Source organism: Thamnophis elegans, chromosome 1 (assembly GCF_009769535.1).
Source record: "Thamnophis elegans isolate rThaEle1 chromosome 1, rThaEle1.pri, whole genome shotgun sequence".
NCBI classification, from domain to species: Eukaryota; Metazoa; Chordata; class Lepidosauria; order Squamata; family Colubridae; genus Thamnophis; species Thamnophis elegans.
This window is the reverse complement of record NC_045541.1, coordinates 158439964-158561859: the sequence shown is the minus strand read 5'-3', so window position 1 is coordinate 158561859 and position 121896 is coordinate 158439964. Positions and strand designations below refer to the sequence as shown.

The 121896-nt window shown below is 41.0% G+C and overlaps 1 protein-coding gene across 1 annotated transcript; it reads right to left on the bottom strand.

Moving 5' to 3' along the window:
* Positions 1-2600: 2600 nt before the first annotated feature.
* On the bottom strand, positions 2601-72415 carry FRMD6 (FERM domain containing 6). Its single transcript, XM_032236511.1, has 14 exons — positions 72260-72415; positions 35612-35862; positions 33045-33135; positions 31546-31625; positions 28916-28992; positions 27237-27423; positions 21051-21206; positions 18176-18241; positions 11546-11614; positions 10764-10938; positions 9887-10225; positions 7931-8065; positions 6614-6705; positions 2601-5432 (listed from the first exon to the last, which is right to left on the bottom strand). The coding sequence occupies exons 2-14, from the start codon at positions 35708-35710 to the stop codon at positions 5148-5150; spliced, it is 1851 nt and encodes a 616-aa protein (XP_032092402.1). The 5' UTR covers positions 35711-35862; positions 72260-72415; the 3' UTR covers positions 2601-5147.
* Between the last annotated feature and the right edge of the window lie 49481 nt (positions 72416-121896).

Genomic DNA, 121896 nt, shown 5'->3' with positions numbered 1-121896 from the left:
ACAAGGGACCCCCATTTGTATTGTGGAACTCACCAAATACAGTATATTTCTTGGCACTTTTAAAACCAACTTCCCCAGTTTTATGAATTGGAGGAAAACTTATTGGTATATTTCTCAAACAGTATGGATTCATGTGATCACTTATCACCAGTGCTCTTCTGGAATCTAGTTAGATGCTCTCATTGCAATATTTCAATTACTCCTATTATGTTATAAGCAATTAAATTTACTTTGGTGATTTGGGGAACGAGCGCCATATCTGCTGCTTTTAAGCCTGAAAAAGACTTATTTCAACACAACACATATTGTACTAAGTGACACTGTTACAAAGCCTCTTTCATCACACTGAACAATGACACCAGGGAGGTTCCCCCTCCCCCTGCACACACACCACAAAAGAGCAACAATATGGGCCTGGCTTTTGTGCAACACATCAGGCTTCTGGATGAGAACATCTTCAAAACCAGATACAAGCACAAGACAAAAAAGAAGAATGTGTGGTAGCAGACAACTCAAGATTTAGATAAGTAGTATATGGCATAAGTTTAAGGCAACTCAAGGAATGACGACATGGTTTTATTTAATACTATGTTCTCCAAGTCAGCCTCATTTTCTCTTTTTCTGATTTTAGCCTATTATTTTACAATGCAAGTAGATTTGTGGGACACACAAATCTTAGACTGGTATTTACAACCACCAATTTTGTGGTGGTATACAACAAGTGAACTTCTAGATAGCAATACACAATCCAACAATTGTGCTTTATTTGTTTAGGCTGGGAGAGCTGGAAGTTCTTTCTTAGTTTAGCCAGAGCGTTACACATTTTATTATTGCTGTGTATGAAGCAAAATGTTGGGTAAACTCTCTGCATATACCTATGTGGCATTGTGAAAGGAGAGAACCCTTCTGGATTTAGGCCAGGCAGCTGAAGAAATTCAGACTGCAAAATAAGGTCTCATCTTTTTCAACAAATGTTTGCCCAAGAACCTTCTTTGCATAGGGATGGATGAGTCACACCTGTCAGTGCTCCAGATGATGAAATAAACAGCTTAAGCAAGCAGAAAGGACAATGTAAGGTAAAGGTAAAGGTTCCCCTTGCACATATGTGCTAGTCGTTTCCGACTCTAGGGGGCGGTGCTCATCTCCATTTCAAAGCTGAAGAGCCACCCCCGTCTGAAGACATCTCTGTGGTCATGTGGCCGGCATGACTAAATGCCGAAGGCACGCAGAACGCTGTTACCTTCCCACTAAAGATGCTCCCTATTTTTCTACTTGCATTTTTACATGCTTTTGAACTGCTAGGTTGGCTGGGACAAGTAACGGGAGCTCACTCTGTTATGCAGCACTAGGAATTCGACCTGCCGAACTGTCGAACTTTCTGATCGACAAGCTCAGTGTCTTAGCCACTGAGCCACCCTATGAGAAAGGACAATATAGCACATGGCAATGTCACATTACTTCAAACTTGCATCATCCAACAAGCCTGACATGACCTACCAGATGGGAGGAAAAGTTTATCAAAATAAAAACCCATGGCACTGTGCTTCACTAAAGGTAGGCAATTACTAAGCCATGTCAACGCACTGGAATTTATGAAAAGAAAAATATCAGTGCACTGGCATTGCTATTGCTACCCAGAGGAAGCAGGAATAAGTTCACCAAAGATGTAAATATACCAGTGTCCATATGCTGGCTACATTTTATCTTCATCATCAGACAGCTGGTCTATACAATCCTTACTGGCATAACAAAATACCCAATCATCTGTTTTTTGACACCCCCAAGTGAAATATTGTATTAACTTTCTTAAAATAAATATATCCTTTGTGTGTGTGATTGTGTGCGTACAAAGAGATGTGTATATTTATATGTGTAATGTGTGTGTATGTTTTCAGTTAGAAAAATACCATATATCAAAATATGGCGATACTATGGCTATGATTACAAAAATATCTCACAAAAATATTTTTTAAGGCAATATGCTATGAAGCTTTTTTGTTTTGCTTGTAAATGCTTTTCTCCCAATAGCGGCTGAAAATTATTGTACCACTTGAACAATTCCTGATAAATCTGCCCCTTATCCCCCCCCCCCCCCGCAACAAGTCTATGGCTGCTATCCTCTGATAGAGGAAGTTCTCCTCCTGAAAAGGCTGCAAATATGTCAAAAGAAGTTATCCACAAGTCATATAACGTCTTCAGGTACCCTGGGACCAGAGCTCAGAAAAGTTAGCCATCTAGAACAGGGCTCTCCAACCTTGGCAACTTTAAGACTTGTGGACTTCAATTCCCAGAATTCCTCAAGCAGCTTTGCTTCAACTCTGAGAGTTGAAGTCCCCAAGTCTTAAAGTTGCCAAGGTTGGAGACCCTGATCTAGAACATTGACAAGCATCAGGGTCTTCTGGAGAACTATCCTATGGTCTAGTAGAAAAAGTTACAAACCAGCAAACAACATGTTGACAGCATAGGAAGACATAGCTACTTCTAGTTCCTAAAGATAAAATCTCCCTTGGGCTGAGCTCAAGTCTTAGTGATGCTACAGAAGCATCCATATTCTTTTCATGGGAACAATATAAAAGTGGTCTGTCATTGTTTTTAGGGACGTTTTTGTATCTTCCTGGTCCATAGAATTTCTCCTGGGCTCCTACTCAGACACAAACCAGGTCCCATCTTAACTAGTTTCCATCAAGGCTGATTAACTGCTACCACCGAGTGACCTACTACAGGTGGCATTTGCATATTTCGTTTCAGAGGAGGCTGCAAAATAATTATGTGCAGATACATATGTAGATAGTAAAATAAGCATTTGTTGTATGCATATATCCAAGTCCATTAAGTGCAAGTCTTTTGTGGATCTAACCAATGGCTGAAGGGACCCTAAAGCACAATGGTAGAGAGGTAAGGAGGAAAAGATGAACCTCAACACTCCTGGTGGAGATTGACACCCTCAATTCTCTTGGGGAAGGGACTAAAGAAAATGTGTTGGTTATTGAAACATGTGTTTCTGACAGTCTGGCACCCTGAAGCCTACAGTGAAGAAGCAATAAGTAAATATTTCTATTTTTTCCAATCTACTAAAAACAGGCAGTTACGCATAATCCATTTTTAAATTATAATAAATGCTACACTGGATGCTTTTTTTTGCTATGAGTACAGGGTGGCGGGATTCATACATCATTCTTAATTGGTACCGTGTTTCCCCAAAAATAAGACAGGGTCTTATTTTCTTTTGACCCCCAAAATAAGGACTTGGCCTTATTTTTGGGGAGGTCTTATTATTGTTGAGGTGCAGGCGGCAGTGAACTTGGTCACCTCATGTCTGCTGCTGTGTTGCAATATTTTCAGGGAGGGCTTATTTTCTGGGGAGGGCTTATTTTAGCGCATGCGCTCAAAAGTCTGATTGAGCTTATTATCCAGGGAGGTCTTATTTTCAGGGAAACAGGGTAGCTGAATCAACCAACTCCTGGATTTGCAGAAAGCAGTTACAAACTAAATAAGGGACTAGGTTATGAAATATGCTAAAGTCACCATAACAAGTAATCAAGGTTAAAACTAACCAAGCGTTTGCATGTTGTTCAGTAACTGGGAATTGTGCTGTGCAAGACCAGTCACAGTGTTGCAGGGAAAATGTATTGGATAGCATTTTCTTCTGTTGCTGTTCTATTGATACTCATTCCATCCTCTCAGTGTGCTTGGACAATGGAAGGGTTGGCAGTCTTACCATGGGACCCCCTAAAAAAGATCCCATGGCGATCTGCTCTTTGGTGATAGGAGGGTGGCAGCTGATGGAGCTTTTGTTACAACCTATGGCAGACATAAAATCAGAGCATTCCTTTTCCAAGTCCCATTTGTTCATCAATCTAACTAACACTGGAACAAGATAGAAATCTTTCCCCTTTCCAGAAAGGGGAAGGGAACATCTCAGGATACATAGAAGCAAAAGTTTAGTTTAAAAAAAATATTGGAGTAGGGAAAGCCATGTTTGCAGTGCAGAAACACTCTCCCCCTTATTATGCTCAATAGCAAAATAATAATAATAATAATAAAAACCAAAGAAACTATTTTAACCATGTGTAAAATGTGCATTTGCACGATTGTCTATACATGCAGTTTGAAAGAAAGGAAGTGTTAATTTTTCTTTTAAAAATAGCACTGAAATCAAAACCAAAATAAAACATAAATTGAGTTTTATATTTTCAAAAATACATTAAACATATACTCTTTTCTGCAATGTGCATATTTTTATATTCGCTCTCTCTCACACATGCTTTCTGTCTCTCTCTTTCACTCTCTCTCTCTCTGAACTTAAGGTACTTTGGTCAGCAAATCCTATTGCTACATCCTCATTTTTTTCCCTTTTGAAACAACAAAGCTTCCAGAAAGTTTCCCCAAACCATCTAACATCTATTTGGGGATTGTTGTTGTTCATTTGCTTGTTTTGGTTTTGGTTTGTCTTCTTCTTTTTGTAAACTTTACAAAATAGCACAAAGATTCCATTTGGATCAAAAGCTTACATACTTTTTTGTGTGTGGGGAGTGGGTGGGAAGATCACAAGATGGATTCCTTGCATCTCAAGTTGCTTTCATCATCTGAGCAACTTTTCTACACAATCCTTTGGGTTAGTTATTGCTTAGAGCTTCGTCTTGATGTCACTCACTGTGCAGGGGGCATTTCTTTGGCTTGACATGGCACAAAAAACTTGGGAATGGAGAAGAAGAACTAAAGCGATTATTCTCACAAGGGGAAAAACTAAACTGCAAAGGTGATGCAAAAATCTATGGTATGCATAGCACAGAAGAGCCCCCGGGAGGCAAATAAAAAAACAAAAACAAATAAAAGAGATATATCTATACTTAAAGTAAACATTGTGCATCCTTCTTGTGAATCAAGATGTCCTTTCAAAAGAAGAGACCAGGTCTTCCAAATCCAACTGATTTTTAACCAAATCAAATTCTGCCTCACGGCAAACATTGATGCCGAAGAGCCCGCAAATAGGACGAGCTTTTACAAAAGTGCAACAGGCCTTGGTTTTTTTTTTTAACGTTTTCCTGGGAAAACTGTTGAGGGGAAAAATTCCTGTTTGGCACAGCAGAAAGGGTTTTTGGAAGTGGAAACACTGCACTGTCTTGCCAGAGCACCCAAGGACAGCATCAGACAACAAATTCTGGAACATCTTCATGGGCGAGGTCCAAGGAAAAGTATTTGCTGGTTCTTTTGGCGGGAAAAGCATTTTGGATATTGATGCACTGTTGAGCTAAACAGCCATTACAATACAGGTCGTCTTCAGCCAATCCATGGCCACACCCGAATGTAAAACTCTGTGCTGTCTCCTGGCATAGGCCCGCCAGGCGCAAGAAGTCTTTTTGGTAGAGCCGAATGTCATCCAGACTTAAGCTGTGGCGATCGGTGGAGGTCCTTGCTTTCTGGCAGATGCTCTGTAGAAAATAAGGAAAGGTTTAATTTGTCCTTCCTTATTTTGAGACCCTCAAGTTATGGAACAACTTGCTTTATTTCTGTCTGGTAGCTTCTTTAAATAGAGTTTGATATTGATCAAAACATTATGAATTTTGTTATTGTTGTGGTTGATGGCCCTTGAATTTGACTGCAAAAAGAATGATCTTTCCCCAAATTTAGCCTCTTCTCTGAGGAGAGTAAGAACTTGAGAAGACACATAGGCTGGGTTCAACCAATACGTTAAATTATAAACATGGGTTGACAAAGCACAATGGCTGTGTTCACATCACATGTCGGTTTCAATAACATGTTGAAACTTAGGAATTGCATACAAAATTGTACAACGCTTTGCCTGTAAATGACTGTCTTTTTAAAGCCTTAATCATAACGCAATCTGTGCAAACAACCGTTTTAAATTTAGCATAAACCGCTCTAATCTCAATTGTAAACAATTTGATTTTTGTAACAGGATTGTCAAAGTCTGGAATATTTTATCTGATTCAGTTATCTCAGCCATTAACATCCACAGTTTTAATTCTAATTTAACCTCTGTGGATCTCACTCCATATTATAAGGGTGTATGCATAAGTGCACTGGTGTGCCTTTTTTCCCTGTCACATTTTGATTTTCTTATTTTCTTTGTCTGAATTTGTAATTTTTGTTTGGTGAATAAAAATGAATAAATAACAAATAAATATTATTTTGTGCGTGAGTCCTTCACAGAACATACTAAGATAAAAGCTGTGTTACTATAAGACACTGATCTGCCAACAACCAAGTTACATTTTAGCAGAGTCTGGCATATTGTGCAAACTCAGCCAAACAACCTTCATTGATACTTTTGGATTATCCCAAAACTTAAACTGCCCGATAAAATGCTTGTCAAGGCATAATCGGGTGTATTTGTTTTACTTCTCCTTTTTCTGCCTACAGTTACGGTATTGCAAACAGAGAAAAAGTAGAAGACATCATTAAAACATCATGTGATGCTTGAAATGCAACAAATAAATGAAAACATATGGAAGGGATTTTTTCTACTATTCCCAAAACAGTGGTTTTGCTTCCATTCCTGTTATGCTTAGCTGCCATTAGAATGCCATGTTCTGTCATAGTCGCCCACCCATTCAGTCTGATTTGGTTTTCCCCATCACAATTCACAAACCTGTGGCAATGAATCAATGCTCTGGCCACGAAGTTTCACCACTGTCTCCGAGGAGCTGGAAGTCGACGAATTCACTTCTTTGACAACTAATCCTGAGTTAGGTGACAAGAAAATAAAAACCAAAAGAGGTGAGAAGTTTTCCTGATTCAATCGTCATTAAGTTTTCATGGTATTTGCACTTTTTGTATCCAATTGTATTGTAAATATCATATGAACCTGTTCTCTTTTAGTTGGCTTTTACAGAATTCTAAGTACACCAATAATGAGTTCGATGGAATGAATACAACCTTCTTTAACCAGGTGCTCTCCATATGAGCAGACTTCAATTTCCCTGCTAACTAGGGACTTCCCGTGGGTCAAGCTAACTAGGGATTATGAAAGCTCTTTTTTGGAGCATCCTGTCTAAGCCACGGATGAGCCACAGTGGCATAGTGGTTAGAGTGCAGTACTGCAGGGTACTTGTGCTGCCTGCCGGCTGCCTGAAATTTGGCAGATCGAATCTCACCAGGCTCAAGATACACTCAGACTTCCATCCTTCTGAGTTGGGTAAAATGAGGAGTCAAATTGTTGGGGGCAATAGGCTGACTATTTAAACTGCTTAGAGAGGGCTGTAAAAATAACTGTAAACTGGTATATAAGTCTAAGTGCTATTGCTATTGCTGAGGAAGGCTGTCCTTATCCTGAAAATTATTTGAGTGGGAACGGTTAAAATTCAGCCTGATATGACACAGTTCGGTAAAATACAAGATGTTAAAATTAAGACTGATATATCTACTCTGCTGGAACCTGCTAACTTGAAATGAATGGTTACTTCTTTGCTTATCATTAAATATTTGGTATGTTGCATGTAGTGTATATTTGAACCTTTTGTAATCATAATAAAAGTATATGTAGTCCTTAACTTACGACCACAATTGAGCCCAGAATTTATGTTGCTAAGCGAGAAATTTGTTAAGTGGATTTGGTCCCATTTTTACGATGTTTCATGCCAAATTTGTTAAGTGAATTAGTGCAGTTGTTAAATTAGTAACATGGTTGTTAAGTGAATCTAGCTGCCCCATTGACTTTGCTTGTCATAAGGCTGCAAAAGGGACACTGCAACCGTCATAAATGTGAGTCAGTTGTCAAGCATCCAAATGTAAATCATGTGACTGTGGGCTTCCTGCAATGGTCGTAAGTGTGGAAAAACGGTCATAAGTCACTTTTTTCAGTGCTGTTGTAACTTTGAACTGCCACTAAACACACTGTTGTAAGTTGAAGGCTACCTGTATTAGGGTTATCCGTTTGTTCCTTACTTATTGTAAGGAACTTACTCACCTGAATGTCCATTAAACTTCCTGGCCAACAGCATGTCCTCTGTGATGTAAATGCAAACATCAGGACTGATGTCATCCAGAGAAGTTTCGCTTGTTGGCTCGAGATCTCGAGGATCATCAACCAGCATTTCTATTTCTGAAACAAAGGGATAATAAATGACAGGGGAGTGGAGGAGCTGGAACAGCTGCATTGACAAGACTATGGGTACAAGAAAGCATAATCTCACAGAACAGAATAACGGAGTTAGAAGGGGGCCTGAAGGTCTTCTAGTCCAACCCCCTGCTTAGGCAGGAAACCCTACACCACTTCAGACAAATGGTTATCCAACATCTTCTTTAAAACTTCCAATGTTGGAGCATTCACAACCTCCAGAGATAAGTTGTTCCACTGGTTAATTGTTCTAACTGTCAGGAAATTTCTCCTTAGTTCTAAGTTGCTTCTCTCCTTGATTAGTTTCCACTCATTGCTTCTTTTCCTACCCTCAAGTGCTTTGGAGAATAGTTTGACTCCTTCTTTGTGGCAGCCCCTGGCAGCTTTACAACAGAAAAAAAAATCTAAAGGGAGAGTACAAGAGACAAGGAGCCTTTTCTTTTGTTCCCAGAATGAAAAGCAGCTGCGGGAGGCAGCAATCAAATCCAGAGAAATAAGAGAGGAAAATAATGCACACACCCTTTTCCTTCTAGGCTCTTTGTCCCACCAGCCGTAGGACAGGATGAAATCCACATGGAAAGGATTTACAGTCCTCTATGGGCCATTTCTTCACTCATGATAACTTCCTTCTGGCCACCCAATTTCAATAAGAAGAAGAAGAAAGAAAACCTGACACCCACTGGGAGAATGCTAGCATGCTTTGTTTCATCTGTTGTTTTGCTGCTCTTTATTCTTGAGAATGTATCCTTGGATGTTTTTAATAACAGGAAATATTAAAGAGATAATGACATAGAAACCAAAGTCAGGGCATTGGCCCTTCTAGCACTGCCTCTACCAGGAGTTTTCAAATCTTTTTCAGGCAGTGGGAATTGATAATTAAAAATTCCACAAACCTTTGATCAAGAGGCAAGCTCTAGAGATTAAAAAAAAAATGACTGTGTTCAAATAAACTCCATCAAGTTCTTATGCATCCATAGGCTCTTCCAGAACACAGCTTGAAAAAAAAAACCTGGTGCAAATCAGCTCCTCGCAGCTGTGTTGGATTAATATCCAGAATCCCTTTGGCATCCTGAGAAATTATGCGAGTTGACACCCAGCCAGCATATCATAAGACTAGTTACGCTCATTGCCAGTGGGTCTCTAGACACTCAAGCAGAGAAAAACCCGTTCCAAGGTTGTTTGAAAACCGCTTTTAAAACTTGATATATCGAATTAATTTTTTAAAATATTTTTCATTGTTTTTACTGTACAAACATCGTCAAATAACTAAAAAAACAACAACCCCAAAATGCATACAGAAAAAAAGATGTAAAAATGGATATCTATTTCTAAATCTATAAAATAATATAGAAAATACAAAAACATCTACCAAAAAATAAATAAAGTATTTTTTTCCCCAAAATAAGACTTCCTCAGATAATAAACCAAATCCGGGCTTTTGAGTGCATGCGCTAAAATAAGCCCTCCCCTGAAAATAAGCCCTCCCTGAAAATATTGCAACATAGCAGCAGCCATGAGGTGACCACGCTCACTGCCTCCTGCACCTCAAAAATAATAAGACCTCCCCGAAAATAAGGCCAAGCGCTTATTTCGGGAAGGGGGGTTTCAAAAGAAAATAAGACCTTATTTTCGGGAAAACACGGTAAACAGTACTGTACATGCACAGATTTACCATACATGTAAAGTATTACTATATTCCATATTCTGGAATTTGAATCCCAATTTAGGAATCAAACAAACCAACAAACTTAAACTCTACATTACTGGGCAAAGATTGTCAAGAATGAACCAAATGTGGACAATTACCATCCTCCTGAGAGGAGTCCTCCTCCAGGCGTTCCTTCTCACTGCTTTCTACTCCAGAGGTATGAGAACTACCGTGACTGGTCATAGAGCTGCAAGCTCTCAGCTGGCGATGGACAGCAGCCACCATGAAGTCCTCCTCAGTCCCCCGTTCCCTGGGCTTTGGATCAGTCTCAATTCCAGAGGTGTGGGAACTGCTATGGCTAGCAGTTGAGTGGCGGGAGAGACGCTTGTGCTTCACACTACCCGAACTACTTCCACTGGCTCGGGAACGCTTTTCCAGTTGATCCATATCAAGGTCCAGAGCATCGCTGATGTAGGATTCACGATATTGTTTTTTCTCTGGAAGAACCATACGCGAAAGAATGTAACACCCGTACTTAATCTGGCATCTGAATGATGGGCTCAGAAATGACAGTGCATTATGTATGGCTTCATATACAGTGGGTGCTATTATCATGAAGTCAGAAATGCAAAAATGCAAAGGTTCCCCTTGCACATATGTGCTAGTCGTTCCCAACTCTAGGGGGCAGTGCTCATCTCAGTTTCAAAGCCGAAGAGCCAGCGCTGTCTGAAAACGTCTCCATGGTCATGTGGCCGGCATGACTCAACGCCAAAGGCGCACGGAACGCTGCTACCTTCCCACCAAAGGTGGTTCCTATTTTTCTACTTTCATTTTTTACATGCTTTCAAACTGCTAGGTTGGCAGAAGCTGGGACAAGTAACGCGCGCTCGCTCTGTTAATGCGGCACTAGGGATTCGAACCGCCGAACTGCCGACCTTTCTGATCGACAAGCTCAGCGTCTTAGCCACTGAAGCGCCGCCTCCCACCAGAAATGCATATATTGTTTCAAACTGGCGTTAAACGTGGGATTTCTACCTTCGTTCTCCTCTAGCTTCCTGATCTGCCGCAGGAGAGGTTGCAGGTTCATGTAGAGGCGATGGCTATTGCTCAGGAGCTGCAGGAGATGCCGAGATCGCAAAGGGCAGCCAGTGTAGTAGATGAGCTTGCGAGCAGATGGCAGGCCGTCAGGCAGAATCTCAAATCTCTTGCCCTGCAAAGACAAGAGACGTGAAGAAGTTCACCCACACAGGGAGAGACTTCTCTTCAACCTAACTTTGTAAGGCTTTTAAAAAATCTTTTACAGCGGTTGTCATAATATATATGGCGGTGATAGCTAACCTTTTTGGTGCCGAGTTCTGAATGCGCACTTGTGCGGAAACCCAAAATGCAATGCGAGCGCCCCCACGCATGCACCCCGCCCTCCTGCATATGCACCCTTCCCTCACTTGCATTCGGCCCGCCCTGGTCCCTGTTTTGGCTTCCAGGTTGGTGCAAGAGGCCTTCCAGGCCCAAAACAAGGTGTGGAAGGGCGTACCCACATGTGTGAACCCCCAAAATGCAATGCAATCCCACACATGCCCCCCCGTGTGCATATCCCCCACTTATCCCCCGCCCCCCTGTGCATGTGCAGCCGAGACCTGAAGATCAGCTGGCCACCGGGAGGCGCACGTGGATGTGGAGTAGAGCTGGGCCGAGGCGACGGCTGGTGTGCCCACAGAGAGCGCTCTGCGTGCCATCTGTGGCATGCATGCCATAGGTTCACCATCACAGATATAAGGTATCAAAATCCTACAGAGGATTGGAGTTTCCCTACTCACCACAAATACAAGTTTCCCTACGTTGGTCCAAGGGAAATCATAGAGCAGTTGTCTTTCACTGTTTACATTCTGAAAGGAGGAGAGAAGGGAAAAAAAGATAACATGATTACGCTACGCTTCTCTTAGAAAGTATACAGCTTTTAAACTGAAACAATATGCCCTGCTCACTGAATTCGGCCACTATTTTTCATTTCCTAAGTCAAAAAGGAAGCAGACGCATGAGGTTTTCAAATGATTTGCTCGACATGATGCTTGTCACATTGCATAGGAGGTACTGCTTGCGCTGATTAGATTGGACTGCCTGGCTAGATTTGGCAGATAACTTTTTTTTTCCTGTTAAGAGCTGCATTACTCTAGAGCAGCAGCCTCCAACCTTTGCGGCACCACGGACTGGTTCCATGGAGAGAGATTTTTTTTCCGCAGACTGAAGAGGGCATGGTTTGATGTGCTGCCTGGATCCCACGGATGGGCCTTTGCTTGTTTGCGTGGCCTGGTTTCTGGCATGCCACAGACTGGGGTTGGGGATCTCTGCCTTTGGAATAGAGAGCCAGTTTGGTATAGTGGTTAAGTTATCAGGTTAGAAAGTGGGAGATTGTGAGTTTCAGTCCTTCCTTAGGCACTCTGCTGGGTGACCTTGGGCCAGCAACTGGAGTGTCTCCTCACCAGCAGGATATAAAATAATACAGAACGCAACATTCACTCATTCAATTTATATTTTCTATTCCTTTTTGGAATGAAAAAATATTTAGCATAAATACACTTTTCCAATTTTCCCTTAAAACAATTCCCAGCTCTACAGGTAAGTTGGCTAACAACAAGGGACTTGCTCAAAGTCATCCAGTGAGCTTCCATAAATCCGGGTGGATTTGAACCATGTAATTCACCATCTCAACCACAATATCGTATATGCTTTAGGTTAGGTTTGCATATGAGTCCCAAAATGGAAGGGTTTACATTTCTCTGGAAAATGCAGACTACAAAAACCAGGAGCACTACTCAGGTGACCCTAGGGACACAGATAAACCTCCAAGTGCTTCAACGATTCTCTAAAAGGATGCAAATGATCACTCTCTGCAAGGAATACAAATCCTTCATTCTCCACTATCCTGTCTGTTAGGAATATAATCTAACGGTTGGGTTGGCAATATATAAACCATGTAACAATATTGTACCTGTTTCTTTAAATCATACTGTAAAATGTGATTGGCTGCTGTTTTCGTAAATCGGCCATAAGAGGGAGCTAGAATGACTGTTAGCTCTCTGTCTGTTAGATGCTGGGCTGATCTGATCTGAGTGTTTTTGGAAGTTGGCTGTTAGAAAGTGCCGTGGGCTATTGTAAGTTTTGCAACTGCTAGCAAACTTTGAATACCGGACTGTTTGTATGATTATGGACTATGTTATTTGGATTATCCCTTAACTGAAAGACATTGATGACTGACTGTCTTATCCATGTATGACTTGGACTGTTTGATGGACTCTGATACCTCTATTTCCACGAAAGTAAAAGCCTATTTAAACTGCAGTGTCTCTGTATGCTGGTTTGTGTATTCTCCAACACAATTCTCACAATGCTTCTCTGAACGTACTCGCTCTTCCAATGGGGAGCTTACTTAACACTGTCAGAGCTGAAAAAGCTTCTTGGATGAGAAGCGAAACATCTTCAAAGGAAAAAACAAGAAAGTCCAGTTGCCTCCAGAAAAAGCACCTTTGGGACAACCATGACCTGGATGACTGAGAATCTCTACAGACATCTGCATATGAGCTACAGAATTTCAAACAATGAAATTATGACTCTTTAAGAAACAATTTGTACAACAAATAGAAAAGGAACTGGGCTACTTCTTTAAAGAAAACGGTAAAGAGCAGACCTCAATACAAAATGTTTGGGACACGATGAAGGCAGTTGTGAGGGGAATTTCCATAGCCTATATAATAAGAAGAAACAAAATGCACAGGGAAAAACTTAATACACTGAACAAAGAACTAAGAGAGACGGAACTGCTGACCCAGAAAGAGCCAGAAAATAGTAGACACAGGGAAAAAGGAGAGTTAATTAAACACCAAATAAATTTGATCTCCCAAGAGGAAATAGCACAAAACATTAAGAAAATGAAGCAGAATTATTTTGAACATGCAAATAAAACTGGGAGATGGTTGGCCCACAAAATAAGAAAGGAGAAGGTCAAAAGAATTATTAAACAACTGTATGACGAGGAGGGGAATCTGAAACAAGAAATAGGAGAAAAGAAAAAGATAGTACAGAACTATTATAGGAAACTATATAAACAAGACGAAATTAATGAACAGGACATTAGAAAATACCTTATAAAGCAGAAGCTTCCAGTCTTGTCGGAGGAGATGAGAGAGATGCTCGATAAAGAAATTACACAAGAAGAACTGAAAAAGGCCATTCAAAAACAAAAAAACAATAAAACACCTGGGCCGGATGGGCTCCCGTCGGAAATATATAAAAAACTTCAAAATACCATAGAAGACAAATTATTAGAACTATGTAATGATACATTGCAAAATGGTAGGGTCCCAAAATCATGGGGGGAAGCCTACATTACCCTAATACCAAAGGAAGAGGCGGACAGTAGCAAGGTCCAAAATTATAGACCCATATCCCTGTTAAATGCAGATTACAAAATCTTTGTATCAATATTGGCGGAAAGACTAAAAATAATATTAAATCAAAGTATCCATTCGGATCAAAACGGCTTTCTCCCAAAAAGACATATTAGAAACAATACAAGAATAATAATGGACACCCTGGAATTCTATCAAACAAGATCCGAGAAACAACTCGCATTAATCTTTGTCGACGCTCAGAAAGCCTTTGATAACCTAGATTGGAACTTTCTAATCACTCAACTAAAAATGATGAAATTTGGCGATAAATTTATTAAGATTATAGAATCTATATATTCACGGCAATCTGCAAATATTATAGTCAATGGGGAACTAACGGAGAGGATACAAATTGGAAAGGGTGTTAGACAAGGGTGCCCGCTCTCCCCACTACTATTTATTACGTCTCTAGAGGTCCTTTTAAATCGGATAAGATCAAATCAGGAAATTAGGGGCCTGACCATAAAAAAAGAACAATATAAAGTACAGGCCTTCGCGGATGACATGGTCTTTATCGTGGAAGACCCCTTACTTTCAGGACCGAATTTGATGAAGGACATTGAGAACTTTGGGTGTGTGGCCGGTTTAAAAATAAACAAGGAAAAAACAAAAATGATTATAAAAAATTTCCCCAAAAACCAGATTGGAGAACTAGAGGAAACAATGGAATTAAAGGTAACTAAAAAAATTAAGTATTTAGGGATCTGGCTGTCTGCGAAGTGCTCTTCCATAAAAGAAGACAACTATGATAAGTTGTTACAGAATACCCAAAAGGACTTAAAAACCTGGTCAAAACTACAACTATCACTGATGGGAAGAGTCGCAGTAATTAAAATGAATGTTCTCCCAAAAATCCTCTACCTATTTCAAACGGCACCGGTTAAGCTAGGGGAAAAATTTTATAATGATTTGGACAAAATGATTCGTAACTTTATATGGAATGGTAAAAAGCCCAGAATAAAATATATGCACCTGCAGGATAAAAGAACTCAAGGGGGAATGGGATTACCGGAATGGAAAACATATCATCAAGCAGCAACAACTATGTGGATAAAAGAATGGGTAATGTTAGCTAATAAAAGAATCTTAACAATAGAGGGCCACGACCTGCAATACGGGTGGCACAACTACTTATGGTGCGAGGGAAATAAAATCCACAATTATTTTAGTAGTCACCATTTAAGGGGGGTATTGATTAAGGACTGGCTCGAAATTAGAAGGAGATACTATACGCAACTACCTAAATGGATATCTCCGACGGAAGCCCTGATATACCCGAATTTGATAAACTTGGATAAAATTGTTACCTACCAACAGTTGCTAGACGACCAAAACAAACTAAACCCCAGGGAAAATTTGGCTGATAAGGGAATAAACATCGATTGGTGGCCATATCTTCAAATTCAAAACAAACATAAATTCGATCTAGCACAACCTGGCTTCCAGAACAAGAACCAGGAATTAGATAAAATTTTAATTGGACCAGATGAGAAATTAATTTCAAAAATATACAACTGCTTACTGATTCGAAAAACGGAAGCAGAAAGAGTAAAAGAAGTCATGGTAACCTGGGCCCAAAACATCGGCCACTCAATAGATCTAGACGACTGGGAAAGAGTCTGGGAATGGAATCTAAAATTGACAAAGTCGACGGCCTATAAAGAAAATATATATAAAATGTTCTACCGCTGGCATCTTCCACCGACAAGACTGGCGAAAATGTCTTCAAAAGTTTCAGCCATATGCTGGAAATGTAAAACGGTGCTGGGCACGTACTACCATATGTGGTGGACGTGTCCGGTAGCCAAAGCATATTGGAAGCAAATACTAGGATGGCTGAATGGAATCCTGTCAATTAAACTATGCTTTAAGCCGGAAACTTTCTTATTAGGAATAATAGATCAAAAAATTTGCAAATCTGACCAATACCTCCTAGTCCATATTCTGACAGCGTCAAGGATTGTTTACGCACAGTGCTGGAAGAGTGAAAATGCCCCCACCAACACTATGGTGATGAATAAAATTTTAGAACTAGCAGAAATGAACAGACTGACGATGCGAATTAATGACAAAGAAGACACAGACTTTTATACAGTCTGGGAGAAGCTATACAAATGGCTTGATGAGTCAGTGAAGACCTAGACATAAAAAGAGATAGCTAACTAACCTATCACGATTAAACCAATAACTCAAATGAACAATATACAACAACTGAGAGATAAACGAAAGGAGAAATGTATCAGGGGCGAGAACCCACCGTCGAGCAATTTTGTCACGCTACAATGCTGGGAAAACTTTAAAAAGCTGATAGGAAATTCGCTATAATTACCTGCATGAAATTAGTGATCAAACTTCATTTTAGATGAGGCGAGAAGACGTATAATCCTTGCCTCTTCAAGCAAGGAAAGGGAAAGAGAACCAGATTGTCCTCAGCAGAGGAAAATACGCAAATGTAACAAAGGTTAGAAGGGAGGGAAGGAGGATAGTAGGGAAGTCTGGATGGAGAGGAGAAAGGAGAGGAATAGGAAAGGCAGAAGAAGGGGGGAAGAAAGAGGAGGAAGAGAAAGAAGAGAAGGGAAAGAAGGTGGGAAGAAAGAAGGAGAGAAGAAAGAGAAGAAACTGGGGGAGGAAGGAGGGAGGGAAGAAGAGAGGGTAGTAAAGAGGGAAAGAGGGAGGGAAAGAAAGAGAGAAGGAGAGTTGAAAGGAAGGAGGGAAGGAGGGAGGAAAGGAGGGAGATTAAGAGAAAAGGAAGGAGGAGGGAAAGAGGCAGGGAAGGAGGGAAGGTATGTGTGAAGGAGGGGGGGAGCGAGGGAGGGAAAGGAGGGGGAAGGAAAGGAGAAAAGGAGAAAAGAAAGGAGGGAAGGCAGGGGAGAAGGAAGTAAGGGGGGAGGGAAGAAAAGAGGGAGGGAAAGATACCTAACCTTTGATGTTTATAATGATTTGATAGTATGGGAATATCTCGAAATGTAGTTGTATTGTTTTGTTACAAGTTATGGATGTTGTATTTTCTTTTTACCAATAAAATCTATTAAAAAAAAAAAAAAAAAAAAAAAGAAATTATGACTCTTTTATTTGTTGTTACATTTGTTTGCTACCCAGTGGTTGGTTGTAGGAAGTACGCCCTGGTACGGGCGTACCGGAGCCTGCCAGGAGCACTGGGTACCGCTCTGGTATGGTGCTCCGGAGTGCCCACCTGCCCACGCTCCTTACCTGTGTTTAAAGTCTTCAGCGCTTCCACGCATGGTGCGTACAGCACCTGCGCAACGCTCCACCGAGCAGCTGGAGCGTCACGGAGGCATCGCTGGACAGCAAGACTCATGCGTATGCAGTGTGCGTCCATGTGGACGCCGCTGGGCCTGTTCCAACCATACCGGTTGGAACGGGATCCGGAACCCACCACTGTTGCTACCCATCGTGCCCTGGAGCTACTTCTGGGAGGCTTACAATGAAACAACAAAAATAAAAAGTGGGAATAATGTGAAATTGTAAAGATGGGCAGAGGGGCATCAGGAAGCATGGGGGGGGGAGTTTATTTATTTACATTATTTATTCAAAATGTTTTATTCACTTAGATACTGAGCTGTGCAGAATTGGGTTCAGAGAACAGAATTTTTAACAAAAAAATATTTATACTGAGTAGGATGTAGCACTCTGGAACACTTTTCCAGATGAAGGCCCATGCTTCAGCTTTGAGTGTGTATGGACTGTATGGCATTGGGGCGGGGGGGAGAGTCCCCAAATTATTTCATTTCATTTTAAAATTAAACCCAGTGTCATTGTTTTTGGCTCAGGCATGTAATACTTTTCACCTTTCAGGGTTTTAAAAAAGCAAATTTGGAGGTTATTGGGTCCACATGGAAGGCTTTGAGGAATTACATAAGACCCTGGGAACACAGCTTGTGCACATCTGCCAGAATCCTGAAAAAGAAATGGCCTCAATCATGTCTGCACAAGTAACTGAATAGTTTGTACCAATAAGTCAGTTATGGAAACATGTACCTGGAATATCTGGATGCCCTTTGTGGTAAGCCCAAGGGAAAGGGAAGCGTCAATTTCTTTCTTGTCCTATGAGAAAATACACTTGCATTATTTCCCCACATAATGCATTTGGCTAATATTATCAATGACAATCTGAAATGTACAGCTCAGAGTCAGGTAACGTAGTGGTTGGAGTGCAGCACTGCAGGGCTACTTCTGCTGCCTGCCGGCTGCCTGCAATTCGGCAGATCGAATCTCACCAGGCTCAAGGTTGACTCAGCCTTCCATCGTTCTGATCTGGGTAAAATGAGGAGCCAAATTGTTGGGGGGGCAATATGCTGATTTTGTAAAAACCGCTTAGAGAGGGCTGTAAAAGCACTGTGAAGCGGTATATAAGTCTAAGTGCTACTGCTACACATTAACTAGCTGATTGAGAAAAGAAACATTCCTTTGACCCAAATGAAGGAAGAATTTGGTTTTTTTTTTTTTTAAAGCACTGCAAGAATTGATTGGACCACAACCGTATAACCCTCAGAAAGAGCAGGATAACCCACCACTCCATTCTTTTTCAGCATCATCCCTTCCCTTTGGCACCTCCAAAATTATTTTGGAGCAGGTGAGATCAGCATTTTTAGCTTGGAAAGTTTTCCTATTTTTATTTTGCTTTGGAGGCTCATATGGAGGCTTAGCTGCTCTTGCTTTCCACAGCTGGATGACACATAGGTCAGCATCTCCTGCTTGTTCCCTGCAAACAACTAGCATTTGGAAATATGCATCTTTTCTTTGCAAATAGAAGCTCCATTTAACAATTATGGCTGTATCTGAACCCTACCCAAATACAGTGTCTAAGACGGTCAGCTGGTAACACTGAATGCAGCCTCTAAGAGCTTGTCAAAGAATCAAATAGCAGGAGGCCTATAAAAATCTTACACCACCTTCAGTAGGGTCAACTTTGTTGTGCAAACAACTAAACAGCTTCTTAGGGCAATAATAATTCAATGAATGCCAATTGAGCAATGAGAATGTATCACTCTAAATGGGGTGATTTTGGATTCTTAAAAGACTGCACGGTGTAATTCAATGTTTATAAAATGTAAATATTTTTTCAATATCTAGAAAAAAACACACCCCCAACATACACTATGTCTGTGATGGCGAACCTATGGCACGCCCTCTCTATGGCATGCCCTCATCACTATGTCCGTGATGGCGAAACCTATGGCACGCGAGACGTCACCCCAGTTCAGCTCTATTGCTAAGCATGCGTGTGTGCGCCTCCCACTGGCCAGTGGGTTTTCAGGTCTCTGCCATGCATGCATGGGGGACAGGGCATGTGTGTGTGGGTCATGCATGCATGTATGGGGGTGTGGGGCGCAGGGGGGGTTGCACGCGCATTGCATTATGGATGTGTACATGCGTGCAGGCTTTTGGCACTTGGCGCCAGAAAGGTTAGCCATCACTGCACTACGTCATTATAGCCACTGCAGTGGTGGTGCAGTGATTGGAGTGCAATACTGCAGGCTACAGTTAGAACACAGTACTGCAGACTACTTCTTCTGACTGCTGGCTACTGGCAGTTCGAGTCTCACTGGCTCAAGGTTGACTCTGCCTTCCATCCTCCCGAGGATGATAAAATGAGGACCCAGATTGTTGGGGGCAACATACTGACACTGTAAGCCACTTAGAGAGAGCTCCAAAACACTGTGAAGTGGTATATAAGTCTAAGTGCTATTGCTATTGCTATTATAAAGAATCTGAGAGCCAGTCTCCAGTCCTGGCTCTAATATTTGGGATGTACACAGCTAAAGAGATCCATAGTGGACCCCTTGAATTTGCAACAGTCAGGCCCTGCAGAGAATTTCATCCCAATGACCTTGAATAGTTCCTGAAAAATAGAATTTATGCTGCTATTGGGCAATACATTTCCATTATTTGAAAAATATTCAGCAAACTAACATATTCCACTCTCTGGATCAGGATCTGGATAGCATATCTTCTTAAATGCAAGATAGGAAATTAATTCTGTTATATTCCTACTGTTAAGCCTTCTTTCCTCTCAGCTGCGCGCATTACTCAACTCACTGAATAATCCACACTCCCATTGTCATTTGGAAAAAAAACATTTCAAACATTTGCTTGCAAAGCAATTACTAAAGGACCATGATTACATCCAACAAAGTTAGTGCCAGTCCAGGTAACATCCTCCTGAATCTCAGCTGCCGGGCAGAGCACAATGCTCACAGATTTAGAATTCACCACACATCTTTATCTCCAGTTTTTGAAAAGGGGCTATTAAAAAAAACCTGCCGCTTCTTGACTTGCAATGTAAAATGCGCCTCTAAGCCAGAGGTGTCAAACTCAAGGCCTGGGGGCTGGATCTGGCCTGCGGGGTACTTAGATCTGGCCTGCAGGGGTGCTCTGGAAACAGCGAAGGACTGGTCCACAGTGCTTTTTCCAGTGAAAACGGGCTCCCAAGCTCTGTTTTCTGCTGTGGCCCTCCCGAGCTCCATTTTCACTGGCAGAGGGTTGCAGGAGGCTGTGGTAGCCAAAAATGGGAGCTCGGGAGCCCATTTTCACTCGCAGACCACTCAGGGCACCACAGGGGCCCCTGACAGGAGTGACATCAAGTTGGCCAAGCCCCCCCTGACCATGCCCCCCCCCACGAGATCAAACACAACCCTTATGCGGCCCTCAATGAAATCAAGTTTGACACCCTTGCTCTAAGCCTACCTCCAAAGAATTTTTTTAAATTGGATTTTTGTGATGTGGATGAACCGTATGATAGGGAAAAGTTAAAAATTACGACTGGGAGGCATCATCCCATAAAAAGATTAGAAACTGCCGAAGGGTGGTTCACTTTACCCAAAGGTTTGCTTGCTGTAGCCTCATTCCATACCTTGTACAATCTGTAATAATGGACAGCTACGTCGTCCAACCGAACGGCCTCCTTGATGTACTTGAGGTGGGCTTCAGAGGCAGTGAGAGCACACTGGTCTTTGTGCATGATGGGGATGTGTTTCAGGATGTAATCCTTCCCTCTCTTGGCCACCACCTGTCAAGAAGAAAAATGCATATTAATTATTAGGGTATATGGGTTTTCATATTTTCAGGCACTTAGCTGTTCAGCTATTTATTTACGGTAGTCAATTTACATGACTCTGGGCAACAGAGTGTGTTAAAAAGGTAAAAAATAATGTGTGCAAAGATTAAAATAAACAGCAGCTGAAAAAAAAAAACCACAACAATCATTAACACAACCAGGAGACAGCCCCCTTTGTACACTGATTCCAGCCTTCCCTGCTTCAGATGTCCTGGGAGGCAATAAAATGGTGCTTATGAATTTCCTGGGACATTTTAGGCATTAAAAGATTGTTCTATTTCAGAATAACCAAGGGGTGAAGAATATAAAAACAACCCTGTTTGAAAGGAAGGAGGAAAGGAAGGAGGGAAGGAAGGAGGGAGGGAAGCAAGGAGGGAAGGAAGGAGGGAAGGAAGGAGAGAAGGAGAGAAGAAAGGAGGGAAGGAAGAAGGGAAGGAAGGAGAGAAGGAGAGAAGAAAGGAGGGAAGGAAGGAGGGAAGGAAGGAGAGAAGAAAGGAGGGAAGAAAGGGGGAAGGAAGGAGAGAAGAAGAGAAGGAGGGAAGGAAGGAAGGAAGGAAGGAGAGAAGAAGAGAAGGAGGGAAGGAAGGAAGAAGAAGTAGGATTGTTGTAAAATAAGTTGGGTGTATGGGATGGTAAGAAAGCAATCTCAATTATATTGTCAATTGTAGGGGAGAAAAATTGTTATAAATACATATTATTAACAACAGTTATGAGATTATATAATTGTGAATGTATATTTGAGAAATAAAAATTAAAAAAAAAGAAAGGGAAAAAAAACAACCCTGTTGAATCAGGCTAAGACTTGCCTTAATTCAGCATTCTGTTTCTTAAAGTGGCCAGCCTCTGTGAGTTTGAAAGTGGGAGATGAGAATATGCATGCCATCCACCACCGTTTCCTTGCAAGTAATATTTCATAGCACACAACCCTTAGCCCAGATGTAACAGTGAGTCTTCAAGACCAATAGATCTATCCTCTACAGCTGTCTAACTGACATCCATGGCTTTCAAAAACAAAGCAGAGGAAAGGAGATATTAAAATACTCCTGGGAAGGTGGCTTAAAATGGAAACAGTGAGTCAACACTATTGAGAGGTTATTATCTTCTTACCTGGCAAGTTTATACCAACAGTTACCTTGGGAGTTGGCAGAACTTGAAAAGAGGTCAGTTCACCTACTGGAAAAGCTATCAAGCCATGTTTCCATTGCACAATAGTAATAGCACATAGACTTATATACCGCTTCATAGTGCTTTTACAGTCCTCTTTAAGCAGTTTACAGAGTCAGCATATTGCTCCCCCAACAATCCGGGTCCTCATTTTACCCACCTCAGAAGGATGGAAGACTGAGTCAACCTTGAGCCTGCTGGGATTTGAACTGTTGAACTGCAGCTAGCAGTCAACTGAAGTAGCCTTCAGTGCTGCACTCTAACCACTGCGCCATCTCGGCTCTTATTTGAAGGAAGGTTTCACCACAAGCATTTGATGCGTGAAGCTGCCTTATGCTCATCTGCCACAGTGCCATACACCAGCTTTTCTCAATCTCAGCACCTTTAAGATGGGTGGACTTCAACTTCCAGAATTCCCCAGCCAGCATTGGGGCCATAATTCCAGGAACACCTGTCAGTACAGGTAAATAACTGCTGACTATGAATTCTGAGCCTGTAGTCCCAACATCTGCAGAGCATAAGGCTGCATCTGCAAAAACCAGGAGACTTCCTTCCAGCATTTGCCATATTTTTTTCATAGACACCCAGTAGATGGAATCTACTATATTTGGCATCTAATTGTTCATTTGCTACCACAGGATTATCATTTTAATGCAATTCCTCTAGAAGGATTCCAAGATAAATTGGCCAGTTGGCTCTCAAATACATCACCTCTCTAAGTAATTGTTAAACTATTCTTACTGTTACCAACTTTCCAGGGACGCAATGTATTAGTGGGATTCAAATTTTTTTACTACCAGTTCTGTGGCTTGGTGGGCATGGGAGGGGAAGGATACTGTTAAATCTCCATTCCCTCCCCACTCCAGTGGAAGGTTACTGCAAAATCCCCATTTCCTCCAGATCAGCTGGGACTCAGGAGGCAGAGAATAGATGGGGGAGGGGCCAGTCAGAGGTGATATTTGTTGGTTCTCCGAACTACTCAAATTTTCCGCTACCATTTCTCCAGAACTGGTCAGAACCTGCTGAATACCCCCTCTGGTATTATTCCAGAACATACATCTTGGAATAACAGAAAAGTTTTGATGTTCTTCTCTTTATATAGTTTCAAAATATTGCATTTTAGATTTTCCCTCCCAAAATTGTCCTGCAGTGAAATTACTCCTTCTTTCTGCTAGCTAAAAAAAAGTTCAAAAATCTGGGATGCAACTATGAAGTAATTTTAGCATTGATTAACAGTGTTTTCACCTTATGGGAGGAACAATGAACTCTGTTGCCATTTTTGTGGCAATATTATTTTGTTTGATAACATTCTAAATTGTCTCAGAGAACATCCTAAGAGTTTCCTTTTTCATCTCCCCATCAAAGACTTTGGTGAAAGTGATCTTTGCATAGCTCTCAGTCTTATGCAACAGTCAAATCATTCACCAAGATATTAACAGCCTAGTGCTGTATTTGAGTTTTAGAGCTGCCTGTCAGAGGCAACTTAGCAGAGTCAGTATAATACAGTGGCTAGAATACTGAACTAGGATTGAGAAGATGAAGGTTTAAATTTACTCCAATGTCAAAAATTGGATCAGTTGTGATCTTTCAGCCCAACTTATGGGATTGCTGTCAAAATAAAATGGGATTGGGTATGTACGTACGCACGTATGTATGTATTTATGTATGTAGGCATGCATGTATTTATTGTGTTGTGACACATGGAATAAAACATAGGATATAATTAAAAATATATCCCGTCTCTACAATAAATGCCTATGACGATTATCCAGATAGATTTGCCTACATCAGGGGTGTCAAACTAAAGGCCTGGCGACCGGATTCAGCCCACGGGGCCGCCCTGGAAACAGCAAAGGACCGGCCCAGGGTGCTTCTGCCAGTGAAAATGGGCTCCCGAGCTCCATTTTCAGCTGCCATGGCCTCCTGCAACCCCTTTGCCAGTCAAAACTGAGCTCAGGAGCCTGTCTTCTCTGGCAGAGTGATTGGGCCACCTCAGACACCCACGACAGGAGTGATGTCGAGCTGGCCATGCCCATCCTGGCCACGCCCACCCTGGTCCCCCAGGTCAAACACAACCTTAATGTGGCCCTCAATGAAATTAAGTTTGACATCCCTGGCCTGCATGATGGTAACTAAAAGGATGATGCTATGAAGATGGGCCACATTTGGAAAGTTGGCTCCTTCCCCCTTAGGCCAAACAACTTGAAGGCAATAAAACAGTTAACTAACTCCTTCTCTACACCTCCTCCACCCATGTTGTTGTACTGCAAGCATGAATGTCTCTGTTATGCATTCCCCATGACATCACCCTCTCTTTATAACTAGAATCTATTCTGGGGATGCCCACAGCTGCTGCATCCGCCACTACCAAAAATTCCAGCTGAAGCACTGGGTGACACGAACAATCACACAGTACCACAAGGCACTGCCAGGGAAGATCTTTTTCATATGCTCATAAACTCCTGTTATTCCATCACTATTCTTTAACTCCAAGCATGTACTTCTGATTTCATGGGCCCTAATTTGCTCTCCTCTTCATTCACTACCCTCTTCTAGCTCTTACATTATTCCAGAAATATGGGTAACGATAGGTTACCTTTCCTTCCTGAAACTATGAATGATTTCTCTGATATGGTTAGTTAACCAAACTTGCAAAAAGATTCTCTATAAACTATCTGCTTCTCTGGGGACAAATATAGCAATAGCAATAGCAGTTAGACTTATATACCGCTTCATAGGGCTTTCAGCCCTCTCTAAGCAGTTTACAGAGTCAGCATATCGCCCCCAACAATCCGGGTCCTCATTTTACCCACCTCGGAAGGATGGAAGGCTGAGTCAACCCTGAGCCGGTGAGATTTGAACCGCTGAACTGCTGAACTAGCAGTCAGCTGAAGTGGCCTGCAGTACTGCACTCTACCCACTGTGCCACCTCGGCTCTTGATATGCAGGTAAGATAACTTATGATCCAGAACAAGGAATCCTAGTCATAAATAAAAGCATCTTACCTCTGAGGTGCTGAAGTTGGAAGGGGATGTACCCTTCTCTTGCACATCACAACTTCTACATCCTCTCTCCAACATCAATACCTCCTTATGAAAGTTTTCATTATTTTGAAGCAGTTTGAAGCGTCCCAGATACAGCATTCCAATGGTTTTTTTTTTAAATTGTGAAGATAAAATTAAAAGAGGATACTTTGTTTGGAATGCCTGGCACATTCAAACTCCTTGTCAGGCTAAGCCCAAAAATGACATCGTACAATACAGAGTTCCATTTGCTTACAGACAATACAAAGAATCTTGCTAGATTAAACCCTTATTAATGGATATACCATGGGAGATTCTAGGGCAGTGTTTCTCAACCTTGGCGACTTGAAGTCCTGTGGACTTCAACTCCCAGAATCCCCCAGCCAGCTATGCTGGCTGGGGGATTCTGGGAGTTGAAGTCCACAGGACTTCAAGTTGCCAAGGTTGAGAAACACTGTTCTAGGGGGTAGCTATTGTGTCTCCTATCCAGCTCTGGGCTATGGTGGTTCTTGCCTCATCCATTTCCTTCCAGGGAAAATGGTGCTTCACTGTAGTCTATCAAAGCACCCACCAACCCTCCCTTTGTAGGCACTATTTCTCACACTATTTTTGATTCAGAGGAATTACTTCCAGAAACCGCTGGGAGCTACCTGGAATTGCAGTCCATAGGAGGTTCCATGTCCAGAGGGGAAGCAGAACATTCCAGAGACTGCAGCCTCTGAATGGCTGTTGCCCCTACAGAGGCTTCTGACAAAGGCTTTATGCCCTGTGGCAGAGCACATGTTTTTCATATACAGATAGTCCTTGTCTAACAATGGTAACTGGGACCTGCAACTCCACTGCTAAGCACTGCAGTTGTAAAGCATGTCACGCAAACATGACTGCAACAGTGTCATCATTGTTAGGTGAATTCCGCAAGGTTTCAATGTCTCATGTCATCACCATTTGTGACCACCTCATGGCTTCCCCAGCTTCTTTGCTTGTCCAAAGCTGGCAGTGAAGACTGCAAATAGCGATGCTGTGACCACTGTAATTGAGCGCTGGTTGCCAAGCGCCCAAATCATAATCGCGTGTTTGCGAGGATTACAACTATCAAGACCTGAAATAAGTCCCTCTCACTTAGCATTGTCATTACTTTGAATGGTTGCTGAATGAGAAGTGTTTTAAGGAAGTCCTAGCTTTCTTTATAGCATCTCTCATTCACAGTGACCCAACAGGCCGCAACAATGCCATGCCTGAAAATTAGCTTGATCTGGAAATCTTTGCAACATACCACCAGTTACTAGAAAGAACCAGGAAGCCTTAAAACCAATTTTACACCATACATCACATCCTTATCTATAGTTTCTGAGTTCTTGTCCAGCCATACAACCTCTTATTAAAAGTGATCAACTGAAACAAGTTCCTTTGATATTTCTGTCCATTGCACAGTTGCTATGAGACTCACAATTGCTTCAAATGCTAAGCACACCGATAGCAAAGTTGACCATACAGCCATATTTCTTCCTTCCCTTTACCATTATAAAAACTAAGCAAGGAGGAGACTCAGTGGCCAAATTTCTGCAAAAACCTACCTGGCTCTAGCAAAGCTGAAAAGGCCTACTGTGACCTTCTGCATTTTATCCAGCTGATGTGGACAATGGCCAACCCTATACCAAAACAGCATCTGCTGCCCGAAATGTTTCTGAAAATGGCCAACACCCCGCCCCCCAGGCTTGCTTTGTGTTTCAGAATTCAAAGTTAACAAGGAACATTCCCTCAAAGACAACAAGGTGGTTTTGGAAGGCGCCCTTACCCATGCAGGAAAATATGCTTCAGGTTCAAAGTATTTCCCAAAATGCTTGTTCCTTTTGAAATTGCCTAGGTCAGCCTGCAGTGCAAAGGCTGCTAGGAGGAAATAGGCCTCTTCACGTAGCATGCACTGAGAACGCAGGACTTGTTTCCTCAGATGCCAGTAATAATAGTAGCGTGCAGTTCGGTCACTGGACAAAGATGAGAAGGTGAAAAAGAAAAAAAAATGAGCATATGTTCAGGACATGGAACAAATCAACAAGAAAACCAGAGATAAGGAGTGCACTGTATCAGAAGAGTGTGCATGCTGGTCTCATTTGGCAGATTTTAGATGCTTGATGTCAGATGTCAGAGTGCGCACAGTGTGACTATGTGAGACAACCCAGGAGCAAATACAGTAAGCAGAGGTTTGTATTTAAACAGTGGTTTTATCTACAAAGAATATATACATACATGTACTTTAGTCAGACCTCAAACAAACAGCAATCAGCAATTACAGCACAGAAACACATGTCCCAATAGGGCCTCTTCTTATTACAGGCTTTTAAAGTGATATCAACCCCAAAATTTTGCTGACTCATTCCCAGAATTACATCATCATAACAGCTGGTCAGCTCTTAAGTCATTACCCTAACAACAGAGTATTCTAACCCTTATTCCTGGATTAACAGAATATTTTACCTGATTTAAGGCAATCTGATTTATGTTAATCTGTATACAGATTAACATTATTCTCCCAGATCTTTGACAATGCCTAAAACCTAATGCAAAGCAGCACCTCAAAGTGGGGAGAGGGACCAAAATGTCAAGAAGGCCATTGAAACCATATGACTGAGGTTACCATTTTGACTTGTGTCCACCCTTTGGGGTAGGCCAGGTCAGGAAATGGACACCATAAGAAATAGCAGAACTCTGTTTTAGTGAGATGGTTCTCGAATCTGGCAAATTTAAGACATATGGACCTCAACTCCCATAATTCACATTCAGTATGTTGAAGCCCAAAGTTGGGAAACACTGATAACAGAATCTTGAAAGTCTGACAGTGTTTTCTCTTACACCAAAGAGAGTTAAGGCAAAACACCCTTGAGTTTCTTTCTTAGGCCTCCCTATTTTCCCAGGCTATGCTTATCTTTTTCTGGAGGTAGCTGCACATTTTTTCCCCAAGGCCGTTTCGGTTCTTCCCTATATGTTGACTTCTTGTTTTGAATGCCCTGCTGATGTGAATTTCTTTTTACCATTGCTTCATTGCTTTAACATTTATCTTGCTGCTGCTTATTCATTTTATTAATTTTCATACTGTTTTATTACTTTATCAAATTTAGGCAAGCCTTGAGAGGGCTTTCATCTTCAATGCAGATTTTTTAAAACAGATAAACAGGACAAATTATCTTGATGAAAAGTTTCAAAGAGTCCAATTGCTGAAGATTTGGTAATATGTCAGTGCAACTTTTCCCAGGCTGTGGCCTCCATGTATTTATTACTGTGATTACTGTATATCTTTCCAGATTTCCTGGCAGGAAGTTGAATGAGTGGTCAAAAAGCTAAGATGTTATTTAACTTGTGGACAATTCTGAGCGCCCATACTTATTTTTTGCAATCCTCTAGCATCAAGGCTTTGAATAGAACTCTTTGATGAATACACATCCCCCCTCACTCTAGGTAGTCTGGCTTTTTCAAACTTACCTGATCAAGCGGCCATTCTCCACATAGTACTGCACTCGAAAGTGAATGATCATTGGGGGACCAAACTGGTCTATACCCTGCAATAAATAGCAAATATAAATATCAGTTTCCAGACTGAGCAAAAGGAGGGCCATAAAAAGACCTCTGCTGGATCAGCCCAAAAGTGTATCTACTCCACTTTCTATTCCTATAGGGGCTGCTGAGATGGCCATTTGCAACAACCTCTTGCTTGTGCCCAGCCTTTAAAGGATACCTCCAGGGGTGAGATTCTACTGGTTCGGCCCGGTTCAGGCGAACTGGTAGCTCTGAAAATCGGTTGAGAGCGAACCAGTTTGCTCCGACCTTCAGGTGGGCCCATCTGCCTGCCCCTGAGCTAGCCTCACCCATATTTCCTTATTTTTTTTAGCCCAGCTGATAGGCACAACAGAGTGGATTGCTGAGCCTCAGCTGTTTTCCTGTGAATTGCACACACGGATGCAGTGCACGTCAGGCACGTTAGCCATGAGTGAGAGCGAAGCACACACTCAGCGAACCAGTTGCTAAACCGGCAGGATGGCACTTCTGGATACCTCCTCTTAATAAACAACAGTCAGCTACATCTATAACGGGGGTGTCAAACTGGATTTCTTTGAGGGCTGGATCAGCATTGTAGTTCTCCTTCGCGGGCCAGCCATGTGGAGGGGGGGGAGACACAGAACAGACTGTGCCGTGCCCCATTTTGCTAGCCAAAATGGGGCATGGCACAGCTGCACATGTCCCCCCCATGCCCTGTTTTGGCTGCCAGAGGCACTGCAGGGCATTTCCAGGCTTAAGCATCGCACGAGCTGGATCCAGCCCGCAGGCCTTGAGTTTGACACCCCTGATTTATGATGATGAGTAATCTTTCTCCAGAAACCTGGGACTCTATTTTTCTAATTATTCTGTCTGCTTTATAAGGAGCACCAGCTGAGGCACACTATGATGGAGAAACAGAGCTGGCTAAGTTGCAATCTTCTCTGCCAAGGAGATTGGCAGAAGTGGGCAGGAACACACTGTTTACAACATTTTGTCCATCAAATTAACATGTGGAATGAGTCCTTAACCCAAAATTTAGATCATTCTCCACCCCAAGTGATGCCTCAGCTTCACTATTTGCCCTTTTGTCTGGATACAGCAAAGGATATGGTGACTTGGGTGGGGGAGAGGAGTAGGTCAAATCTGACAGGACTCCAAATATTAATTTTATGAGATATTCGTCATATTCCTTTAATTTATCTTGGGGCAAGTTCAAACCTTTCTGAGATCTCATTTCATAAATGAGAGCCGAGATCTTTGAAGCGTTTGGCACAGCTGACTGATTTATAGGTTATGTATCATTTGTTTTGGAGTGCATGATGTTACTACATTTTAATGATAACTGGACTCGAGTCAGTTTTATGACTGAGATGGGAAATCAGACTGAGAAATAAATAAATTGTGGAATTAGAGAAGAGGGAACTTTTTGTTAATATTTCATTTCTTAGAAAATTGCCTATCAACTGGAGATTACTTAGCTTCTATTTATGTAGCATCTTATTTGCTCTGAAAAAAAAGGAAATGAAAGTGTCTTTAAAATGGCTCTGAGGCTAAATTAAAGCTGCTGGCTGTTTTACTGTTAAGACAAGTGGGCCCAGTGGGACCCCAATGCAATGCCCAGAAGTAACAATGTGCTTCCAGAGCATTTTCTTGGAGTCCTTCATGTTTCGAGTCATAACCACTATCATTAGCATCCTCACTATGTCCAGAAGGGGCAGGACTTACCAAAAGGTGGCAAAGATCACAATTTAAAAAATTAGCATAGGCTAATGTATTTGGTTTAATTTAGTCTACTGCTTAAACTAGTAGTCTAGATTGGGGGTGTCAAACACAATTTAACTGAGGGCCGCATCAGGGTTGTGTTTGACCTCAGGATGTGAGGGGGTGGGCGTGGCCAGATTGACATCACTCATGTTGGGGACGCCTGTGGTGGCCCAAGTGCTCTGCCAGTAAAAACGGGCTCCTGAGCTCTATTTACAGCTGCGATGACTTCATGCAACATTCTGCCAATGAAAACGGAGGTAGCGGTGATAGGTTTTTTTACTACCGATTCTGTGGGCATGGCTTGGTGGGCATGGCAGGGGAAGGATACTGCAAAATCTCCATTCCTACCCCACTCTGGGATCAGCCAGAAGTGGCATTTGCTAGTTCTCTGAACTACTCAAAATTTATACATACATACATACATACATACATACATACATACATACATACATATACATATACATACATACTATACATACATGGAATATTCAGTATTTTGGACTTTGACTTCATGCAAAAATTGCCTCTAGAAGCTGAACATTTCCCTCTCAGATGCTCACTGTAGGAGAACCATCACTGTGAAGTAACCCCAATACTGTACTGTACTGGTGTATCAGATAACTGACACTGAGGTCAGGTGGCTCTTCTGCAAATGCCTCACACATAACATATGGTGGGGTGAATAAGGCTAGAGTGCATCAACTACTAGCCATAGCAATGGCAAAGAAAGGCAAGCTTGTGATGTAAGTAGGCAGCTGCTCCCTATTTCAGTCCTCCTGACCACAAAGATGAAACCAGAGTGGCACTCCTACCTTACTCGCTTCTTTCTTCCATTCTTTTGGGCAGTACTTGTAGAGCTTCTGGGATAATTCCATATATACATGCTCATTATCTGCCACAGAAAGGGACAAGAAGACTGTATTTTGTATGCAGGCTGAGCAAAGCATTTTCTGACATTCTTTTAAAAACAGTAACAATGATGCACTTATGACTAAGGAAAGCCAGGCTTATAAAGCTGCTTTTGTGGACCAGCTGAAGCATTTCTACTGGGAGGGAAAAAGATAGAATTTCCTTATAAGCTTTCCTTCAAGAAATTGACATTTTAAAAAACAGCATTCAATAATTTATTCTTCTAGCACAACTTGTCCACTTTTTTAAAATGTTGCAAAAATTGCATATTTTCACATTTAGAGCAAATAATATAGCAAGGCTAATGACATTCTTTCGCTTGCTTAAGAAAGTTTGATTCTTTAAGGAGAATCCTGATAGCTCAATGTTTCTATACTTTTATTCCGATACTTCTATGGTAGAGGTCCTAGTATTAGCTAACCAATTACCTGCTCATGGGAATTTGATCTTATTCAAGGACTCTAGTTTTGTTTTTATTTTTAAAGACAATTATAGCTTTTGCAAGGCATGGTCAATTTTTAGCTGCAGCTTCAACCTTTTGCTTCAGTTTATAAACAAAATTATTGACCAAATTTGCATGTTTGGCTGGCATAGTTTACTTAATTTGTTAAACAATGAAAACTCGTCTTGGTTCATGTAATGCGCTGAGCAGTGGTGGGTTCTAGCAGGCACTACTGCTGGTTTGCTCAGGTGAGTGCTGTGTGCGCTTGATGTACACTTTGCGGCATGCACAATACAACTAAAATTGCTCTGCGCATGCGTGGAAGCAAAAAACAAGATGGCGTCCTCCAGGAGAACCGATTCGGGGATGTGGCAGGCCTGGGTCACTGCCGGTTCCAGTGACCCAGGCCGCCAAGCTACTACCAGTTCAGCCAAACCAGTCTGAACCAGCTGGAACCCACCACTGGTGGTGAGGTTTTAAAGCAAATGGTTAGATTCTTACAGTGATTAAGTCAAAATCAAACAAACTATAATATATCTTAGTGAGACTATCTAGCCCCGATACTGTTTTTTTTTAAAAAATAATAATTTTGAATCAATATAGACTCCTGGCGGACTAATCCCTGCAATTTTCTTGGCAAGATTTCAAAATGGTTTGCCATTGCCTCCTTCCTAGGTCAGAGAGAGTGACTAGCCCAAAGTTATCCTATCACATTTGTGCTTATGCTAGGACTAGACTTCTGGATTTATAGCCTGGTGGCTTAATCACTACACCAAGCTGGCTCTATAATTCTCATCTATTATGTTATACTTGAAAGTATTACTTTATAATTCAATTTTTGTGCAGCAAACAAGTACTAAATAATTTTTGGGCAAAAAGCACAGGGTTAGCAAAGATCAATGATCTAAACACGTAGTTAGTAGAGAATTACAGAAATAACATTGTTCCATTTGGACTTACTTTGTATCACACTGAGCCCAAAGAGATGCCCATCCTTCAGCCGCAGCAGGTCACAAACTTGGACAAGTAACTCATGGCACAATATTTTAACCTACAGAATGCAAAGAAATAGCTTTAGCAAGAATTTCAGGGGAAATCGCAAGGAAAGTTATTGTGCTATTACTCTTATTTTTTTTTTAATTAAGGAACTACAATGATCACCATAAAACAAGATCAACAACTTAGGTAGATAAAATATCACAAACTCAACTTACTCAAAGACCAAGCAAGCTATGGCCAAAGCAGACTGAATTATTCATATTACAAATTACATAAAAGCAAAAGTCTCCTAGGCTTTCAGGACTTGTTAACTTTTGCTGGTTCCATCTGACAAAATGCTACCCATTAGAATTCATCTAATCTTTCTTCTTCTTCAACAAATAGAAAACTAGCAAAATCCATCACACTGAAAAGTCCTCAAGTCTTATCTTTTGCCATTTTGTATGCTTAATTTAAGAATTTGGATTTTGTGAGATTTAATTGTGAGGACGTAGGGAGAAAGATGGCACCTGCTTCATGTATCAATTTGGTGCCAATTATGATGAAAGAAAGTAAATAAAATGCGCCAACCCACTGTGACATTATCTCATTTCCAGCAGGTCTCTCTTGATCCTGCAAGAATCTTCCTTAAGGAAGGAAGGAAACCAAGCCAAACTTAGTAACAAGAAGGGAAAAAAGAAAAGTGTAAGCATATATATATATATATGGATGCAGAGTAGTCCAATTAGGTTAAAAAAACATAGAATAATTCCTTAAAAAATCACTGAACTGAAGAATCATTTGGCCAGGAAATGTAGACATTTTTATAAAGCAAAAATGCAGAATACATTTTGCTTAAGATGTAATTTCTTGGTTTGTGATGTTCTCCAAGCCTGGTTTTCTTCTGGCAGATTTTTTTTCTTTTGTTTTAAAATATATTTTTATTATTTACATATAAATATATCAAACACAGTGTGACCAACCTGGCGTTTCATCCGCCATAGAAACCAAAGTGAAAGACAAATAATATATATACACTACTTACACAGTGCTAGTCTTGTACAATTATTTTTGACCAATGTATTCATTCTAGGCTTCCTCCGAATTCCATCAGCTGCCCAGTGTCGACTGGCGACTACCTGGAGGAGGGCCTTCCCTGTGGCTGCTCCGACCCTGTGGAACGAACTCCCCGTGGAGATTCGTAGCCTCACCACCCTCCAGGCCTTCCGAATAGCCCTTAAAACCTGGCTGTTCCGACAGGCCTGGGGCTAAAGACTTGCAGCCCCACTTCGAATGGTATGATTGTTGTGTTTTTTAACTGTGTATGGTCTTTATATTTTGTAACTTTGTTTGTTTCCCCCTCCCTTGAATTGTGAGCCGCCCTGAGTCCCTTCAGGGTAAAGGGCGGCATACAAATAAAGTAAATTCAAATTCAAATTCAAATTCTAATACATATAAAATATCTCTTTCCAGGTCTACTTAGCCTAATTTTTTCGTGTTCTGACTCCCACCATTGATAAAATCTGTTCCATAAGTCATAATATTCTGTCTCTCCTTTGTTTTTTTAATTCTAATGTTAGTCTACCCATTTCTGCGCAAGTTAATATCTTCCTTATTATCTCCTTTTCTGACATTTTGGGCTCAATTGTGGTTGTAAATCAAGGACTGCCTGTGCAATATTTAGTCCTCTGCAATTCTTCTATGTGCTTTTGTATGGCCTTCAGTCCTGTCTATGGTCTTTGAAAGCACCTGCCTAAGAAAGCTTGAGGGACAACATTCTGGGTCTCAGGAGAAGCATGCTGGAGATGTGAATGCCTGAGGAATCAAAGTAGAATAGAATAACAGAGTTGAAAGGGACTTCAGACATATGGATATCCAACATCTTCTTAAAAACTTCCAGTATTGGAGAATTCAAAACTTCTGGAGACAACTTGTTCCATTGGTTAATTGTTCTAACTGTCAGGAAATTTCTCTTGTAGCATTAAAGCATAAGCACCAGACTGACAAAACTTTTAGCAGCTCCCAAAACTCTCGAAGATTGGCTTTCATGGGGTCCTTGCTTTACAATCACTTTTTTAGCAACTATCTCACCTTACAATGGGGCTGAAAAAAATGACTTACAACCTGTCCTCATACTTATGATGGTTGCAGCATCCCAACAGCCATGGGATCAACATTTCAGTGCTTGGAAACTGGAGTATATTTAGGATGTTTCCCAGGGTTTTTGCAACCTTTCAAGGTTGCAGCTCCCAACAAGCAAAATCAGTGGGGGAAACTGGATTTATTTAACAACTGCATGATTCACGTAATAACTGCAGTGGTTTGCTTAATAACAATAATAAAAAAACATTGTAAAACTGGGTAAGAATCACTTAGCACTGCAAATTGTGCTATGGGTCCCAATTGTGCTTGTTAGTCAAGAACTGCTTGCATTAGGATTGGAAGATGAACCACCAATTTACCATGATGCTTTTTTTTGCTCTTACACAGGTTGTGCGTTTAAAAACAAAGAGATATTCAAACACTGAAACCGGTGACAGTTCACTCACATTGATAATGATGTTGAGGGAATCGTCATTGGGAAGGAAAATACAGACACTTCGTCGGTCCTGCATGATTCTGTTATTGTGGAAGGTCAGTTTGTTCATTGTGTTTCAGGCCCTCGCTGTAAATTGATGAGTGAGCCACTCTGAGACTGCGCAGAAGACTCAGGGGCACAGCTGTCAATCAAGCGTTTCTCTATGTCACCCACGGCACAGCAGGTAGGATAACCCGGCATTTCTCCCCATAGGCACCATGGCTGGAAAGGAAGAGAAACAGAGAAGATGTTAAGACCCTGCATAGCACGAGGAAGGGACAGGAAGATTTTGCCCACTTTGCCAAACTAAATGATGCAATGATCAAGCTAAGCTCTGCCCCCTCGTGTAGGATGCAGCCCCATTCACTTTGCATCACTGTCTCCAAACTATTATTGCAATCACCCCCATAACAAGTAGACACAAGGAAAGCTCATCCCCATGCCATCATTCTGCTAAACAATTAATTCCCACAACACCGTCAAACTATTTAGTAAGGTGCTCCATCATTATTCTCATCTTCCCTATTAACTATCACCTTATATTCTTATGACTATAACTTTGTTGCTTGTAACTTGTGATTTATATTGTTTACTTAGTATCCTAGCGTGATTTATGTTGATTGCTTATTTAATATCCATGACTATCACTGTGTTGTATCTAATGTTTTATGATGAATGCATTTTTACAATTACTATGATAATGATCTATTACTATTGTTGTATGTACACTGAGAGCTTATGTACTGGAGACATTCCTTGTGTGTCTAATCACACATGGCTAATAAACAATTGAACTGAACTGAACTCTACTCTAGTCTATTCTCATTAAATGGATCCACAGGGTTGGCTCCCCTAGTCTAGGTCAGGGGTAGGGGTAGGGGACTGCAGCCCGTTTACCCATACTGGTACAGGAAGTCCACAAGCCATAAAGGGCCATAGTTCCTCAACCACACAGTCTTGCTCTAGGTGAATCATGAGCCAGGTCACTAGGAGTCAACCTCCCCTGCCTGCAACCCCTGAAGATACATGACTTTTGCCAGTCTGTAGTGATACCATAAGCCTCATTGGCTTTAAAAACACTCCTTTGAAGGTAGACCCTCCAGGGACTGCAAAAGGGGTCTGGGAAGTCTTTGCCCTCTGTGCTGCATATATATTACCCCTCTGCCAAAATAATGTTACCTACAGTATATCTAATGAACTAGACTGGTCCACAAAAGTCATGTATATTCAAGCTGATTTTAGTCTTTGCATGTGGCAGAGGGACATCCAGGGGTGGGTTTCAACCGGTTCGCGGCGGTCCCCACGAACCAGTTGGTCGGCGAACCTGGAAGTAAGTAACTTCCGGGAACGGCGAAGGGCCCACCCGCCCGCCCGCGCTCCTTACCGGTCTTTGAAGGCTTCTGCGCTTCCACGCAGGCGCATGGCACATACAGCCAGTTGGAACGGGATTAGCAACCCACCCCTGGGGACATCTGATAGGATTGTTCATTTGTCCTTGTAGCAAACCTGTCAAAAGCAACTTTCCCAACATGAGTACTTAGTACTTCCTCCCAAGGTTTGTTGGACTTTACTTGCCTAATTTCTTGCTAGTGTGGCAGTTTGGCTATTTTGATGATGGAGAAGAAGGTGGAGATGGGAACTAAAGCCCCAACAAATCTAGGTTGGGGAATAAGATCAAAACCATGGTAAATCCTAGATTATTTGCTCCTTCGGAACAGATACATCTGCTCCAAACTAGTTGCTTTGATATTTCTATAATTGTGTTATTAATATTAAGGGCAACACTTCAGTTGTCAACATCATTTCTCCCCTTTCTTTGAAAGTTATTTTCTGGAAGAAATTTAAAGCCAAGATTATTATGAGCCATTTGAATTCGGATACTTAAAGAGCTTAGTCGGCCAGCTATTCACTACCAAAAGTATGATAAGCGTCAAACTACTGACTTCATCTGAAATAACAGAAAGCCCACAATTATGTGGGTAGACAGCTTATGTGATTCTGAAATCTTTCTTCTCTACTGTGGCAATCTGGGTGGCAGAGGATTGATAATGTAAGTTTTAGGCCCAATAGATCCATGGAACACCAGCTTGGAGACAACTGTCAGGGCCTCCAGAAGAAATCACTGATCAGAAAATGGGAAGAGACTTTCCCTTTGCACACACCAGGCTTCACAACATGAATTATAGAGTTGTCACAACATTGCAAGACATCCCAACAGATAAACTATCTTGAATTATGTTTCTGGGGTTCTTGACTTTTAGTTAGAGCTAAGCTACAGATGACAAATTTCTAAACACATCACTCTTACTTATGCTGTGCCTCCTCCAATAGATTAATCTGCAAGATCATTTACTCTACAATCTTATACCTTAATACATTTGACTTCTTAAAAATGGCGATTCAGACACTACACACAATCCAGAGATGCATGAAGGGGAAAGCAGAACCATAAGGATCCTGACCTTAAAATTCCTAATATCTGGATCTGAAAGTGAGAATGACTCAGGATCAGTAAATTCTGATGTGAGAACCAACTCCAAGAGAAGATGATATTTGTAATACATCTCCAAAACGTTCATTTATACCATGAGCCAACCCCACCCCCCTAATGTTGCTACTACTGTTTAGGTCTAAAGGTGCAGGCCCTTAAAGGCCACAGACTTCCAGTCAAGGTATTGCTGCATTGCCAGCTGCTTTGTAAGTTGTGAATCAGCACTGAAGCATCCCTCTTGCTGAAACCTCGTTGTTTTCTTACATGTTTCAGATCTTTTTGTTGCAATAGAGATTGCTATCTGGATTGTTAAACAACCAAGTATCTCATATAGCACTTTAAGACTAAGATGTGTCATAGCATGTGAGCTTTCATGGATTTTAGTCCACTACATTTAATATGTATTTTGAGCATTTGCTGCTAACTCTAAGTGTTGCGCTATAGACTATTTCTTTGATTCCAACCTAATGCAAAGAAAGATCAGAGTTACAAGTAACATCAAGCATATGATAGTATCTTGCCGTCTGCTATAGTCTGTCCCCTTAGCACTTGATAGCCATGGAAGCTACACCCTTCCTTGCCTATATATTAGGCTTGCACTAGAAGGGGCTCTGTATGCTACAGGTAACAGCACTGAGATCAGGAGTGGACAATTAATTTTCCCAAGTGTCCACATGAGAAACTGGGACTGTGTGGAGGGCAGCACTAGCACCTCTATGAAGGTACATAGGCGTGCACTCAAGAGGTACAGTATATTGGAAAAAAATACCAGTTGCCTTCAAAATAAAAGCATTGCAGTTGTATTACATGCATGGTGTACACTTACTTACATTTGATTTCTAATTTCTGATTGACCTCACATGGGGCAGACAGGGACAGGGAAAGAGCTGCATGTGGTCTGGGGGCATAAAATGCCCAGGTCCGATCTAGATTCTTGTTCATTCAGATTCCTCTACAAAACGTCTGTTGCATGTCAACTATATAATTCTACAGCACTTAGCATTTCACCATTGGGGAAGCCTGTCAGAGTGCGCACAGTGTGACTATTTTGAGACAACCCAGGTGCAAAATACAGTAAACAGAGGTTTGTCTTTCAAATAGCTGTATCTTATATATACAGCCTCTTAAAGTGATAACTGTTAAATAACCCTGCTGACTCATTCTCATTGCATCATCATTTCAGTATTACAACATTACAGCAGCTGGTCAGCTATTAAATCACCATTACCCTGACAAAGCCTAATGCTGAATCCCTCTCAGACTGCTCCTGGTGTATCAACTACTTACTCCCCAATACCAACCCTTCATGAGCTTCCTTGGGCTGGTATTATGATTCTCAAGAATTTTAGTCTTGCCCTGAGGAAAGGGATCTAGTGCAGCTTCAATGGGTGACCATAAGCTTGTTACAAATAATTGAAGCCCCAACAAATGTGAGATATACCTTTGTTCAGAACAGATGAGACATTATCTGAAAACAGAAGATTTTAACATTTGCCCATGTCTGTTGTCAGCTCACTTCCTCATTTAATTAGAGAGAGCCAAGGTGGCGCAGTGGTTAAATGCAGCACTGCAGGCTACTGCTAGATCAGCAGGTCAGCGGTTCAAATCTCACCGGCTCAGGGTTGACTCAGCCTTCCATCCTTCCGAGGTGGGTAAAATGAGGACCCAGATTGTTGGGGGCAATATGCTGACTCTCTGTAAACCGCTTAGAGAGGCCTGAAAGGCCTATGAAGCGGTATATAAGTCTACTGCTATTGCTATTGCTATTAATTGCACCTCATGGATGTCAACAAGGTTGGTAAACTCATTCAGATAGTCTGTCCCAATTTATTTTATTTATTTTTCTATCAAATTTCTACACTGCCCATCTCACCTAAGCGACTCTTACTGAATGGATCCGGAGGATTTTGGATCCAGAAGATCCAAGTTCTCAGGAAGTTCCCTGACAATATGATGGGCAGTTCTGTCACCGTGTCTCATCAACGCAACAGAGACAGCCAGAGTGTGGAGGAGAAGATTCCAGCTTGGCCTCTGCATGAGTGATTTTCCACATTCCTGATTTGGCTGAAGAAATGTATAATATTTATTCATTATATACTTGATTTAATATAAATAACTAATATCTAAATGTTGAACACTGTAAAGAAAATTAATGACTGGAATGTATTCCACTATTTGCTTCTGGGGCGCACTCAATCTTCGTGGGTAAAATAACGTTTTAAAAAATGGATTTTTTTTCTTGCTTGACACAATCCATGCAGTCATTTGTAAGAGCAGCTCTATTGGATTAGATCCCATTCATCACCTTCTCATATGGCCTCCTTCCTGCCCGGGAAAGCCAGTTCCCCACCTACAGCATCTTCAGAGCCTCCCACAGCTGAAGCAATATAAAGCTTCTCCCCATTGCTGTTATTTTGGTCCAATGATGGCTTGATGACTCTAAAAGCCACTCGTGGAGGAAACGTTTCCAGGCCCACCAAGGAAATGACAAAAATTAAATCTGCAGTCGTATGAGTTGGCTTTAAAGCAGAAGAAGCAGATTTTCAGGATGCTATTTCCTGTTATTCAATATTTAACAGGCATTGGTGGGGGAGAATGCAAGAACCCCACACACTACCACACTAGAATTTTGGCTACTCTGTTCCTTCCTATTTCAAATAGATGACTGACATTTGCATCTGAGAATCTCAACTTTTGTGGTGTGTCTCAGATAAAAACATTGCAGTTAACCCTGAGATAAAAATCTGCCTTTAAGCAATGGGAGAAGAAAGATCTTAATTCATAGGGAAATATTGAGAAGTGCACTGGCTTGTATGGATTGGATGCAGGGTTGGCAATCAGCAAGCCCGTGTTTGAGAACAGTGCTATTGAGTGATGGGGCAAGCTTCCTTCATTTGCTCCTGCTCTGCCAACCCAGACATTCGAAAGTGGGTGACCAAGAGTAGATAAGATGGGTAGCACTTCAGTGGGCAACTTAACAGGGAGATGATACAAGCTCCTCTGAGCAACAATGATGTCACTGGCTACCGTATTTTTTGGAGTATAATATGCACCTTTTTCCCACAAAAAAGAGGCTGAAAATCTGGGTGCTTCTTATACACCAAATACAGCATTTTTTGCCTCCCGAAACTCCGCCTCTTCACCAAAATGGCCACGCATAGCTTTTAGAAGGCTTTCAGAGTTCCTGGGGGCTGGGGGGGGGGCAGAAATGAGTGAAAAATGGCACATTTTTGCCCCCCAGCCCCGAGCAGCACTCTATAAGCTTCTTAAAAGCTATCCATGTGCTTTTTTGGCAAAAGGGCCCATTTTTGCAAAGAATGGACCATTTTTTGCTAGTTTTTCCCCCCCCCCACCCCCAGGAGCACTCTACAAACCTCCCAAGGGCTATTCATGCCTTTTTTGAAAAAAAGGGCCCATTTTTGCAAAAAACAGGCCATTTTTGGGAGGTTTGCAGAGTGCAAAAACTTTTTTTTACTCTGTTCAAAACCTTGCTGCGTCTTATACTCCGGTGCATCTTATACTCCGGTGCGTCTTATACTCCGAAAAATACGGTAATTCTTCAACCTGGAAGTTCCTTGGTGCTTCTGACATGACAGCAAGTGAGCGAGGGGGAAAATCATCACCACCCAAAATTAAAAAGAAAATTTAAAGCCCTCCTATATTTTATACTTCACACTGGCAGCAAAGCAGTAATTGAACAATTTTGTATGAAGGCAATACCAGGCTAACAGAAGACAAAGAGGATAAGCCTTCTGGTCTGCAACACATACCCAACATTTCAGTATTTTCCTCATATATAGCATTTATGTTATATCATGTCCCTTCTGCAAAGTGTTTGCCACATATGCCTTTATTCTTTTTCAAAAAATAGTATTTATTGAATTTTCCAACATTTAAAGGACAAAACACAAATTTGCACTTATAACAGCTTTTCCGTATCGGTATCAATGTCTTTCGTAACAATCCTATTTACAAAAATTCTACCTCAGTTTCACTATCCTATCCTTATTTAAGATATAATGACATCAAATCAATATCTTATATTTCTTATACCTTTTACATTCTATATATTATACTTTAACCTTTTATACCCTAAGTTTTACGTTTACTCTCAAGCCAGGAATGCCATCTATTCCAAATTTGATAGTACTCAAGTTTCTTCCCTCTCCTTCATTTTCACAGACAGTCGATCTATTTCTGCGCATTCATATATTTCCCTTCTTATAATCGGGTCTGGAGAAGTATCTGTTTGTTTCCAATTCTGTGCTAAAAAGATTCTATTTGCGGTTAGAATATGTAATGTTATGTATTGTAATTTTTTCCCCATTTTCCCATCAAAAATACCCAGGAGAAACAGTTCCACCTTCAACTCTATTCTCTGCTCAGTGATCTCTTCCAGATCACATATGCCTTTATTTTATGCAATAGGTTAAATGTTCTTTTGCCAACTCCTGAGATCACGTCTATTGCAACTAAGGTACCAAAAGTCTCTCATGGTCCTGATTAAAATTCTAAGGTGTCAGAAAAAAGATGACTGATGAACAGAACCATTACCTTTTCTATAGTGATTCTCTGGTTGGGTACCTTTTTTCCTGAAATGAGGCTTACTGGATCTTCCACCCTCCCCCCCCCCAAAAAAAAATCAGGTGAATTTTAATTATATTAGCCTAAACCTCATGAAATAGCTGAATCTCCTATGCCCTCAAGTCAGGCTTAATGAGATATTGGCCATTTCTAATCTTTATTCACATTTTAAAAGTTTCTTGGAATTTAAACTTAAATAATGAATGGGGTTTTTGGAGGGCATTTATCACATCAAATGAAACTGTGCAATGCTGCTTATTCCCTTAATAGATTTGTAATCTTTAATTCATTTCCTGGCTATCTAACCAGGTGGTTGGGCTGGGGATGACTTCATTATTAATATTAATAATAGCACTCATTATTGTTATTAAAGTATTGGTATGGTAACATTGTTACTCACAAATGCAAACTGGCTAAATTGCAGCTTACCACTTTTCTAATCCTCCAAGCTGCTCCCAAATCACTCAATTTTTCTTAAACCAGCTAGGCCGACTTTTTTCATTTAGAAAATAATAATTCCAAGAATATCGATGAGGCCAATGTGAAGCCTAAATGATTTGTTGCAAGTAAAGATGTTTGGGAAGGCTTACAGTTTTTCAACTTGTATTTTAAAAGTAGGTCTCCGGTTCAGTATTACCTCCTCCTGAAGTAGGATTGTACTTAAACATACCATGTAATTTTCAAATGCTCTGAAGTAAAAAAAAAAAAAAAACCAAAACATAACCTGCACTCGTGTTGGCATAGCAAGCTAAGGAGAACATGGTATTTAAACTAAAGGCTGCATAGTAATCTGTTTAAAAGCCTCTTTTCTCTTTGGTAGTCAGACTACCTGCTGTATTTACTTACCTTCTTCCTTTACCTACTGAGTAAATTATAATGTCCCTGCCTTTTGCCTATGGATAAAACACCAGGTCTGCCAATGGTGCTTTAATAGCAACTCCAGCTACCCAAGAAAATAATTAAAGAGGAAACTGCACCCCCACCAATGCTGGCAGTGTAAACTACTATATATAAGCAGGCAGCAAAGCCTGTACTGTTTTGCATTAGTGATGAAATGTCTGAAAAGAAACCATTCAGCTCAGAGAATACCAAGAACTCCATAATTCAACCCTGAGTTACAGATATTCTCTTCTACTAAAAGGAATCAAAAGCCAATATAGCTACCTTAATACATTAAAAATAAAAACAATGTGAAGGCTAAACTGTAGTTTATTGTTTGATATTTAGTCGGCCCAACAAACTGATATCAGAAAGGACAGAGTTTTGAGAACTCTTCTTAGTCAGTTGGTCAGGGAGAAAGAGGAGGGTAGATAATCCTTTTGACTGATTTTTACAGCGATGTCTGTATCGGGCCAGATTCTCTGACGGAATGATGAGGAGCAAGGATTTACAAACTGAGCTTTAGTAGGCACTTGCACAAAAGGTGAATTTTTGGGAAAGTTTTATGGTCTGGAGACAATGAACTTTTTTCAGAGTTTGTTGCAAAAATCAAATCCAGAAAGCACACACTGCTAACTGTTTAAGCAGGATTCATTAACTTCTTTGTATACATAAAAACACATGAGTAAATGTACAATACCAATAGTGGATTCTCCAAGGTGGTAGTAGTTACAGGCAAAACACAAGCAGAGGAGAGACTGGTTTCAGTTGAGAGTTCAGAGTTTAATACAGACAAGCTAGTTTCAGTTTCAATTTTTAGCACAGCACTCAGAACTGCAGAGCTAAACCGCACCCAGGCTCAAAGCTGTTTCAGCTTCCATTGGCTGACCTTCTTACTAAGCCCTATACATTGGCTGACCTTGTTACCATGTCTCTGCCAATCATGAATAGTCTGACAACTTTGACTACACATTTTGAGTAGGACTGATTAGTCTTGACCACCCTCCTGCCAGTCCATTTCTAGCCCATACTAGAAAAGTTACTTCTGTTCCATGAAAATAAAGTCTTTTCTCAAGTACATCAGCCCTCTGTTCTGCTATTCAGGACTGGAGAGCTGCCTGCATAGCCCTACAGACAAGTACCGAGTGGGATTAAGGCTCTACAGTATTAATTCTTTAATCATAGGTAAAACACGTAGGCTCTTAACCTGGTTAAAAAAACCTGCAATTTTTGTAAAAGCAGCAATCCCCAAAGGAGTTTTTAAATCATGCAAATTATGTTGATGATGCAAATAATCTTTCATAGCAATCCAGCTGCAAGGAATCAATGCCAGAGCACACCTGGACTGAACCCAAGGCATGTTTTCTGCTTTGGACCTTAAAAGCTGCACATCTCAAATCTCTCTCGCTGTCCTTTGAAGCTGGAGAGTGCATTTCCGAGGCAAGAAGTGTCTCTTTTCCTCCATGTTGATCTTGACTCCCAGGTCCAGGAACTGTCACTCACTACTCTCTAGATAGAAGGTTCTCTGATAAGAGATTGTCCTGCTAAGGATAAATGTGGCACTCCAGGTTGTTAGATGAGTGCTGTCACAGTTTGAAAGTGTGAACTTGTTTCTATATGCAAATCTCAGGAACTATCAATGGGAAGGTCTGGTTGAGTAGTAGAGGTAGTCCTTGACTTACAACAGTTCATTTAGTGACCAAAGTTACAACAGCACTGAAAAAATGGACACATGACCGTTTTTTTTACACTTATGACCTTTGCAGCCTCCCCATGGTCATGTGATCAAAAATCAGATGCTTGGCAACTGACTCATATTTATGATGGCTGCAGTGTCCCAGGGTCATGTGATCACCTTTTGTGACCTTCTGACAAGCAAAGTCAATGGAGATGCCAGATTTAGTTAACAACTGTATTGTTAACTTAACAATACAGTAATTCACTTAAATCTGCTAAGAAAGGTAATAAAATGGGGAATTCACTTAACAACTGTCTCACTTAACCACAGAAATTTTGGACTAAATTGTGTGGTTGTAAGTCGAGGACTATCTGAATGTTTAGGCTCTGTCACATCTATGAAGCTAAGAACCCATCAGGTATGATGACTTCTGCTATCTATTTCTAAAGCTCCATTCTGAAGCTTCGGGGCTTGATGTACTGAGATTCACAATGTTTCTCCAAGTTCCAGTTTTCTTTCACAGCATAAAGACACAACAGAAAAAGATTTCTGTGCAGATAGATGCTCCATCACACCAATATCCAGCAAGTATCTTACTGATTCCTTAATCGTGAGCTATTTCTGCATTCTTGTTCTAAACATTCCGTCATCCTCTTTTATGGAGTCATGCTTCAGAAACAAAAGTCTCTGCATGTGGCCATTGTTTACGGTTTGAAATCAGTGTTTGCACAAAATCTTCAGTTTATGCAAGCAGGGTCAGTGTTTCCTCTTTGAAATCACCAGCCTCCACAAAACCCTCACTTGAATGCCGCTTGTGTTGTTTGTTTAACCTGTCATCGCCTTTTTATTCTTGTTTCATAGACATTTCAAGTTAACTTTTCTTCCTGTCAGCTCTGGCATAACTGTATACCAATAAAATGTCCAAGAAAATCTGGGCATAGGACTCTTAGTTTTATATGCTTAATAAAATAGGTTAAGTGAAGAAATGTACAGTAATCCATGATTATGATCGCAACAGATGCAAACTTGATACTTTTGCAAGTGATATTTGTGCTTCATGGTTCATGTTTAGTTTTGCTAGTTTTTCAGTCTTTAAGGCCTGAAACTGGCATGGCAGTGATGCTATCAAACAGAGTGGGATATTCATTTCAGGGTTCCCCCCCCCCATTTGGAGGACTTAAGGGCAAAAGTTTGCACATGTTTGCCCTCCTGCTACTCCATACTCAGTGAGAATCAATGAAAACCGGTGAATAAACTGGATATGCTTTCATAGCTGCAAAATGAGGATTGCGGTAACACTCAAACCATGGACATTGGTTCCTCATTTATGATGATCATGTTTGATCTGTAGCATGTTTTCAGTAATTATTTTCCAGCATAATGTCAGAGGGAGGGAGGGAGGGAACACTAGTGAAAACACTGGCGTTATTGCAGAGGTGAATACTAATTACCAAGTAGTTTGTGGTTCAAATCTTGTTCACAAATGCCATCCCTTTTCTGTCTCATTCAAGTATTAGCTCCCAATTTTCTACTGGTGTCATTTTTGTGTGTGTACGCATGCAAACACGCAAACACAAGCAGGGAAAAGTTGACTCCCACAGATACTGAGAAAGTTTGGTGAATTACTTGAAAATCATGTGAATCTCTCTTTTTCACATAGACACATGAAAGAGCCAATATGCATTTATACTGTATATCTTTGGTAGTAAACCTGAGTCTGTGACTCTACAAAACATTATTAAAAAATTGAAATCTCCGAACAGTTATTTGGCTTTTTTCCCCATTGTGTTCAGACACGCTTCAATGTATTGCTTAGTTAGAGACTAAATATGCAAATAATAACATCCCCAGTCAATATCATGAATGCCGATACAAAAGGCTGTATAATTACTTTATATTGTTATGTATGTTTTGTTTTTTCTTATGTTGTTGTGTTTTTCTTTCTGTTTTTAAAGGTAATAATGTTTAATAAAAACTATTTTTTAAAAAATAACATCCCCAGTTCAAGATATTGATGTGAATGAATAAAAGCACCAGTTTTAAAGAGGCATGTCTTCCCCCAGCATCACCACCCCAGACAGCGAGATATATTAGGTAGGTCCTGCTCATAATTCTGCCTCTGGTTATAGTCCATGGTATACTAACCTGAGATAGGCAGAGCCATCCATCTGGTATTGTCCTGACTGCGGGACTCCCTATTCGATCAGATATTGATCCTTTCCTGTTAGGTTTAAATATCTGAAGCCTTACATTTGACTATCTTGCTTTTTATGTGTTATTTGTTGACACACTACATCGTTCTTGGCTTTTATTTTGTTTGGAATCTATTTTTGATTTTTTTTTTAATGCTAGAGGGGCATAGTAATTTTTATAAAACAATTCATTTGTTAAAAAGTGCTTTAGTGAGTCCGAAATGTTCAATATTAGAATCTCTTTCCTTTGCAGTGGTTAGAGTATGTTCATATATAGAGGTGATCTTTGAACCTCTACTAGAAAATGTTCCTTACCACGGAACTATCTGCTTAAGATCACCATGTTGGAATGACAGATTGTCAAATAATTAGACCTGAGATCTGTTTGTTTTAAAAAAATAATAATTAAGAAATCCATGGAGGCCTTCCATATTGAAATAGCTTTGATAAATGGAAGTATCTCAATTCCAGCAACCAACCAAAATAAATAAATAAATTAAAGTCATTAGATGCATTTTTCGCAATGCAGGCTCAAGGGGGCTAGAAAGAGAGAGACTGCTGGAATCAGGGAAAATTCTTTCAACCATCTGCTTTTCATTTTCACAAAGAAATCTTTGATTCCTTCATGCACAATAAACAGCTAAAGTAGCCAATTTCTCCCCCTCAGCAGTGGTAGGCAAAAGTCCTGCTGTAAACGTCTCTACAATATTGGTGATCAAGAAAGGAAACCTCCAAGTTGAGATGTTCCTTGGACTACGAGGAGATTTCTGCTCTGATTGGGATAGGAAGAGTTATTCACTGAACTGCCCGCAGAACAGGCAAATCCAACCCATATCCTCAATATGTCTTTCAAGCCTACCTAGGTTTTGGCATTAGGAATGGAATGCCTCTCCATTTCTCGCTACAAAAATGGCCAACCAAAGGGCTGATGGCAGTTTTCCTTTGATCACTGCAGAGTCCTTGTATTTGTGCTCAATGGGGCAAGGAAGCAAGTCCCTTTGGACTCCAGGACCTGGAGGCTTTCAGATTCGGGTTAATGTCAGGGTTCCAAATAGCACCCTCCATCAAATAAGAATCTGAGGCTAGAGATTCCTCAAAATTCAAATTTATTAAAGAAGCCATGTTAACACATCTGGGAAAACTCGAATCTGAAAGCTTCTAGGTTTTTCCCACCCAGTTGAAAGTTCAAGATCCTGCCCCAGCACCCACATGTCCATTACGTGGCCCAATCAGCCACCATCACGACCCGCCCCCTCTCAATTTCCCACAGTAGAATATGTCTGAATATGTGGCAGGCTTGAGGCCCAGTAAAAAGCAATAGCAATAGCAGTTAGACTTATATACCGCTTCATAGGGCTTTCAGCCCTCTCTAAGCGGTTTACAGAGTCAGCATATTGCTCCCAACAACAATCCGGGTCCTCATTTTACCCACCTCGGAAGGATGGAAGGCTGAGTCAACCCTGAGCCGGTGAGATTTGAACAGCCGAACTGCAGAACTGCAGTCAGCTGAAGTAGCCTGCAGTGCTGCATTTAACCACTGCGTCACCTCGGCTCTTCAAGATCCAAGCCTGAAAACCAGGAGGAATGACCGATTGTGCCTAATGAATCTGGTTATTAATAGGTCTCTGATGATAACAGCAGTCTGGCCACACAGAGAACTTCTGTGATTGGCATATTAGAAAAGGAGCACCATTTCGGCTGCTATTATCAAATGACCCAAAGTTTAGTTTAGTTTATGTGCAGAGGCAGAAGGGAAAAACGGTGCGTGTGATATTTCAAATTCTGGTAATCCTAAGATTTAGATACATCTGGGTAGCATGACGTAAGCAAGGGCAAATCGTAGCAAAAAATTTTTAGCTTCGTGGATACAGAAGGGATTTGACTTGGCAATTACTTAGCGGGAAAGAGATCCTAGTGTCATGTTGGAAGAATTATATGAATGTTTAAACAGTGCTCAAGGCAGAGGTGAAGCGAGTAAATCCGAAATGGGAATTATTAAGAAAGGCTGAAAATCAGTATGCTAGTATTATGACATAGATTTATGCTGAAAAAGTTCTTTAGAAGTAGGAAGTAGCACAGTCAGTGAGTCAGAGCACTGATTCACCAAGGCCAATACGATTCACTTATTTGCTCCTGATGCATTAAGAAGAAAGGATGCCGTGTGAGAGGCCTCCTTCCATGGGGCAGGTTTCTATATGCAGATTGCGGTTTCATACTAAGCATTCCAACACAGTCCTTTAAACCGAAAAGCAGGTAAGCTGTGTTTTCTAACAGAATGAAGTTTTTTTTTTTTAAAGACTGCAGAGGAGGAGATACTCTGGATGACTAAACTGTAGCTCACAAGTCCTTAAATTACATGTCCTAAGCTTTTTATGTTAAGATCAGTGAATCAAAAGAGCTGAATGAGATCCAAAAGCCCTAGATAACACCAAGTGTTGTAATTTAGTAATTGGGAATTAGTGAATCAAAGAAGCTTTATAAAACTAAAAGAGGCAGAATTGAACAACCCTTGTTTTGAATTTCAAAGGGGCTTTGAGTTTTGCTTCTACAACTTCAGCAATGACACTGTGCCAAGTTGAACAATTTTCCTCCCCCGCTGCCCAAATCCAAAGCAAAGCTTAATGCCCTGAGAATGAGAAATCAGACATTAAGACATTTATCCCTGGTTATTAGCAAATGATCTTCCAGCTTTGACAACACCTCTTGCAGAGGCTGCCATATCTATTCAGCAGAATAAAAACTAGGATGAGAGACTATTTACCAAGTTCTTTAAGATGTTCTCAACCCAGTGCATTTATGCAGTAGACCTCCAATGTACAGCTTACTGCACAGAATCACGGATAAACAGAAAACCCCAATAAATCCCATTAGGTATGCACTGAAATACGTGTCTCTTGTAAGCCAAAAGCAGTACAGTACATAAAAAGTTATCAGATCTACAGCATATGTTGGTAAGTGTGTCATCTATGGAACCCAACTTTTGGCTTTCCAGATAGATTTGGTTGGTCATAGTTAAACCAGGAGGACTAGATGCAATTTTAACCTGATCCAAGAAAACACTTGAATTCTGGTTAACATATATTTTTAAACCTTCTATATACAGTTGCAAGAAAAAGTATGTGAACCCTTTGGGATTATGTGGAGTTTTACATGAATTGGTGATAAAATGTGCTCTGAACTTCATCTAAGTCACAACAATAGAAAAACACAGTCTGCTGAAAATAATACTACACAAACATTAGATGTTGCCATGGTTTAATTGCACATAACATGTAAACATTCACAGTGCAGCTCCCTCCAGAATTTTTGGAATACAACTCCCAGGGATTATGGTATTTGGGAATTCTGGGAGTGATAGTTCTACTACATGAAGGAGTCAGCTCTGGCATCTTTGAAGAAGTGGCAAACATCAACATATTTTCAAATTGAGAATAGTTTAGTTGTCTTGTAAAAGATTAATTTGAGGTTGAAACATTCTTTATCTCTGCCTTTATCTCTTGTAAGTTTCAAAGTTTCAAAGATAGATGAATTATAAATTGCCTGGAGACTTTTTTGTTACCCAGTAATCAAATGTAACATGATGGCAGTCAAGACAATAAGAGATGAATGACCTTTGCCAAATATCAACACAACTAAATGTCCCATCACCCAGGCAGTTGTGAAATCTTGGGGAACAGAAAGAAAAACCCAATTCTTGAACTCCATCCTCAAATTACCATATTTTTCAGAGCATAAGATGCACAAAGATTTTGAAGAGGCAAATTAAAAAAAATGTTTGCACTCTGCAGACCTCCCCCCCCCCCCAAAAAAAAGGCATGCATAGCCTTTAGGAGACTTATAGAGTGCTCCTGGAGGCTGGCGGGGGGAGGGGCAGAAATGAGCACAAAATGGCCCATTTTTAGCTCATTTTTGCCCTCCCCAGCCCCCAGGAGCACTCTGAAAGCCTCCTAAAAGCTATGCATGGCTATTTTTGCAAAGGGGTGGGGTTTTGGGAGGCCAAAAATGCTGTATTCAGTGTATAAGATGCACCCAGATTTTCGCCCTTTTTTGTGGGGGGGGAAAGGTGTGTCTTATACTCTGAAAAATATGCTATTACTTTTCAGATTTATATGTCAGCTCATAGAATCTCTATCACGGTCAGTGGCTGAAATCTAACACATCAGGAAGGTACCAGATTCCAGAAGATAACTTCAAACAACATAGTTGAAGACTCAGCCTTCCTTTTTAAGAACCACCTGAAATAACCTCAGGGAATATACATTACACACAGCTGATGGCATTTCCCCTTCCGTTTGGGCTCAGTGCAACAGAAAAAGCCATCACCACAAAAATGGGTTGGAAAGTTTGCCGACATTTTCTCTATTGCATCAACTCCAAGCTGCTGAGACTTATTTTGTTAGGGAGAAGCTGGGCTTCTTGTTGCCACACGCCATGCAAAACATTTTGCTCTCTCCATGGAAAAATGTTTGCCTGATCCCCAGGGATTACAGAAAATTCTGGAAAGGGCTCCTAAGCAGAGAGACCACAACTGCTGATGCTTGTGCTGCTTGTGCCAAAAGTATATTTTGCTTCCTGTTTTAAGTTAAATTTAGGAGCCTGGCTTCCTCAGAATTTAAAATAGGTCTTGTAATCAGTATAGCGTGCACCATACTGGATTTGTTTTCAAACAGCACTTTCTAATCCTGCTTTTTAACAACTGGTGACAGATGGCAACAAACTAGCTTGCCCTGTTCCCTGCCACTTTTACGGGTACTTGCAACCGAGGAAACCAAAGATCCAAGATTCAATCCTTGTATCCATTTATGTTACAATGCTTGGATTTATAGGGCTTTGGCTTGTCATCCTATCGCTTCTGATAATGTTATGGGAATACCACCAGAATTATTAAATACCAGAGTGTTATTCTGCGGTTACTGCCTGTGCTACGTGTCTGTGCAAAGGTTTGAATTGAGATGCATGAAAAGGCATACAGGAGATAGGGTAAAAAAAAGGAAACATTTGTTCTGGAATAGTTTATACTCTGAGAAGAATCAAAAGGAAGATCTCCACAAAGATTCAAGAGATGGTTTTCAAAGGAAGGTGGTTCGCATATGAAATGGATGTGGGTTAGCTTAACATAAAAATGCCAGGAGACCTATGTAAAGTACCAAGATGGAACTGAACGTGCCTTACTGGGGCAGATAAAAGGGAATGAAAAGTGTACTATTTTGAAATCACCACACAGAATGAAATACAATGCCTGGTAAACTTCCTGCTTCAATTCTTCTGATACCGAAGCCTAGCTGGATCAGCTTTAACACACACTGTAGTAAGTATGAATGTACTGTGTGTGTGTGTGTGTGTGTATGTTTGTGAGAGAGAGAGAGAGAGAGAGAGAGAGAGAGAGAGAGAGAGACTTACTACACACACTGTAATAAGTATGAATGTACATTGTGTGTGTGAGAGAGTGAGTGAGTGAGACTACAAACACTATAATTAGTATGAATGTACATTGTGTGTACGAGAGTGAGTGATTTACTACACACACTGTAGTAAGTATGAATGTACATTGTGTGTGAGAGTGAGTGAGTGAGTGAGTGAGTAAGACTTACTACACACACTATAATTAGTATGAATGTACATTGTGTGTATGAAAGAGACTTACTACACACACTGTAGTAAGTAGGAATGTACATTGTGTGTGAGAGAGAATAAGTGAATGAGACTTACTACACACACTATAATTAGTATGAATGTACATTGTGTGTGTGAGAGTGAAAGAGACTTACTACACACTCTGTAATAAGTATGAATGTACATTGTGTGTGTGAAAGAGTGAGTGAGAGAGACTACACACACTATAATTAGTATGAATGTACATTGTGTGTGTGAGAGTGAGTGAGTGAGAGACTTACTACACACACTGTAGTAAGTATGAAATGTACATTGTGAGTGAGAGTCTGTGAAAAAGACTTACTACACACACTTTAGTAAGTAGGAATGTACATTGTATGTGTGAGAGAGTGAGTGAGAGAGAGACTTACTACACACACTGTAGTAGGTATGAATGTACATTATGTTTGTGTGTGAGAGAGAGGGGAGAGTGGGAGGATTTAATGCTTTTAGTTCAGAACATGAACAATAAAAATTATCAAATTATTTGTTTCTTCATGTCTGAAGTCTCTAATAAATCAAAACTGAAGGAATAATGATCTCACTATGACATCCCCACCTGCCCAATAAGGCAACTACTTAGGCAAATATATTTTGCAGAAATCCAAGGATGCCAAGGGAACATTTTATCTACTTTTAAATACTATTGTGCAGGAAGAGAAGGGAGATTTTAAGAAAAATCCACAGTTATGGAAGAAAAGGATAACTACTACATCTCCATGTATTGCAACATACAGAAAGTCTCCTTCCTGTGGCAATTATGCAAACACTGATTTCCCATTAATTAAAAAGTTTATTTAATAAATGCATTCATTATCTAGCAGGGACATAAATGCAACTCTTACATTAATTTCCTTTGAGTTGAAATCCACATATCTTATAGTTGCCAAGTTTGGAAAACACTGATAATGTATACATGACAAGTTTGGGTTTCCCTCTCTAAGCAGAATTATCTTTTGGGAATATCACAGCATGTATGCCAGTCAGAGAGCTAATCCATCCTGCTCTCTCATATAACATTTCTGTTGGTTGCAGTGCATGGGAGTATATAGGTATACTTTTCTTACATAACTGCGGAGTTTTGTAAAAAATTCCTATCCCTTCCAGCACAACAGTGCTTAAAAGTAAAGGAACAACTTCCCTTGACATTCCCTTGGCTTCCTCCAAAATATCTTTGCCTAGACAGAAGATCTCAATTTGCCATGTGGGGCGGGTGAGCGTCATAATGAGGTTCTTTATTATTCTATTATTATTTATTATGAGTCACATTGGCGCAGTGGTTAGAGTGCAGTACTGCAGGCTACTTCTGCTGATCACCGTCTGCCAGCAGTTTGGAAGATCGAATCTCACCAGGCTCAAGGTTGACTCAGCCTTCCATCCTCCCGAGGTGGGTAAAATGAGGACCCAGATTGTTGGGGGCAATAGGCTGATTCTGTAAACTGCTTATAGAGGGCTGTAAAGCACTGTGAAGCGGTATATAAGTCTAAGTGCTATTGCTATTCCTTCAGTTCTGATTCATCCAGAAACTTCCTCCCTAAGGATATAAAAGCTAATCTTCCTCTTTCCATGCGCTAGTCTCCTTGAATAGCTTGCCTATCCAATGACAAGGGCTGGGGGGGGGGGGATCTTTCACTGACGCCAATAGATCTTCTAAGCTCAATGCCATGTAGGAGTGGGATTCTAGAAATGTTATAAGAGAGAGGTGGGTGGCTTAACCTTCTAACCACCATACATGTTGTGATATTCCAAAGAGACAATTCAGCTTAATGGAAAAACCTGAATTTCCTTTGTTGTCCTCTATATCAGTGTTCTTCCCATTTGGCAACTTTAAGACATGTGGACTTCAACTACCAGAATTCCCCAGCCCCCAGGATTAATCAAAGTTCAGCTAATCAATCATCCAAATCCACCCACTCAGCATTTTTGTAAGTACATGAAAACAGAGGCTGTGACCTTTTCCCCTTGATTCTGATATTGAAACATAAATAGAATGAGCATTTATTTAAGATGGGAGAACCATTCTAAAAGGGAAAATGTATTAATTTTAAAGATAATTGACAAATGACAACTGATGAAGCTTCTTGGATAAGAATCAAAATGTCTTCTTCTTTCTCAAGGAAAAAAAAACCAGTCCAATTGAAAAAGCATCTTTGAGACAACTATGATCTGGATGACTGAGAATCTCCATAGACATTTTGTCTGCCTTGTTTTATTATTTTTACAATTATATACTTGAAGTAATATCTGTATTATTCAGAATGTTATTTTATGGTTTTGTAACCCAACCAGGAAATATCTAATTTTTAAAAAGAATTTTTCCTACTTTAAAGAGGACTATTACAAAGCTTTCCAGGCTAAAATCCAGTTTAAAAATAAAGAACTGCAAGGAAGAACAGGAGGCTGACCTGTAGGTCCATGCCTGTATTAAAATAAGATAATTGTTACCCATTTGTGTTTAATTAATGCCCTTTCCTATTTAATGGCTAGTAATTATTTCCATCTATATGAGCACATGTAGATGTTATAAAAAGTGGCATCTTTCTTGTCCTCGTTTTAGGTGATGCATAAATTGCCACCCCAAACCCCACCCTAACCACACAGTCAATTACAAACCAGCTCACATCATTTCACAGTCTAATTAAACCAGTAAAAAAACAACCCAAGAATAGCCATTTAGATACCATAATCAAATATATGAAGAGTCCCATTTGTCAAAAAAAAAAGGGAGAAAAAAAGAACAAATTAAAATGGAAAAGGACTGCGTAAAAATATAGAATTTTTTTTTGGCTTGCACAGATAGGGTAGAGCAGGGGTGAAATTCAGTAGGTTCTGACAGGCTCCGGAAAACTGGTAGTGGAAATTTTGAGTAGTTTGGGGAACTGGCTGGCCAGTTCTTTGGCTGGCTCCAGAGTGGGGTGGGAATGGAGATTTTGCAGTATCCTTCCCCTGCCACGCCCATAGAAATGGTAGTAAAAAAATATTGAATTTCACTATGGGGGTACAGGACTTACATACCTTTCTTTCCCATAGTTTGGCTCCTTTCCCCAAAGCATCTGGAGTGAAAGAGCCCAGAGGAAAGGTCTTCTCTAAAAATCCAGATGTTTGGGGACAATATCTGTCTCAAATCAGGGTGTCTGGCTTTGATCAATGGAAACTTCAGTTAAAAAAAAGTCAAGAATCAGCTATAACACACATATATCCCGTTCTACAGATGCCACATGTGGCTGTCATGCAGGAAAGTGACATACACTGACCAGAAGTCTGAAGGACAGAATTAATGGTGGAAATCCTAAAACACTCCAATGCAGCTTTTATAAAGGCTGGGACAGTGGTAAGAGAAGACACAGACACGTAAATATTCAACATCAAGAGACATCTGGGTGGTAAATGTCAGCAAAGAAGCCACCCAGTTATGCTGTGCAAGAATTTGGCTCTGCATTCTTGGGAATGTTATTTAGAAAGAAAAGCAATTATGGGAGGATGGACTGTTTACTGCACTTTCCAACTCATGTCCTCAGCTTGCTTGCTTGTAATAACCATTAGTATAAGGACAAGCATTCAAACTGTACTCCTGCCATTCAAGTGCAAACTGGTGGCCAGATGTTTTCCACTGATTGGTCCTAAAACTTTGCAGTTAAATTGGAATTGGGAAGGGTTTTCAAAAGGGTTTCCTAATACAGGTTTTAAGCTCCTCACCATTAAGCTTTTGTGATGACTCATTGCAATGATAGAAAGATAGGATCCTTTTTTTAGCTGTAATTTCACCACTAAGCTACTGTAATTTCACAACTAAGAAATCAAGAAATTTCTGATCACTTTTCTGTTGTTCTAGCTCCACATTCATGATCAAAAATCTCAAGGGCAGTCCAAACTTTATTTGCAACTCAGGGTATTGTGGATAAACTTGAACAATTGGCTTAATTGAATAAGCCACAAGTAAATGAGCAAAGGATAAGTATGCTTTGTGAATGTAGCCAGTCCTTCCTCCAATTAATTGAAGGCAAGCTGTTTGGAGCGCAGCTGCAAAAGTTCACTATAATAGCTGAAAGCCAATTTACACATGCAAGAGAATTGGAGGGTGTAGCTGTTGCTAGATTGCACCCTGTGAGACTGTAAGAGGGATGACAACATTGCATGTTTCTGTGCTCATATTTTTCTACTCCTATAGGTATAAATAAAAAATCAGTGTCAGCTTAGTCATCACCTGTAGCATGCTTTTAATTAAGGGAAAGTTGTTTACTGTTCCATAGAAGCATCTAAAATACATTTGATATTACACCTGACAGTGCGGCAGGCATGTATGTATGTATCTCTCTCTACACACACACACACACACACACACACAGTGTTTTTTTAATACTAATTTCTAATTTCCTAACTCCAATGGCAGTGATGCAATCATATCAGCAGGTCATGACTGAAATGTTTTGTCATTTCTTGGGGACACAAGGAACTTAAGTACAAAAGTCAGTAAACTCAATTCTAGAACCTCTGGGCAAAGGAATGTAAAGCCCTGAAGAGGTTTAGTAAACCATTTTTCTTAATCAGGGTTTTAAAAGCCTCCAAATGGCACCTCTCCAAAATTAAACGTACAGAACCGTACGTGCCCATCAAAGCACTGTAGGTATCATGCGCCTTCTTCTTCGGCCTTAGGAATTGCTGTCAAATAATTTCAAGTGATAAATTGTACACAAACAACGCCAAACATGACATCTTGCCAGATTTTTAAGTGAAATTTGCAGACAAAATGACTGAAATGAGGCAAGATTTGGCACTCTAGCAATATTTTGACCCACCTGAGAGATTTGGGCAGCGTTTCATTGATTGGGACTGCCTTCAAACATGAGGTCTCCCCATTCCCACAGCCCCTGCTTTGATAACCATTGCACTATGTAAAATGAAAGGAGATTATGGGGAACAATGGCTATTTGTGCAATTGTTGTCTGGCCTTCAAAGTTGCCATTCAAACTGTTATTGTCCTCCTTAGAATTTCATCCTCTACTGGATACCAGATCTGGAGAGGATAGAAACCAGAGCCAATCTTAGCCAAGTGGCAGTTTCCTTCCAGTATAGAGGATCTGCCTGTAGAAGAGTTTCTGGGGACAGGGAGAGAAGCATTTCCAACAATATTTTTTTTTAAAAAACCAAACCCTTCCAGAAATAAACAGAAGCATTCAGAACATGTGCATGAGAGAAAATATGACAGGGGTGGGGCTCAGGATGACATACTGTCCTTCCACAAAGCTATGAGATAACAGGGCAGTTATGTGCTCAGTGCAATTAGGTAAGAAATATTTGCCAGCCAGCAAAGATGGCTGATCTGGCCTCCAAGAAGGCAGTCAAGAAGGAGGGAGAATAAATCAGATGATTCAAACTTCCTTTGAGAAAATTTTTGTGTGTAGAAAACTTGTCAGAGTTGTCACATCCAGAAAGCACACACAGATAACCGATTCAGCAGGATTCATTAACTTCTTTATATACATAATAACACATGAAGTAATATATACAATACCAAGAGCTGGTTCACAGGCAGATGAGAGAACAGCAGAGAACAGTTTCAGTTTTGAATCAGAGTTGCAGACAAGATTAGTTCTCTTGCACAGACTCAGAGCTACATAGGTAAACCAGGTCCAGGCTCCAAGCTGGCTGGCATGGCTCTCAGTCACCAAATAGTTCCCATTGGCTGACCCAGTTGCCATGTCCTATTCCAGCCAGTTCCCAATGGCTGACCTGTTGCTGTCCTATTCCAGTTCACGAATATTCGGAAAAAACTTCCTCTTTCATTCCAGCTTGCTAAGTAGGTGAAGAACACTGTCAAACCAATCTTCTCTGGTTGCCCAGACAATTACCTGCTGTCATTCTATTAACAGTTAATTTTATAACATATTGAAATGGATCCTAACCAGTTAGAAACTGGCCCTGCATCCCAACTCTAGTTCCACAGGGCTCACATGAAACTTACCCATAGAAGGCCAAATCCTTCCCTTTCCTGCCCTTTCTCTTCCCCTGAAAATTCCTCTACTTCTAAATTTACTGGAGATGGCATCAGAATCTCTGGAGCATATCTAAGGGATGTGTGGTGGAAGGAAAAGTTGCCTTGCCAATTATATATTTCATCTTGTAACAACATTATTGGATACAAACAGAGGAAAACATGCCTGTTAATAGCAAAGTATATCTTGTCTTATTGTTGGCAGAGAAGTTAACTGTGCCTGGGATTTCTGCCTTGTTTATATACTTTGTTGTTGTTAGTTATGAAGTCATGTCCAACCCATCACAACCCCATGAACGACGTTTCCCCAGGCCTTCCCGCCCTCTACCATTCCCTGGAGTCCATTTAAGCTCATGCCTACTGCTTCAGTGAGTCCATCCAGCCACCTCATACTCTGTCGCCCCCTTCTTCTTTTGCCCTCAATCTTTTCCAGCATTAAGCTCTCCTCCAGTGAGTCCTTCCTTCCTCATTAGGTGGACAAAGTATTTAAGTTTCATCTTCAGATCTGGCTTTCTAAAGAACAGTTCAAAGGCCTCAATTCTTTGGCGCTCAGCCTTTCTTATGGTCCAATGTCCACAGTCATACATTGCAACTGGGAAAACCACAGCCTTGACTATATAGTTTATATACTGATAAAACTCAAATGGACATACTGCTATTAAAACTGGTGTCTATTCAATTGTGTGTACCTTCAATCGGGTGAAATAGTGCATCACAGGACAACTCTCTTTAAATCAGCATACCTCAAATGAGTTAACTTACAGAATGTGTTCAAAATCTGGGATCCATGACTCCCACAAGATGGAAGTTTGGCAGTTGTGACCACTTCAGTGTTGCTGTGTCACCACATGGCCATGATCAGTCACAGTAATGTGATCATCATTTCCAAAGCTCCCTGTCAGTTTCCTACAAGGAAAGTCAATGGGGAAGGTGGAAGAAAGTTGCTCCCACTGATTTTTTGCCCTCCTCTGGTCATTCTATGTCTCTATTTAGATAAGGAAGTCTCTCTGAAATGATGATCCAAGGGTCATGGGTTGCTGGTAGCCGCTGATTACAGAAGGTAGGCAATGTGATGATCCCCTATTTTGGACCTACCTTCCAATGACAGCAGCTAGCATGGTCAGAGTGCAAGGATTATGGGATTTAGAATCCAAAACCTCTAGTGAAAATCTAGTTGCCTGCCTATAGTCTAATAAATAAACTTCCCTATTTTCCCCCAAATAAGACCTCCCCAGATAATAAGCCCAATGCGCTTTTGAGCGCATGAGCTAAAATACGCCCTCCATCAAAAATAAACACGCTCCGAAAATATTTCAACACAGCAGCAGCCATGAGGTGACCACGCTGGCCACCTCCCGCAACTCAAAAATATTAAGACCTCCCTGAAAATAAGGCCAAAAATAAGACCCTGTCTTATTTTCGGGGAAACACAGTAGTTACATTCCTGGGATTCCACATTTCTGTATCCTCTAATAAAACAGGGGAGGAATGAGGAAGCCTGGAAGCATGATGATGTCACAGAACACTTTTTATTTAGGATCTTAAAGAAACATTGTTTGTACAATCTTCTCTTCTCTTGCAAAATATGACTGGCAAGCAAAACCCTCCTCTCATTTTGGGGTGAAGTTACTTTCTCAAGCTTTAGAGCTCAGTACAGAGATAGGAACTGGAAGCTATTAATTTCTCCCCCAATTCCTTTGTAATGAAAAGCTCCAGTGACTGAAATCATCAAGCCAGGTATTGTCTCCCACAGTGGCCATCTGAATGCCCCAGGGAAGCCTAGAAGCGGAATAAAACAATAGTACCTTCAGCACAAATTTAGAAGAAAGCCACTTTTGTTAGATTGTGTGCTAGGCTGCTTAGATGCAGCTCTTATGCACCACAGATGAATTAGCAAGTGACTGTTTCCAAATCAGTCGTGTTAAACACAGGCAATTTATCATTAGAAGTGTGTGTCAACTCCAATGAGACAAAGAGTCTATTAATCCAGAAAATATGTTTCCACAATTAGCCAGCCAGATGTTCCCAGAATACCTTTAAGATCTTAAAGCAACAAATCTTCCAAGCTGCTGCCCCAAAATGTCATTTAAAACTGTTCGACCACTAGCCATAGGTAAAAGTAAAGGTTCCCCTTGTACATATGTGCTACTCATTCCTGACTCTAGAGGGCAGTGCTCATCTCCGTTTCAAAGCCGAAGAGCCAGCACTGTCTGAAGACGTCTCTGTGGTCATGTGGCTGGCATGACTAAATGCCGAAGGCACACAGAACGCTTTTACCTTCCCACCAAAGGTGGTTCCTATTTTTCTACTTGCATTTTTACATGTTTTCGAAAGGCTAGGTTGGCAGAAGCCGGGACAAGTAATGGGAGCTCACTCCGTTATGCGGCACTAGGGATTCAAACCGTCGAACTGCTGACCTTTCTGATTTGACAAGCTCAGTGTCTTAGCCACTGAGCCACCGTGTCCCTTTTTAGCCATAGATGTAGAACTGAATTACAATAACTAATGTCCTGGAAAATCTCAACAAAGCTAGATAAGGGAGTACAAACCATACCAGAATTTCACACCCAATATTTGAAGTACTTTTTTTTTCTTCTTTCTGGATCTACCATCAATTAATTTTACTGACTTATCATAAATTCTCATATTAATCAAGTAAGTGAGAATGGTATATTTGTATTCATTGTTGCCTTTCATCAAAATGCTCCATCAACAGCTTAGGGATCTGTGTGCAACATGTCACATACACAAAACGGGAATGGCTTTTGTTCTGGTGATACAATACGGCTTTCATCAGACAGGTTGGTTTGACCATCCCCTTCAGATGATGCTTTGTGCACCCTCAAAGAGACCTATTTTGAGTCAGGATTAAACCACTTTTCTATACCTATACTTAATAATCAAATTATGGTTGAGCCAAATATATATTTTTCTCCTACAAAAATGGCTTCCATTTTCCATCTTTGGCATAGGCATAGAAGGACCTGCAATGCTATTTCAAATCTTCCATGGTACCACTTTTGAGTTGATTTTATTGTTGAAATGGTAGAGAGTACAAGTGCTAATTTTTGTTTCCCTTCTTTTCTACACTTTCATTCTGAAGTCTCTTTGGCGGTCCACACTTCCCAATCTGAACAGGTTTAGTGGGAGGAGCTTCCTCTTGGTGCCTTCTCCTGGAAAACTGTATTGACGTTTGGTAAGCCAAGGAAGCTGCAGATTGCTGGAGAGATGATTGCAGGTAATAGGACATCTATGCTTTAGGACCAGAGGTGGTATTTAGCAGGTTCTGACCAGTTTTGGAGAACCAGTAGCGGAAATTTTGAGTAGTTCGGAGAACCGTAAATGCCACCTCTGACTGGCTCCACCCCCATCTATTCTCTGCCTCCCGAGTCCCAGCTGATCAGGAGAGAATGGGGATTTTGCACTAACCTTTCCCTGGAGTGGGGTGGGAATGGAGATTTTACAGTATCCTTCCCCTGCCATGCCCACCAAGCCATTCTCACCAAGACACGCTCACAGAACTGGTAGTAAAATTTTTGAATCCTACCACTGATTAGGAATGCCTGCTCCACCAATGAGAATGTTTTTTGTGGAATTTTCTTCTTTTTTGATAGAGACTTTCCAAAACAAACTTATGAATAAGCTGGGTAGAAAAAATCAGGAGGAAAATTGACATTGCACTATTTTAAATTGCATGACATAAGCAGTAAACATAAATCAACCTTTCTTGTGTTAGCAACATCCAACTCTGTTGTACCACAATTCTCATTGTTCCCAATTGACATGCCACATTGTATGCAGATTACAACTGTTGCACTCCAACATATGAGGGAAGTAGAAAATTCAGAATGGTTTGTGAGGTCTGTGGAACAGTTTTAAATGTTCCACTCCTCCCTAATCACATCCTTTGCCCTACCAGACTGTTTATTCATTTAAAGTCCTCCTGATCATTACTTTGGCTTCTCAGAATGGCACCATCAGGCTTCTGTTGTCTTTTCTTTTGTTTAGAGTCCACTGCCAGGAGCACTAGATATCAGATCTCATTTTAACTCTTTGCTGCCCCGATCCCAACTGAAGCCAAACCTACCAGTTGCTCTGGGTATGGAGGCATTGCTGTCAACTCCAACAGGAATTAACATGTTTCATGTTCCAGTTAGGGACATCTGAGATACACAATGGAACAGATTAAAAAGCTTCCAGCCTTAAGGCTTCTACAGATATGACCTCTCAAATGAAATGTGTAGAGAGTTATCTGAAACATTGGGAAATCCACCCACAGTGGAACCTATTTTATTCACTTTTTCCTTCTTGTCATATTTCCATCCTAAACTAAACTTCCATTCTTCTTGGAGTAGTGACTTGCTTCTTAAAGACTATGGAAGTCTACACAATCTTATTCACCTAATATGCTCCAAATGTGTTGGATAATATCTTCCCTCAATTCCAGCAGCACAGTCAACTGATGAAGCTTTTCATCAGCCACTTTTAAAAAAAGTAAATAAAATGGGTATATTAAGTCTACTGGACATTTACATGATGAAGAGAGATCTTAAAGCTGTATTGGACTGCAGGTTGATTCAGAATCAACTATATAAGCCAGGGGTCTCCAACTTTGGCAACTTCAAGTTGAAGTCCACAAGTCTTATAGTTGCTAAGGTTGGAAATCCCTGATATAAGCAAGTGGTTAAAAAGGTAAGGTAAGTAAGGTTTCCAAGTCACAGAAAACAATTGTTCTACTGTAATATGTTCTACTAATGTAGCTCCCACTTCAAGTATCCAGATTTGATGTCCCATTTTAATAACGATCTCAAGAAACTGAAACTAGTACAAAGAAGGCTAATGCAGATGATCAAAGGCTTGGAATTCAAATCCTAAGATGAGATGCTGAGCAGAAGATGGAAGCAGGAAAACTATCTGATAACAGATTAACAGAGTTGGAAGGGACCTTATAGGTCATCCAATACCTTCCCTCAAGCAGGAGATCCTACACCATTTCTGCCAAATTGGAAGTCTTTCTTCTTGAAAGTCTCAAGTGATGAAGCTCCCATAACTTCCAAGGGCAGCTGCCCAGAAAAGATGGACCTACATTGTATTGACAGAAAGCATCTCAAGAAGAAAGAATTTATTAACAGAGCAGTCCTAATATTTTGTCTTCTAGTGTTCCTTTAATTCCTACATTGGCTATTGCTTCACATTTTTCAATGTGAATACTGGTCATCCCCAAAAAATGCATAAAGTCAAAGTTAGTTTGGTGTTCAGGGCTACACAAATATGCTGAATTTATTAGATGGGGAGGGGAAGAAAACATGGCAAAATTCCCTGCTAAAAACTACCTTTTTCCAGGAAGTAAAAACATCCTTAATAGTATCCAAAACAAAGTTTAATAATAAACCATACAAAACTATCTTCGTCTTCAAAATCTGCCCAGTTTCCAGCACATGTAAAAAATAAAATGGAATTGTGACCATTTAAAATTGACATATTTTCTACATCTGGTCTGAATTATTCTTTCATAACACTGCCTTGCATATAATAAGATAATTGCTTACAGATTTAGATTTTTTTTCTTCTTCTATAGAACTTTCTCTTAAAAAGTAAGGTTTAAAAGGAATGGAGATGAAAGATAAGTTATGCCAGAGAATCTGGATCTTCCATCGTTTAAACCCCACGAAGCCCTCTTTTCAAGGGCCCGGAGTCTCACCAACATGGAAACAAAAATGACATTTATGGCTTCAGTCCGTCTATCATCATATAATGCTCTAATGAAGATATAGGTCCAACTCTTATTGTTTGTAAAATCTGAAGGCCAGAAGAGGAGAAGAGATTACCGTACATATATAAGCCACATGTGTTTCTTAGTTCAACACATATCTAGAGAAAAATACATGTCAGTATTATAATTTTGATACAATTAAAACGAGCGGCTACAAAATAATGTATTTTGCCCACATGAACATAGCCTTGGCTGGCTTTAGAATATGAGATTCCTTTTCAGTGGAAACTTTTTTTTCTACATGTATCGGTATACAGGAATTTTAAGCTTGTACGTTCTATTCACTTTTTAAAACCATAATTGATCAATTCAATAAAAACTGCAATCCTTATGCTGCTGTCTCTGGCTTAGTATCATATGAGCTACAGCAACATTTTCCAAGCAAATGCCCTTCCAAGTATAGCAATAGCAATAGTTAGACTTATATACCGCTTCATAGGGCATTCAGCCCTCTCTAAGCGGTTTACAGAGTCAGCATATTGCCCCCAACAACAATCAGAGTCCTCATTTTACCCACCTCGGAAGGATGGAAGGCTGAGTCAACCTTGAGCCTGGTGGGATTTGAACAGCCGAACTGCTGAACTGCAGTCAGCTGAAGTAGCCTGCAGTGCTGCATTTAACCACTGCGCCACCTTGGCTCTTAACATGTTTTAAGTATGCTGGATTTAAATTCCCATAGTTCCCAGCCAGCATGGCTAGTACAGCTGGACAATACCAAGTTACATAAGAATGTATTGCCAGAAGAATCAGCTCATAAAGCAGTCTCACTCTGAGGGCTTTCTTACTTCAGTCCTTAGGTACTACTACCTAATACTGTATCTTTTGACTTTTTCAGCTTAGTGCATGAGCCACATTCTTTTCCAACCTTACAATATACAATCTGTTTTTTCCCCCCTTTCACTCTCTGCCTATCAAAAACCTGGATCTCATCTAACAGTGGAGACAAATTCTTTCCAAAAATGGGGGAATTGGACAGTACGTGCTTGCTTTTCCTAGTTATCCAAGTGTCACATGAAATCTACAACACACTTAAACATAAAGGTTCCCCTCACACATATGTGCTTGTTGTTTCTGGCTCTAGGGGGCAGTGCTCATCTCTGTTTGAAAGCCAAAGAGCCAGTGCTGTCCGAAGACATCTCCGTGGTCATGTGGCCAGCATGACTAAACGCCGAAGGCACACAGAGCACTGTTACCTTCCCACCAAGGTGGTCTTATTTTTCTACTAGCATTTTTACATGCTTTCGAACTGCTAGGTAGGCAGAAGCTAGGACAAGTAACACGAGCTCACTGTGTTAATGCAGCTCTAGGTGTTTGAACCATCAAACTGCTGACCTTCCTGATCAACAAACTCAGTGTCTTAGTCATGAGCCACCGAGTCCCAAGACACTACTAGAGTTCAATTGTTCTTCGTTCCTCAAGCAATTCTTCTTTTGTTCCATCTTAAAACTCTGACTGTGAAAGCCTCAGAGCTTCAATATTAAGTCCCCCCAGCTGTTCTTTCCTTCTACCATCTAGGTTTTTGCAGCATCATGTCTGAAAAAAGATCTGGATATTTCAAAATCTTACAACAACTTGAATATATTCAGCCTTTTAAAATATTGCCTGATAATAGATAGTTTGGGCTAATATGTAAGGTCCTAGAGTAGATTGAGGAATCTTAAAATTCTAGTCCTGCCTTAGGCAGCAAACCAGCTGTGGGGGAGATTGGTCCAGTCTTTCTAAAGTTCTGGGCAATGGCAAATCATTTCTGAAAATGCTGCCAAGAAAACTGTATGGACTTATTCAGATAGTACATAACATGTGTACACACACACACACACACACAAACACACACACAAATACAGAGGATGAGATACTGTTTAGAACATCCCAATACATGCATCTATGTTTTAGTAGGCCAATGAGATCATTATGACATCAGCAACCACAAAAGTATTCTCTATACTCATCTAGAACACATCTTGCAAGAGAAGAAACAGGCATTTCATCAACATAAGACATTTGCAAACAGCAGTTTAGATTCTTCATTCAGTTCTGGATGTTTGCTATTTTTCAGTTATTGAAAAGAAAAAAAGTAGAAGAAAGATATATGTGGATGCATAAACCCAGCATAGCTATTACTTCAAAAACTAAAGCTGGCAAAACTAAAGTAGTTGGGGAAACAGGTGGGATCTTTGCACAACTCCCATGCACCCAGATGGACTGAACATGGTATACAGTACCTTGACACTAAATGGAGGCGCTTTGTGTCCATGCAATATAGCACAATATTGCTGATAAATTGCAGAGATGGGTGAAGCCAAACCATTTCAAGATTAAAATGCTCCACTTTTGAGTTTGGTCCAACCAGGAATGTCCAAACACCATTTTTATAGGTATCATCTGACAATGGTCAAAATACCCATTTCTAATTCAAAACAGTTCGACGTCTTATGTTTGAAATGTATCTGGAATTCGAAAAAACATTTTTGAACTCAAAACAGCATTCAGTCTGCAAAATGTCTTGTACACCTCTAACAGGGTTTACTCACAATGTGCTTGTTTCTCTACAGTCTTTCTGGTTTTAGGTTACCCCTTTGCTACCTGGTTTCACGTTTCTTTCTTACCACCTTTTCAGGTTGCTTGTTGTTCTCCCGAACAACGTGCCATGAACACAAAGAGCTGCTTACGCAGCAAAAAGCAATGCAGACACGAGCAAAAAACAAATATGAACACATTGCTGGTCCCAAAAGGAAGCAGCAAGAAAGCCATATAGCAGACATTTTATACTACTGAAGCTCTCAACAATCAAGAAAGTCTGTGTGAAAACTTAGAGGTACATCAAATAGTAGTGTAATGGCAGAATGCTTAACAGTAGCACTTATGAAAACAAATATAAGGTATGCTTCTCCGTTTTTGTGTGATAATAGGATTAATCTCACAAAGCAGCTGTACACTGGAAGAGACTTTTTATATACACTCCTCCCTCCCCCAGCCATGATCTGACTTTTAGCAGAGCAACCTGGATGCTTAAGTAAGCGTGCTGGGTAAAATTGTGGCTCATGCAGTAAATGACTAAATCATGGTTTGTCAATCTGTAGGTCTATTATGCATCCGAAATAGAAAGACATAGGATGCCAGTTTTCTAGACTGTCCCAATAATCTTCTGTGATTATGCAACTTGAAATCTTTCGGACAAAAGGCCACAGATAGATTTTACACTTTTGACAGGCAGATCCACCCATAACCTTGTTTGTTTTTCTAAAGGCCTATGGATCCACATATGATATCCTATAATGCAGAGATAGTGATAGCACAGGACTTTTAGATGCCAATAGAGGAAGACATTGTGATGGGTTAGTCATTTTCATTAAATAAATAACGAGGACAAGAATGGCCAGAAATCACGGGGAGGTTAGGATCATATTGCATTTTTTTCTCTTAAGAATGGTGTGTAGACCACCTCCTTCCACAGCAGAGATATTGTCAGGGTTCAGCTACTGAGAGGTTGACTGGTTAGGTCGCAAGTCTTCATTGTTTCTGACGCTCCATAATAATTTGCATGTCAATTCTAAGATATCTCAGTGGTCAGGACAAAGGACAGCCCTTGAACCAATGAATTCCTAGAGAGCAGAAGAATGCAAGAACAATGTTGCTGGGGGCAAGGTCTTCCTAATTCAGCAACAGCTATCCATCCATTAGACACTTTTCAGAAATTGGACGTGAGCATAACTGTTGTCACACAGACTCCGGGGCTCAAAATTAGTCAAATATCCTCCCTTGAAAGGTTTGTCTATATGCACCCTACATGGTTATAAAGAAAATGCCTAAGGAGGAATTTGGTAAGCGTGTTTTGCCCCATTTTATGACTTTTGCCGCATTTGTTAAGCGAATCACTGCAATCGTTAAATTAGTGACATAGTCATTAAGTGAATCTGGTTTTCCCATTGACTTTGCTTGTCAGGAGGTCGCTAAAGGGGATCACATGACCCCTAGGCCACTGCAACCGTCATAAACGTAAGTCAGTTGTCAAGCATCCAAATGTAAATCATGTGCCCATGGGGATGCTACAATGGTATATAGGTGTGAAAATGGTCATGTCATTTTTTTTCAGTGCCGTTATAACTTCAATCACTAAGTGAACTGTTGTAAATCAAGGACTACCTATGTATATAATACAAGAACAGTCACCATTGACAAATGAGAGTAATTGGGGAAACACGAGCAATTAAAACCTAGGAGGTAGGACATTGCTGATTAAGTTCACACATTGCACTAAGTGACAGCAAGATTTACTTGTTTTTGGCTTAGGATGTTGCATGAACTTTATATCTTCAACACATCACGGCTCAGCTTGATGGATGAACCCCACCTGGTGTCTGCATAATAACACCCTAATGCACAGACCCAGTTCTCTTAATCAAAGGCTAATCTACTATTTTCCAGGTGTCTCTGTAGAATGTCTTAGTTCAACATTATCACATCTTTTGATGCCAAACTGAAACAGCTATTTCTTCAACAGATGAAAAGGTTATGCTGGGAAGCCAAAGTGAAGTGGAACTCAAATGCAGTTTTTCTAAAGCTTTTATTCCAAGAGCAGCAATGTTGGTTCAGATCTAGGCCTCAATTGCTGCTTCTAAAATCTATAAGGTCTCCTACAGTCTTAATACTGTATTTTTTTTTTTTAAAAAAAACACTGCTTGGTAATTGTGACAACATTCTTGCAAAGTAGGATCAGATGAAGAACTAAAGTAGATGATGCGTTGCTCTTATCCAATCAGCAGATCTATAGCAGACATAAACTTAGAATAATTTCCATTAAGACTAATGCTGAGCTCAACACACTCCCGTTTTTTTCAACCACCTCGAACTTCTAGAAGTAAAGGCAAATAGCCTAACCTCCCTCAATATGATGGACACAAGGTAAGTTGGCCTACAATTCCCATGAACCTCTACCACCATGGCTAATGTACGGTAACAGTTGCTTTGAGGCTATCAAACTGCAAACTTTAACTGCAATCTAGTTTGCTAAATAAGAGTGTTTGTACTTTTATTTATAACACTTCCAAACTTGGCTATAGTCTTATAGTTCAACAATCAGGAAGTTGAACTTGAATTTAAACACAGAAGAAACCCCAGAAATACTAATAGAAGAGAATAACTTATGCTCAGGGGTTGAGCCATGGAGTCCTGGTGGTCTCGAAGCTTAGTTATTTGCTTCCAGATGTTTTATTAGCATTGAAGATGTTACCTAGTCAGGTAGAGAAGTGTTTGCAAGCAAACAATGAAGCTCAGAGAATACCAAAGACTCCACAGAAATGTACGTAGGAACTGTATTTGAGTGTCCTTTTCAGAGCTCATATGTGGCCTAGCACAGGGGTCACCAACCTTTCAGATCTCAGGGACCACTAAATTCATAATTTTAAATCCCATGGACCACTAATATGAATTAGTGACAGGATGGGGTCCTTCTGGCACTTAGCTTGGCCACCTGTTAGCAGAAAGAAGCCCCCTGGGTGAACCATAGGTTTGCTGTCCATTGCAGCTAGGAATCTCAAATACGGCCAAGAATGAATGTTTGTCTTGTAGCCAGCCCGGGTGCTAGATCGGCCCCATGCAAACTCTTGTCTTTCAAGGAGCCTGGCCAAAGTTTAGCGTACCGCTCACTGAAATGCCTGGACTCCCAGGGAGGGAAGGACTGGAGCTACTAAACAGGCAGCCAAGCTAGGTGCCTGAAGGACCCCATCCCATCAGTGAGCAGGAGTAATTGCTTCGGTGGGTCGTATCCGGGCCATGGGCCATAGTTTGAGGATCCCTGATTTAGTGCAATACATTAAAAAAAAATGTAAAAATGCAAAAAAATTTCTGTGGACCATCAAAATTTTCTTGCAGACCACTCATGGTCCACCGATGGCCTAGCAGACTGAACCTCAGCACTGCAGAGCTGCAACAGGCTTTTTCCTCTGAGATAGGGACCTATTACAACTAGAAGTAAATGTTCACCCTTATCAAACATCCCTCCAGGACTCTATTGTAGGACCGGTCTCGGAGTCTGTACTAATCCTTCAGGGCAACATCACCCATTTTTCTTATCTCCAGACTACCCTGAAGATAACTACTCCAGAGCTCCGCAAAACAAAACTGCTAAAATATTAAAGCATGGTTGGGAGAGAAAAGTATTCAGGGAGGGGAAAAAGAATGAGGTGCTTGGATGCCATTCTAGATCATGCACACACAAAGCTGCTTATTTTGATTCTGTCTACACAGTCACACAGTTATACGCACTCAAGTCCCATCACTCTGGAAGGAAAACACTGACTCTAAGGCACTGTTGGGAGCTCACTCTTCCTTTTCAAAGAAACTGAATGAAGCAGTTGAATTCCAGCATTAAAGGGGAGGCCATCTCCGGTCCCATCAAGCCAAAGGAGGGTTTTCTCTTTATTCTTTTGGCTAGCTCTGGCCGTTTGTGGAGAAGTCCACTAAGTTCATCTTAGCTCACCTTGCGCTGCAACTTTTGTGAGGCAGCTCCTAAAGGTTTAAAGTAAGCATCTCATTGCTGGCGATGGTCTGAAAGCCTCTATTTCTGCTCCCCCCCTTCCAATTTTCCCGGCGAGTGGTGGGGTAAAATTGTTCAAGCAGACCCATGTAATAATACTCGAATCCCGGCACACCGATTTGAACCATTCCAAGCTTCCAAATCAAGGGAACCTTCCTTCTTGCAGCTGGAGCAAAGCGTCCTGCCCACAGCTGCTGGACCGACAGCCGACCCCCACCCTTCCCCCCTCCACGCAATCAGATTCAGACAATCCTGTGCCTCCAGACTCCGAGCGCTTCCTGCAATCCCCCCTCCCACTCCCCAGTTTCTCCGTCCAATGGTCCTGCTGACTGGAGATGCTAGAAGTTCCCGTCCGCGCATCCGAAAGGCACCGAGCTGGAGCAGCCCGCCAAGAGGAATCGGCTGGCCTCCCCCCCTTTTTTTTTTCTTTCCGGGAAAGCCCACTCCCACGAGAATCGCCGCGTCGTTTCGGCAGCCTCCCCCACCTCCCCGGCCGTTATCGAAAGCCGTCAAAGTTTTCTAGGAGAGTGACCCTAAATCTGGCCGACACCGCGCCCCCCAGAAGCCTTGCCCCTAGTTGGAGCCCCTTCCCGACGCCGCTGCCCCCAGACGCGCAACGCAGAAGGCGCCCCCTGCGCTCGCTTCGCTTCCAAAGAAAGCCGAGTTTGGCCAGGAAAAGCGCGGCGGGAGCACTCCATCCCGCTCGCCCTGCTCTTCCTCCCTTCCTTCCCCTCTCTTTCCCCGGCCCGGGCTCTGCATTCCTGTTCAAAAAAAAAAAAAAAAGCAGCGGCTGAAAGGCGCAGGGATTCTCCAAACAGCCCGCCGGGCGAGCCGAGTTTTTACCTCCGCCGGAAAGGAGAACGGCTTCCTACGGCGGTACCGCCGCGCCTCCTTCCCACACTCTCTGTGCAGGGAGCCCCGGTCCTGCTTCGCTGCGGAGGCTTTTTTCCCCCCGTTCCCGCTGGCGCTCCCCTCGCAGTTACAACCGCTCCTCCCTTCGCCCAGCTCTGGAGCCGACTGGAGCCTCAATCACAACACATGGAAAGAGCCAAGCTGGGGACCGTACCAAGAGCCGCTGGTGGGGGTGGCCGGTGCGTGGCGCTCCGTTCGCTGCTCCCTTGCTGCAGCGAGCCGGACCGCGCGCTGCCCTTCGACGTATCAGAACCGCGTCTGAGATCCAAAACCTCCCAAGCTAGCCCTTGGTTAGGGGGAGGAGGGCGATCCCGGTGGGTCTTTTTCTGTGCCCCCCCTACTCTTCCTCCCTTAGTACCAACCCTTTCCCCAAGCATAACATTCTCTTCTAGGAGAATGAGCGTCACCCACAGCTATGCAGCAGCTGGCAGGATTCGCGAGCCTGAGAAGAAAAGGTGTACGAGTCCGAGATGGTCGCCTTCGATCCAAAACTTAAGAACCTTCGGGAACTCAACTCTATGGTTCGGGGTTGTTATGGAATCACGAGGGAACTATACTCTGCAAGTGCTCAGAGGAACTCTTGCTACTGGTGCTCCAAGGGCCTTTAGGGATGGTGGTGGTAGTTTGATTGTCAAGGAATGTGATTTTGAGTGTTACACCAAGTTGGTAGACCTGCTTGTGAATATAATAGCTGTGGATATATTAGTTGATATGATCAGTTCCTCCCCAGGACGCTTGCTCCTGGGGAGGAAAGCTATGGCAAATCTAGACCGCATACTAAAAGCAGAGACATCACCCTGCCAACAAAAGTGCATATAGTCATGGCTATGGCTTTCTCAGTTGCAATGGATGGCTGTGAAAGTTGGGCCATAAGAAAGACTGAGTGCCAAATAATTCAGGCCTTTGAACTATGATGCTGGAGAAGATTCCTGCAAGACGATCAAACTGGTCAGTCGTAGAGGAGATCAACCCTGACTTTAGAAGGCCAGATCCTGAAGATGAAACTCAAATACTTTGGCCACCTAATGAGAAGGAAGGACTCACTGGAGAAGAGCCTGATACTGGGAAAGATTGAGGGCAAAAGGAGAACTGGGCGACAGAAAGTGAGGTGGCTGAATGGAGTCACCGAAGCAGTAGGTGTGAGCTTAAATGGATTCTGGGGGATGGTAGAGGACAGGAAGGCCTAGAGCAGTGGTTCTCAACCTTCCCAATGCCATGAGCCTTTAATACAGTTCCTCATGTTGTGGTGACCCGCAACCATAAAATTGGTGTCTCGGTTCCTAAGACCATCGAAAATATGTGTTTTCCGATGGTCTTAGGCAACCCCTATGAAAGGGACGTTTGACCCCCCCAAAGAGGTCACGACCCACAGGTTGAGAACCGCTGGCCTAGAGGAACGTTCATGGAATTTTGATGGGTCAGATATCACTTCGCAACTAACAACAGCATGATCAATATGGTTTTTAAATGACGTGTTTGTAAATAGCCGTGAGATGAGGAAGCAGGCCAATTAAATGAGTGATATCTAGAGTGGTACCATTGGGTGAAAAGTTTCTTCGAATTGTTTCACACGCCAGGTGCCATGGTCTCATCATATCTGAATTCTGGAATAGCCTTTATAGGGAAACCCCCTTGACTGACAAAGTTTTATAAAGCCTTTTTATGTTTGGCTTCCTCACTTGTTACATTTTATTTTTAATGTCTTATCAGAGCAGTAATTGCCTTACTGTTTTGGCTGTTAACACATTATGTTTCACTGCATTTCTTGTGCTATTGTTTTGTGAGAATGCCTTTTTAATAGCCAGAGGAAACCTTGAAGCATTTTAACCAAAATAGTTTTATATTTAATTTTCTCTAAAGTATTAATACATTGAAATTATCTCCTTATTGCAGAGAAGATGCTGAGAGGAACGCTCTAACCTTATATAAATCTATTACTCTGAAGTAAGTCTTATGTAGTTGAGTGATGCTTGCTTTCAGGAAAGAAGATAAAACACTGCAATTTTACGTTATAGTCTGTAAACATAAGTGTGAGAATAAGTCTTGCTCACACAGGGAGGACTTGCATTGGCAAAAGCTGAGCGGTGAGGCTACAAAACAAATTACTGCAAAGGGACGGGATATTCACCAAACTCAGCACTATGTGTTTTTCTGTACTGATTCAAAATGCTGCATTTGCAAAGCAAGTTAGGTTGTCAACCATGATTGACCAACTACTATGGCTAAGCCGAAGACAAACAAACCGTATAATGTTTTTGAGTACTACATGAATCAGATCATTACCCTATAACAGTTTTGTTCTGATTTAATGTGTTTTGTGAATAAATCTATTGCAGTTTCTAAGGCAGCACTTACGGAATAGGAATATTCTTTATTGGACACACAAGGAATTTGTCTACGATACATAAACTCTCAGTGTACATACAAACAGCAAGCTGATAAATCATAGGTCATAAATTAGCACAATGGTCTTATCCTGGGCAACTTTGAGATAGGTGGACTTCAGCTCCCAGAATTCTCCAGTCAGTATGCTGTGGGGAATTCTAGGAATTGAAGTCCGGACATCTTGAATATTTTGAGGCTGAAAAACACTGGTTTAGCAAGTGTGAACACAGCTGCAGTAAACTCCAGAGGCAGAATAAGCCAGTAATTCTACTGTACATGGAGAAAGGCAAAAAGTGATATATTTGTAGGAAGCTAAGTTTATGCAAAACATAGACAGAACTGTAAGGAGGGAAACATTAGGCTGTAACCCAGCAAGATTCATTAAGTATATGTAACTTTTAGGCATTCCCTTTAGGATTATTCTTTTCTTCTTTCCCTCTAGATAATCTGTTCTCCCCCCCCTCCATTATAACAATTTACAGTGTGTAAAAAGGGATTGTTGTTGTTTTTTAATATATACTACTGTAAAGGTCTGTCCACATGACTCCCAGACCATCTAAATAAATCCTGGCTATTTACCTAACTGCATGGGAACTATAATAATTGGAACTTAAAATCTTTAATTGGTGCAACTGGGGCTAGCATCCATACACACCAGTAGTGTTAACAATAGAGGCAACAAGAATAGACGTGATGAGCATGCACTTGATTTAAAAGGAATGACCACTTAATTCAATGCCAGTAACTACCAGATCCTGTAAAGTTTGCATTTTGAATACATTCACTAATGATGAAATCTGGCCCATAAGAGGATGCAGGTGAATAACAATGCAAAGTGCTTCCTACAGCTAAATCTCCAGCCATCATCATCTGAATGAAAAAGAGCCACATCATTTTAGATAGCTAGCTAGATAGCTAGATAGATGATAGCTAGATAGATAATAGATAGATAGATAGATAGATAGATAGATAGATGATAGATAGATAGATAGATAGATAGATAGATAGATAGATAGATAGATAGATAGATAGATAGATGATAGATCAGACAGATGGACAGACCACTATAATATACAGGAGCTTGGTAAAGAAAATGCAGACACTGGTAAATAGTATTGATGAGTTTCAAAATTCAGGAAACATTTGCCTGAAATGACTCTCCCTGGGCTTTGTGCTATGCTACATCTGCTCAAGTAGAATGAAAGGTCTTCTACAGAGACAATCAGCTGCCCTCCGTAATTTTGGCCTATGTTATTTAGATTTTTTGCATAATTGCATCCATGCAACAACAAAGTGAAAATACAAAATCCTATGCACAGGGAGTGAGGAAAATAGTTTCTGCAATATAATATGTATTAGGGGGGAGAGTAGGCATTGCATGGTAAATTCCCATCACCACCACAATCAATTGTGGTATAATAAATGTTTGCACTAGCGCAATCCCACGGAAAAGTTAAGTTATCTAGCCTTGCCTTTCCCAGGGTACCGCTTATTGCATTTAAATATCTTGCTGTTTCTCTGTCACCTTGTAGATGCTACTTCTTCACAAAACATCATTTGAAAAGGCTGGGGCAGTCCCCAGCATACTTCTACTTGCAGTGATTTCTTTGGAGCAGTGTCTCGTTCTGTATATCTTGCCTTTTATTAGAAGCTAGAGTTAGAATAGAATAACAGAATTGGAAGGGACCTTGAAGGTCTTCTAGTCCAACCCCCTGCCCAGGCAGGAAGCTCTGTACCACTTCAGACAAATGGATATCCAGAATCTTCTTAAATATGTCCAGTGTTGGAGCATTCACAACTTCTGGATACAAGTTGTTTTATTGATTAATTGTTCTAACTGTCAGGAAATTTCTCCTTAGTTCTAAGTTGCTTCCCTCCTTGATTAGTTTTCACTAATTGCTTCTTGTTCTACACTCAGGTGCCTTGGAGAATAGTTTGACTCCCTCTTCCATGTGGCAACCCCTGAGATATTGGAACACTGCTATCATGTCTCCCCTAGTCCTTCTTTCTATTAAACTAGACATACCCAGTTCCTGCAACCGTTCTTCATATGTTTTAGTTAAAGAACGTGTACCTCCAGATACTGCTATGATAAAGTCTCAGCACTGGCCACTCTCTGATTGAGGTTAAGAATTATAGTTCAGCAACCCCAAAATACTTTCAAATACTCTATTAAAAAGAATTCCTTATGGGTGGTCAGTGACTTCCTCAATCATGGATTTTCTCCCAGATCTTAGCTCTGTGTCAAGATCTTAGCTGTTCCTAGCACTGCACTCTTCTGGACAGAGAGAATCAGAATCAGAATAGAGCTTGGAAGACACCTTGGAGGTCTTCTAGTCCAGCCCTCTGTTCACGCAGGAGTACCATTTGGGATAAGTGACTGTCCAGTCTCTTCTTAAAAACATCCGGTGACGAAGCATCCACAACATCTGAAGCTGTTCGATTGGTTAATTGTGCTCACTGTTAGGAAGTTTCTCCTCAATTCCAGGTTGCTTCTCTCCTTGATTAGTTTCCATCCATTGTTTCTTGTCTTACCTTTGGAAAATAAGTTGATCCCCTCTTCTTTGTGGCAGCCTCTGGAATACTGCCAACATGCCCCCTCCAGTCCTTCTTATTTTTCTAGACTAACTCTAGAGAGCTCAGATGTTATTTCTGAGATATGTTTGAGCCACTTTCCCAGCTCAGGAGTCAAAGCCCCGACTGCTTCTACCACAGTGGGATCACTTTGGTCTTTACTTTCCACTTCCTCTCCAGTTCCTCCTTCAAGCCCTGGTCCTTCTACAGCAGTGATGGCTAACTTTCTCCACATCGCATGCCAAAAGTGGGGGGAGCGCAAGGGAGTCATGCACGGGCGTGCCCATACCCATATTTCTATGCACGCGACCCTGCCCTCCCCCTGCTTTTGGCACGCAATGGACCTCTTTTCCACCTCCCCAGGCTCCAGAGGCTTTCTAGGAGCCTGGGGAGGGCAAAAACGGCATCCCCTGCCCCCCCCCGGAGGCCATCTGGAGGCTTCAGGAAGCTTCCCTGAAGCCTCCGGAGGAAGAAAAACAGCCTTACAGGGAACCCGGAAGTTCGGTAATGGATTTCTGGTTTGAGCGTTGGGTTGTTTTTTGCCCTCCGAAGGTTTCAGGGAAGAATCTGGAGGGCGAAAAATGGCCGAAAATGAAGGCCGAATTCAGCAACACCTCGCATCCCCTAACAAATTGCTCCATGCACCACCTATGGCACGTGTGCCATGTGTTCACCATCATGTTTCTCACATTTCTTATTCCTGATCTTGCTAGTGATTTGTACCACTACATCTATCATCATCGCCAGAGGTGGTATTCAGCTGGTTCAGACTGGTTTGCTCAAACCAGTAGCTGAAATAGCCTGCCCCGACTCTATGCCATCCTGTTTAGGCACGTTTTTCAGGCCAGGCACATGCGTGGAAGGCACACACACGAGCAAACCACATGCACGGAAGACTGGTCGTATGCGTAGAAGGGGCACACACGCACGGGGCAAACCAGTGGTAACAAAATGTTAAACCCAACACTGATTATCTCTATCTTCTGGTCTTCGTCTACTATTAAGATGTCTGGTTTATTGGTCAGTGTCTGCCTGACACTGCCTGAAGAGCCGAGGTGGCACAGTGGTTAGGGTGCAGTACTGCAGGCCACTTCAGCTGACTGTTATCTGCAGTTCAGCGGTTCTAATCTCACCAGCTCAAGGTTGACTCAGCCTTCCATCCTTCCGAGGTGGGTGAAATGAGGACCCAGACTGTGGGGGCGATATGCTGACTCTGTAAACCGCTTAGAGAGGGCTGAAAGCCCTATGAAGCGGTATATAAGTCTAACTGCTATTGCTATTGCTATTGCCTGTCTGTTTGTATATAGAAGTACCACAGAATATTAGCCTTCTTATTCTCCACAGCTTTCTGTGGGATCCCCCATCTAGACTTAGAAAGTTCTAGCCCATGCTCTGTAAAATGTTTCTGTACACAATGCCAGCCACTTGGTTGTGTTGTTCAGTGCCTGCATCTTATACCCAATCACTATGTGTTGGTCTGTCTCTGAGGCCTCATTGCATAATCTACACCTCAAAGTAATCCTGTTACTGTGAAGGATGATTAGAAAGAAGTTGTGGCTCTTAGCTTTGATCATGATACCGTATTTGGTTTTTGTTTCATTTTCCCCAACATATTTTCCTGCATATAAAGCTGATATAATGGGCTGGGTTCATTCATTATAGTAAGTCGAAAGTTCAGTGTGTTCTGGACACCCATGCAATGCAGTTTGTAAAGCATGGAGTTTGACTACACTTATATGAACCAGCTAAATATGATTCATTCAGCAAATACTCTAAAACAAACAATAGTTCAGAACAGGGACGTGCAATCACTAGAGGCAGGGGAGGCGGGGCCTCACCAGTCTCCTGAGGAAAAGAAAGAATTTTAAATAATTTTTTTTATTATTATTATTTATTTGTCTTGTATGCCGCCCACTCCCGGAGGACTCCGGGCGGCTCACAAAAGACAAGGGAAAGGGGGGAACAAGACAAAGACAACATATTAAAAACAAAACCAACATTCACAATTTCTATGGAGGTAGATGCTTCTCAGCTCCCCCCAGCCTGCTGGAACAGCCAGGACTTGGTGGCTTTGTGGAAGGCCGGGAGGGTAGTAAGGATCCGGATCTCAACAGGGAGCTCGTTCCAGATATTTTTTTTTATTATTATTATTATTATTATTATTATTATTATTATTATTATTATTAATAATAATAATAATAATAATTAATTTTTTTAAATAATTAAAGCCAGGGTAGTTGCTACCAGATTCAAAGTCACAGTGGCTTGGTGTCTGCTCTCAGTATTAACTATGTGAGGAGGCGAGAGAACTCGGAGCCTCTTTTGCCTAAGGAATTGTTCGCCTTTTAAAAGTTAAGGCGGAGTTAACAAGCGAACACTTTCATATGCAAAAGAAGCACTGATTCTCCCGCCTCCTGATTGGGGAGCAGCGAATCATGCCTTAAGAGCTTACGTTGAGCACGCTTACGTTGGCCGGACAAGAGGAGAGTTGAGAGAGTTTCCACAGCTGGAAAAGGTGGATCAGACGGAGGAAGGGGGGGGGGTTCAAATTTATTGTAATTTAATTTGTAATTTGTAATTTAATAAAAAATTTAATTTTTTATTGTGAGGTTTGTGTGTGTGTGTTTTTTTTCTTTCTTCACAGCGATGGGGTCGGAGGAGGCAGGGGGGCGAGGCGGCGGAGCACGGAAGCGGCAGGGACGTTCTCGCCGCTGTGTTTCAACAGGCCAGGCGTCTCGCATTTATGTCCGCCATAAACGCGAGACACCTGGCCTGTTGGACACAGTGGTGGTGGGGGGAGGAATTGGCTGGGTGGGCTGGCTGGCTGGGGAGGGGAGACCCCTTTAAAGCCCAGCACCGAGCGGGGAGGAGGAGGAGGAGGAGGAGAGCGGTGAGTCCAGGCACGGAGCAGGTCGGGCGGGGGTGGGTGGGCTGGCTGCAGGCTGGGGCAGCAGGATTGTTCGTATGAGGAGGCGGGGGGGGGGCAAGGTGGTGGAATGCGACGGCGGCGAGAAGCATCTCAGATGGAGCCAGGACACCCAGAAGGCAAACCGGCACTTAAAGGCATGCCGAAGTTCCAGCTTGCCTTCCGGGTGTCCCGGCTCCATCTGAAATGCTTCTCGTCACCGTCGCGCTCCACCGCCTTGCCCCCCCTGCTTCCTCATACATACAATCCTGATGCCCCGGCCTGCAGCCAGCCCAGCACTGAGCAGGGACGAGGAGGAGGAGGAGGAGGAGGAGAAGACCGGTGAGTCCAGGCAGGGAGCAGGTCGGGCGAGGGGTGGGTGGGCTGGCTGCAGGATTGTTCATCAGAGGAGGCGGGGGGCAAGGCAGTGGAGCGCGACGGTGGCGAGAAGCAACACCCCCACCACTGTCCGACAGGCGTCTCGCGTTTATGTCCGCCATAAATGCGAGACGCCTGTCGGACACAGTGCCGGGGACGTTGCTTCTCGCCGCTGCTGCAGTCTTGCCTCACCAACGGTAACCGTCACCGCACGTCACTGGAACTTCAGAATGATGCGTAATCAGAGGTGATATTCAGCAGGTTCTGACCAGTTCTGGAGAACCAGTAGTGGAAATTTTGAGTCATTCAGAGAACTGGTAAATATTCTCTGCCTCCTGAGTCCCAGCTGATTGGGAGGAAATTTTTACAGTGTCCTTCCCCTAGAGTGGGGAGGGAATGGAGATTTTACAGTAACCTTCCCCTGCCACTCCCACCAAGCCATGCCCGGCAAGCCACACCCACCAAGCCATGCCCACAGAACTGGTAGTAAATTTTTTTGAATCCCACCACTGTGTGTAAACCTAAAGATTCGATTGAGGCAAGAGAAGAGTAGTGCTTTATACATTGTTAAAATATTGCCATAGTTTGTGTATGTGGTAAGAGATATTACATGAAAAACCTGATATGACTTTGCTATGCTGTAACCACTTGGCTTTACTAAAGTGTACTTTCACTAGTGATGGAGTCAAGAGTCTTTCTTTTTTAACTGACCAAATTGGGTGGACTGACACTTGTGGCAATGATATTGAAACACAATTTCATTTATATCCTATCTTGCCTTTCCATTCACACCGGCCTATATGGCAGCCAAGACTTCCTACCATCCTGTATATAGATAATCCTCGATTTAGGATCACAATTGGTCCCAAAATTTCCATTGTTATGCAAGTGAATGGCACCCCATTTTATCACATTTTTTGCTATAGTTGTTAAATGAATCAACACAGTTATTAAGTGAATCATCCGGTCGTTAAATGAATCTGGCTTCTCCCATTGACTTTGCTTGTTGGAAGCTGGTTGGGTGATCACATGATCCTGGGACAAACAATTGCCCTAAATACATGCCAGTTGCCAAGTGCCTCAATTTTGATCACAAGACTATGGGGATGTTGCAATAGTCATATGTATGAAAACCAATCATAAAATGGTTTTTCAGTGCTGTTGTAAATGGTCACTAAAGAATGGTTATAAGTTGAGGACCACCTGTATCATGTTAAGTTCCAAAAAAGACTATGAGCAGGTCACGGTAATAATAAAGTAAAAAATAAATAAAACTCAAAACCAATGACAATCAATGTCCTAATCAAGAAAACAGTCCTAATGTCTCCTCCTGTAGTAAGTAGGGTGACCATAACCATTACTTGCAAAAGAACACTAAATTGTTGCAGAAAACAATTTACAATTAATCTGTAGCCTAAATTCCCAAGCACTCCACATATAAGTAGTAAATGAAAAGAGACCAGATAGAGATTACTCATGTTCAGGAAGCAGTTTGGGCACATCACTTGAAGAACAGTCCCCTCTATAAAAGAAAAGTTACCCTGAACTGAACTCTAAATCAGGGGTCACCAACCTTTCATAACTCAGGGACCACTAAATCCATAATTTTAAATCCCGCAGACCACTAATGTGATCTACCTAATGACCGGCCGGGTGGGCATGGCAAGGTGGTCATGTGACTGGATGGGCGTAACCAACTCAATGTCACTCACGTCGAGGGGTGCCTTGCCAGCCTCTACTCGCTACTCTTTGCCTGCCCACCCGAGCTCCTTAGGGAAGCCGTTGCTGGAGCTAAGCAGCCACCATGAGAAAGAGTTGGCAAAACAGCTGGCTCAGTTCAAATTGGATCTGACCAAGAAGGAGGCTCAACAGAAGCACCCCAGTGAGGACTACGAGCATAGGCTTTCCAAGCAGAGGGAAGACCTGCGGGAGTGCAAGGCCAGGTACCAGCGCCTGGAGGCTCAGCTGGCTGACATGGTCAGCCAGTTCCAGACCCACTGGAACGAGGCCCTCCGGCTCTTCATCACCAACAGCATAGAAGATTTCAGCAACACAACCATTCATTGCGGATATCCAGCCCAGGGGTCGCAGTTTGAGGACTCCCGATTTAGTGCAATATAAAAAAATGCAGATAATTTTTCTGTGGACCACCAAAGTTTTCTCACAGACCACCAGTGGGCCACGGACCACCAGTTGGTGACCGCTGCTCTAAATGATTAGCTTAGCATCTGGGCTTAAAAGTCTCAAGAATACCCTGGTGATAACAGCAGATCAGCTTTACTGGCTGCCTTGGCACAACAGGCATGGCCCAGTTTCTCAATTAACTTTTATTCCTTTTTTTCCTGTGAGGAAGGTGGCTGAGCACATTGTAAGGACCCTGTCTGTATGGTTAGAGTTTGCGTGAAACCAGACAGTTGGGTTAATTGAACAAAGGCTCAGGGCTAACATGAATTCTGGATTGTGATGTGAATGCAGGGCAGTGCCTACCATCCCAGGCAGCAGCATTCCTATGAATTAAGGAATTAATCTCTCCTATGTGCAGAATGAGCAGCAGCTAAAATCTCAATAGTAAAGCCCACCCTGAGAGAGGTTCTCCTATCTCTCCCATCAATAGATGTTCCTAATCATTCCATTCTATTTGTCATACATTCACCCAGTTGCAGATATACAGCTGAACTTCTAAATCTCACATGTATGGAGAATTTTTTGGGAGTATCATTAAGAGTAGCAAAGAGAATCTCCTATGTTACACTGTTAGGCCAACCAGGAAGACTGGATAAAAAGCTTTCTTGGTCAATTTGCTACACATTCCATTCATACTCAGATCATACGCCTGCAATTTCCTTCAGGCTAGATAGAAGATACATTTTTTCAAACTATTTACATGGGATGCTATAACTTCGCTCAGACTGGATGGGTAACATTCATTGTTCCAGTTCTGGGGGATAGTTGACAGGGGTTTTGGAAGTAGAATGAATGCCTTAAGTCTTACCTAAGTCCCATGTGTCTTACATACACCTCAAACATCCCCCCAAAACCAATATTTTCCCTCTGAAAGATCTCTGGAGGCTGTAAAATAATTGGTGGGGCTTCTGGATTGTGCAGTTGTGATTCAGAAAGAAAAAAAGATGGATTATATTCCAGTTTGCCTTAAGAAAGAATGAATGAAAAAGATCCCCCAATTGTATGGCATAACATACCATAAGCATGGATTTTTTTAGGAATGGGGACACACCATAATGAAGGTGTCCTGTTTTGTTATATTGGTTTACAATAGAGTGACTGCACCATATTCTGACTTTTCTAGAAAATTATAGCCTCAATTCAGGAAGGCAGTCTTCTCCAAGCATGCTTTCTCTAACCAGCTCATGCTGATTAAGAAATATAGAAATTGAAGCCTAAGGCTTACAAAATTGAAAGCCCTAAAATGTGACCTTTTCAATAAGCTGTACAGCTGAACAATAGGGTGTTTTGTTATTGTTCTTTTATTGTGGTTTTCTTTTGTTTTAATGTGTTGCAGATCACCTACACTCATTTTGGCAATTGATATCAGTTAGTCAGCCTTATCAGTTGAGTTAGCAAATAGATTAACCAATGAATAAATACATCCAGAGGACATCAGATTGAGGATGACTGGATTAAGATAAACCTAGTCTCACAAAAGCAAGGTCTAGCCATGGCTCTCTTTGTGTAGTATAACTAAGGGTATTCATTAGGCAGAAGACCCACTTCACACTCTGTTCTGAACCACAGCAATCCAATTTCAGCAGCCACTCCATCCATCTTTGAAGTGATTGTTTTCTGTTCATTCTAACATCATATAACATTCAGACAGAGGGAACTTCTTAGAAAAAATGAAGCTCCACCCCCATTTACTTCTTGGGCAAAGAACATATCTAAAATGTTCTTTCCTGTAAAGATGATTAATTCTTAGAGATGGAGAAAGCTTTAGGATGATGGGGTGGTTGGGGTTAATTGGTGCTGAAGTCCAAAGTGATTCATGGCTCCCCATAGAAGTGGGAAAAGTAATCTTTCACTGAGAATTCCAGTGGGGAGGTGGGTCCTCTGAGTATTCAAACAGCGATTTCTCCAACTCTTTGAAAAAGTATGAGGGAGGGGACAAATACATGCATATATGAACACAATCCATATTACAGATAGAACGAAAATAAATTTTCATGGGAACTCCCAGCAAATAACTATATAGTAATTTTATAAAACTTGAATATACAGGCAGTGCCCCTCTGCCCACCAAGCCCCAGCAATGCACAATTATGCCAACTTTCCACAACTCAGTTCTTTCAACTTGTGGGAGAACAAATGCCATTGCAGCTGAGAGAAGTTGTAATCTGAACACTTCTGGGGACTCTAAATTGAAAAAGATTGGAGTGTAGGTAGTCCTCATTTAGCAACCATAACTCTGATTGGCAACTTAATAGAATAGAATAGAATAACAGAGTTGGAAGGGGACCTTGGAGGTCTTCTAGTCCAACCCTCTGCCTAGGCAGGAAACCTTATACCGTTTCAGACAAATGGTTATCTAACATCTTCTTAAAAACTTCCACATTCTGGAGGCAAGTTGTTCCGCTGATTAATTGTTCTAACTGTCAGGAAATTTCTCCTCAGTTCTAAGTTGCTTCTCTTCTTGATTAGTTACCATCAAGACATTGCTTCTTGTCTTGCCCTCAGGTGCTTTGGTGAATAGTTTGACTCTTTCTTCTTTGTGGCAGCCCCTGAGATATTGGAACACTGCTATCATGTCTCCCCTAGTCCTTCTTTTCATTAAACTAGACATACCCAGTTCCTGCACTAGACATACCCAGTTCTTCATGTGTTTTAGCCTCCAATCCCCTAATCATCTTTGTTGCTCTTCTCTGCACTCTTTCTAGAGTCTCAACATCTTTTTTACATCGTGGTGACCAAAACTGAATGCAGTATTCCAAGTGTGGCCTTACCAAGGCATTATAAAGTGGTATTAACACTACTCTAAGTAATTCACTTAGAAGTAATTTGCTAAGTGAAACCACAATTGTGCTTATGTTCTTACTTTGGTTTTCCTTTGCTTCACAGACCTGTGAATGTCACAAATGCAAGAACTGGTCAAAAAATTATTTTTTCATCTCTGTCATAACCCTGAAAGGTTACTAAATGGGGCATGTGTACAAAATACATGACAATCCAATGTTTTCATGAGATGTTTTTTTTTTTTTTTAATGCGACAGGACCTTTTTCGGGGATGAATTTGTTTCCCTTGCAAGCAGACTTTGGAGCAGGGGAAGGTATCCCAGGGTCTCACCTCAGCTGACGGAGAAACAAACCTTAACCGATCAACATTAAGAAACAAACTATTGTAGTTTGCGCTGATGTCCCCAGTACTGATCAAGGTGGATGGGAGGCAAGAAATGAACAGTTAGAGTTCCAGCCGTTGAAGAGGTTTGTTTTGTTGGAGGAATCCCTACGGGATTCTCATCCACAGTCCTTCTATCTCTCAGCAAAACAGAACTCAAATGACAGCCAAGGGGGCTGTTTTGGCTATCATAAAACTGATGGAGTCCAGGTCAGACCGAAATTTAGTGAAGCACTCAGGACTCAGCTGCATTTGACTCATTAGCTACCCTCCATCTCCTGGGAGTATTAAGTACAGTGCAGAGTCCAAGGGGATATTGCCATGATACCATATTTGTTATATATATTTCAGCACAGACATCAGAAGCAACTCTGGTCAGAGGTAATGGCCTTATTCAGAGTTTTTCTGTCCCTCGTGTTCCCTTCTTTGGAGTCCCTGTGGTGAGTTGCTGAAATCTGCAAATCCAATTCTAGACTAAAGGTTACAGAATGTTTCTATCCACCAGCGGAAAAGTTATATAGGGATAACTACACACAGCCCTTACAACCATTTCTTTGGCAACTGTTTGTAGCTACAATGGTACTGACAAATGTGACTTACAACTAGTCCTCATACATACGACCATTGCAGCACCCCCAAGGTCTTGGCAACCAGGATGTATTTAGGATGGTTGCAGCGTTCTGTGGTCATGCAATCATCATCTGTGACAGTCCCAATAGACTTCCACCAAGCAAAGACAATGGGGAAAGCCAGAATCACTTAACAACTACATGATTCACTTAACAACCATGGCAAAAATTATAAGGTGTGACTCATTTAACAACCACCGTGCTTAGCAATGGTAATTCTGGTCCTTATTGTGGTTGTAAATTGAGGACAATTTGTATGCAACTATTCCTTCTTCTAAAAACCGTGGGAATTATAGTTCCAGAAAAGAAACTTACCATCTTATTATTTTCAATAAAGTAGAGTACCTGAGTTTTGTTTGGAAAACCTATAATGACATGTATTGGCTCATACGTATTCATAGCACATGTTTATCCTGAGTCCATATTGTTTAACTGTTCAGAGTGGTTCAGCTTGGAGTAGATACAAAAAGAGCTACTAATGTTAATTTCTAGTAGTTCCTACAGTGCCCTGGTATGACAGGAATATTTTTTCCCCTTTACAGCTTCTTCTTAAAAAACATACTTTTCCCACCAGCTTTTTACAGCCGGGAAAACAGCTTCTGTATGTACCACAGTTCCCCAGTTGGAGCACAAACCAACTATAAATCATTAACATATCCAGTGTCAATGGACACTGCAGGACAAGAATGTTACTATCAATCTAGGCTGCTCAGAGTCACTGCAACAGTGAGATGGGTGACATATAAATTTAATAAATAAAATCTATCATGCCAACCCTGAACTACATCAGGTTTGGCATGATAGGTAGCTTACTGTCTACCATTAGTTATGAAAAAAACCTGAACTGCTATATAATGAGTCCAGGCATGATATGTGCAATCCATATACCAAAGAAATGCCATCTATAATGTCAAGCATTCATATGCTGACTATATATTTCTCCCAGAAAATCAGATGATTTTCTACAATAGATATTAAATCCTCAGAGAGCAAAACCCCAGTGGCAAACCTAATATGCACATAGTTGACATAATTAAAATATTTTTTGACTACTAATAGTGATAGACTTGCCTCTTTTTGAAACAAAGAATAAGAGCACCATTTCAGATATCAGCTGCTGGAAAGTTGTGGCAAGGTGTTAAAACCATGTGCTACACAAGATGTTTTCCATTCATGTTGCTTTCAGGTATGATGATGGAACATCCCATCCCAACCCAATGTTGGAGTAAGATTCAACTTACTTCATGTTTTAAATATGGAAAGAGAGAGAGGTTTTGCCCTTAGCTATAAAAAAAGGATAAAACCAGCCTCAACAACCTACTGTATTTTTCGGAGTGTAAGATGCACTTCCCAGGTAAAAGAGGGTGAAAATTTGGGTGGTCTTTTAAACTGAATGTAGCCCGGGCCACCCTCTGGTCCCCACCCTTTGGCCACTGCCTTCCAGCAATTTGTCTCCTGTTTCAGTTTCAGCTTCAACACAGCCTGATTAGCACAAGCAACTGACTGTCGGGTTGGAACGGCCTCCCAACCATCAGCTGTTTCAGACTGCAGGGATTTTCATTGCCTATTGCCGCCTCTGTATGCCCCATTTTTGGCCTCTGCGTGCCCCATTTTCTGTCCATTCCGATCCCCGCCACCAGGAATTGGCAGAAAATAGGGCGCACAGAGGCTGAAAACAGGGTGTGTGTAGGCTGAAAATAGGATGTGGAGGCCGAAAATGGGGCGCGCAGAGGTGGCAATAGGCTGTGGCAATCCCTGCAGCCTGAAGCAGCTGATCCTCGGGAGGCCGATCCAAACAACAATGAGTAGCTTGTGCTGAAACTGAAATAGACTGTTTGCTGCAAGGAGGCAAATTGCTGGGAGACAGAGGCAGATTTTTTTTTTCTTGTGCTAATCAGGCTGTGCTGAAACTGAAACAGGCTGTTTACTATTTGCTGCAAGGAGGCAAATTGCTGGGCGGCAGAGGCAGATTTTTTTCTTGTTTTCCTCCCCAAAAGCTAGATGCGTCTTATACTTTGGAACATCTTATACTCCGAAAAACATGGTACTTGATATTAAATGGTCATATGGTGTGATCTTAACCCATAGTAGTGGTAGGTAACCAGAATGCAGATCACATAGTGCCATCACCAGTTACCATAGTAGTTAAAGATTCCACCATCCGAATTTGGTGATTTAATGGGCAATTTTCAGCTGTTTTCTTCTTAGCAGAAAACAAGCAGTAAAATAAAAGAGGAAATGGATGTGCTAAGCTTATGCAAGACTAAACACACCAATTTTCATCCTTAAAACCCCCAACCTATCCCCAAAAGAGAAATATTGTTCCTTGTATTTTCCGGACCAATTTAATTTTAAAGCCCAAAAGATCCTTGATTGCTTCTAACTTTCAGGAATAGATTAAGGGAAGTTAGTACCATACAGTTTTTCAAACATATATTCAACGGGCCAGATGTATGTTTGACTTAATTAAGGCCTCTTGATAAAATACACCTTCTTGTATCCTCTGCTGATAAGATGATGTAATGAGGAAATATAAACTGCCTCCAGCTTTGCAGTGCGTTTCACTTGAGGGATTTAGCTAGATGGTGCACAAGTAAGGAAAGCTTATTGAAAAATATTTTACCTGTATATGCAGAAGTCTAGTGAAGTCCATGCAAACTCTCATAACATTGGATCCTACTTCTTGTCATAAATGGGTCAGCCAAATTCCTCTATAGAGAAGTGTCCTTTGTCCTTTTGCAAGAATTGTGCTTTCTGGTGGTGTTATCAAGACACAGAAGCTCGTTGAACCTGAAGGTGAAGATGAGCTTTGGATGTGTCCTTCCTAAATGGGAATGGTCACTTGCAGAAAGTGTCTCTCACATCTGGCATTCCCTCTTGAATCTTCTTTTGGGTCTTTTTCTAACATCACCATGGAACTGTTTGGACAAAACATAACATTCCTGAGTGAGAACATAAGCAGGGGTATCATTTAAATATGAGTATTATCAAGCTTTGAAAGGTTACTGGGCATATTTGAAATTTTGAAAGATTTTCTTCGGAGTCATCCTAATATAGCTGTCATGGAGTGTGACTGTCATTATGAGTGTACACCAGTGACAAGAGATCCATTTCACAAAACAGCAAATGACTCAGTTCATAAGCCATCTCAAGCCATTGAAGCAAAAACATTTAAAGAACAATGAAATGGAAGAAATTGTCATAAGCAATTATGAAGAAACCAGCTTAGTGTTTGGTGGACATAAAAAATAATGTCTGTGCCTGTAATTTTTTTAACCTCCCACCCTGGGGTGGGCTTCAAAAATTTCAGCAATGGGTTTTCTGCTCAGTTGCTGGGTGGGCGTGGCCATGGTGGGCATGGCCTAGTTGGTCTCCTATACCACGATGGGGGGGGGGAGCGTTTTTGCCTTCCCCAGGCTCCGAGGCTTTCCTTGAGTCTCTGGGCAGGTGAAAACTGCCTCCCCCAGGCTCTGGAGGGACACAGATTTCCCCTCCCTGAGCCTCTGCGTGGGCCCTGCACTTACCTCACATCCAAAATGGCTGCGTGAAGACTCCTGGGAGGGGCGTGGTGGGGTGGCAGGAGCAGGACATGGTGGGTGGGACCAGCCAGGGTGGGATTTGGATGTTCTCCAAACTGGCCATAATGTTAGCTATAGTTTCTCCTGAACCTGGGCAAAGCCATAGCAGCCCACCCCTGCATCCCACCTCCAGTGAAAATTGACTTCCTTATAAATCATGATAAAGGATCAGCAAAACAATTCAAGCACATGCACTAGGTGGGCAGGAATTAGATCATTCCCAACTCAGGAGTAGCATAGGGACTCAAAACCCAGTACTTTTTGACTGAGCTTCCTCCACAACTTTATCCAATCTCCGTTTAAATTCACCCCAGATAATGATCGCTACCACATTTTGTAGCATTGAATTTGACAGGTTCATTATACACTGTGTGAAATGTACTTTCTTTTGTCTGTTCTAAATCATCTCTGTTACTTTATTGGACGTCTCCTTGTCCTAATATTTTAAGAGTGGGAGAAAAAGTTGCCTCTGCTCCTTCTGTCCTTTCTGTGTTTGATTTTGTATAGCTCAACCATGTCCTCTGTCACCTTTGTTTTTCTTTAAAAAGGAAGCCCTAAACTTCAAGGAATTCAGTAGCTCTCATTTAAGTATGAAAGAGAATGCCACTCTAAATGTAGATTAACGTATACTATAGCCAACCTCAATTGGAACAAAAATGAATAAAAACTTACACAAATTCCATTTAACCCAAAACTTTATGTAAACCACACCTTTTTCTATAACCCTGTCTCCTCTCTTTCTTCCCCATTTAACAATGTAGTTCCTTCACCATATTGCTTCAAAATGACTGTCTTTTGATATCATTCCCAGCTGATCCGACTTTGACTTATGAAAAAAAAATCAGGTTTTGCAAGGTTTTCTGGAATGGGATGGTTAATGCAAGTTGGGGACTGCCTGTACTAAAAATGTATTAAGATAACTATTCCATTATTATTGTAATGTTAAAATTAAAACAAATGCATAGAAAGATCAACAAAAAGCAGCAGTTCTCAAAATCATGAAGTAATTAAGGGCCTTAGTGGTGATGTTAGTAGGGGGAGTCCAACATCTCTGCAATGAAACTGAACCTCTGAGGTGCATTTCTCAAAACTAAATGTGAAAGAAAGGCCTTGTTTGGTTATGAAGCAAGAAGAAGTGATCATACCGGCAAACTTTAGAGCATTGGTGCATAAGTAAGGTTCTACAAGGCAAGAAAAACGAAATGCACAGGTACAGTATAGGTGGTACCTTGATCAATAGTAGTAACTGTGAGAGGGATCTTGGAATCCTAGTAAACAACTATTTAAATATGAGCCAGCAGTGTGCAGCAGATGCCAAAAAAGCCAACACAGTTCTAGGCTACATAAACAGAGGGATAGAATCAAGATCACGTGAAGTGTTAATACCATTTTATAAGGCCTTGCTAAGGCCACACTTGAAATACTGCATCCAGTTTTGGTCACCACGATGTAAAAAAGATGTTGAGACTCTAGAAAGAGTGCAGAGAAGAGCAACAAGGATGATTAGCGGACTGGAGACTAAAACATATGAAGAACGGTTGCAGGAATTGGGTATATCTAGTTTAATGAAAAGAAGGACTAGGGGAGACATGATAGCAATGTTGCAATATTTCAGGGTTTGCCACAAAGAAGAAGGAGTCAAACTATTCTCCAAAGGACCTGAGGGTAGAACAAGAAGCTATGGGTGGAAACTAATCAAGGAAAGAAGCAACTTAGAACTGAGGAGAAATTTCCTGACAGAACAATTAATCAGTGGAACAGCTTGCCTCCAGAAGTTGTGAATGCCCCAATACTAGAAGTCTTTAAGAAGATGTTGGATAGCCATTTGTCTGATGTGGTGTAGGGTTTCCTGCCTAGGCAGACGGTTGGACTAGAAGACGTCCAAGGTCCCTTCCAACTATTCTATTCTATTCTATTCTATTCTATTCTATTCTATTCTATTCTATAACTTTCCACCCCAGGGAAGGGCTAAGCAAGGCCCATCGGGATTTCAGGGTAGCCCCAAATGTCTGTTGATATTTTGTTTGTCCATCATGAGCAAATTCTTATGTCATCCATCATGATGCTTTCTTGCTTTATGGTGTTTGTGTGTGTGTGTGTGTGTGCATGCGTGTGTGTTTGTGCATGTCCATGAGTACAATAGGCAGAGTAAGTGCGCTTGCGAGACGTGAAAAAATTGGGAATTGACTGAAATGTGAGAAGATCGGGATCACAGTAAATGTGTGTGAGTATGTGATAAATTTAACAAATAGGGAAACCAATTTAAATTAACATTAACTTTTGATTGAGTTCTACTTTACACCATCACCTCCACACTTTTACAAATCTTCATTAATCAGTTCACACCACTTTGGGAAAACTGGTTGTTAATTTTTTGAGCAATTTGGTGAATTGGTTGTTGGAAGAAATCATTAGGGCAGAGCACCGGTTGTTAAATTATTTGAATCCCACCACTGATCACCTCCTTTTGCAGGGCGCCTCATAAATGCTGCCCAAGGAACTTTCTGTACTTCTTTTTGAGGGTCAGAGAAGAAGAAGGGTGATAGCTTGCAAAAGAGAATCAGTTTTTCCATGTTAAATGATTTGTTTCTCCTCTTTCAGTACTGTACCCGGCCTCCTCTACCGAGTTCTCCTTTTGACTAGTGGGATTTGTTCTGTATTCGTTGGTTAAATCATGTCAAGATATGTTTTACAGCTAGTAGTCAACAGTTATTAAAAGCTATAAAGGAGTATTTCAGAAAGCACCCTCATTGCTCAGTCATGAAGTCATGTTTTTAACTATGAACTATGAAAAAGACTAGAGGAAAGAAAGATCTCTTGATAACCAACATTTTATTTCTCACCACACCCAAGAATCTAAATTGTCACTTCTACATTGTGCCCCAGAGCCAAAATGGCTTTACATAGTAAATAGGTTTAAATTGGGTTTATGAGTATGGGGAAAAAGGTAATCAAAATGTGTAATCAATGTGTCTCAACCTTGGCCTCTTGAAGATGGATGGACTTCAGAATTATATTTGCACAAAAATGGAAAAATGATGAGATTCTGTCAGATGAGAATGCAATTAAGAAAATACTAGAATGTGCAGAAATGGACAGACTAACACTTACTATTAAGGATAAAGAAGAAATTGAATATTTTTTGATGTGGGATGTATTTTATCAATGGTTAGACAATAGAAACAGAAGTTAGAAAGGAGGAGATATAAAAAGAGGAAATGTTAATGTGGAGAGAATTTGAAGATGTTATGTATTTGTCAGGGTTCCAAATAGCATCTAAAATTAAATCAGAATCCAAGGCAAAGTATTGCTCAAAGTTCCAATTTATTAAGAGAGCCATTTTGGCCCATCTGGGAAAACCCAAATCTGAAAGCTTCCTGGTTTTCCCCACCCAGCTGAAAGTTCAAGATCTTGCCCCCACATCCACAAGTCCATCACATGGTCCAATCTTCCACTGCCATGCTGGCAGTTCCACCCATCCAGTTCCAGTGTAGAGGTGCAGGGACAAAGGATGATCCTGACAGTATTATTGTAATTATATTACTATATAGTTATATTATTTACATTATTGTGATGAGTATAACAACAAATATGTGACTTATGACTGTTCAAATAACTACCTAGATCACACACTGTTTGATGGAAATGGAAAGAAATATAAACAAAACAAATGAAACATGGTGGGGGAGGAGAAGATGGATGGACTTCAACTCCCAGAATTTCCTAGTCAGCATCTGGAAATTCTGGGAGTTGAAATGCACCCATCTTCAAGGCACCAAGATTGAGAAACACTATTTTCAATCATTCTAATTAAAGTCTGGTTGCTTTCATTCATTTGGAATTTCTTTTGCTAGCCAAGAAAAGAATAAAGAACACTTTTAAGACCATAGTTCCTAAAATAATTCTTTGACATCAGCATATCCCCACAGCTTTCAAAACACTCCACTATTAGAAGTAGCATCAGGGCTACATTAGTATTTTTCCACACCACTAGGGAGACAGAATTCTTCAAGAGGTAGGACAGATTTCCATATTATAAATGTGCTAGCCTATTTTACTGCCACCCTCTGGCAACTATTCTTCTGAGTCTTGAGTTCAAACACAACACTGTGATTCATACCCAGACAAGGAGCCCATGCAGAAAACATTTGCTTTATTGCAAGAGTGAAATTTGTGCTGATTGGGCAGGTGGACAGCTATTATAGAGACTTACCTCGGTGGTTTTTGTCATTTTTTCCCCAGCCTGTAGAGGTTTATACAGTCAGCTTTACTTTTTATGCTGACCTTTGTTTCTAAGAAGCCATTATGCCTGCAAAGTCTTTGCATGAAAAAGGCCTTGCAATGAAATAACAGGAAGTGTAGGACCCAATTTGGAATGTGTTCTGTTTTTGTCACTCTGTCTCAAAATATCTGTCTGGTAAGAGTAGATTTGAGACAGGGAGAAAAGGAAGGAGGGAAGTCTGCATGAATGACTTATAGCCTCATCTAGTCATCCATCTGTGGTTGTGCCAATACAACTGTAATGAGGACTGATTTGTAACACTTTGGCCTTCAGTCATGGTTGATAATGCTGTGTGGATGCTACAAGTCAAGGAAATTTTCTGTGAATGAACTGACTTTCTTAATTTGGTGTCCTTCAGTTATATTAGGTGACAGTTCTTAGAGGTAATCAAAAAAGTCAAGACTGTGACCACAATATTGAGGCCAACGTTTACATAGCATATTCACGTTTTTAAAAAATAAAACTATACTTTGTGGACACTGCTGACATCTTGCATAATTTTTACTGACTTAGGATTTTGTACTTTTGATCCAGCATTTCTGGAGAGGATCAAATTAAGGAAACTGGGTTAAGTTTCTCAAAGGTGTTGTAAAGATTAAAAAAACTTCAGGGCTACTGAAATGGGGTGCAGATTAAGAACTTTTATTTATTTAATTTAATTTGTCAAGCATGTATAAGATAACAGATATAAGTATAAACATGATTATGAATGCAGGAAATGGATACAAATAAATGGGGACAACAGGATAGGAACGGTAGGCACTATGATGCGCTTATGCATGCCCCTTAAAGACCGCTTAGGAATGGGGTGAGGTCAACAGTAGACAGTCTAAGGTTAAAGTTTTGGGGGTTTGGAGATGTAACAACAATACAATACAATACAATACAATACAATACAATACAATACAATACAATACAATAGCAGAGTTGGAAAGGACCTTGGAGGTCTTCTAGTCCAACCCCCTGCCTAGACAGGAAACCCTATACCATTTCAGACAAATGTCTATCCAAATCTTCTTCCAGTGTTGGGGCATTCACAGCTTCTGGAGGCAAGCTGTTCCACTGATTAATTGTTCTAGCTGTCAGGAAATTTCTCCTCAGAAACAGAGTCAGATAGTGCATTCCAGGCATTGACCACTCTGTTGCTGAAGTCGTATTTTCTGCAATCTAGTTTGGAGTGGTTTACCTTGAGTTTGTATCTATTGCGTGCTCGTATATTGTTGCGGTTGAAGCTGAAGTAGCCATTGACAGGTAAGACATTGTAGCAGATAATTTTGTGTACTACGCTCAGGTCAGACTGAAGGAGGCGTAGTTCTAAGTTGTCTAAGCCCAAAATTTCAAGCCTGGTGGTATAAGGTATTCTGTTGTGAGCAGAGGAGTGAAGGACTCTTCTCGTGAAATGGCCACAGATTGTAAAACTGTAATCTTTAAACATTTTGAGAGTGGGCTATTTAAGGGACAAAATTAGCACCTTAAAGCTTGTAAAGCACTGACATACTCATTCCACCCCTTAAAAAATTGATCGCCCCCAATTTTTTTTCCATTGGGGTTAGAGCAAATGGGCTGCTTCAAGGTTTAAAAAGCAAATTTAATTCCCTGCTCTCAGACTATTGCTACCTTTAGGCAAAGGGGAATTGATTTCACCCTTTTTTTAAAACAGTGGTTCCCAAACTTGGCAACCTTAAGACTTGTGGACTTCAACTCCTAGAATTCTCCAGCCAGCTCTGCTTTAAAAGGACCCAAGGATGAAATAGTGGTTTTATTCAGTGAAAGACAATTTAAATCAGCCTGGAAATCAGCATGAGATTTGTGGTTTTTACTGCCCAGTGGACTAATGGGCTACAGGTTTTTAAACATCGTGATCTATTGATCCATTTTGTGTCAATACTTTCAATCTAAACCAATTAGCAAAAATTGAAGTCGCTCAAGATATAAAAGTGAATGGTAGCAGAATCACTTAAGGCAAATAAATAACTTTTGCAGTCTCTTTAAAGATATTTCTGAAGAGTTCTTCCAAGGTAAGTTCTCTCACTAAGAGGGCCAGATCAGAGGATGAGTAGAAAAATGTCATGACAAAATAGCTTTGGATTCCTCCTGGCTAGCTTTGATTATCTTTCTAATCAGAAAGTATCTTTCTAAATGTATCATGCCAGAAGCAACAACTATCCATGGGGAACAACAAGTGTCAACATTTTATACTGCTCTCAGCACTGCAGGAGTTCTCCATCAGCAAAGAAACTTATTTTCCACACAACTGCTTACAGAGAGTGGTGTTATAGTAATCTTAATAATAGCAAATTCCATGTATCTTTTCATGTTGGAAATATGCAGCAGTTATTCACAACCTGATGCCCTGCAGATGTTAACCAAGCTGGTTGAGCTGAACTGAAGCCCAATATATCCTTGGTACAGGAGGTTGGGTGAGACTAATACAACTACAAAATAAATTGTGACTCCCTGGTCATCAGTGGGTGCTTATCATGTATCCAAGGCAAAATGGAAGTGTGGAGCCTATTAAATGGCTGGTGTAAATGTGACTGCACTCTTCCCTGTGTTTTTGCTACTATGTTTTTAATTGGTTTAACTTGTTCTAATAGATCAATTCTGCTGATTATTTTGAACATAGAACACAGAGTTGAAAAGGACATTTTCTAGTCCAACCTCCTGTTCAAGCTGGAGACCTCATGCCCTTCTGGACAAATGGCTATCCAATCTCTTCTTAAAGACTTCCAGTAATGGGGTACCCACAACTTCTGAAGGCAAGCTGTTCCACTGATTAATTGTTCTCACTTTTAGGAAATTTCTCCTTAATTTTAGGTTGGATCTCTAGTGACTTTCCACCTATTGTTACTTGTTCTGCCTTCAGGTACTTTGGAGAACAGGTTGACCTCTTCTTTGTGACATGCCCTCAAGTATTGGAAGACTGCTATTACATCACCCCTCATCTTTTCTTCATTATACTAGTTTGTGTAAACTGTACATTATCCAGAACTAAAGCGAGATGGGCAGCTATGTAAATTCAAAAATAAAAGTTGGAGTTATTCTGCGGTTGGGTTTTTCACAGGCATCTGTTGGCCACAAAATATTGTGGAAGAGCATGTTGGACTAGTTAGCCTTCTTTTGTGAGAAAAGGGCTCTTTAATGTGGATTAAGATTATCTTTGCAATGGATGACTCTCCTGATACAGTGATGGCTGCAAAATAGTGACAACGAATTGCATACTATTGGTCAATTCTAGCTCCCGGGGTCTTTCATTAAAGCTCTTCTATCTTCTGTTCAATATAATGCATCTATCCATGAGTTGTTCCTAATGTTTGATTTCCAACTTGAAAGTAGCCAGCTCCTGCCATATCCTTTATCTCCTAGTGAATTCTGGAAAGTAGCTTGCAGACAGCTTTGAATGAAATGGTCCCAAGATAAACCTAAATTGTTTAGCACTGACCTGGCATCTTTTGCAACACTGTTTTGAAAAAAAACTTTTCTGCTGCGTTTTTTGGGGCTCTTGGTTGTTGGTTGATGTTAATGAGTATTGTTAACTCTTTATTACTTATTATTCAAATTATATTATTATGTTATTAAAACTTTAATCATATATTATTTTGATAGCTAAAACACAGTAAACTGTAAGACTTAGCCATATAGAAGGGTCATGAGCTGAGGTGGCGCAGTGGTTAAATGCAGCACTGCAGGCTACTTCAGCTGACTGCAGTTCTGCAGTTCGGCTGTTCAAATCTCACCGGCTCAGGGTTGACTCAGCCTTCCATCCTTCCGAGGTGGGTAAAATGAGGACCCAGATTGTGGGGGCGATATGCTGACTCTGTAAACTGCTTAGAGAGGGCTGAAAGCTCTATGAAGCGGTATATAAGTCTAACTGCTATTGCTATTGCTATTGATAAATATTCTTAGTATGTTTTTGTGTAGTTGTTACTGTCATTTAGCAATTAATTAATTCAACCCCTCCAATTTAGTCTGTATCAGCCAGCAACCAGCCAATTATATCAGAAAATAAGGTTTCAACACTTTCGTCCTGAGCAGACTGAAGTTTTGTGCTTAATAAATGAAATTATTTATCATTCAATTTTACAAGAATAAAGCAAAATGAATGTTATTTTAAAAGCTGTACTCATCATCCCACTATTGCAACTTTTCCAAATGTGCCTACATTTGTCATTATCCTCATTTGGCCTAATGCAGTATTTTTCAAAGTTCGTCACTTTAAGATGTGGTGGTTTTCATCCTGGCTGTGGAATTCTGGGAGTTGAAATCCACAGATCTTAAAATTATCATATCTGAAACTGGCCTAATGGGTATTATAGGACGACATACCATAGGAGTGCATTTGAATTAACTCTGCAGCATTTCAATCCAGTAAAAAAAAAAAGTTAACTTTCCATTCTGACACAACAATAGCAAAATTGCCGTTCATAGGCTACATGCATTATCTGCTCCAATTTGTGGTCCCCCTCCCATGCATGATGCTAAAATTCAGTCTCAAATTGCAAAAATTTGACCACATGATTTTTCATTTAAAAAAAAAACAATCTAAAATAAATATCCTTAATTTCCTGCTAGACTTAATGTTCCTTTTTGGGGTTTATACCTTTTCAAACTATCCATTGAAACTGTTGATTGGAACCATTCTGAGAATGTTCACCAGGTCATCACCCCATCTGTGTAATCCTTTAGAGGCTGGAAAATGCAATAAAGTAAAAAAATGTCCATGCCTAATTGTTTTTCTTTTTTCATCTTTCATCATGTTCCCCACGATAAACGGCAAAAGCCAACTGCCCTCTTTCCCATTCCATTTCTCAACTGCTACCTTTGAGTTATTTCATCCAGAGGTAAATAACTGCACCCCATGCCAGAGGCAGGTAACTTTTTTTAAAAAAAAAAGTGTTTGGAAAGCAGCGACACTGCGAGAACAATGACTCACTGTATATATATGAACCAGATTGCTAGCAGGTCATTCACGTGGTATGCAGGCAGGAAATGAAAGCAGGGAAGCCCCTAACCATGCTAACTCTCCAAGGGAAGGACTTTGCCTGCCTGGCTGGGCAGTTCATATCTCTGATGTGCTAAGATCACATTTTTTACAGGATTATATTCTGTAAGAAAAGACTGCAGTAATTCTGTTGAATTCAGTTGTATTTTAATAATATATGTGAATGCAGGTAGTTTTTGGCTTACAACAGTTTGTTTAGTGATTGTTCGAAGTTGAAATGACACTGAAAAAAAGTGACTTGTGGGCAGTTTTCACACTTACCCCCTTTGCAACATCCCCATGCTCGTATAATCAGAAATCAGATACTTGGCAATCAACTCATATTTATGACAGTTACAGTGTCCCAGGGTCATGTGATCACCTTTTTCTGAGCTTCTGACAAGCAAAATCAATTGGGAAGCCAGATTCATTGAACAACCATATTACTAACTTAACAACTGCAGTGATTCACTTAACAACTGAAAGATTGTAAAATGGGGCCAAAAATCTCACGTAGCAACAACATTTTGAGATCAATTGTGGTCCTAATTTGAGGACTATCTGTAATTCCCATCTCATCCCTGGTCCATATCTCATCTCTGACCCCCCCCCCACACCATTAAGTGAATCACTGCAATTGTTAATTGAATCACACAATCGTTAAGCAAATCCACCTTCTCCAGCTGACTTTGCTTCTTGGAAGCTACCCAGGATGGCCACAAATTGTGATGGTGTGACCACAGAATGCTGCACCTGTGGTAAATGTTGCCAACTGCCCAAATTATCATCAAGTGGCCCTGAGAGTGGTCTGATGGCCATAACTTTGAGGACAAGTCGTAAGTCAGTGTTTTCAGGGCTGTTATAACCTATTGTAATAAATAAATAAAAGAAATAATAATAATAACATCTGGTGATTTATTAAGAAGCAGGAACCCTGATTTCTTTTTCATCATGTCTACCTTCCTACCTTCTGGAAAGGTTCCTTCTCTGAAATTATTGAATTGTTCTTATTCTTTGCCCAAAGAACACTGCACTTTGTAGACTTCCTAGAATTTGTCATAATGCTGAAACTATGCAGTAATTTCCAGGAATAACGAGGCTGCAACATCTCATATATTCATCTCCTGGCAGTGAGATGGAGGATCCCAGCTCCAGCAAAGCAGAGCCTAATTTTGTTTACATTGGTGGAAAGAATAGGAGTGGAGTATCAGCAGAGCTAGAGAAATCCGTTTTGAACATAGTGGGGCCTGGAGGCACATTACAAACTTGGCACAATCAAAATTAATGCAGAATGAAACATTTCCACTGACTTCCATGAACTACAGGAGTATATGCTCTATGTAGCTGATGAGATGGGATATTCTTGGTCCGAAGATTAACCAAAAGTGTTCGTGATATATTTTGTAACCCTGAAAGATTTCTAATAACTGCCAACAGAATTGGTTCATACTAAATAAGAACACCGAGGTGGTGCAGTGGTTAAATGCAGCACTGCAGGCTACTTCAGCTGACTGCACTTCTGCAGTTCGGCTGTTCAAATCTCACCAGGCTCAAGGTTGACTCAGCCTTCCATCCTTCCGAGGTGGGTAAAATGAGGACCTGGATTGTTGGGGGCAATATGCTGACTCTGTAAACCACTTAGAGAGGGCTGAAAGCCCTATGAAGCGGTATATAAGTCTAACTGCTATTAACACCATTTGCTTTAATCATTGAAAGAATCTTAAACTCAGAGGTACATTTTATATTTTTAAGAATGTGTCGTGAATGTGGAAAGAAAATGGCAGCAATTTAGCTATTCACAAGATGGCTGCCACAGGGACAATCACACAAGACCCATTCACCAGAGGCATTCATCGTCTTGGCAGTGGCAGTCCTAAACTCAGCTCTGAATTAACCATGAAGTAAAATACAAGTAGTCCTCAACTTATGACAATTGAGACTAGAATTACTATTGCTAAGCAAAACAGTTGTTAAGTGAGTCAAGCCCGATTTGACAACCTTTTTGGCAAAAGTTAAGTCAATCACTGTGGTTGTTAAGTGACTCACACAGTTGTTAATCTGGCTTCTCCCTTTGCTTGTTGGAAGCTGGCTGGGAAGGTCGCATATGGTGAGCAGATGACCCTGGGATGCTCAACGCTTATAATTATATACTGATTGACATGTCTCTGGATTTTGATTACATGACTGCGGGATATTGTGAACAGTTGTAAATGTAAGGGCAGATGAAAAACCACTATTTTCAGTACCGTTGTGACTTCAAATGATCTCTAAATGAATATCTATAAGACGAAGACTACCTACTTGTAAGCAAAAATTCTTAGGGAAGGAGGGCACCACAGAATTTCCCCCTAACTATCATGCCCTTAACTCTTTCACTGCTGCACTTGACAAATATTTTGTTTTTGTCCTCATATGGCATGTTTGAGTTAAATCTGCATTGTTATAAAGGTTTTCTTTCTCACAATGAATGTACTATTATTATTTTTTAAATGTTTGGGAGTTATTATCAGGTATCCACATTTCTTTTTATTTTATGGTCTGAGCATTTCATTTCTATCAAAGGGCACCATTGTTGGCTGGTGCTTAGGGCATTAGTTACCCTTCATTTTCCCACACTGGATCCTCATCTGACAAACAAGCAGCTACAAATTGCTCCATTACCTCCAGGATATGCCCACGTTATACCTTTGGGAGTGATTACCCCAGTTTAAGAATCACAATCTTAGAGCTTTCATAGCTACCCACTACTGCCAACCTTTTGGCAATGACCTTTGTGCTGGAAATTCTTCTTAGAGATCTCCAATTTATAAGGAGGACTACAGTACACAAAGTTCCCTAGCAGAAGTAATGTATTAGTGTATCTGATGTTTATTTGCTACATTCCAGGGCAAAACCTTCCCAAAGAGGCTTGAAAACACAGTAAAACAAATAATCATAACCCAAACCATAAAAACACCAATAAAACAACCCAGTTCCAAATTAAAGCAGCCACCACTTCAACCTACTCCAAAGCAAGTTCATAGTGTACTTAATAAGATGCAGATGGAAAGAGAAACTCTTAAAAAGTTAATTTAGAAGCAAAATTTGAGACCATAGTTCCATTAGCAGTAATTGCATTTAATAATTAGAAAGTATAGTTGGACATTTTAAATTCATGTATCAAATGTAAAGTAGACATGCACGAAGAAACAACAATTGACTGAAATACAAATGCCTGTAGCAAGGTGGAAATTCACTCCCTATCCATGCTTCTAGTTGCACAAGCTTGTTCAAACATGTCTGATAGAAGCCACGGGCAGGAAAACACAGATTGGACCATGCTGTGTTGTCATTTCACTGGGGGGGGGGGGGGTTTCAATAAATAAAGCTTTGAATTCTTGTGTCATATTTGTATCAAAAATTAATATTTTCAAAAGTATTATTAATGGCATTTATAGCTTATGGAACATTGGAACATCCAATAATGGAACATCAATAGTTGCAGATCTTTAAAATGTCAAATCAGTTTAATTTGATGTAAACTCAACATTGATTCATCGAATCAAATTCTATATGGATTATGGCTGGCTGAGGAAATCTGGGAGTGGGTACACAAATCTCAAAGTTGACAAGGTTGGTAACTCCGGATCTAGTGGATTTGAAGCCACTTAACAAAAGAATGGAGAGATCAGTGACCCCAAATGAAAGTGGCAGATCTCTGTCAAATTTTGAGGGAATGTTAAATCCATAAATGGTAACCTGAGTTCTGGAGAGTCACATGGTATAATACATGGGATTGAAAGGAATGGCAGATTTTCACATTTACCAGGTTGGGTTCAGGATTGGCCCTAAACATTTTGCCTTAGAGGAAAAGCAACAAATGATTCCTTATCACGACAAGTCAAAGAGCATCATGCCAAAAGCAGACTGTTTTTTTAAAGATTTTTATTTTATTTTATTCTAATACAAACAGTCCATCTTCCATCAAAGAGTGTGTTGTCTGGATAGAAATGTTTTGTGCAATAACAGTTAAAATTTACAATCATATTCAGACTATGTTAATTTGGCTCACTGGGCAGAAAAGCCGACATTCATCTTTCTTCATCCAGCGCAGAAAATGTTATAACAGCAAGTTAAATAACTGAATAATTTGTTGTTCTTTCCCAGTGCCCAGGCTTTGCTAATCTCCTGTGACTGAATGATAGGGCCGTTCCTGCTTACTGTACATTTGGGAGAAAGGGAAAATGCAGCCTGGATTGGTCATTCAGTGTGGTTATGCAGTAGTTAGCCAAGAGTGAGGGGGATTGGCAACCACACTCGCCTCTCTCCACAGCTGTAGCAGGGCAGGGAATAGCTAAAACAATGTTTTAGCAATGAAATACAATAGTGTGCTAATGAAAAACAGGGAGAATAGTAACATCTTAAATCACAAAGGCCAAGAGCACAAATAGTATGAAAACCCCCCAAAAATCTCTTTCCACTGTGAATAGAATTAACATAGTCGTGTATGTTGTAAAAATTCATCACAGGGCTACACGTGAAGATTTCAAGAGCAGGAGGGCATTTGCATAACAGAGAAGCAGACCAACCAACTACTTGGGAAAGTTTGTTTTCTCATCTCTGAGTGTGCCTCTGATGAAAGCTCACTCCTCTTTTGAAGCTCCCTTTGTTAATATTAACTTAAGGGACATTAGCTAAGTTGAAACTTGTTAAATTAGTTTAGTGTGCAGCTGTTCTTATGGACTATTGATGCTGAATGTCAGTTATCACCAATCCATGGTGTCAAGGTCCATTAAAATTCCATAGCCCAGAGTTCACTGCCAACACATCTGGAAAATGATAGGCTGTGATATGGGATGTATATACACTATCTGAAAAATATTGACTATAATCCCAATGTATAATTTATATCCATTAAGATGTACTTTGTTTTGCATCAGTCTATGAAGTTGCCTCAGTAAGCACCCTCAATTTTACCACCACAGCAAAATGTTTGGCTTTTGATTGAATGCTCTGACTCTTATAAACTAGAACGGAACCATTTTATTTTAATTATCTATTTGCTGCAAGGATTGCATTTATGTTCATTGTACTGTTAAGTGGAAACTTCTCTCTCTGAACCCTCAGGGAATCTATTTAATTTGCCAATGATATTTTACAGATCAAAGGTGAGGAATGAGATTTGGGATGTCAAAATGGAAATATTCTTAGAAGATATATTGCTTTATTTTGCAATAATATTTACATTGCTCTGATTGATCTTGGACAGTATTGACATCTTGCTGTAAAGAACACTTGTAATCCAATAGAAAAACAAACTGAGATTTTGGATAAGAAGAATGGGACAAGCAACAAACACATTACATAAAAAGGAATTGATATAACTTTGATATGTTAGAATCCAAGGAAAATAACCAAGATTTCAATTAATCTAATAATCAGAATACTTTCCAAAATACTGTACTAACTTTATAACATTAAATTGAAAGGCAAACTAGGGAGCCAAATTAGCTTCTAAAAATATGTGTTATATATACAGTATATAATGTCCAGAGGTGGGTTGCTCCTGGTTCAGCCTGGATTGGGTGAACTGATAGTAGCAGCAGCGGGAGGCTCCACCCACCCACCTGGATGATTCTGCGCACGCACAGAAGCAGCTTGTGCGAGCGCCAGTGCACCCAAACCAGTAGTAAAAAAATTGGCAGCACACCATTGATAATGTCAATTGGCATAGTGATTAGGGTATCACACTAAAAACTGGGAGATTTTGCGTTCTACTCCTACCTTAGGCATAAAGCCAGCTTTGGCCAACCATGCTCTCTCACTTTAAAAAGGAGACAGTGACAAACCTCTTCTGCAGTTTTGCCAAGAAAACTGTAGAATTGCCCAGGTAGCTGCCAAGAATCAAAAATGATTCAAAGGCATTAGGAGTCCAGTTTGGTGTATTGGTTATGTTCAGACCCCCCTCGCCCCACACCAAAGCAGTCCAAGCCAAAGATACTTTACGGAATTTATTAACAGACAGACAGGTCCTTGGCAGCAAACCAGCATAGATAAGCCTTGGCAGCAATCCAGCCTGCCAACCTAACAATACAGTTCTCCAACATTAGTTAATGCGTTGACTTCTGCAAAAGGGGCGTGTGCACAAGCATTCCTTTTATAGTCTGGAGAGGAGCCTAATTACCACCAGCTGAGTGCAATTACCTCCTGTAATTGCGTAACTGTTCTTTATGCCTATTAGCTCTCCGGTGCCGGACATCTAGGAACAACTCCCTTGGCTCTCCCCACTGCTGATGTCCGGATCACACTCCCTTGTCTCCTCCCCACTGGTCCAAGGCTCAGGCGCCTCCTGGTGGCCAACCAGCCTCTCTGCGCCCTGCTCGGAGTTGGAACCCTGTCCAGGGTCCTCCACATCCTCCAAAGCCGACTCATAGGGCCCCTCACTGTCGGAGTCTGGTGGCAGCTCCAACAGCTCCTGCTGGGCCACAACAGGTTAAGGCATCAAGCTAGAAACCAGATGACCATGAGTTCTAGTCCCATTTTAGGCCAGTTAGGTGACCTGCCATACTCTCTCAACTCTGGAAAGCAAGGAGCGAGCAAGGAATAGTAAACCATTTCCAAAACATAACCTTGCCAAGAAAACTGTGGGGACTCATCCAGGTAGTCACCAGGAGTTAATGACTTGCAGGTGGAAAACTTCCGCACAGTTTCAACCTTTGCTTCTTGAATGAGACAAAGTAGATGGATTTATACATAAATCTAAGCTTCCAATTCATGACAGTTAGATACACGAACATCCATTTAAGTTAACACTAAAAAATAACAAAACCCAAACCCTTAGCCCCAGTCTCTTTTATTTCTTTATTTTTCAACTGGCCTTAGCCTTTCAAGCACCAAATGATTTTAAATAGAGACCAAGCATTAATAGAGATATAGAATAGTACACTATTGAGATATATTTTATATGGGGTTTTTTTGTTTTTAATTGTACACAGGCAAACCACTCCTCTGTCTAAAACAAATGTCCCATCATTTTCAGAGAAATTTCCATTTTTAAAGAAATTCACTCTTTTCAACTGTGAAGATTGCAACTCTTGCTCATTCCTTGATTTCCAGCAGCAGCTTGTTTTATTTTTATCAGTGATTGTAAGACAATCTCTTCTATTCCCATTCATGGGGTAATTATTGGTGGGGAAATATTTGGCCTCCCATTGAATAAATACAGCTGTGGGGGTTCAGCTGTGCTGGGGTTTGTAATTAACACAGTTGGCAAATCTTAGATTTCTAAGGGAAAAAATAGATGTAGGCCAGATGCATCAAGTGCTGGCCACACCCACGTCGGGTTTAGCAAAAGGGGCGGGGAATTGCGATATGTCACATGATACTGTTGTGATGACGCGAGTTTGACACCCCTGGGCTAATGCCCATTGTGAAGACCATTGGGATAAGGGCTAGTCATGCCATGCCATCCAATCTAGATGTTTACTCTTTTACCTCCGTTTTTACTTCCCTGCAGTTGTTAAAATTAAAGTGTATACTGGAGACTCAGCATGCTTTCTTTATTCTACCTTGGAAGCAAAATCTCAGATGCCACCAAGTCAGAGGTGGTATTCAGCAGGTTCTAACCAGTTCTGGAGAACCAGTAGCAGAAACTTTGAGTAGTTCGGAGAACCGGTAAATACCACCTCTGTCTGGCCCCACCCTCATCTATTATCTGCCTCCTGAGTCCCAGATGATCGGGAGGAAATGAGGATTTTGCAGTAACCTTCCCCTGGAGTGCAGGAGTGGGTTACTGCCGGCTCGCTCTGTTCGTTTGCACAGTTGCCCATAAATAGGTCTGTGCTGCGCATAACATTAAAAAAGGGGGGGAAAACCATGCCACGCTGACTGAGGAACTGGTTCAGAGATGTGGCAGGCCTGGTTTCTGCCAGTTCCGGTGACCCAGGCCAGCAAACCACTACTGGTTTGGCCGAACCAGCATGAACCAGTAGTAACCCACCTCTGCTGGAGTGGGGTGGGAATGGAGATGTTACAGTATCCTTCCCTTGCCATGCCACCAAGCCACACCCACAGAACCGGTAGTAAAAAAAAAATTGAATCCCATCACTGCACCAAGTGCCACTATAAAGAGCCTAAGCATGCCATCCACTCCTATTGTAGGCTGGAACACATTCACAGGTGCAATTTCCTAATCTTCGAAAGGATCAATCCAAGGTTCCTTGTATTTCTCATTTAATCTTTTTCATCTCATTGAAGTCATGACAAATATGGATTTTAATTGCCTGGGAAAGCTTCTTTCTATCCTCCACAAGCCAGGATAGAAAGTTATGATAGAAGTTTTATTGTAAAAAATTTCCTTGGGATTTATAAATGTGCTCTGCAGATGAGTAATTCAGATAAGAAGGTCCCTGCCTTAGCGTACAAAACACCTGTAAACCGATACAATGGAAAACAGCATTTGCTCCAGAGGTTTCGTTTATCGATCCTGACATGGTTTGAGAGTTTTTAATCTATCAAAAGGCTTGCTCTGGAGAACATCATTAATACTCAAGGTTTTTCCACTAACTTTATTTAAAAAAAAAAAATCTGAATAAGGGAGAGATAAAAAGTAATGAGAAATAAACATTTCTATGGATGTTTAATCTATTTCCTCAAAATGATCTTGTTTCATTTTGCCAAAATTCAACACGAGTTTCAAAGTTGGTGAAACTTTCCTTCCAAGGCAGCTCATCTGAAACAAAGGCATTTGCAGTGATGAATGATTTTCGATCACTGCTGTGGTGCCAAGGCTAGAGCTTTGTAGTTAGGGAGCATTGCAGCCATATCTCATATAGCCATAAACCTCGTCAATGTGCTGCTGATACAGAATCAGAATGCTCAGAGCTCCCATCAAGCCACCAGTCTATCTCAGCCTCAAGTTACAAACTCCTGCAGAATTTTCCTCCGCAAAGAATTTGACAACGGGGTTATATGACCCCTTGACTCAACTCTGTAAAGAAATGTATCTCTGGAACATAATGAGACTCTCTTTAAGAGCAGCGTGGTTCATTTGCTTGAACCAGGTGTTATGTAGCACAACCTGTAGACCTTAGTGTTCTGTAGGAACAAAGCCTTTCTATATGCCTTGAATACATACACATAAAAATGTAAAATGCCTTCCAAAATTGGTTGGACTGCAAGAGTTCCTCCATCTGATTTCCTCATGTACTTAAGTACTTTTCTTTTTCATACCCTTCAGTGTATTTCATTGAAGATAATGAGGAGAAGGAAAAGAATTGTAATGGCAAGGCCCACTGCAACCTTCTGATGTACAGGTATAGTATAGTATCGTGGCATGACAAAACCACACTCGACTAAAGCGCGCCCGATTAAATCGCGTCGCTGACGTCATCAACAGGGTGACAACAGCGAGCGCGGAGAAAGAAGGGCGCTTTAAATAGCGCTTTAAAAGCAAGCCGATTCAAGTTAAGGTAAGGGTTAGGCTTAGGGTTATGTTTAGGGTTAGGTTTAGGGTTAGGTTTAGGGTTAGGTTAAGGGTTAGGATTAGGTTTAGGGTTAGGTTTAGGGTTAGGTTAAGGGTTAGGTTTAGGGTTAGGTTAAGGGTTAGGTTTAGGGTTAGGTTTAGGATTAGGTTTAGGGGGGTTAGGTTTAGGTTTAGGGGTTAATTTTAGGTTTAGTGTTTACAGCGTGCTTCTGTCTCCGCGCTGTTGTCGCCCTGTGATGACGTCAGCTACGCGGTTTCATCGAGTGCGCTTTAGTCGAAGGCGGTTTTGTGGTGGAACCGTATAGTATAGTATAGTGTAGTGTAGTGTAGTGTAGTGTAGTGTAGTATAGTATAGTATAGTATAGTACAGTATAATATAGCATAGCATAGCACATAGCATAGCATACGATAGTATAACTTTTATTGTCATTGTACATCATGTATACAATGAAATTGGTTTTAGCCTCACTGATGCAATCCATGACAAAAAATACAAACAACGTAAATAGTATAAAGAATAATCCCTATGCAAGTAATTAAGAAAAGGAAAAGAAAAAAGTGGTCCTTCAAAGTTACAATGGCAATGAAAATAGTGACTTATAATTGGTCCTCACACTTATAATGATCCCATATTCCCAAGGACAGGTAATCAAAATTTGGGTGCTGGTATATATTTATGATGGTTGTAGCATCCCTAGGTAATTCGATCATCATTTATGAGTCTGTAGAGATTCTCAGTCATCCAGGAGGACCTCCAAGAGCTTCAACGGCCCTCTAAAAGAATGCAAATGACCAGCTGTCTGCAAGGAATATAAATCCTTCCATTCTCCACTATCCTGTCAGAGCTGAAGAAACTTCTTGGATGAGAAGTAAAATGTCTTAAAAACCCCCCAAGAAAGTCCAGTTGCCTCCTGAAAAAGCACCTTTGGGACATCATTTATGACCTTCCCAGCTGGTTTCTAACAAGCAAACTCAATGGGGGTAGCTGGATTTGCTGAATAACTGCATGATTCATTTAAAAACTGTAGTGATTTGCTTAATGTCCATAGCAAAAAAGATAATGAAATTTGGCAGGACTCACTGAACAGCCAACTTGCTTAGAACTGGAAATTCTGGTCCCAAATATGGTTGTAAGTTGAGGACTAGCTGTACCTGAATTGGTTCAGAGGCCCAAATCTTTTCATCTCTAGGGTTTGCGTAAAAGAGCTGATTAGTTGAAGTCCAATTCATATTAGCCCATCTGGAGACTAATCCAAATTAAGGAAAACTTTCCCAATTCAAGGAGAGATGGATGCATTCTGCCATAATAAAAGGTCCATTATAAGTAAAAGGCCCGTCAAAGCTTTGGATTTAAGTGACAATTTGAACCCCCTAGATCAGGGGTCTCCAACCTTGGCAATTTTAAGCCTGGTGGACTTCAACTCCCAGAATTCCACAGCCAGCTGACGTCCACCAGGCTTAAAGTTGCCAAAGTTGGAGCCTTTGCCCTAGATGAGTCTCTTCCCACAGCTCCTGCCTTTCAAAGCACCCCTAGGACTCCAGCTGAAAAAAGCAGAGTTTTATCTAAATCCTCTCAAGATTGGAACAATGGGGAAATAGGTTGCTAAAAGGGTTGACATATTATTTATAAATAATATGGTAGAATGCTTGGTAAAAAAGAAGGAACATTTTACCATGCTTTTTCTATTCTGCTGTCTCCAGGTATTACAATATCCACTATCCAAACTTCTTTGTCTTTCTCTCCAACAATGGTTAAGTTTGGGGTGTTGTGTGGCAGATGCTTGTCTGTTTGAATTCTAAAATCCCAAAAGATTTAGCTTCTTCACTATGTTATTATTTATTTATTTAGTTCGCCTAACATGTACAAGATAACAGATATAAGTATAAACATGGACATGAACACAGGAAATAGGTCTGAATAAACGGGGGCAATAGGACAGGGATGGTAGGCACACTGGTGTCCTTATGCCCGCCCCTTTACAGACCTCTTAGGAAAGTGGTGAGGTCTCCGCTAGTTAGTTAGTTAGTTAGTTAGTTAGTTAGTTAGTTAGTTTGTTAGTTTGTTTGTTTGTTTGTTTATTTATTTATTTATGTATGTATGTATGTATGTATGTATGTATGTATGTATGTATTTATTTATTTATTTTTATTTATTTATTTATTTATTTATTTATTTATTTATTTATTTATTTATTTATTTATTTATAGGACTTGTCTGCAGCCCACTCCGCAGGGACTCTGGGCGGCTCACAACAAATAAAAATACCGTATATACTCGAGTATAGGCCGACCCGAATATAAGCCGAGGCACCTAATTTTACCACAAAAAAACTGGAAAGTTATTGACTCGAGTATAAGCCTAGGGTGGGAAATGCAGCAGCTACCGATAAATTTCAAAAATAAAAATAGATACCAATAATGCCATTGCCCATTGAATAACATATACAGCCTGCCTGTGCCCATTAAACATACAGTAGCCATTGTAAAAATTTGCTCTGCATAACAAATTATTATCACACAATACCGGTGTATTAAATGAAATACTTCACTCACCTCATGATGCTGATGTCCCGCTGTGATGATGATTTCCCGCCTCCTATGACACACGGCACAGTGATTCCTATCATTGGATCACTGTACCAGAGGAGGTGGGACATCGCTATGTGGCTGCTTGCCATAACAAGGAGGAGGTGGGACATCGTTGCAGAGCGGCAGGAGGGGAGGAAGGGGAATCGTAAGATAGCCCTGCATTACATTAGAACGTGAGGAGGGGGGATGGTGCGGTGCACGCTGCGCGGCAAACTGACACAGAGGGAGGGGAAACTCACAGGGGCGCTAGGCCATTCACGAGCGTCACCCAGCGGCATGGCCCCGCCCCTTTTTCTCCTCCATTTCGGGCAAATTTTTTCACTGACTCGAGTATAAGCCGAGGCGGCTTTTTTCAGCCCAAAAAGTGGGCTGAAAAACTAGGCTTATACTTGAGTATATACAGTAAAAGCATTCAAAAATATTTAAAAATACAAAATTAAAAATAATACAACATCCATTCCATCAAGTGGGGCTGGAAATAATCAACAGCCACAGGCCTGCCGGAACAGCCAGGTCTTGGTTGCTTTACGGAAGGCCGGGAGAGTGGTGAGGGTCTGGATCTCAGCAGGTAGCTCGTTCCACAAGGCCGGTGCAGCTACAGAGAAGGCCCTCCCATGGGGAGCCGCCAGCCGGCATTGTCCGGTCGACGGCACCCAGAGGAGGCCCAACCTGGGCGATCTTATAGGTCGTTGGGAGGTTTAAGGTTAAAGTTATGGGGAGGTTCGAGGATATAACAACAGAATTGGGTAGTGCATTCCAGGCATTGACCACTGTGTTGCTGCAGTCATATTTTATGCAATCGAGTTTGAAGCAGTTTACCTTGTATTTGTATCTATTGTTTGCCCATGTATTATTACGGTTAAGGCTGAAGTAGTCATTGACAGGTAGGATGTTGTAGCCAACATTATTATTATATATTATTATATATTTATATATATTAGTTGCTCTACTTCAATGCACTCTGGGTTACCTATGGCTAACATAAATTAAATATTGGGGAAAGCTGCACATTTCTGCTTTCCTACACGAGGCCTTTTTAGTGTCTAAGATCAACCCTCTCCTTAGTCCCAACATTCTGGGAGGTCTGACTGGAAAATATAAGCTTAGATAGCAAAGGGCTCTTATGTACTAAGGCAAATGTGTGCAACATTCCCCCCGAAGGTACTAGTAAGATCTTCCCTGGCTGAGAAAAATCCTTGAGAAGTGATCTGGCGTTGAGGCCAACAGCTTCCCTGGAGTTCTTCCCATAACCTGACCAAGCAGTTCTGCAAACAGCTCCATTCAAGATAGAATGATAGGTTCAAAGGCAGCGATGGCCCATCACCAACATTTTGGCAGGCAGGCAGGCCACAAACCGAGCCAAACAGCTGGGAAAGAAAACAACAAGGGGGAGAGTTTTATCCCTGCATTCTCCTAAAACACAGCAACTGAAAAAAAAAGAAAGCAAGAGCTGACTTTTTCAGAACTAAACTTTCTGGCCAACTAGACAGTACCAGGGAGAGGAGGGAGCGGGGCTGAATAAAAAACAGCAATTTCTTCCATCCCATCTGCCTCAAAGCCACAAATGGAACTTTGGAGGACTAAATAACATTCCACCAGTGAGAGTCAGAAGGCAGCTGCAGGATGAGGTTGAGGTATCATAGTCAGCAATTCCGATTCAGCCCATTATTTTTGCCACACGCTACCTGAGCTCAAAGGGATGCGGTGGCTCAGTGGCTAAGACGCTGAGCTTGTTGATCAGAAAGGTCGGCAGTTCGACGGTTCGAATCCCTAGTGTGGCATAACGGAGTGAGCTCCTGTTACTTCTCCCAGCTTCTGCCAACCTAGCAGTTCGAAAGCATGTAAAAATGCAAGTAGAAAAATCGGAACCACATTTGGTGGGAAGGTAACAGCTCTCCATGTGCCTTTGGTGTTTAGTCATGCCGGGCACATGACTACAGCAATGTTCCCTCTAAGCTGCGCACCTGCGCGGCCACGCACATAACAAGAAAACACCACACAGAAGTTTCAAACTGCAGCGCAGTATTTCTTTAAATGTGACTGAAAATATTCCCTCTTCCTCCCTTCTCTCTCTCTGCACCGAACTCTCTCTTCCATCTGGTGATTGGTGAAATCAAGGAAGACACTGCCCACAGACCGATGATGTTGCAGAAGGGAGAATTCCCATTGGTCCCATGGGGCTTCGTTGGTTCCTGGGCAAACGTGATTCACTGCTTGTAGCCTGCGTTTCTCTGCACATCTGGGGTTTCTCAGGCATTGCGTTGTCTGAAGCCCCCTTCTGGACTGGGCAGTCTTTCTGCGATCCCTTCGCTTCAGGCAGAGAGGGAACCAGCGTGGAATTGGACTGCCTGAGCCAAAGGGGTCCACGGGATGTTGAGACTTGATTTTTGAGCAGTACCAATCCTTTCCACTCTTTCCTTTCTCTTTCTGTCCTTCTTCTGTCTTCCTTTCCTTTCCCTTTTACTTGTCCTTTTCTTTTTCCTTTCCTTTCTCCTTTCCTTTCCTTTTTCCTTTCCTTCTTTTCCATTTCCTTTCCTTTTTCCTTTCCTTTCTCTTTTTCTTTCCTTGCCTTTTCCTTTTCTTCTTTTCCATTTCCTTTCCTTTCTCATTTCCTTTCGCTTTTCCTTTCTCTTTTCTTTTCCTTATTTCCTTTTCCCTTCTTTTTTCTTTTCCCTTCCCTTTCCCTCCCTTCTTCATCCTTTCCTTTCTTTTTTTCCCATTTCCTTTCCTTTTTCCTTTCCTTCTTTTCATTTCCTTTCCTTTTTCCTTTCCTTTCTTCTTTCCCATTTCCTTTCCTCCCCCTCCCCTTCCTTCCTGGGGGTCTGAGGGAGAGGGAGGGGACCCTTTTCCTCCTTGCCCCCCTCCCCAAGATCTGCTCTGATGGCAATTATGGCTAAAAAAATTCAGGTGCTCAGGCATGAAAATGTGGCACTCAAATACTATACTTTTCCGCACACACTGAAAAAAAATTAGAGGGAACATTGGACCACAGAGATGTCTTTAGACAGTGCTAGCTCTTCAGCTTTGAAACAGAGAAGAGCACTGCCCCCTAGAGTCAGGAATGACTAGTACATATTTGCGAGGGGAACCTTTACCTTTTACCTTTACCTGAGCTCTATCAAACAATTTTTTTCACTCTACTAGAATTATGTTGTTCTTTGAATGTTATTCTCACTTTTATTACACTATCTCATTGAACTACACTTTCCTCTTTATTTTACATTTGTAGAGCAGAGGTGCCTCATCTTGGATCTTCTATACAAGCAGTCCTCAACTTACAACAATTCATTAAGTTATCGTTCAAAAGTTACAATGGCACTGAAAAAATGACTTATGATCTTTGAAGCATCCCCATGATCATGTGATCAAAATTCAGACGCTTGGCAACTATTTCATATTTATGACCATTCATGTGTCCCAGGTCATGTGATCACCTTTTGTGACCTTTTGACAAGCAAAGTCAATGGGGAAGCCAGATTCACTTAACAACCATACTACCAACTTACCAACTGCGGCGATTCACTTAATAACTGTGGCAAGAAAGGTCGTAAAATGGAGCAAAATTCACTTAGAAATGTCTCACTGAACAACAGTAATTTTGGGCTCAATTGTGGTCGTAAGTAGAGGACTACCTTTATAACTGTCTCTGCCAAACTAGTATTCTTCAGGTCCCAGGACTCCCAGCCAGTGGAATTCTGGGAGTTTGGGATCCTTTGCCAAGCATGAACACCCCTGCCTACAAGAGAAAGAATCATTAGGGGCATCTATCCACTAAGCCTTTTAATAATGGTTCCTATTAGTACAAAGAAGGTGGCCTATCCTTCAGAAATTGCTAGACAATTCTGTTCTTCTTTGGAGAAATTCAGAAAAAATATCTTCCCCAAAATTTCTGCTCATTGGTGTGGTGAAATTTTTTAAAAAGGATTTTGTAAAGTAAAGGTTCCCCTCGCACATATGTGCTAATCATTCGCAACTCTAGGGGGGCGGTGCTCATCTCCATTTCAAAGCCGAAGAGCCAGCGCTGTCTGAAGACGTCTCCGTGGTCATGTGGCTGGCATGATTAAATACCGAAGGCACATGGAGCACTGTTACCTTCCCACCAAAGGTCATTCCTATTTTTTCTACTTGCATTTTTACAAGCTTTTGAACTGCTAGGTTGGCAGAAGCTGGGACAAGTAACGGGAGCTCACTCCATTATGCGGTGCTAGGGATTTGAACCTCCGAACTGCCAACCTTTCTGATCGACAAGCTCAGCGTCTTAATACTTAGCCACCGCATCCCCATCCAAAGGATTTTGTACCTAGTTGTATAGAAAACCAGATGGGAAAAGGAAAAATTTCCCCAGAAAGGGACCTCATTTTAAAATCTATTTGATCCATTATTTGTATTCCCCTTGCTCTTTTCTTGCAGCCTCCACAATCTAATTATCTATTTTTCCCCTGCCTGAAATGTCATTCAAATTATGTATAGTTTATCTATTCCCATCTGCAGAATAATTTTTCCAGTTCAGAGTTATTCAGAAAAAAAAGGAACATTTCAATACAGATTTGGCTATAATCCAGAAAAGAGTTGATGTAACCAAGGACTCATTGATCTCTGCAGACATGTATGCTTATGACGGTCTGCTGGATTGGACCCAGGAACTTATTATTGGGTTTTTAAATAAAAAAAATAACAATTTGAATTTTTAAACTTCTATGGAGTCCATGCTTCTAAAGCAAAATGAATATCTAGATATTAACATTGCTCGTATATAATTGGATATCAGAATTAGAATGTTATGAATGTAAGTCTATACTTGGATCTTGAATTATGGCAATAGCAGCATATTACAACAGTTGGGAGGTGAGACCAGAAAAATTAACTCCCATACAAGAAAAATATATAAAGATATTGGGAGTGGATGAAAATAAGGCAATCTGTCATTGCTTTATTTACTTGGAATATTGCCAGATGCAATCTTGGTAAGACCACCTGTGAAATATTGGGGCATGCAATATTGGTAAGACCACACTTGGAATACTGCACCCAGTTTTGGTTCCCACGATATAAAAAAGATGTTGAGACTCTTGAAAGAGTACAGAGAAGAGCAACAAAGAGGGGACTGAACATACAAAGAATGGTTGCTGGAATTGGGTATGCCTAATTTAATGAAAAGGATTGGGGTGACATAATAGCAATGTTTGAATATCTAAGAGGCTGCAGCAAATCTCCTGAAGGCAAGATAAGAAGCAATGGATGGAAACTAATCAAGGAGAGAACCAACCTAGAACTAAGGAGAAATTTCTTGACAGTTAGAACAATTAGTTAGTGGAATGACTAGAAGTTTCAGAAGTTGTGAATGCTCCAACACTGGAGGTTTTTAAGAAGAGATTAGACAACCATTTGTCTGAAATGGTATAGAGTTTCCTATTTCAGCAGGGGATTGGACTAGAAGACCTCCAAGGTCCCTTCCAACTCGGTTATTCTATTATTGCCTAAACACCAATACTACGTATACATGCAGTTAATTCAGAACAAAGTTTATGATCAATCAGCTTGCATAAGCAACACTTTGCAGGCATCAGGGGAGCAGGTTTTGTCAGATAGCTAAGCCTGTAATTCCAGAAAAAGGGAAAGTATAGATTTAGTTATTAAAATTTATTCCTTTCCTTGTGCAAGCTGGTGAACTTACATAGGCAACTTTGGAACACATTGTGACAGTTGGCTAAACTTAGGCTCCTTCTATGATAAGTCTCTACCTTCCAAGACTTTTATAAAGAGGCCAAAATCTTACCATGAAGTGAAAAACGGAGATATTTCAACTTACAATGGAATATTTTCCCATCCTTGCCAAAGACTCTTATTTCCCAAGGCACAGACTTGAAAGCATAATCAGTAAAGGAACTACAAGGCTTGATGTTGCTGTTCTTTAAATAATGGGGTTATTGAAATTTGTATTTCTTGGCTTGAAAATATGCACTTCAGCAGCTTACTGTGTTCACCTCAAAGAAGTACAAGCTGGTCTTATTATGGTCCAACAGTTTTTTTTTCTGGATCAGATTCTAATTAAAATTAATATCCAAGCCAGGAAAGAGTTTGCTTATCTCACTTATTCTTCTACTTCTTCTTCATGCCCCCTCATCTTGTTCCAATGGCAAGAAGAGAATGGGGTAGGGGGTTGGGGTAGGGGGCTGGGGTAGGGGGGCACTTGGAACCCTCTGATTTAGGAGAGGAGTCTGCACACAACTGCTGCCAGGAAAGGAATGTGAGGAACTTCAGTTTATTAGGATTGTAACAGTAAGTTGTGTTGGGAAATGCATGTTTCCCAAAGCCGCTGGCATAACTCTATAGCAGTGTTTCTCAATCTTAGCAAGTTTAAGGTGTGCAGATTGTAAGGTGTGTGGACTCTATCGCAATACGCCAGGCATCAGAGACGGGAAGGAGTTTTCATAAATCTGTAGAATTGGAGCCACAGGAATAAGCTAGCACCACACTTTGCAGAACACACAAGTACATTTTCTGCTGATTCAGTTATAATTATAATTTATTACATTTATGATGACTGCCCACGTTAGAAGAATCTAGACAGGTTACAGCCTCCAAATATATAATTAAAGACAGATTAAAAACCACACAAAACAAGACAACATAGATTAAAAATAACTATATCAATAAATACAATAAAAACACCAAAAGAATGGGGCTTTTCAAAAAAGGTTAATCTTGGACTTGGGAACGGAGCCAGAACTTAAGGGTCTTCTGGAATCCTAAGAGAGTGGTCGTCATATGCATTCCAGAGGGCAGGTCAGTGACAGACTCAGCAACTTTCTCAACCCCATAAGATGATTATGTATAATTGTCATCTTTTAATTGTTTGATTGACAAGAACACTGTGCCAAACAAAAACCTGGACAGTCAGAAAAAAATAGGAGATAATACTTGAAAGCACTGTAACTCAATAATAGAAGGGAAAGCTCCTTAATCTAGAATTGTCTTTTGGAGCCTCTGGGAGGTTCCTATGCAAATGATGATGGTGGTATGACGAGAAGGAGGATGTTTATGATAATTTCCTCCATCATCACATATTGCTCTGATATTCTACTTCAGCCATTGGTGAGCCCTTGAGATGTCATCTACAGTATATATATAAAAGCCAAATGCCAGAACTGTAAAGCTTACAAACTTGAAACTCAGCACATATGTTCCTCTTGGCTTCTAGGTGCTCACTAAGAAAGGATTTTTCAAAATGACCATCAGATCGTCAGTATTTCTTATACAGTATTATATTAACACGCATTGGTGCTAAGAAGTTAGACACCCCCCTCCCTACCTGAAAGGAACTCTGTTCCAACTGCCAGTTGCCTTATATGGGCGGGACCAGCGCATGACTCATCCGGCTAGAAGTTTAGACATTCTACTCCCTCTCCCCATCTGAAAAGAACTCTGTTCCAACTGCCAGTTGCCATATATTAACATGCTCTGATGCTAAGGAATTACACATTCTACATTAATTTTCAAGCTTTAAGTGTCAATTTATCAAGCCTGATCACATAGTTTTGTAGCGAAGCATGGGTATCCAGCTACTAATTAATAATTTTTTATAGTCCTCATCTGTATGGATTTGTCTTCCAGGGGATATACAATTGCCACTGTGATTGATTTATCTGTCTGACAAATCAAAATACATGCCTTTCATTTTCTTTTTTTAGAGTCAAAAGCAAGGATAAGCTGAAGGGACTTGAAAATACTTGGATTTCTACAAGGCGTACTTGTGTTCTCTTCTTCCTTCTCTTCTACTGCTGCTCTGGGTGGCACCAAAGGCACTTCCAGAGCCAGGTGTAGGCTCATGTTCTTCCTCTTCAATCTCTTTTTATTTTGGATGTCAATTATTTCCTGTCCTACTTGTTTGCTAATCAAGTCAAGACAGAGAAGCACGAGGCGCTCCTCTATCCAATTATCAGACTGAGCCACAGATCGCAAGGCTTTGGCAAGGGTGTGTTTTTACACACATTCTTTCTTCCAAGGTTCAGCAACTCGGTGCCTTGAGAAGACAAAAGAAGGCAAACTCATTTCTTTTGGAGAGGGCAGAGTTTGATTGCAAAGCAGGAGTAATTTGAAAAGAAGCCAGGGGAAGAGACTGGAAAGACAGGCTAGGAAAACGCAATCTGTGGTGGTCCGTAGATCTTTCAGAACCTACAATGATTTTGTTTGGAAGAGTTCCAGAAATCTGTAATAGAGGATTGATAGATTGCGTCTACATGGGGAGGCATGTGTATAGAGACTTTGTCTATGTCTTCCAAGAAATCCTTTTCCCCCAAATTCAAATTTCCTGCTTTGTTCCTTTCACAATACATTTCTCTGACCCAGGATTTAAAACATAAATCCCACAATGTAAACTCTTTTTAAAAATGCATCAACTAGTTTGCTCAACATTATCAATAATGCTAAGACAAATTTCATGCCTGAGCAGAGGGTTGGACTAGGAGGCCTCCAAGGTCCCTTCCAACTCTGTTATTCTATTTTATTCCATTCCATTCCATTCCATTCTATTCTATTCTATTCTATTCTATTCTAAATTTTTGGTACATATTAGCAGGAAACGAGAAATACCAGGGGGCTTGATCTATCATTAGCATTTTTTTATTTCTGTGAAGACCAAAGGGAGAAAGAAGCCTGCCCAGTTTTCTCCCCTCCAAAACACTCTAGCAAAATTCTCCTCTGTTCTAATTTTATATTAGGTCCTAACCTCTCTTTGTTTTCCACCGTTGACCGAAGAACCATTAAGATATTGTTCTTGCTAAAGTGCATAGGAATGACATTATATTCTAAGAGTAGTCAGAACTTCAGAATATCATGCACATGCTTCTCATAACATGAGCTCGCTACAATAATATTTTCCAAGGGAGAGCGTGCTAAAAGAAACAGTTCTGACAGCCTCATAGCTGAGAAAGTGGGGGAAAAAACATGCAGCAAAGATCCCTTTGAAATAGCTTTTTATGCCTTTGCTGTCAATGAGACGCTTTTCCAAAGGCCCTTAACATTTTAATGCTGACATACTGTAATCTGTTCAAATGTCTAAATCCTCTCGATGGAAGTGAGAATTCTTGGTGGCTGAAATGTAGCCTTCCTGGTAATTTTAATCTCATCCAATCCAATCCTTGCAGCGAATCTCACCTTTGACTATTTCCCAAACCTGTGCAATTGATCTCATAGCCAAACACATTTTGAATAGTATCTTTTTTTCCCCTCAAGAGCTATCTTTCCAATATGGTTTGTTAAAAGGAAAGAGGGCACGAGCCGTGGGTAAGACTGGTAGAACTGCCAACCCTGGATGATCCTGTGCCTCTGAAACAAAGTTTGATTTTGCCCTTTGCTGATGTTGAGTGATGATGTTGTTGTTGTTGTTGATGAGGAAGTAGTAGTAGTAGTAGTAGTAGTAGTAGTAGTAGTAGTAGTAGTAGTTATCCATTCAGTTGTGGTGATTCTATGGATTAGGTTTCTCCACATATTCCAATTTTGCCCTACTTCTTTCAATTGTTCTGGGCTCTGGTTGGTGTCAGCTTTGATGGTGTCCAGCAATCATGTTCTTTGCCAGTCTAGTTGAAAGAGCCGAAGTGGCGCAGTGGTTAGAGTGCAGTACTGCAGGCTACTTCAGCTGACTGCTAGTTCTGCAGTTCGGCTGTTCAAATTTCACCGGCTCAAGGTTGACTCAGCCTTCCATCCTTCCGAGGTGGGTAAAATGAGGACCCGGATTGTTGTTGGGGGCAATATGCTGACTCTGTAAACTGCTTAGAGAGGGCTGAAAGCCCTATGAAGCAGTATATAAGTCTAACTGCTATTGCTATTGCTATAGTTTCCTTTTACTGCTAACTCTTCCCACCATAATTGCTTTCTCCAGTGAATTTCCCTGCTTGATATGGCCAAAATAAGAGAGATACAGTTTTGTGATTTTTTCCAATGACATGTTCGGGGTTATGTGTTCCAATACTTGCTTGTTGGTCACCTTTGCTGTCCAAGGAATATGCAGGAACCTTCTCCAGCATCACAGTTCAAATGAGTCGGTCCCCCCGCCACACTCTTGGCTTTTTAAGATCCAGCATTTACAACCCTACGTAGCTACGGGTAACTCAGTAGAGCAGACTAAAAGAGCAAGTGCAATTTATTTTTTATCATTTTTCTTGTCAAAGACCAGTTCCCTCTGTTAACCATACATAATAGTGTTTTGTAACCTCAGCAGCTTTGGCTGGGGATTTCTGGGAGTTGAAGTTCACACAGCTTAAAGTTACTGAGGTTGAGAAACACTGACTAGAAGATCAGTCTCTTGAGTATAGAGGACTAATGCTTCCATAGAGTATGCGATTATGCATTCACATGAAGATTTCAATTTCTTATGTGTGGGATGAGATATTAGAATCAAAACTTGCACAGAATGCCACCTATAGTTTCAGCATAAATTAATTTAATAATATGATGAC

Coding starts and splice junctions, on each gene's coding strand:
- FRMD6 (XM_032236511.1), bottom strand. CDS start 35,710: ATGAACAAACTGACCTTCCACAATAACAGAATCATGCAGGACCGACGA. Junction 28,993..31,545: donor GGAAGAAAGAAGCGAGTAAG/GTAGGAGTGCCA, acceptor TATTTATTGCAG/GGTATAGACCAGTTTGGTCC. Junction 6,706..7,930: donor GAAGTTTAATGGACATTCAG/GTGAGTAAGTTC, acceptor CACCTAACTCAG/GATTAGTTGTCAAAGAAGTG.